The sequence below is a fragment of the Netta rufina genome (assembly GCF_964035555.1).
Source record: "Netta rufina genome assembly, chromosome: 7".
Classification (NCBI taxonomy): Eukaryota; Metazoa; Chordata; class Aves; order Anseriformes; family Anatidae; genus Netta; species Netta rufina.
Window position 1 is genome coordinate 27,239,855 of NC_140130.1, and position 118,086 is coordinate 27,357,940.

The following is a 118,086-nucleotide window of genomic DNA, read 5'->3' on the forward strand; positions in this document are numbered from 1 at the left end:
AGAGGGTAAGGATACAACTGTGACTTTGAGAAAAATTAAGATGAATTATCATTCTTTCAGAAATGTTACCTTTCTCATGGACCAAGTTCAACATGACCTGATTGATGAGTTTGCCTGGAGTTGTCTTTTTTTTTTTTTTTTCCTTCTTCTTAACGGAAAACAAAAACAAACAAACAAACAAAAAAAACAACCATGAACTTTCAAGTCCTCTAGTCATAAACAAGTGGAAAGGGGGAAGAGGGAAGGTATAATTTTAAAAGCTGTTTTTAAATTTTATTTTATTGTTTTTTCTCCTGCAGGTGTCTAATTAAAAAGAGAAAAGTCAACATATTCTCAATACAACCTAATTAATTTCCTTATAAACTACTAAAGCTAAAGGAGCTTTCAGTGTCTAAAACGGATGGTGTGTTGTTTGGGTCAAGGAGGCTTACTGTGAGTTTTCTTGGCTTTATAGCTTCACATTCTAATGCCAAAACATTTTATACTGTCCCACATAGCAGAAGGAAGATTTAGATTGGACACAAGGAAGAAATTCTTTACTATGAGGGTGGTGAGGCACTGGAACAGGTTGTCCAAAAAAGCTGCAGATGTCCCATTTTTAGAAGTGTTCAAGGCCAGGCTGGATGGGGCTTTGGGCAACCTGGTCGAGTGGCAAGGGGTTTGGAACCAGGTGATCTTTAAGGTCCTTTCCAACCCCAACAATTCTATGGTTCTATTTCAGGAAATCAGAAGTAATTTCAGAAGTATTGTCAGGTAAGGTCATTTCCTGACTGAAGGGTATAATTTAAGTCTGCTTTTTTCCATCATCTCTACCCTGCATATGGGAAACAATTTATCCCATTCTTCTTTAAAGGTTATTTTTATGTCTGTCTTCACTCATCTCCTTTCTAGACTGAACAATACCATTTCCATCATCCTTTTTTGTGCCTCTCCTCTTGTAGGCTTTTAACTATTGCTGTTCTTTTTTCCGAATTGCTCAGTCCACTTAGTACTTAAAGATCAACTGCCAGACTGGATGTCGTGTTCTTACTGAGGCCTCATTTTCTTATTTTTCTTGGTGCTGACTACACCATGGGCAGAGCAAACTCCTATTTGTACAGCTCAGGCTGATGAATGCCTTCATTGCAACAGCATGTTGTTGCTGACTTATGTTCAGCTTTGATCCTCTGTAATATTCCACAGGTGCTATTCAAAACAACTGTTCTCTCTCTAGTCATTCCCATTCTGTACTTTCTCAGACAATATTTTCCCCTCCTAAGTGTAGGACTTAGCACCTGTCATTGCTGAATTGATTTGAAGAGATCAGGGAAACAGTCTGGAAAACATGGGATTCAGTCTGAAAACAGTTCCCGTGGCTCCGTTTGCCCAGAGCACGTTACCCCACAAGCAGATTTCCAGTGTGTCATCTATTTGGTTACCTGGACCATCAAATAACAGAACAATACAGGAATAGGACGTAACCCTTGCAGGTTCCCAAACGCCCTTCCAGTTTGACAGCAAACAACTTATATCAGCTGTGAGCAACGTTTTCCAAGAAGTTGTGCATCCATCTTCCTGTTGCCTTATCTACAGTGGTTCACTAGTCTTCTTTTGAAAATATGTTCTGAGATGGTAAAGCTTTTGCTGTTACCTGTGACCATGAGTTATTTCTCCTCAATTCACGTTTCTCTTTATCCCAATAATTGTCCTTGGTGTTCCTTTTCTATGTCCTTTCTCACAAGATGCTGACACACATACAAAAAAAAGTAAACTTCCTACTGACTTGAGAAGTAACAAATGAATCCTCCAGGAATCAAATCAAAAAAAATTATTGCTGTTATTAACCCATCAAGATGTCAGATGTTTCAATAAATGAATCTGCATCTGTCATTTAAACTTAGTGATGGTTATTTTTTTCTCCATAATTGTCTGTCTCTCAAGACTGCTTTGAGATTTTTCATTTCCTTCAGTAAATAATTATTTACAAAATCTATTTCTACAGTCTCTCAGAGATTCTCCAGATTCCCAGCAGGAACATAACTTTAAAAGCCCTTTTAGCTTTTCTAAAGTGGAAGGATTTGGGAAAAGGAAAACAACCAGTAATTCAGTGAAACAAGCAAGAGCTGTAAGTCAGTTTATATCCTAATGAAAGCTTAATTTTAGAAGATGACCTCAAAGGGTGAGCAGCTCATTTCAGGTAACTCCAGCCCTTTGCTTCTCTGCATTGAGTATCAATGTGAATCTGTCTGTTGACTCTTACTCTGAATATATAGGTCGCAGGAGCCGAGTTGGATTCCAGGTCAGCAAGATCATGTTTTCCACTGGAAACTCTCCAGATGATGATAAATATCATCAAACAACTTCAGGATCACCACAAATGTTGATGTAAGCATACCTTAGACTTCAAGGACATATAATCTCATCTACCTTACCTTTCAAACAACACCAGGCAAGTTGTCCAAAATCAGCATGGTTTCTATACATCAAACACCGTATGGATTTAGCACATTTTTGCAAGATGTTTCCTCTTTAAACTGTATAGCCAGCCTCACTGCAGTAAGCTGCCTCTCTTTACAAGGCTGCAGCTCAGAGCATCAGTGGATTCCCCACTCGTCTTGTTCACCCAGGGCCCATGGTTCCCTCAAGAAGGTTGTCTCAATGTAATGGCTCAGCGCCACTGCCTGGCATGCAGAACATTCCTGGTTTGTCTCTGGAGATCCGCAATGCAAGTGCTGACATGTAACACCACAGCTGTGCAATTTGTCAGCAGACGAGGGAAAAAGCTCTCCCTTGGTCCATCAGGAGGCAGTGCAGCTCTGGTCTTCGCACTGCCCCGGCTTTGCACCTTCCCAGAGTCAGAGCACCTTAGGCAGGTCACACCAGCAGGCGGGCCTCAGACAAGTGGCCTGTCAGAAACGCAGTCCTGCAGAACATCTTTTGCAAGTGAGAAGCCCCAGAAATAGATGTTTGCCACAGACCAGAACACTGTGTGTGTGTCTGTCATCTTAGCCCAGACCAGCCTTCTGACAGGGTTATGTCTCTTTTCCCTGGCTGCATTCGGTGATACATACCTTGTCCTATTGCCCATCACACACTGGGCTTTGAGGACACCAAAGCAAAATGTAGATGTGACTGCTGCATCAGTTGCCAGACATTTCTTGTATGTGGATCTGAGAAAATTTCCATCAGGAAAATAATTTTAAGAATGTTTTTGTTTGCACTGGAGACTATAAGCCAACCACAAAACTCACATGGACCATACCTCATGAGAAAATACAATTTTTTTTTTGTTTGCTTGTTTTGTTTTTGTATACGTGTGTTTGTTTGTTTTTGTTGTAGTTTTTGATAGCTGGTCACTCTTTCTTGTTTTAAAAAAAACAAATGCTTTAAATGTTCAACTTAGTTCCTGCCAATGTTCAGCATCAGTGCCATTGTACAAGAACTAGCAAGAATCAAGTTCTTCTGTAAGTGGAGATGCATTTGGTTTGGATTCTGAAATGACTTGCACAATAATTCATCCTGGACTCTAAGAATGATGAACATTTGCTTGGTTAATAAGGGTCCATCTCTAGACAATGATATAGCCAAACGTCAGCTATGGTCACATAGGATGAGTAAAGTTTCGGTCCAGATCTACTTATTTTCTACTCTTAGAAATTGGTTGCCTTCATATAAAATTTCAGAAGGCTCTCTTGGTACCTAAAGATCTGAAAAATAAAGCTTTTTGAGGGCTCAATACTATTTCTAATCTAATACGTTAGAAGAAAAAAGGTAAAAGTGACTGAAGTAAAATTGATACTAAATATGTTAATTATGAATATATCCATTAATAATAAAGGGGTGCTAACAAATAGTTGCCTACAGATTTAGGGAAGAGAAGAATAAATCCCCAATATAAGCATACATGCATTGAAAAGGGGTGGGGTAAGCAAATAAATAAGCAAATATTGTAAATTCTGTCAAGCTTCTTGGGTTGTGTTAGATGAGAATGAGAAGTGAGGATGACTGGAAACAGACCGGTTATGTCATGATATGAAATGGAATATGTTATAGTGAAGGCATGGAAAGATAAATTGGGTTATTAATATGCAGGTTTTGGTTATCTCAAGAGCCAAAACTAGCATCAAGAATTTTTTTAAAAGCACAGTTGTTCCTCAAAGAAATGTAAATTTCATGTTTACTGTGCCCGTTATGTTTTCTTTGCTTGCTTTTCACTTTTCTTTAAGCGGTTGGCTACTGCAGTTAAAATGGTAAACCTTTGCCATTTCTCAAGCTAGAAAGGAGCATGACACAAGCCATTAATGACATAAGCCAGTATTTTGGGATCAAACAGCATGTGTAAACATGCTAGGTATGATCAGTTGCACATTCCAGTCTTTTCTAAATTTACAATATGTGAATTGAGGATTGCACCGTCACTGGCTCGAGGTGCTGAGGGGGCATACAGCTTTTCACGGTAAAAGCAAAGGACGACATTAATTTATTGAACGTTGTTCTGCAACAGGACTGAAATTCTACAGTATTTGCCTTACATTAGCTGGCTGCCCCTGGCGTGTTGAAAAGCCTCAGCTATCCATGGTTGAGTGTCCACTAATTTGTCTCTAAAGGTTATCTTTTTGCATCTTGATCTGCTTGAATCTTGAAGGCACGCTTCAGTGGTCAATCCAGCACACGAGTTCTTTCTCATTTTGCAGATTTCGAAAAAGGTCGTCTATCTCAGTGTGTTGCAAGTTTCATTTTCTTATTATTCTCCTTCTAATCTAATACATTTAGGTAAATGCTTCAGGTGATGCTGTTCACCTACAAAAACATCAGCTCTGTAGCCCATTAATTTTTACGCACTAGATCTCCCTTATATTTTCTTTTCAATGCATTAGGAAACTGTTTCTGGTTCTTTCAAGTGTCAGATTACTTGTTGTTTGTTTGTTTGCTTATACAGCAACTTGCAGTTCTGAGCTAAATTTTACCTGGTCCTTTGTAAATGTACCCTGAGTGTGTCTGAACATCACCAGCCATCAACACAGTCATGGGCAAAGGAGCCCGTGCAGGTGCAGGAAAAAGCCAAGCAAGAGTTACAGCAAAAGAGCTGCCAGTTGTGGCCACCTGTTTCCATTCACATCCCGTGAAACGAAAATCACTGAAGAGGAACAAGTGAAAAGTGGTGCTGGCTAAAACCCTTTTCAGGAGAAGCTGATAGCAAAAGCTCATAAAAATGAACAGTGACTTACCCAGAAGGCAGATTTCACGTAGCCAGACACTGGAAAGCTCTGCTGCAGTCTTCAGCTTCTCTGTCCAGACAATGATTGGAGAGAACAACAGGCAAAGATGCACAGCAAGCTCTGAAAATAGGGTTCAGTGTCATTTAAGAAAAAAATAATGTCTTAATAATCTTAATCTGCCAGGTCTAAAGAGGTTTTAATCCATTTTCTGGAAATTGAAGGTACTTTTCTTCATTATCTTTGGGAGTCAAGTAAGAGAGTGCTTTCCTGCCTCCCTCTACAGTGTGTTAAGGAGTACGATGTTACCATTCTTCCTAGATGAAGTCTTTTATTCCTGCAACGGGATACATCTATTACTTCAATCCTATTTAAGAACCAATATCTTACTCTTCATGAAATCATTTTTGAATTTTAATGTTTTCATTTCTGCTTGTGGTACCATCATAACACTGTCTAAATCACTTCAAAATACTTTATAAACATTAATTAAAACATATTTTTTTTTTCTGTAGTAACAGCAAAAACAAAAAACAAACCAAAACAAACAAAAAACACAACAGGGTTTATTGTCCATTATTTCTAGCTTCATTACTGAGTTTGTGAATAAGCCATGTTATGCACGCAGTGCTACCTAAGCTGTTTCTGCACTTCCCAGCTTGGCCGTACAGGATTTGTCTGCTAGCGCACAACTCTTACGGAAAGGACCGTGTTTCTTCCAGAGCCAACTAAGGCCCAGAAGTACTTGGATTATCCATTTTTTCCAATTTCCCCCAGCCCCCCTTCCCCTAATAATGGAGAGTTGGTTATGTATTGATTTCACAGAGGATTACATTTAGGGTGTTACAGTCACAGGGGATTAAATTGCAGGTTGCAGAGAAACAGCCAGGTTCAGGCACGAACCAAAGAAAGGTCTTACTTAGACTAATGGGCACATTGACTTGATATAATCTTTTATTCTTAGACGTGTTTCCTTGCTACTGTCTAACCCTACAGTTAATCAAGCTCTTAAGGCAATGAAGTTACAGCTATTTTTGTTATTTGACGCGGAACTATTTGGGGACAGCGTATCCTGTGTGTGCCTGGCTCCATCAATTTTCTACTTTATGGCCCCTTTCTCTTTCCTACCCACGCCTTTGTTAATCTACCCTCCTAAAAAATAAATAGTCTGACTGTGAGTTCATGTACACCAGAGTGCTGCTTCTGATTTATAGCAATGCAAGTTAGAGCAGCAGTTGGATCAGGAGATCAGTTTTAGCGTGCAGAGTGCTGTATCTGAAAAACCAAAAAAGGCATTGTAAAAGGTGGCTTTCGTTTTAATCGTGTGTGAGGACACAGGAATTATCTTTATCTCAGCCCAAATTAATAGCTAGCAATGTTTTTTATTTTTTTTTATGAGTGCTTACTAACATATTTGACAAAATCAGCAGTTTTAATCTCAAATCACAGATATTTATTTTCATTAATTAGCAGCAAGGTGAAAGCCAGTTCATTGCCACAGTCACCACTTGTTGACAGTTTTGCTAGTACGGAAAGGACCTCTAGCTGAGGGTAAAAACCTACTGATATGTTTTCTCCACATGCATAATTAACTGTGGTGCATATTAAGAAAATATGAAGCACTTGTGCAGCATTTTGTACTTGTTCAATTCTATGATTCATTTATACTGTCCAGCGACTGTTCTCCCTCTCTCTTATGCCAGTGCTATCAAAATACTGCAAGGCTTGGACAGAAACTGTGCTGATTTCTTGCATGAAAGATCCTGTTAGCCTTAGTAAGTCTCTGCTTGCTCTCAGACAGTAACACACCCACTCATTTATTTGCAATTAAGACAACGAGTTAATGCCCTGCATGTCCGAGGGAGCCTCGTGCAGCTGTGTTCAGGTAAGTAGGGACCGGGTGGAGACAAGGGGAAAGTGCTCTTGCCAAACCAGCTTGTGCCAAACGAAACACCACGGTGTGACAGCAAAAGAGACAAAAACTTGACAAAGAGCAGATGTGTAGGAATGAGGACTGTGACTTTAAAGAGTGACTGGAGCAAAACTTTGCAAAGTTTCCAGACCCAACGCTCGTTCTAAGTGCCAAGCTCTTCACTGTATGCACTGAATGCAGGAATAGCAGTGCTAGTAAAACACACTTGATCCATTTTTACAAGTGATGTAATATATAACTGTCTGTGTGAAGTAACACGTTCTTGTGACTATCCACCTCCTAATCCACGGCCGTGCATTGGTGTCATAGCTGTGCTCTTGCTGCTCTCCGAGCCATGAGTCACCATCTTTCACTTCCTCAAATAATTACAGGCAGCAGAAGGGGCTGTCGCTGGGGCTCTTCAGGGCTTTCTCTGCTGCTCTGGCAAGAAGGGAAATCCATGCCTTGCCTCACCTGCCTGCAGGACCGTACCTGTCTTTTGCTGGAAGATCTTCTGGTTACACCATGGTGACCATCCCTCGGCCCTAGCTGAACCCGAAAACAAGTGACATTACAAAACTGCTCAGAACGCATTTGTCGGAGCGTTGTGTGAGCAAATCCATGTGCTGATTGCCACTCCTTTTTAGCGGGTTCATTGGGTGTTGTGTTACTCCTAAATAACGAAACTAGTGAAATACGGCCTGGTTCTCTGCTGCCTTGCACCTGGTTAGTACTTCCCATCCGTGAACTAAGGGCAAAATACGTGTTGAATGCGAAGAACTGTAAATTTTCCAGTCCCTGGTGGCAATATTTTGAGCCCATTTACAAGGCAGCGCGCTCCTAAGTGACTCCACCAGGTGCAGGGGGAAGGAGGGCCCGACCCCCCCGCTCCTGTCTTTCCCCTCAATTCAGATTAAATTTTCCCCAAATCCCGGGCATTTCTGCTTTCCCCTAGTGGGTGTCTGCCGGGGGCAGGGTGCCCGGCACCCAGAGGCGATGCAAGAGGAGGTGTCGGGGTGCTCAGCCTGAGCAGGACAAGGAGACCCAGAGGGACACGTCCAGCCCCAGCCGATACCAGCACCACAATTTCTGCCCTGTTTCGGCTGCGGGGCTGGGGCACAGCCTCCCCTCCGACCCCACGCCGGCTGACACAGCCCGTGTCGGGGAGGCGGCTGCTGGCATTGCTATCAGAGGTGCTATCCCCGGGGGATTCTCGCGACGTGCACGCTTTTTCCCCCCCGGTTTGGGAAGGGGAGCGAAGCGGTGCAGGAAAACCCCCACCGGGGCGTGTTAAAGCCCCCGGGGCGCTCTGCCTTTGGGTCCCCGGCAGGTGCCGGAGGGACACACAGCCGGACAGACAGACAGACAGACACACAGAGGAGGCGGCAGGGGCCGGGCTCAGGTGGGGCGGGGGGGGGGGGGGGCCGGGCCGAGCCGGGCCAGGGGAGGGGGCGCCGCCGCCCGCCCCCAGCCCCGCCAGCAGCACCGAGGCCCCGCACGGCGCCGCAGGGCGGGCACAGCCGCAGGGGGCTCCCGGCTCTCCTCCTCCTCCTCCTCTTCCTCCTCCTCCTCCTCCTCTTGCAGCCCGGCGGGGGGAGCGCGGCCGCCTCCGGGCCCCCCGTCCTTGCCTCCCGGGCGCCCCCCCCGCCGCATGGTCCCCGCCGCTGCCATGAGCCAGGCCCCGGCCCCCCGCGGCGCCGCCCGGCCGGGGAGCGATGCCCGCAGCGATGCCCGCAGCTCGGCCCCCGGCCGGGGCCCCGGCAGAAGGATGCCGCCGCCGCCCAGCCTGCCCCAGCTCCTGCACAAGTAAGAAGCCGGGGAGGGGACGGGAGGGGACGGGAGGGCAGGGCGGGCACGGGGCGCTCTCTTTCCCTCCCTCCCTCTTTTCCTCCCTCCCTCCTTTTTGCCTCCCCCCCCCCCCCCCGCTCCGTTCCCAGACTGACAGCCGCCCGGACGGGGGTCGGCCCGGCCCCGCTGCCGCCAGCTTCAGCCCCCCCGGCCCGGCTCGGCAATGGGATGGCAGCGCCCTGGGGTGTCCCCCCCGCAAGGGCCCGGAGCCGGCCCCGCTCCCACGGCGGCGCCCGGCGCCCCCAAAGCCGCTGCGGGTTCCGAGGGGGTCGGGAGCGCGCTCAGGGGAGTTTCCTTCGCCCCCCGAGGGTCCCTGGGGGGCCAGGAGGGTGTCTCCGTGCCGCACCTCTCCCTGGCTGTCCCCAAACCCACGCTCTCGGAGGGCACGGCACCGGCGGCATCCCGCTGCTCCCTTCTCCCTCCGGAGGGGGACGGAAAATAAAAGGACTTTTTTTTTAGGGGGGGGCGAGCCGTGCTTTTTGGGGCAAAGGAGAACCGGGAGGCGAACCGATCGGGGCATGGGAAGCACAAGCGGCGGCACGACCCGAGCTGTGCCGGCCCCGGGCAGCCCCGCGCCCCGTTTGCCCCTAACCCTAAATCCTCGGGGAAGGCTCCCAGCAGAGCGGGAGGGCTGCGAGGGGGCACCGGGAGGCCGGGATCGCCTCCTCGGCCGGCCTGGCAGCAAAAGCAGCCACGGAGGGGCTGGAGGGAGAGCTTTCGGCCCCGTCCCCAAGGACTTGCCCAGCACACGGCCGTATAAATAGCGGTGCGCACAGCTTCAGCTTTGCGGCGAGCTGATTGTAAGTCGGGAGCTGCGTTATCGTTTGTAAACACGTAGGAAACCGCTGGTAAATTCTCCTTGCAGGGTGGCCTTTACGCTTCTTGGAGCTTAGTTTTATTTTTGTTTTCCGGGCGGATGTTTTTCAGGCAAGTTTTGTAACTTAATCTGTTAACAATCCTTCCTATTATCCGTGTTTTTACTCCTGTTCGGAAACACAGACTTGGAAGTTCACACTGAAACTGAAACAGTAATGGTGGCTTCCTAATTCGGCTGGGTAGCTGAAGAGCCGCCTGTGAGTTGTAGTGCAACCAGAAGGTAACTTGTGCTTGTGCAAAATCGGCCTGAAAGCTTGAACTGTGCTCTCCACTGTCGGCCCTCGTTATTTAATGTTTCTCAAGACTTCACATGGGTGCAGGTCAGGTGAATCTGTCAGGACCGCCTCACAATTAATTTTCTCCTGTGGCGCATGATATCTGCAAAGGCATCCATCCCATTTTCGCCCGTCATGCCTAATTCCTAATTCTAGGTAGGGGAGCTTGAAGCTGGTTTCTTTTTGAGCTTATCTTCAGGGAAAAGATTGGAGAGGGGTCCCGTGTCCTGACTGCACTCTGTCGTGGTGATGTGGCACAGAATGGCACACGTTGAGCGTCTCCATCTAAGGTCCTGCAACTTGATCGCGCTGTTTTGTAACCGCGTGACATAATTCAGCGTGCGCCTCTGTTTACCTAAAAATTATATCTCCGCCCTGCTTTTACTTGGAAATGCAGGCAAATTCTGTTTTGCTTTTCTCTGTATTTTATAATCTGAATTGGATATTCAGTGCATTTGGTGGTTATTAGGAAGGGACACATCAGCGCATGTCTTAAACTGCTGTTATTTATTTCTAGTCTGCTGGGGTAGGTGTAATGGCTGGCACCATAACATACTTGAAGAGGCTAAGGGAAGCGATGATCCTTCTGTCTCAGCACAAAATGAAGACACGATGGTTTCATTACTAGGAAATAAAATATCAACATCTTCCTGAGGATTTTGGCTTTCTTAACTTTTTTTTTTTTTAATAAAAAACAAAAGCCCAATTGTTGTCTGTTTGCTTTGTGAGCTGTGGTAAACAAGTGTACAGTTACAGAATGGTAATTCTGAGTGGTACAGCTCGGAATGCTGCGTGTTGGTTAACTGAATCTTTCACCGCTTCTATTTTTCATTATACCATTTAAACTTACAAAGCTCCCCGGATTCCTTCCCTCTCCACCCCCCAGAATACTTTAGAAGCTTTTACAGATGTTAGGTGAAGACCTACGTCATTTAAAAAATGACTTCTTATGTGGGCAGCTGGTGAAATTTCACTGTGAACACTGAGCATTGAATAGGGATTGAAATTTAGCAAAACGGGAGATCTGAAATGTCTTTGGCTCTGTTGGCTGAACTTGCACAAGGCAGATAGCATGTGCGCTGTTTTATTGTACTGCAAAACAACTGGTGGTTCTAACGTTTCTAATGTAATTCTAATATTAAAATATAATGGAATCCCTTGATGTTCCTATCTGAATCCTGTCCAAATAAAATAAGAACTAAGTTGAACTAAGCTGTATGTATGTATTTCCCCTCCGAGTGAAAATGTCACTGCAGTTGATACTAAAGGTCCAATCATAAGATTTATAGAGCAGTTAAAACTTTTTATCTGAGTAGGTGGTTGTGATGTTTGATGGGAAAATAATTCAAATTTTCCCAAAGTAAAAGCATTCCAAAGCCCTTATGTTGTTGGGCTGAGAATGATAAGCTGGTGGGGAAGGGAAAACCTGAATTTGCACACTCTGATGATGACTGATAAAAACATATGCTTGCATATGAAATAAAGCAGAAGACTGAGAAGAAGGAAAAGGACAATTGTAATGGTGTTGGTTGGCATTCATCCATTTCTGTTATGGTGGTGTGGAAGGAGTAGAAATGCAGGATAGGGCCTGTAGCACTGGCAAGTGAAACAAATATGTGAAACCTTTGAGAAGTCCTCAAATACCTGCTCTGCACAGAAAGGTTTTATTGCTTTTTTTTTTTTTTTTTTTTTTTTTTCTCCTCCCTACAGGTAGGTCTGCTCCTGCAAGTGAAGGTTTTTTTTGTTTATAATTTGGAGGTGGTATTACTCAACGCAGTATTTACATGACATCTGACAATTTTTATCACCTGTTGTTAGATTGACTGGTGTGCATGGGTTCTCCCACCAATAATTCCAGGTGTGTGGCTCACCGCAGGCTGATGGAGCAGCTGTCTGGAAATAAAAGACCGAGTGGTGGTTGTGGTCTAAGTATAAAGATGTTTCATGACGACTGCTTTCTGTGAAAGTTCGTGCTTAAAACGTGCCACAAGCAACCTCTGTAATTATAGGAGGCCTGACTATTGAAATGCAATCTCTCTGTACGTTTTAATGGCTAGCTGCGTGCTTTCAGTTCTAATAATTTGTCATGGGTAATACATGCTCAGTCGAAAGGGAGCACTTCTGAGCTCCCAGTGTTGATATAGGGCTACATTTATTTTACACGTTGAATAAGGCGTCTCAAAACAGTGGGGGGGAAAACGAAGTTAATGTACATTTTTTTTATTTTTTTTTTTCCTAAGGGGTTGTGCCCCAGAGATTTTGAGCTCCTCTGAAAGCAAGATGGAATTTCCAACATCTGTGCCGGAGTCGTCATCAGTTTGTGCCAGTTAGGGGGCAGGCAGAAGCAAGCAGGCTGGTGCTGAATGCTTTGAGTCCTTTATTTCCTATAGCAGCAAGGAGGAAACTTGTTGGAAAAAAATATATATTTTTTTAATTCAATTATTTTTAAGCAGGTGCTTTTTAATTTTTCATTGTCTGTTTAGTGTAAAGTGCAGGGTTTTCTTTCTTTTTTTTTTTTTTTTTCTTTCCAACCCAAGGTCTCTCAGGAGAGATAGAATATGAAATGTACTCCCATTATATACATTAGTCATGGCAAATAGTTTGGCATATATGGCAAAGGCAAAACGGATACTTAACAAGACGACATTAGAGAAACACTGGTTTTACTGTTTCTCTTCTTGCTGTCACTGATCCAGGCTTTGTGTGTTTACTTGCCTTTTAAAGCACATCTCCAAAATCTGAGTTGCTTCCTTGACCAGCAGAGCCCTGAAAACTCATCTAGTTTGTGTTGTAACAACTGTAACTTCTCTGAGTGACAGTGAAAACAAACCCGAGCTCTGTAGCTGTGTGAGCTGAGAGGTGTTAACAAAACAAGGGCAAGGAGCTGAACCCAGCAGCCAGCACAATATGGGTGGTGCGGGACTCGCTAGAGAATGTGGGAACTAAACCCACGTTATTGAACTTTATTCCCACGTTATTCCCTTTGTGTTTCCCATTCGTCATCTCTGTGTGTTAGGAAACAGACAATGAGGGAACCTCGTTTTTCCTCTGTATTTTCTGGCTACTCATTGTGTAATTATTGAGTCTCTTCCTATACTTCACCTGGCAGTAAAACCGGGACTTGAAATGTGTGTGGGGAGGGCACCTGGGGGTGCTGCACCTCTAGGTTCAGTTGCTCACAAAACGTAGAAAATAGCATCAGGGATGGTAACTGTCTTCAGTGTCAGGTAACAAAAATGTCTCATTTATCTTCAGATTTCTTTTTCTTAACATTTCTGATTGTCATGTAAAATACCCTTTTTTGAGGGGAGACGGAGGAAGAGTAGGGGAAGGAACCAGTAACAGCCCCACCATGTCCCTTATATAAGGTATGACCTAAAGATCAAAGATGAATTCATTCTATAGATATTACAGTTTAAACAAAAATTACTATTTTTTTTTATCCTGAAATCTTCTGATTTTCTTTAAACATTTTTTTTAAACCAACAGCCTGTTGGGTGCGGAACTCAATAAAATGCATTTAAAGACTGAAGAGGGAGCACAGAGGTACAAAGGGATCAGAAAAAAAAAATAAAATTGAAAGAAGTGCCTTGGATGCAAACATTTCTGTATAGTCTGGCTTTTATTATCAATAAGTTTTTAGTTGCCCAGAAATGTCAAAATTATTTTTACATATTTTAGTGGAGACTGAGCTAACAGCAGCAGTATCAAGTTAAGTAAGAAGTGAAATAATCCTTAGCTGATGAGAAGCAGAGTAGTAAGAAGTTTGTGGAACACAACACATGGCAGCGGAGTCCTCCTTACTGTAACTAAGTTGCCTGGATCTGGCTCTTTTATTGGGAACTTAATACTACTGCTCCCATCAATGGGAAGACTGGGAAATGGGTGCTTTGGTTTTTCCTCTTTATTCACTCAAACTTGCAGGCAGGGAACTCAGCTAATGCTTCTCTGTGTTCTAAAAGCCCATTTGGAGGAGAGGAGAATGGAGGTGGGTAAAAGCCTCAGTGCCTTCTAGTTCTGGTCCTTCCTGGGGACTGCCAAAATGGGAGGAACAAAGTCTCTAAAGGTATGATTATATTTCATAGAAGGCTGCGGAAATTTCCTTAGCAGGGTAAGAAATGGGTTATTTGTGTGAAATACTAATTTTAGTCACTTTAAAATTCCATTCTTCAAATAGAATCTGCTCTTTCTGAAGATTATGCCGTCTTGAAGTTTTTTTTGAATCTAACTCTTCTGAGCTGATTTGCAGCTAGACACGTTGCCCGACTGACTTTATTCCCCTGCATACACGCACACATACACCCCCTGCCCCGTTCTTTGTAACCAAGTACAGTTGGTTTAAGGATGTAATCGCTCTGTTAGCCTCTGCCCCTCTGTATCCAGCTGCTTTCTCCTTGTCACACTAATGACCCGTCACTGCGGAGCTGTCACTACACGCTGGGTGAAACCAGAAAACCTGCGCCTTTGGCTTTTGGAGAAGCTTAGTATCTGTCCTATTCTGGCAACATGAACCCAGCCTACTTTACAAATGCATCTTGCCTCTTTGGAACAAATGCAGAATAAAAGCATTGTGTATTCTGTTGCAAAGGGGCAGAGGCTTGTGTTAAAGGATCAGTGTTTCATTATCAGTGCACAGAGGCAATTATTATTGTGGCAGGCTTGCTGCTTTAATTCTTTTTAATACAAACTTGTGAAATGTGACTTTAACTGATATGATCCCGCTACGACAAACTGTATATTTTATCCTGTGCATATGAGGAGCTCCAAGGGAGCCAGACTTGTTCATTTTCTGCAAGTCCCTTTTGGGAGATGAGCTGAACTGGCAGTGAGTGGGCTGTGGTGGGGTTGTGCTGTGTCTCCAAATGAAGCTGTTCAGATTTGTCACCTGCCATCTCAGTTTAAAGACGTGCAGGTGTCTCACCAGCTCCTGCAGAAGACTTCAAAGATGCCACCATCCCTGCCTGAGTCTGTGAGTGATGTGAAACTGTAGCTCTAAGGGTTGTGAAGTGCAGTCCGTCTCCTGCATGGAGTTAACTCTAAAACTAGACTGTGTTACGTTAAATGTTAATGGTGGTGACTACTTTAAGAAGAATGGGGATTCTGCTTCATCATCTTGGATATACTTCCTACTAGGAAAAGACAAGGTTTGGAAAAGGAAATATTTAACTCCTTTTCCCCTGAGTAATTCCCTTAAGTCTTCTGCCAGCCAGGATGGATGGAGAAAATGTATTGTGGGCAGGCTTTGAGTAAGCTCTCTGGCTGACTTCTGCTCACCTGGTCCCTTGCCTGGCTTACTGGCTTTTTAGGTGCCAAAAGTGCGTGATGTTCTCTAGTCCTAGCTTTCCTCAGCTTGCCATAAATCTCCTGGTTTTCTGTACAGTGGGCTGCAAAGTATTGGAATTTGGACAATGTAAAATGTTTTGAATTTGGTTCAATAAGAAAGTAAAGTTTATGTCTTGTGGTTATTTTTATCCTGGAGGGGGAGATGTGTGTGGTGATGGCACCTGCAAGCTAGGGCTGCTTCTCACACAGAGCCTTGAAGATGTGCAGGAGTTGCTCTTGTATTTTTACATAGATTTGAACATTTGTTTTAAGAAATAGGCTTTAAGTACTTCTCCAACAAGTGCCTTGACAGCCAAGGTTACATCTGAGGTTTCCTTTATTGAGATAATAAATACCCTTCTGTGGGCTTTTGCACATGCTATACTGGAAAGCAGCAATAAATTGACCACAGTCTGTTTCTGCAGTAAAAAAAATGTTATTTCAGCCTGCTGATTAACATGCCCTTCCCTTAGGGGAACATACACTAAGTAAATCTATTAGGTTGATGACACACATAGCTCTTACACTGACCAACATTTCTGTTCTCTTTTTGGCCTCTCTTTTTAATATGTAAAATAAAATCTGCAAATTACTTACTGAGAACAAAATGCCATATAATATCTCACAGGATCCTGAATGCTTGTCACCCTGCTTTCTGTTCTGTCTGGAACTAGACTGGGGGCAGAAAACTTCTGGTACAGAGGAGTTTCCTCCAGTCCCAACAGAGCTGTGCATTACGTCCATTTGCATTGTTTGCAGTTGTGGATCTCCTCTACCGCCTCACATTAAAATTCTTTGCCAGAGGATAAGTGCAACTCAGTGAGATGAAGGGATTTGAAGGAAATGTGGCACTTGTCTCCTAAAACCTCAGACAAAGCTATTAGCAAACTAGGGTGAGGTATTTTTCTGCCCCAGGCTCCTCTTATCTTCCAAGCTCTTCCATTAACACATCTTAACGTTCACACCCCGCTATCCCTGTGCTCTGCGCCATCCATTTGTGCCCTGCTCATGGCACATTCTTGTAAGGTCACCTACAGCTTTCTACAGTCCTGCCAACCAACAACCAAATGTTGGGCTCTTCTCTTTATTTGCCACTTCATTCAAGGTCATGATTCTATTCTGTAGCAACACCTCCTCCCCGTACAGGCAAGGCTTACCCTTCTGCTGGCACCTTTCCATTGACTCCTTGAAATGGCCCAAGAGGTTTGCCTCAGGTTGTCCTGATGTGGATTATGCTAGGGAAAGAGTCCCTGATGTATCTGGAGGTGAACGTATTTGTAAATAATGCAGGAAAACAGTGGCTGACTGGGATGGTGTTTGTAGATACCTCTGTCAGTGCAGTGGGTGAAGAGATTCATAGATGAAGTGGTGCAAACAAAAAGTTCAGCGGTACTTGAATCCAAGTCAGCTCTCATGTCTTCTGCACTGTGTTGGATGTTATTTCAATATTTTGTTTTCCAGATCCTGGAGAAGTAAAAAGTGCTGACAAGCTACTTCATACTTGACAATAAAATTTACGTGAATCACTTTTTTTTTTTTTTTTTTTTTTTTCACATTGCAAAGTATTAAAGGATTGAATTTCCTTTACCAAATAAAAAAGTTAAAACAGAAATTTTCAGGGACTAGAAGTTATTTATTTCTTTTTGTTTAAATAATGCAAAGTAAAGCAACACTCATCTTATATATTACATAAATATCTTAAGCAGCCAATCCAGTTTGTTTGGCAGTAGTAAATAAGACTTAAATTCCTCTTTGGATATTGTGCGTATGCTATGAGACTGGGCTTGCAAAGCATTTGTACACATGAGGATTATTTTTGCGTGTAGGCTTTAGAGGATCAGATCCCATCATCTAGGTCTCCAAGGCTTCATGAATGCTTACTGCTTTGCCAGGTCTCTGGGAGTCTTGCATAGAAGCATCAAGAACAACGAGCACTGATAGGAAACACCTAATACTTTGGAAGCCAATCAATAAAATGGATACCTTGTGTTCTAGCATTGAACCTTTTCATTTAAAAGAGAGTGTGGTGCTGTGCAGGGAGGAGTATTGGCCTTACTCCTGTATGCTTTCTAATAGCATGTTAATGAGCTCAGGTGTTTAAAAAGCAATACTCTGGAGTGTAAAACTTCACAGCTGTGGGCTTATGTGGCAGCTCAGCCTCTTTCAAACTGTAAGTCAGGGCCATTTGGAGCCTTTCCTGTGCAGCATACTGCCTCTTACTGTGCATTTTTCAGTTCTTGGCACTGCTGTGTTTGTCCTTCCCTGCTGTGTATAATAGAAGGCCCTTTTATACTGAGAAACACGCAAAAGAGAGATTCCTCCCACTTTTCTTATTGATCTGTTCAGTATAACAGAGTTTTCTTTTGTATGTCCTTCTTCAAAGCATTAAACCCAACAGTTTTGCTTTGTTTGCCTCTCCACTTCCAAGCTGTATTGTGAGAAAGTTGGTAGCAGCGTTCCAAAGCCGAAGACTTGATTGGCAAGTTTTAGCTGTGAGTAAATTTTCACAGCTGATCCATAAATCCCCGACAGACCATTAGGAGCTTCAGAGCAGCTCTGGCAGGCTCCCCTACAATAATTGTAGTTTTAAGTTTGTTATATTTAGTTTTCTCACCTCTTAGCTGGATGCCAGGGAGCCCTCACCAGAAGCACACCGCTCTATCAGCTCCGTGTCTACATTTTACTACACGTGGGCAGTTTGTGCAAACAGCACGGTGCAGGAGGAGGGCTTGCTGCTGTTCTCCCAGTGGACAAGGCAGAGAGCTCCCAAGGGTGTGACTTGTGACAAATGGGCCCCAGTCCTGACACCAGACATTTCAGGAATTTGAAGAGACCTGGAGTACATCGCTTCTCACCCCCTGCTGCCTGCCTCTGCTCGTAAGAGACACCAGAACGACCAAGAGAGGCAGGAAAAAAGCTGCTTCAAGCTTAAACGTGACAGAGTAGCTTGTAACTCTGAGACAGACACAGCTCTGAATTTAAAATCTCTGAGGTAATTTTATTTATTTAGCTTTAGCAAAGCTGGCAGTTCTTGGGGTAAGCACCTCACTAAGAAAAGAACTCTTTTTCTCCAGCATGGGCGGCAGCAATGAGAGCAGCAGGCGTTTCTTTTGGGGAAGGGCTTTCGGTGGTGATGATGCTATTGCAGCAGCTGGAAGACTGGCTTGGAGACCATGACCACTTTAGGCTCTATAAACATACCTTAAAACCAGTGCTATAATGGTTATATTGTCTGTGTTAAGCCCTGAAGAATGCTCCTTGCACACATGGGTCCCACGTGGCAGCCTAATAAAGTCAGAGGAGAGGTTCTGATCTTGGACTTGGATCCTGCTGCAGGGGCTCTGGAAACGAACTCCAATTTGGCTGATTGTTTGATCAAATAATAAAAATTGTGTGCGTTTCTTCTGGAAACCTGAACTGCTTTGTCAAGGATGCACTTGCTGTTTGGTAGAGCCTGGTGTGTTACCTTGCTGAAGGGAAAAGGGGGCTGTGGGAGGAAGGGGTGTGATTGTAGGCAGGCTCTTACAAACAGCTATTTTTTCTCTTTCTAGAAGAGGCTAAGATAAATTAGTTACTAGATGATCATGAATCTCCTTATCCTTCACTACATAAAATCAGTCTTTCTTCCCCAAAGCCCATCACTGATATCTTTACACAGGAAGGTGAAAGAGAAGCATTATCTGAATTACATATGAAAAGGGAAGGAAGAAGAATTACCTGATTTTTTAAATAAATTTTCAAATAATTCTTTTTAAAGCAAGACAAACAGATAATTTGTTTATGTTTAAAGATCCTTCAAACAAAAATCATCAGAAGCTTTGTTGATTAGGGTCTTGTTAGGATAAGGGTAGAGTAAGTAACTATAAATAGCGATACAGTGAGTGATGACCTCGCTCAACAAACTTTGTGTTGAACTTATGCTGGAGACAGTAGAAACGTCAGCTGACAGCCTTCTTGTCAGGAGGTATTTTTGACTAAAGATCTTCAATAAAACAAGGAGAATTGGTCACCTCCAATCCTTACATTCAAGTGCTTTAATGTCATTTGATGTGAGATGTCAAGTGCAATGTCACTGCTGTGGCAGGGATAGGGTGCTGCTGGTGCCTGGGCCAGTTCTGGCATCCAACAATTGAACTAGAAATGCTCGGAGTGATAAACAAGCTAGTTGCATCTGTACAAATGAAATGCAGAGCATGCTCCAGCTGGAAGAAAAGACAGCACCCTTCATCTGTATCTCATAGTGGAAAAAGCTTTCAGAACAATATGGAACTTCTGACATGACTTGGGAATGGTGCTAGGTTGTGGAAAATAATAGTGGTTTTCAGATTTAAACCAAAAGATACTGGGAATGTGGGTACAAACAAATATCTCCTTAGGCTTGCTTGCGTAAGAGTGCTCTGATTTATTGTAAGACGTGAATGAGTGGGAAGTGGTCATCAGAGACCAGCATGGCCCTCCTGTGCTTTTAGGCAAACAGCTTACCGAGATCAGGGGCTGCAGCTCAGGATGGCAGCGTGTCCTCACTCAGTGGCTGCTGAGCAGCACGATGCTGATGTGAGCTTTCACCAACTCGCAGTGCATCTGCACGGCAAAAAAACCTGCAAATGATTATTCGTGGGAGTAGCTGGAGTGAATCAGGGACCAGTATTTACACATGCAGCAAGTTTACAGGCAGAGCCTGATATGAATCTGTAATTAGAGGTTGAGCATAGTTGCAAAGAGGACAAAGAAATCAAGGATCCTCTTGCTCATTGTTGCTCTGAATACGTGTGAGGAAGACAAGAGGAGAGTTTAGAAGAGTTGTTTCCATGGCGCTGTTAACTTAGGACCCTACTTAGACTTCAGCGGTAAGGCTGCTACCATCATTAAAGCACAATTAATCTTGCTTAAGGTGGTGCTTCTAACACAGCTGAGGGTATTGGGGACCTCCACTTGGGTAGCTGTCACTTTGGCAAGAATAAATTGGCAAAAAAATTTGAATGTGTATCGTCCAATACCGTTTCCATTTCCACCATTCTCTGCAGGACAGAAAAGTTCTCTGTGTGGAGCTAGTGACTGGGAAGGGTTTCAGCCCTGCCCCGCTGCAAGAATTTGCCAGGCTGAAACAATGCTGAACGGCCTGGGGGTTGCTATTGGGAAGCTGGTGTTTGAGATAGGTTAATCAGAGATGTCAGGAAAGCGCAAAGTGTGAGGGAGGCATATCCAGAAGAAGAATCTATCTTTCTTTATGTGGGGGGGAAAAAAAAAAAAAAAAAAGTGTTTTTTCCCAGCTTCTTTGGGAGAGTCTAGCTGTTACGCTGGCATTGTGTCAAGCAACTCCCCCCCTCTTTCTGCAGTGTAGTTTTGGATAGTTGGTATCAACGTTTGCTTTTCCAGATATTAATTAAAATGAGAATGAAGTTAATATTATCTCAAGGTGCAAACTTGGTCATTTGCTTTTTCCTCCTCATGAGAGCAAAGTGGTGTGCTTACAATTTTAGTAATTGCAAGAGGTGACTGATGCAAAAGCTAAATGTCTGTTCCTGTGTGGACTTCATTTAACTGTGAAGTGGCTGGGGCAGTCAGGAGGTTCTCCAACTTCTGTATATCTCCTTGTTGCTCTGAATCACTTATACTCTCAAAACAAAACTTTTTTCCTGATGGAAAGGGTGCCTAGACTTATCTAGAGCTGTAGCAGGTTATTAATAGAACAGACTGCATTTCCTTCTCATAAAAATACGAAGGGCACTTTGCAGAGAAAAAATCCTGCTGTGCCTTTCTGTCTTTGGGACCAGCTCATCACCCAGCTAAAATTAAAAGGTGAAGTCAGGCAGTTCTTACTCTCTATTTTTAAACTGCTTCAGCATATGAATGTGAGTGTGAAATCTTTCTTTAGGCCTCTCTTAACTTAATTACCTACTTATTCAAAATATTCTCTTCTCAAATTGCTGAACTATAATTACATTCATCATTTCTATGGACACACTGGAAAAGTGTATACTTTTCTTTTGTTAGTGTTTAATTAATTTTATGCTTAATTTGTAGTTCTATAGTTATTTACGGTGATGGAAGTTTCATGGTAAGTGTTTAAAACCTATTTGTAACTGCTCCAAAAAGAAAAAAACAAAAAGGCAACTAAATGATGTTTTCCGATATCTTTTCCATGATTTTCTTCTGGAAAATATCATGAAGAAGCCCAGTTTAAAAAAGGCATATTAAAAAGAATAATTTTCATTTGGTCATAATAATATAAAATGATGTAACCGCTGAAAATGTTTTGTTGCTTTTTTTCCCTTCATCTTTTGTTTTATGCAAGCTTTTTTTTTTTTTTTTTAAAAAAATATTATTTATTTTGTTTCTATGCCTTTTCTTTCGTGTTTGAATAGAAGGGCTGATGTGACCCCAGTGCATGAAATTTAGTGGAACTGCTTATAAATGATGGATTTGACACTCTTCTGCTGATTTGGATATACTGAATTCATCTTCCTGTGTTTCAGCAAATCTATGAAAAATGCGTATCAAATATCTTTGTTGAAATCAAGTGTTCTTGGCTCACAGGAGTAATGTTCTCCAGACACTTACTTTTAGCCTGCAGAGGGTGTGCTTTCCTCCTTCAAATCATCTCCCTGCATAGTGCTGGTAACACACCGTCCCATTAACACTGTGCTGAGAATCCGTCCTTGCACCCAGAGGTACAAAGAGAAAAGGGCGTCTGTCTGTCTGTTCCCTGTGGCATCTGTTCCTGGATTTCCCTGGCTATCAGGTGTTTGAAGCACAGGCTGTGCCTGCGTTTCTCTTGCACCAAGGGTACTGGTACTTCTTCAGAGCTATCCCCTTTCATGATGAAAAAGGCAAATGTTTCTTTGAATTCTCTTTTGGAAATGGTGTTTGCCTTGTCTTTTTTCTATTTTGTACAATGCTTACAATCCATACATCTCCATCTTTTTCTGATTCCTTTGCTTTTGTCAATGGAAGCAGCTGTGGTGCCAGGCATCCTCAAGTATTCCCTGTGGTTTCCTATGTACCAGTCACGTAGTACTCAAGCTCCTTCATATCGTGTCATTTGTGTTTTGTCATGTACTGATCTGAAGCTGTGTGAGTTGGTAAGCTTTTAAAGACATTTCCTTTGGTGCCCAAATACTCCTGGAGTGTGCATATGGGAGTCTGTATTTAGGCCCACCTCTGACAGATGAGCGAGCAAACTGTTTGCTGCAGACTGTCTTTAGGGTGGCTGATGCTTAGGGATGGCAGTGAGTGTGGTTCCATCTCCCCAGGCAATTTCCACGTGCTGCTGACCTGATTGGTGTACTTCCACATACCTCACTCCTCACTTACCAGAAATACCCAAGATTTCTTATGCTTGGGTGTTGGATGACAGCACATTTGTGTTGCTGGTGAGAACCACGTTGCTATTCGTGGTGTTTAGTGGCAGTATAGTTTGGGCAGCCAGACAGCGATGTTAACTCAGACTTGGAGCTGTGGTCTCCTGGACTCTTTGCATGCCAGACTCTGGGCTTGGAACAGCCCACCCGTGAATTTGTTCCAAGCTTCCACCCCCTCCGTGCCCTCTCCAGAAAACTCTTGGAAAACCATCTCTTGTGTAAATCCTCCTGGATTGGTTGGCCACTACCCCTCTGTTCACTCCATCCTGTCTTGTTGCCTGGTTTTTGATTTCAGATTGAAAACTTGTCAGCAGAGATTTGTGAGTGTTTTCCCTCTGGTAAACAAACATAGCCCTCTAACATACAAGCAAGAGACCTAATTCTTTCATGAATGAAACATTGCATTTTTTGAGTTAAATATGGACATGCTGTTCACCTAAACAATGTGGTTTTCATAAGGCTAATTGCATTCATAGTTTTGTTTTCCTACTGCAGACTGTCGTCCAATATCAGAAACATTACACTGGCAGTACCCACCAAATTATTTCTGCTGTCATCTTTGTCTACATCTGCTGCTATTTAGCTTTCAATATTCCAGTTTTTAAAATATTTTAATTTATTGTAAATGAGCATTGTTATTGTAACATTTCACTGAAGCCCCATTGCTTCAGTGTGCTTGTGTCTTGATTCACATTGATTCAGTGTGCCTGAATCTTGACCAGATCAGTGGGTTTTAACTGTGTTCAAATACTTCTGCACTTGAAGTGGAGCCTGAAGAATTTGTCCTCTGGAAGCTTAGATTATGTTTTCACCATTAGAAATGAGGCACCTGACAGCATTAAGTGATCAGAAGGATTTCCAGCCATGGGCAAGCAGCCATTATGTATATATTAATCCAGAGTAGGAAATTTGGACAGCTTTTGATTTAGTAGTGCTCATCTGTTAAAGGTAAGCTGAAGATCAGCACAGCAGTTACATTTAGAATTGATCAGAGTACTGAAAGGGAAAAGAAAAGCTTATGGGTATCATGCAAATCTAGTAGAAATGCTGATTGTACTTTTAAACGTCCTGAAAAGTGTATTTCTCAACAGGGCCAATTGAGCCATTATACGATTGCTATGCCAGTTTAAAAATATCCTACCAGCTTTGTCTCATTTTAAAGCAAACACTAAATTCTGTAACATCCTGTTCGATAGATTGGATTACATTCCTACAGAACTTAAAAACCGTCTCTCTTTTTTAGCAGTTTGAACATTCATACGTGTTGGAATGCTGTAAAATGGATTTTTTATTTGTTATCTAGACTATTAAAATCTCATTTTCTTCATAATGTTGCTTTAGGTAGTTTTAATAGTAGACTTTATTCAGAGAATAATCCTTTTTTTTTTTTTTGAATTTCAGATATAAGACATGAAATGTATTTATTTAAGTGGATAATAAAACTAAAGAGCTAGGTAATAAAGTGGTGTTCACTAAAGCATACAAAACTAATACAGAGATTCCTGTCACCTGATCTGATAACAACTGGGGAAAACCATAGGGAAGTAATTTGTTGTGTGGCATATTGTGCAGGTGGAATAGGAAGCATCCCAACATTATTGATAGGTATATGTAATATATAAACTTTTATGTGCACATACTTTTTTTGGTGCGTGTGTTTGCAAAATTCACAATTTTGCTATTATAATTGCTAACCTTTTCCAACAAATTTTTTCTCCATTTTGGCTTCCCACACAGCTGTTGTGTCTTCTAGTCATGCAAGAGCTATGTTAGAACAATGTTGTGTACAACAAATGACATCGTCCAAAAGGTCCATTGGTTTCTTACCATGTTTGGGGCAGTCTGGGTCAAAGCATGAATGCTGATAGGATGGAAACTGACTTCATACTTTTAAGACATTTTAAAAACAGGCAAACGAGAATTGTTCCAAATTCCCCCTGATCCTTTGGCTTTTCTGTTGGCTGAGATTTCAGACTGTCGCATGGCCTATTGCATGATGTCACTTTTACAGCAATTTCTATCAGGTACTGCTTCCATGATTTTTACCACATTCATAATTTGTAATTAGGTTACTGCGACCTGATTGTTTGAACGTTTGGGATTATGGCAGAGTTTAGCTGCTGAGAATGTTATGTGAGCATGGCTTTATATCTATATTTATAGATATATATTTATATATAGAGAGATATATAGTTATAGTGTGTGTGTGTATGCACATATATATATATATACACACACACATACCTAAATATTTTCTTGAGGTGTGGGTAATACCTCTGTGGCATATCGCCTTAGGGATACTGAAGGCTTGAAAGTAAAATGGGAATGCTGTATGGGAAAGCCAGTCCAGAGGTCTCATTTGCTGAGCTCTTCACAGCTTGCCTCGCCAGGGGCTTGTCTTTGTCTTCCTGGAAAAAAAAAAAATGTTGCAAGGAGCATGGTGGGATCCGTCAGCCCCAGGCTGTCTGTGAAGGGATCCACTATGATAGGAAACTGCTGCCGGTTGTTGACCCATGCTGGCTTCCAGCCACGGAGCAAGTTCCACAGAAATGGATCTAAGTGCTGTTGTATAAACTTTGCTTCACATGACAGAAGTGGTGCTAGTCCCTTGCTGGCAAGGGGCACGTCTGGCTTCTCTTGTGGCGGGAGCGAGCTCCACAGCGTGCTCATCATGGGCCAGAAATAACAGGCGATGCTGGGCATTCCTCCTGGGGAGAGCGGGCAACATTACAGGCAACTATGACTATACGAAACACAGGGCTTGGCTGTTGAATTGCCCCCTGGTAGATTCTTTAGGTAGCATTTGCCTTCGGCAGCTGCCCACAAGCAGTCCTCTCTGCCCCTACCAGCACAGGGACCACTCACTGAGCGGTCTGGGACGGTGACCTTAAATTCCTGTGCTGCCATCAAGGGCCAGCACTTGAATCCTACAGCATACTGAATAGAAGTTGCTAACCACTGGGGAATCTTCAAATCACCTTGCTGCTCCTGAAATTCTATATCCCAGTATCGTTTCTCTGAGCTAACTAATCCACTGCAAGAATGGATTTAGCTAGACAATTTATCAGCGGAGATTTGCATTGGTACGTAATTGGTTAAGGATGTAAGCTGAAATTTAAATTTGTACTCAGATATGGGTTTTATTTAAAACAATATCCTACTTAGGATTACAGTAACATATTTTACAAATCACTCTTCAGAGCTCAAATGGCTATATTATATATGAAGAACAAATTCAGGAGGCTTCACAGTATTAGTGATTATCTTGTAATGTTTTCCAGATGGCAGAACGTGACGTAACCTATCCTGTCCAGTTTCACTGCACCACATACTCTGTCATACCCAATAAGTAACCAAGAGACTAATAGAAAATAACTTGTTAATTCAAATGTTCCTTACTACACTATGAAAACTGCAGATTAACAAATCACTTGTTGGTGAATGCCAGAAGATTGATTGCTTCTCAAAGCTCTGCAAGAACTAGATATGCGACTTGGATTAGCCAGCTCAAACTATGCTTTGGTGAACAAATTCCATTTTCCTTAGGGCTGTAAGGTAGTTTGCATCTGTTCCACTATAAATTTCTCTAGCAGCACTCAGTAATTCCCATTCTTGTTCATTGGAGAAGCAATGGGAATATTTATTGGTTGTTGTTTACATTGATCTGAAACAACCACATCGCTAGTTGTGTGGGCATGGTGGCTAAATTCAACTTAATTGCATCTTGCAGTTGCTCATAATTCTGTTGATGTTCCTGCAATAATGTTGTTTACTAACTGATGCTTTTATTAGGTTCACAGACCATCATTTGAATGCCAAACCCATCAAATTTAAGTAGGCACTTAGCTCAGGATTTTCTCAGCATTAATTGGAGGCGTCAGGGGTACTGTGCTGGGACAGGTGCACTCTTGCTGTGCAGAGGCAGGATTTGAGGAGTACATGGGGAGTGAAAGCTCCTGGTGCATCCTGACATCCAGCTGTGTAGATTTTCTCACTTGAACCCACATCCAAGAAGTCTTTAAGGGAGATTAGGGCTGTGGTAGGAGGTTTCAATCCATTGGCACTTGTCCTGTGGAGTGGGTTTTGTAGGCACTTCTTCAGGCTATCCTACCCTTTGATTAAGCCCAGAAAAATTGGTTGCAGAGAAGAGTAAGAGATATATAAATACACGGTATTAACTAGCTTCTGGAAAGGATGAGAAAACTTCCTGAAATGGATTTAATATCTCGCAGTGGTCTCATCATCAAGGGAGCAGCTGCCTGTAGGCTGCCATCGGTAGGCCGCAGATCGCTGTGCTCTGTCCGTAGGCATGTAAGCAAGGAGGCCTGGAACAGGAGCTGAAAAACACTCTGGAAAGAAGAGCAGCTTCTAACATAACCCTAGTTTCAATGGTTGTTCCATGCTTGCTTGTTTTAACCGATGACTTCCTCATATGGTTTTTATCACACATGGCATTACTGGTGGATGTTTTTATTTTTCCTTTATCGTGTCTCTGGGGAATTCCACAGTTCAGTACCAAAACATCCCCTTGTATGGGAAGACGGAACGAGGAGAGGTTTACATGGTGGATGTCTCATTTTACAGTTTCCTGATGATCTTCGGTTTGGCTGCCCATAAGGAGCGTTTGTTGTTCGTAGTCACTCAGCCCCGGCTTCTTTATTGACTCAAGCTGTCTCTGCTGGATGCAGCATTGCTGGTGATGAATGTGCTTTGTCGTTCTGATTTTCATGCCTTGTCGTGTGAAACAAAATTAATGATGGTGGCTTTTGGAAATTGAAGAATAGCTGAGAGCTAATTTCATTTTTCATTTACTGTTCCTCCAAGTCCATGGGAAGTGGGAAGGGCTGCAATGCTCGGTGTTACTCGGAGCCTCTAGGCCTCTTTCTTGGTGTCTTCTGCAAAGGCTGTGTAGAAAATGGGCTGTCCAGTGATGAGGACAGAGCAGGGCAAAAAGTCCCGAAAGGATGGCATGTTCACACCTTTCTTTCCACAGTCCTTCTCCCTTTCCTCCCCTATCCCTCAGCAACTTTTCCTTCTGGTTTTCTCCCACACAAAATCTTGCTGGCCTTCCTGATGTCCTCTCGTATCCTGATCTGCCAGATCCCTAGTTTCTCCTCTACCAAGCCAAAGTTTTCACCTTTTTGTGTAAGAATTGGCTGCTTCCTCCTCACCAGCTAAACCCTGTGTATGTAATACAAAGAAGAAATATCCATCACTTTGTCCAATTGGTAAGAAATAATGTATGGAGTCACAGCAGCTTTGACTTCTGGAGAAGAAAAAAGAAAAGGGCTCAGAAAGCCAACCCACTGACCTGCCTTAAGACAATGGGAATGAATTCCAGATTTTGACTGTCTGAGAGCCCAGAGCTGGTAGAGAGGACTTTTTGTTCTGGAAATGTAATATTTATTAAAGGCTTGAAAATCCTTTATTACAAGCAGCTTTCTGGCACTACGTGGACTCTACTGTAAAAACATTGAGTTTGTTGATGGAGGTGGGAGGCATTATCTTCCACGGGAGGAGCAGTGACCCTATATTTTAAAGAGATTGTATAAGCCAAGCCAAAATCCTGCCTCGAGGGATTTTTGGCATTGCAGAACACTGCTGTAAATGTAGATTTTGTTAGCTCAGTATGCACGCTGCAGGTCTTGTAGCCATATAGCTCAGCGGGCGTACCGCAGGTCTCGTAGCCGTAAGCACTAAAGGTCAGGGTTGTGTTTAGCTTGTAACTATCAAGTCTGTGATACACTATTAGTCATAGAAACTTGAGAAATTTGTTAAGATATTCCGAGGTTGATTTTGATATATTGGAACAGCTTTTAAAAATCCATCACAGCTTAAAGTGGCTGAGCCAGCATGAAAGGCAGTCGATTGAAACGCAGTCTTTAAAAGATATTATTCCTCGTGTGGTTTGTGATATTTACAATCATCTGTTCATTTTTGAGAGAAAATTTATCTGTAAGTGTAAAAGCTGTCTGTCTGGAAGTAAATTATTTATGCATAATATAGTTAAAATATTTTCATGTAACTTCCCATTTGCAGGAATAGCATGAGATCATTTTAGCAACATTAGTTTTAAAATTATTCAGGTACATATAAGACTTTTTTTTTAATGTTGCAGATTCTTCTTTAAAATACTTAATAATTACATGGATCCTCTCACCTCAGCCCTCAGTTTCTAATAAATCCCAGTTAGGCAATTTTTATTAATCAGTAGTGCTTTAATCACTGTATTTTGTGGTTGTTTCCTTAGAATTTTGTTTATTTAAATCAGCTATGTTAAACAATAATTTTTATTGGAAAGATGCACAGAAAACTATGAACTAGTCCTGTCTAAATTGCTTATTTTCCATAGTTGCATTTTCTGTTCAAAGGTGGAGGCTTTTATGAAGCAGTCAAGTGACAAACAGATGTATTGGTCGATATGCATCTGCTTGTTCTATCCTGAAAAAGAGCCAAATTGCAGGGGATAGGGTGGGAGCAAAAGTGCACAGAATATATAGGTTTTCAGTGTTTAAACAAAAAAGAAAAAATTAAAACCAAACCAAAAACAAGCAATCAAAAACCTCACAATCTGTTTAGTCTCTTATGCTAATTGCAGAAAAAAAATGTGTGTGTATATATGTATATATATATATGTTTTACAGAACTCATAGAACAGATTACCAAATTGTATTGCCTAGCTTTTCCATGGATAGTAGTTAAGCTCAAGGCAATAACAAGCTGGCTGTCTTGCTCTGTGCAGAGCCCTGTGAGCTGGTTAGGTGGGGAATGACAGCTGCAGAAAGAAGCAATGTGGATGGGACAAGCAAAATGGGTAATCGCTTTCATGAGTGTTATCTGTCGTGTTATTTATTGGCCAACATTAACATACCATTGCACATCAGGTAATTTTACTGTAATTAGATATTTTCTGATATATTAAATGCAAGTGTCTCGCATTTGTTCTTATCAGGGTATTTCTGTTCTTGAAGGCACTTGCAAAAATGTGCTATTTTTGTGCTTGTTCTCCAGACACATTAAACACAGAAATTAAAATCATTAGTTCAAGTAGCTGTTGTTTTCTGAGAGATAATGGCTTATTCTTATTTTAAATTATTATTTTCCATTCTTGTGTTTATATATATATATATACACACACACAGAAGGAAAATGTTTTGACTGTGTCTCATCAAGAAGATTTGTTTCTTTTTTCCAATGGCACACAAACAAAACACACGATCTTCTAAAAGCAGGAGTTTGTTTTCCTGGCAAAGTAAGTCTCTTTGGGAAACTGGCAGGTCAAATTCATCATTACTTGCAAGCTAAACATATATAACATGAAAGCTATTTAGGCATGCCTGAATTCCACGGTGCTATTTTGAGTTATTTTTCAGAGTACTTACAGGGAAAAAAATAAAATAAAATAAAATATATATATATATATATATATAATGTTCAGCAATTTATTTATTTATTTTTAACCAGGCTTAGAAATAACAAATTCATTTATATTTGTGAGGACAAATATTTTAAATAAGATGAAATGTACATTTGGGAAAAAAAAAAAAAAAAAAAAAGAATAATTCTAATTTCAGCTGCAGATTTAGTGAGGATTTTTATTCTGTTCTATACTTGTGCTTTGTCAAATGTGGCTACATAATTAATACCAAGTAATACCTGTCCTTTCAGATTTTTACCACATGATTTCTTGAAATTTCTGTTCTCACTATTTATTACCTTAGAATCCTACTATACATGAAGGGGTGAAAAGTCGAGTATTAGGTATTTATTAAGCTTGTAAATTTTATTAGCAGAATTTTCTTTAAGTATACTTAATTATAACACTTACCTCTTAAGTAAGTATTTAGAGTAAAATACAAATGGCTGATTATTTTTTTCTTGCATGCTTTTTTAAAATCATTCTTCGACATTTTTTTGGTGAAAATGTCTTTATGCAGCCATGCATTCTAGTCACAATGCAGAATTCCTAAAATGATTGTAACTTCAGAGGGTGTCTTTAGAACTTGGTTTCTGGTTTCTTGTTTTTTCTTTATTTTTCTTTCTTTTTTTTTCTTCTTTTTTTCTTCTTTTTTTTTTTAATTAAAAAATTTAACGTGTACTTTTTTTTTATATAGAATCCAGAACTATAACATCCTATTTTTAAATAAAACAAACAAGAAATCTTGAAAAAAGGCTTCTTATATAAGATAGCCTTAAAAAGGAAAAACAAACAAACAAACAACAAAAACCCTTTGTTCTACTGTTTTGCAAAGAACTCAATCTCAGCTAAAAAGCATACCAACTTTCTACTAGTGAAATTGAATATATCAGAAACTGGCATATTTAATTGTGTTACGAAATTCTAAAATTCTGCAATGGAAAAAAGTGGGTCTAATACTTGGTTGTTGAAATGAATTTATTATTAATTAGTAGCATCTAGTTATTATATTTCTGTCAAAGCATTTACTATATGTATATTTTACCCTATAGGATGTAACAAAATGTTAACTTACAGACTTGCCTTAAGTTCAAGCACCTTGTTCCCGTTCAAAAGATAAACTTTCAATAGGCCAGCGCTTATCTGCCTGGCTTCCTGGCTGGCTGAGATTTAAGCTATACTGGCTCGAACAGCGCACGCAGTCGAACCTTGCTAACCTATGTGAGTGCTCAGCAAGAACATGGGGAACTGCTGAATTCTTATCAGTAAGAGGAAAAACTCAAAAGCAAAGATAATGAATCAGAAAAGGTAGCGTATTCATTTAAAGTGATATTGGTTTATGATAATTACTTCAAGTAACATTTAATAGTTAATATTTCTTTTATAAGTTCATAAAAATGAAGAGGACAGTAGGGTATTTTACTGCTATGTGTGGCTACTAGATCTTCTGAAAGAAGTACTTATGTTTATAATGTGTAATATTGTGGAGATTGGCAAAGGGTAGATGAAGGTCTCTTTTTTTTTTTGTTTTAATTCTTTCTGTGAATGTAATGCTGGTGGTCTTTGTAAGGAAAAGATCTACTTCTGTTGAAAGGATAATGCAAAGAAACAAGAGAAAGGGCCTCAAGGTAGGATTTATTTTTCTTGTTCCTATTGCCCTTGACAAATATGTTTTTTCTCAAGTGTGGTTCAGAGAAGTTGTTCTCAAATGTGTTGCAGCAGATTCAGATGCCATTATATGAAGTGCTTAATATGGTCTGCAAAACAAGTAACTCTGCGATAACCGTGCAAGTGTTCTCTGCTGCTTTCAGACGGTCTATTTTTGACCTGGAGACCAGTATCAAGTCCTGGATTTTGTCAGGTCAGGGGGTGGACTCCAAAGACCTTATCTCTTTTTTTTTTTTTTTCCTTTTGTTGACAACGTATCCTTATCCTTCCTGGGTCCTGGAGTGACTGCTTGATAGTGCTGGTATTTAAAATACCTAGATAGGAGAAGTCATGGAAATTCCTTTTCTATTTTTAAGGATGCTCATTAAAGTTGCTAGCAAGACTCAGTGAGACATGGGGGTATGGGACAAAACTGGGGAAGAACACTGTCAGGGAGACCAGGAATTCATAGAAAACCATGTCACCTTCAAGACAGCTTTGTTAGAGAGATGTATGAAACATGTAACTTAGGGTTAAATAAACATAAACAAATTATAAATATTAACTATTATGTGTGCATCTTCATTTATTTATTTTTAGTATGTAAACTTCCAGGAAAAGTATATTTTTCTGGTGCCTTCTGGATTTTTTTTGATTTTGTTTGTTTTTAAAGAACATTTTACTTATTTAAGAAACAGCTATTCATGTGCTTTTTTAGATTTACTGTTAGATAAGCAGCAGACACTCAATTATACACATAATATAAATAAAACCAGTATATATGTAATATATAATATAATAATATACCATATATGTAGTTATATATAGGAAAATAAAGAACAGAGGGAGGAGGTCAAATTCTGTGCAAAGTATTCAAACCATGAAGAGGTGCATGGTCTTTGGAGTCCGGCAGTAACCAGATTCATTCACATACTTCAATCAATTTTTGCTTTAACTGCTTAACATCTTAGCTTGACACTTCACCCCTGCCGCAAATTTGTGAACCTTGCAATGCCAAAAGAGCAAAGCAGTTTAACAGTAGTTACTGCTCTGTCTGTGTTTGTGGGCTAATAATGTGGAATTGCATAAATAAAAAAGTGTAGGCTTTAATTGGATTTATTTATATTAAATTTATCATTATTATTTATTTATTATTATTATGAAATTAATGTGAACAAATTCACTGTGAAAATTTAAGAAATCTGTAGCAATAAAGAGTGCACAATTATATAGGAGAAATCATGAGTATTGACTAAAAAAAAGACAATTATTACAGAAGTTGTGCCTAGGTTCCTATTAGAACAACACTTAGGGTAAATATGATTGGTGGCTTTAGCAAAATGATAATTTTCTCACTGTTTTCAGTCTTTTTCATATAGTAACAACTTTTACTGGGGAGGGAGAAGGCAAAAGGAAAGAGAAGAATCAATTTATCCAATAGAGGCATTTAACTAGTAAATGGTTCCCTACCTAAAAACACATTTGCAAAATTTAAGCAGGACTTTGGAGGATGAAGTGAAAATGCATGAACCAAAAAAAAAAAAAAAAAAAAAAGTTATTTCATGTAGCCAGGCTGTGTGTAAAACTACTTATTAAAATTTTTAAGGTGATTCTCTTTCTTCAACTTAATTATACCATGGGAAATGAATATTTTTTTCTCGTGGAGCTACCTGAAATTTTCATTTTGTTCAGTGGTCACTGAGGGCTTTTTGTGCAATCTAAAGTGGTATTTTTATGCCTACTGACATGAACTATCATTGTGTTATTAGCAATGGTGGTGAATTATACCTGAAAAAAATAATTTCATAAATAATATCCATTTGAGTTTGCGTTAGTGTAACGTGGCATAAGATAGTATTTAACATACGTATCTGTATTGTCTTGGGCAGCGGGTGCAAAGCTCTGTATGAGGAGTAAATACTGCCTGGGACAAAGAAAAACTGTGGAATTCTTTCATCTTTCAATATAAATTCTTAGTTGGTGACAGCGGGGTCACCCCACTGGCAGTTTGCACAGCGCAGCAGCTCATTTATGAGGTTTCCCCTGGATATCGTTAAGGCGTTAACTGCTGCCGGCTTCACTTTTACTGGTTGCAGTGTCTGTCTCACATGGTTTTGTGTAAACTGGTTTTAAAAGGCTGGAAATAATTTTGCGAAATCTGTCAAAAGCATACTCAGAATATTACGACAGCAAATAAAAACAACTGCTATATGTTGGTATTAAGTAAGATTAAAAAGTAGTAAGAAGAGCTGAAGATATTCCTCGATTTTAGTACTTATTTAAATCAGTATAGACAATTTCTCAGTTACCAATTCAGTTGAAAAACAGGAATTATTTTAAAGCCACAGAATAAATCTTAGCCTAATTATCCCCTTGTTGTTGTTGGAAGGACAAAGTTCTTCGTATTTTTCAGGAAAATGCTGACACTCTATCCCATTAATTACTATTTTGATTGTTTCTGTTGCAGTCCTTCCCGTGAGCATTACTCCTGTATTAAATACATGCAGTCCTACTTGTTTTGTTAAATAAAACAATCAAGATCATACGGCTTGGTCAGTACTTGTCTTGGGAGCTTGTAATTCTGGCTACATAAATTTAAGTGCTCCTGTAAAAAAGTATATGAATTTAACAGCATAGAATGCTCTGAAGTACTCTCTAATTCTATGGCTTTCAAGCATAGATTAATCCCAGAGATTCCCAGGGCTAGATAAGTAAATATGAGAACATTTACCTGCTAAAAGGCGAACGATCTGTTATACAGATGATAGCATGTCGTTTTTGGATTTGTAGACTTGACATATGGAAGTAATTCATCTTTTCTTAGTGTCACTCATCTGTCTTGAAAATCTCTCTCTCTGAAAGTGTAGAGGAAAGCTGAAAAGGCAGAAAAAAAGAAAGACATTGCAGAATGAGCTTCTTTGGTCCCAGTCAGATCCTCTGTATGATTCCAGTTAGAGTTTGGGATTTTTTCCTTAAACGACCTATCTTTGAGGATTTAAGAAGCCTCTATTTCAATAGTAGACATAGCTTAACCCTTGCAACAGTTTGCGTTTTATATGTTAAAGCTTGTCATGGTGACTTTTAAATTTACGAAACTGTAGCTCTAAGGCTTTTCATGTATCACACAGATACCACAGGTCAGCGGGGCATTAGAGCTGTGCTGAATGCGATCGCTTCCTCGAGTAGTATCTGGCTGTCCTTTCGCTCAGAATTACTGTTCTAATACAATGAGCCACGATTTTCTGTCTTGACTTTAGCTAGAGTGAAAGCTATAGCATAGCAGTGGCGTTGTGGGTTTTTGTAGCAGATTTTACTCAGTGTGGTTTAAATATAATGTTTCTTGGTAAGTGGAATGGCAAAGAAAATCTAGCAGTCATGTTGCTGATGCAGCATTGTGTGTCAAAAGACTGGAATTGCTAAACTGTGAGCTAAACTTCCCAATTGTGCCATGACCCGCTGCAGATAGCACTTAAGCAAGTGTGCGAAGGAGTTTAGCTGTAAATTACTCATTTGTACAATATATCAAATGTCTCCTTGTTGGGACAGGTGAGGTTTATTTATATTTTAAAAATAGTCCCAACTCATTGTTGAGACATATTAATAAAATGAGGAAATACTGACCTTCCTTAAGAATAATTTGCTCTGGAATGGTTCTTTATAGGTATCTTTCTTCCCACTGCATATATGTTATAGGCATATAACTGAGAAAATTATGCAGTTTACAAAATCCTAGTACACCAATAAATATCTTCTGTCTTATTACCTGAAAAGAGTAGCAGAAATTTTTTTCTTTCCGAGAACATGTAAATACATTTTATATTCCCTGTTCTCTCTTCATCGTATTTCAGAGTGTGGCTGTAACAAAAATTGCATTTTTAGAGACTCCTGTTCAGCTCTCACAATCATGCTTGCATGCAAAGATGCAAAAACCATTGGTTTGGGGTTTTGTTTGTTATTCGTAAGTACTGTTGTAGCCTGAAGTTTTTCTTTTCAGCATTAACAGTTCTTTCTCTGATTCTTGCTTGACGAAATGTGTCGGGGAATCACGTGCTGATATCTAAGCATAATAAATGCTAATGTTCAATATTAAGCTTTGTTAAACAATCTGTAGAATCAATAAATACTTAATTCTCAATAAAATTAATAAAGGTCAAATAGAAATCTTGGCTTCGTTGAGCAGGAAAATAATCTTGTTGCATCTAATTTCAGATCTTCCTGTATGAATAACTGATGTGGGACAGTTTGCAGCCCAAGCCTAACAAATTCTTGTCAATGGACTTTAAGTCCTAGAGCTATGATACTCATGGAAATTTGCTTACATTAACATTTTGGGCTTAAGAGAGAAACAAAACAAAAAAAATAACCTGAAAAGAGTCCAGGGAGGTGTTGGTAATCTTGGCCCCCTTAAGAGCACATGGAATTAGTGATTTTTCCTTCGTAGCACAATTGAGACACAAAACCCCTGTTTTCTTTAGCAAGAATGCTTGGACGCCCTCCAATCAAGTGTGAACAAAGAGTTGTCTGTCAGGGTCCCAGGAGCCCCACATCTGCTTTTTAAAACAGGATGTTGGGAAGGGTAAAAATCCACCACATCTGTGACTCTAACATGGTTTGGAGAACACCTGGAATTACCAGACCCAGCATTTGACGCTTCTGTCTGGAGCTCGTTTCTGACAAATTAAATGCCTTAGGGGCCAGGTTCCCAAGTCGCGTGGGAGCATGGTGCTGGGACACATTTTCCACTGGAGGATCTGGCCCCTAAAATCTGAACCTAATAATTCTCCTTTAGAAAATAATAAAATAATTTCAACAAACAAATTCTGTTTTTATTTTATTTTATTTTATTTTAAAGTTACAAAAAAAAAAAAAAAAAGAAGAGTAATTTTCAGTTCCTTTCAGTATCCACTCAAAATTTTGTAAGGAAGTGCATTATATTTATGCCTTTATTTTTGTAAGTTAGCTTCTCATTAAGCTGATTTCACTTATTATGTCCAATAAGATAGAGAATGTAGGACACACAAACAGGTTGTGTAACAGGTTCATTCTGTGCCTGAAGGAGCACAGATAGCTGAGCATTTTAAGTAGAACCTAAAAATGTTCCCAGTGATCAACGTGAAGTGAAAACAGCCCAGGTATGTCATACTATCAACCAGCTTTTAGCAGAATGTAATTCACCACTTACTCAGGTCATTGGCTAACCAATAAAAAGGAGAATAAGCATTTTGATGGGAAGATTGTGGAAGGGAAATTGTTGCCTGACTTTTCTTTTTGGTTATTCATCTACCTCATTTTCAACTAAAGTTGTTGTCACTTGGTGAATTTTGTCAACAATTTCAAAGAAGTAGCAAGGTTTCATTTGTTCAAAGTTTTCTTGTGTCACTGCATGCCATGTCAAAACGATTTGTTGGGTGTCTTCGTTTGCAGTGGGAAAACAATGGTGTGCTACCACGTGCTGACTCTAAAACTCCTAGAAATCAAGAACAGCAATAATAAAAATGTGTCTAGGCACAATTTAAAAGTTCTGCTTTCTATTTTAAAATTTTATTTAAATCCGTGGCCCAATTAGCTGTGTATTAATACGTGTAGTATTTTTAAAGATAGAAATAAAGGTTCTTGTTCAGAATACATCCTGTAATATGTTTTTAGAAAGTAGCTGTAATAAAAAATGTGATTACTGTCATCTATATTTCTGGAATTTTAAAACTCGCAGGAGAGCTCTGTAGTGGGAAGGTTGACAGATGGATTTGTAGCTATATGTTCTTTAAATTAGTAGGTGAGTATGGTAACAACCGCCTTGTGTATTCACTCCTCGTTTGTGATAGCACAACTGAGCATTTCAAACTGAATGTTCAAAGTGTTTGATGTTTTCAATACTGAATTAAATGCGTATTTTGGAGGATATGTAGTGCAGATGAAGAGGCAGCTGAGTGCTTTAATTTCTTATTAGTTTTTATGGCTAATTCTGAAAGTTGAGGCTGTTCATGGGTTTTCTTCATTTGTTTGTTTTGGTCAGCTCAGGTTCTGCCGTTTTCTCAGGAGCACTGGTTTGAATGATGTGAACATGTAAAATGTGATTCTTTCGGAAGTAATCCTCACTTACTAAGAAGGGTGCTTATTTCATCTCTTACAAAACCGTCTCCTTAGAGAGTCTTTAAATTGCAACAAACTAAAACAGAGCTAATGTCAGCGGGGTTGGTTACATCCTTTTTAACAGAGAAGTCTTTGAAATACTGCAACTGTAGCAGTGGATATATCTACTTCATAATTTCAAATAAAGATAAAACTGAATGGTTGCTTTAAATTTATCAAACAGGAAACATTTTAAATGGAAAAGATTCTGAAATTAGGTGATGGGAGGAAAATCCTGGTGACAAGAATTTTTAATCTGGATCGCAGATTGTCTTCACTTTTTTCTGTTAGTCTTAATGCTGTGTAATCCTCCATAATCTAAAACAGGGTATGCGCTGTATTTTTATTTTCTCTCCTGTGAAATAAAGTATCTGCTAAAGGGGGGCGGAGGGAAACAGTTAGATGGACTGTATGTAACAGAAATTTTCCCAGTTACTTGGGAAACTGTAATCATATTTGCTATAACTTAAAACTATTTTCCGTTGCTGTACGGCTGGCAATCCGTTAACCCTTAGAGAAATCTGAATTTCTGTACTGCTCTTCTGGGGCGTTCGAGTTGCATGCTGCTAGAAACCACCACTACTCTGTTGGCTTGGTGGAAAAAGGTACAGAAGAATGCTTCTGTGGATGCTGGCTGTTAGAGTAGAAACATCTTGCATAATATAAAAGCCATCTCATTATTTGTGAGCGAAAGGAAATTGTTTACGTTAATTTTTTTTTTTAAATAGTAACCTCTGATGCCAAGCTTCAGTAGGCAATTTTTAATCCTTGTCAGTCAAAGTTTATATTTTCAAAGTAATTTTTCAAGTAACTTTTAAGTACATTTCTGTAGTCCTAAGAGGCAGAGTGTAACAAAAGTATGGGAAAGATGAAAGACCAAGAATAGGGTAAGCAAAAACAATGAATCACTCAAACAAGGCATTTCATGAATATGTGAGGGTGGTTACAGTGTTACATAATTTCTGTTTCTTTGAAGTTAAACTATTAATATTAATGCTGGCAATGAAGTAAATTTTTCTGAAATCCTCCCTGCGCTCAGTAAGCAGCGTTCTGTGCTGTGCAAAGGGTACAGAGAACGAATGCAAAAGCATTTTGATGTTTTAATTAAATGTCAGTATACTACAGCCGTTGGAAAAATGCGAGCCTTTCATGTCAGTTCTTTGATGCATTTGTCATAAGATTTTGGGGTATATACACAAGGTATATTACATAAATATTGTTAATTATCATCAATCCAAATATTATAATTCACAAGTCAACCAATTAAATCTTAGAGTATTTTAATGTTGCATTAAAAAAAAACTGAAATAATTGAAACTTTATTTTTTTCGTTTGCATGAGTTAGAGTTCTAGAAGGGACTTCATTTTTTCATCTGTAAAGCCGTCCCTATCCTTTATGGAATGATTTTTGTTGTTTTAGTTCAGGGAAGGTGTTCTTGACACAAAAGTATGGTAGTCTTTTACATACCCGTTAATACTGAATGGAAATACAAAGCTGTTGCATATATCAGGAATCCCTTCCGTATGTCATACAATCTTATCTTCCTTCGGCAGATGATGATGATGATTTTTTCTTGGAGATTAAGATTTTTGGATTTTGAGACTTGAATCTAATTGGCTGCTCTGAAAAAATTGACTTTTTCTTGGATACCTTTTGATTTTTATATCCAAACAGATTTTTTTTCTGATTTTTTTTTTCTCCAGGGATATATAAGACCAAAATATTTGGGAAATATCTGGTAACTCCTGTAATCTATGAAGATTAATGACTGAAATAGAGGGAGGCTGAAATTACAGATAATGCAATAATCTGTCATTATAATGCAATAACTGAAAGTGTAAGAACTAAGTGAAAGCGTGAGGCTGCAGATGCCCTTTCCCACGGTATTTAGGGCAGGAGCAATCTGTCGGCACTGGATAAACGTACGGGTGCTTGCGATCAACCTGCCGTGTTACTCACCTTGCCGTGGATGTGCTTTGTTGTCACTCGTGGGGCCAGCTGCCAGCCAGGAGGGTGGGCAGTCAGCCCAGCAGAGCACGGGGCTGCCGGTGCTGCATGCCCGCAGCCTCGTGGCCAGCTCTCCTGCACTCGGTCTCGCTATCGCCTGGGCTGCGGGGTGGCTGAGAGGTCTCAGTGCCATTGTGCGGATCCGACAGAAGTGCTTGCCTCTACCTCAAAGACTTTGTTAAGGATTAGAGGGGTTTTAACAAGGATTGTGTGGTTTCATTGCTCTGAGTGTTGGAAAATGCACTCCTGGCTTAAGCGGGTAGAGTTTATAGTCCGGCTTGAAAGATGAGCTACAAGAGGTTCCCATAATAGTGGGAATTAAGCAATGCGAGTTGAGGCACAACAGAGGAGACAATACACATGGGGAGAACAAAGGAAAGGAGTCACACGGCCAAGTGAAACAGCCATGCAGAGTAGTTCTGGGCATGCTCGGATTGCCTCGAGACAGCAGAGAACAATTTAATAGTAATATGCCAGTATATATCTGGCTACTGGTAAAGCTATACAATATGTTGCATACATTTTCATTAACGTATTGATTAAAAATAGAACATATTACTCTCTCTCATGTGAATGAACTGGGATACTCCCTGAGTGCAGTTTAAAAGATCAATATTATAATTTAAACCATAGAAAACACAGGTGCAGGGAACATAAATAAGATTACACATGCTTTAGCCCTTCCATATCATGAACTGTTTAATTATCCTTCTCTGCTTGTAACCGAATATAGGCAAACCAGGCTTGTGTTTATGGAGAGCAATGGGTGATATTTCTCATGAGATGCCTTGATGAGATTGCTGTATCATCTGACGCTCTTGACCAAAAGTCATTTTCTTACCTTCTAGCCTGTCAAGAACAGCAGACTTTTTTTTTACATCTTGATGACAGATGAGACTAGTGTGCTGCACATGGGAATCTTCTTTGTGTAAGAGGTAATGAATGAGTTTTATAGCAGAGGGTTAAGAAGGCTTGCTTTTTTATTTTCCTTTGTAAATGAGCATGAAGAGCATTGATGTGGGGATCATTAATGGTAATAGTCAACTCTAAGGAAAAATCACCTGTTTGAATGCTTCTTGGTGTTGGGGGTAGGGAAAGACCCTTTGTGTTCAAGGCACAGCTTTGAGGGTAGATCCCTGTTGATGGTGTCTGAATTTGAATGTTTTTGGTGACTCCTGCAGAGGAAACTGATGGGTCTGGTCTGGGTTCCTAGTGAATAAGCAACTGTATAACAAAGCCTAGTTGGCCTCAACAAAGGCAGACCAAATTCCCTGAACCTCTAGGAGTCCACATTCTGTGTTGTATGGGAGCTGCTTGGATTTACTTTTCCATTCCTGGCTGCGTTGCTGCTATTTGGTGCAGCAGTAGCACTCAAGGGGCCAGACTCACCATACTTCCCAGTAGACTGAGACCCTCTCTGTTTTGGCCTTTCGGGGTGACAAAGGTTTCAGTAGCCTCCTCAAGACGCTAAAATGGTCACGTTTTGTTCTGATCTGGCACATCTTGGTCTGTCGCATGCTCATTTGGGGGTTCTCCATGATTCATGTAGAAAGTGCTAGAATGGAAATATGAAAGAGCTATAAGGGATGAAACACTGCCAAAAACCAGCGGGCTTCCAAAGTCAGTTGCTGAATTACAGTCATCTTGCTTATTACTAGTCAAGTGGCATCTAAGAAAAATAATGTAGACCTGTCATCCAGAAAAAAAGGAGAGAAATGTTACCATTTCTGCAACTTAACTAGGTGGAAGAAACTTACAGGCTTTTCTGTACTTTTATTTTATTTATTTTTATTTTTTTAATTGGGGAAGAGCTACATTTGCTCAGGCTGGTGCTGGGATAGACAGAGAAAGGGCCGTAAAGAGGTCACCAAGCTGTCGGGAGAGTGAGGGCAACGTGGCTGCAGTCAGCGGATTTGTCACTTTAGGGGCACTGGAGTAACAAAGTGGCTGGTAGATTTCTCTAGACTCCAAGGATAAACTTAAAGGTGAATATAATGTGTCATGTCGTTTACATAACTTACCTATCAGTAACACTTCTATATTGTCAAATGTGTGTGTTTATATATATCTCTGCCAAAAGGATCGGGTTCAAAGGATAAACTCTGGCAGTGATGTGGACTCGATTTGACCTTGTAAAGAAGGTATTCCCTTCTCCTTGGTTTTTCATAAAAGAGAAAATGATTGCCTATATGAGCCGTTTCTTCTTCCACCACACAGGCTGTGCAGGACTTCTAAGAAGAGAGCAAATCTGCTCATAGCCCTTGGGTTAAGCTTTTGACAAGAAGCTGTTTCAGTTTTTTGTTCATAAACATTTTCTGTTAAAAACATGATTCACAGTTGGCGTAAATGGCTGGAATAACAAAGACTTGGGTTACTGTTGATGGTCAGCAATGTCTTTAAGCGTCTCTCCTCAACAGGCTTGAGAGGAACGGTGTGTCCTGTCTCCCTGCTGTCAGCCCTTGCAGCCTGTGCGCTGGATGTGTCAGCACAATGCCACTGGCAGATGGAAAAGTTGCAGTAAATATGCACAGTTATGGTTTAAGTGAAAGAGCTGTGGGAAAGGAAATACATTAATCCATTGCGGCTGTTTTTCCTTTTAAGTAAGCCTCTGTAATAAATCGCGAGTTTTTCCTGGACCTACCCTTTATATTTCTAGATTCCTTTCTTGAGTGGGGAAGGGAGTGGAATAGAAATTGAACTGAAGCATACAAATTATTAAAATACAGAAGCAACTGAAAATTAAATTAGGTCGTGCATGTGGAAAGAAATCCTCTCCCATATGGTTTCTTTCGTGAACACACTTCAGCAAATCCCGGTCTTGCAGATCATAAAATACACCCTATGCATACAAGTGTGTCATTTGTTTAGGTGGTGTTGTGGAGGCAATGCTTAGGAAGTGCTTTAAAACCAGGAAAAAATGGATCCCTGAATCTGAGAAGAGTTAAACCTGATGAACAATTGAGTATAGGCTGCTTCTTTGAAAGTAAACTAAACATTCAGCTTTTTAACTCTTTAGACACTTTCTTCCTACATAATCAGGAATTTCATGTCTGATCCTCTTTGATTTTTGCAGTTTTCAGAACATTTTGCATACATTTATGATGGCTAAAAAGGCGAGGATATTGAAGGTGTTGCAAAACACTTTTAAAAATTCAAAGTAGTTAATATGATTTTAAAATATATTTCTTTTTCAGATGCCTAATTTGTATTTTGAATCTTACATCATCATTTTGCTGTTTTCCCAGTTGTTATAATTTTTATATCATAGAAGGACCGGATAGCCTAGGAAGGAAATTTCATATGCCAGAAAGATGTCAAGAAAAATCATGCATTTTGCTTCCTCTTTTCTTCTTCTTCTTCCCCAGCAGTAAAACACCTTTGGGGTACACAAGAACCTTATTACTTTTAAAAATACTGTGACCCCTTCCCAGTGCAGCAGTGATGTGGGATGCTTGCCCTTCTAGTGTAGCATCTCTGTAGGGCTGTTTCATGTATCCATAGGGTTACAAGGAGGGCTTTAGCCTCCTGCTCTCTGCAGATACCACAGCTGCTGTTGCAGCTAATTCCCCTTTTTGATGTTCATGTGGGTGTTGTTGCAAGGGCTGGTGACAAGTGGCTGTGCACTGAGGACACGAGGAGCAGGAGCCCGAACTTTTTCTGCAGAGATGTTGTTAAAATTGAATAAAATCCCTGCTCCAAGAAGGGGTAGGAACGACAGAGCCTGCACATGAAGCTGAGCTCAGAGATGGGCACAGATCCAAGCCTAGCGTTTCTGCACGCGGTGCCAGTTGCTTTTGGTCCTTGTCGGGAGAGACGAAGCCATGGCAGAGCTCAGTGTTGCTACGTCTGGACCCATTTCTTGTGCTCCAGCCAGTTTATTTTAAGCTAGCCTGAAATATCTCTATGCTGTACCATAGTGGGTAATGTATGCAAAGTCATGGATTTCAGTGGTATCAATTGCAGAATAACTGTTCTGTCATATGGAAACCTTACAGGGAAAAAGGGGGATAAATAGAAGTAAATGGCGTGAAACTCTAACTGTTGCCGACCCTTAAATATCCATCTCTTGCTTTTCAGAAAGTTTGTGGAAGCTAGAAATACTCTAGGAAAAGGTGGCCAGCTAAGGACACTTGGCTGAATTAAATCGTGGCTTGTGTGAGCTCTGTTCTGTCAGTAATTTCATATCCTCCGAAGAGCTTGTTGATCTTCTTACAAGGGCCTGATGTGAGCAAAGTCAGGGCAGAAGCTGATGCGAAATATGTGTTATACGGCCAAGTCATGCACAACGAAACCGGCAAACCCACACGTAACATGCATTTGTGCTGCGGGTGCCCGCTCGTCGGCTAAGTGTTATTTTTGTCAGGGCTGTCATGTCGAGCTGCACTTATATACATGCAGTCAGTTTTGTCCACCTTCTGGGGGGTCTCCACTATAGAAAACCCAAGGAAAATGTGTAAATATTGCTTTAATGAACAACTGGCACTCGGACAAACTGTAGCAGGTTTTTGTTTTTTGTTTTTTTTTTTCCTAAAAACCACAAAACGTCACTGAAGTGCATTGTGAGCAGGATAGCTTCAAGTTCAGCTCTCAAAGCAGCTTTTGTTCTTGGACAAAAATGCCTTCCTGAGGAAAACTGCACACTGCCAGCGCCAGCTCTAATGTGGATGGGGCACCTCATTCCTTCATGAAGGAGATATTGTAGCTGTGTAAACAGGAGGAAATGCAGATGTTTTCCTTGTTCAGCTCTGCTGCTCGGATAATGCCACGCTGTGCACCATGTGTGCCCCGTGCCGTGTGGATCCTGCAGTCTTCGGAGGGCCTTACTTTAAATGTGCCCTACAACACTGCCGAGCTCTGGTGACGTGGATGGCCGCCGCAGCCATTCTCCTTCATGCATCTTTTCTGATGCTTTACCTGTGCCAGGCATAGAAGTATCTTAGTAATTAAACTTTCAGACTGATTTCCCTTGCTGCTTGTCTTCTAATGCAGATTATATTCTTTTTTTTTCTTGTGGGAGCTGTTTGTTCACTTTTAGGCCAGAATCCCACAATTTCTTGTTAGCAAGGAGGCTGCAATCTAAAGTTTCATCAATGTTTTTGCAACTGTCTGCTCCTGTGTATTCTGAGCTACAAACCTGGGAACTCTTCTAGTCCTCAAGCCAACGGGTTGCTTTTCTTCTGCAGTGTTTAACTGTTCTGTTGCTCGTCAAAGTGAGACATCCCAGATGTCCCCCCTGCCAGAATAAGGGAGAAGTCTCCTTGACTCAAACAAAACAGACCCCAGTTTCTCTCAAGAAACAGCCCAGTATTTTGGTTGGGCAATAAACCTTGATTCTGGCCTTCTGTCAGTGCTCCACGAGCAGCGTACCTTATACCTCACAGAAACGTGTGCTGGCATACGTGGAGATTGAGGGGAGAGAGAATATTATGTTTATGAGGCTATTTCATCCTAAATAAAACAGCTTTCTTAGACTGGGGAATTAAACGCTCAACTTCTGTTGAATTTTGGAAAATAAGCTTCAACATAACTGCTTAATAACATTTTAAAATACATTTTGTTGCTTCAGAGGAAGGGAGCGTAGCAATCTTATACCAGCTGTCTTTTTGATAAATGACCCTACATAGACTAGCAGAGGCTGTGACATTCCTCTTACCCCCTCTTGATAATCTGAAAATCTGTGCTGGAGTGCCTGCTCCAGGGCAGTAATGTAGGAACGTCAGATAAATTCTGTCTTTCATTCCCTGGGGGATATGCTAGCCAGCAAGTTATACAGCAAGCTATGTGGGCTAAAAGGGGTGCACCAAAACCCAATGTGGTGTCTTCCCTGGGAATCAGAAAATTAGGAATATATCAGTGGCAGTGCAAAGAGATACTGATGACTAAAAGAAATGAGACTGACTCATGACATGATCCCTTTAAGAAGGAAATATGTTAATCTTCACAAAAATATTGTAAGCCCATTACTTAATTCCTTTATATTATATCAGAGCACTAACTCTTCCACCCTTGGGCTGAAGATCTCCATTCTGCTGTTCAGTTTTCTAAGGACTCTACAATCACTATTTTTATTTTTATTTTTATTTTTTTTGGACTGTCCTGAAATCTGGGGTCTCACTGCATGAGCAGATTAGCCTTCTGTGTTTGGGGATATTTCCTCATCATACCTCCCAAAATACAGCATCTTCCTACCATAGAAGCTTTTCATAATTTCAGAAGATTATATGTATTTTTATATATATATATGTATGTATATGTACATTTTTAAATATGAGCATGTGGGAATTGCACTGTTGTTCTGAGTACACCCCGAAAGCAGCAGAGCTCTGCATGCTCACCTGCATAGTGCAGCGCCCATTCATCTTTATCAGAGCAAGCCTTACAGCTTGGAAAAAAAAAAAAGTTGGTGGGACAACAGAGGTGGGAATCTGATGTGCAGGGCTATAGATCACCCGACGTGTGCCCAGACCATACTGCCAAAAGGGCTTCTAACCTTGCAGACGTCGTGAGAGCTGGCTAGTCCAAGGAGACGTACAGTAGCCAGTTGAATGCCATTTATAACCAGCCAGTCCCAGTTCCTTGGTATCAGGACTGGTGTCTTTTAGAATATTTATCAGACAGCTGTGAAGCCTTTAACCTTCCTCTGAAGAGCTGACCATTGTTGGCAAATATGACAGAAGCTATCTGTTCATCAGTAAGTGAATGTTCATTGCAACAAATGAAATTCTTTATGTAGATTAAATAAAATTGTGTTGACTAGTAATTTCTAAAAAAAAATTAACTTGTAGTGCCTTATCTTTTCTTTTGATGTATGCGATCTTTGAAAGCCTGTTAGCATTTAATCTCTCTCTTATGCATTACCTCTGTTTACTTTATGAAGGCATACCTCAAGGCATCCTGACATCTTGTCTTTGTTCACCTCTCCTGTGCTCTGCTTAGTGTTGAAGCTTTCTGGAGATCATGGCACTGCTCTTCAGCCAGTTGTTTGAGTGTGCTGGAATGCAAAGTGGCCTTTGTTTTTATCTAGTACTGCGGAGATCAGTTGAAGTGTGTCAGCATAGTTCAGCAGTAAAAATGGCACCCTGAATTTCAATTATATATATTTTGCTCAGTCACGTTTGCAAACAGACTGAAGTTTGTGTTTCACGTAGCTCAGTGGCACAAGTTAATTGTAGAATTATTAACAAATGAAACCTTTTTTTTTTTTTTTTTCCGTCCCAAAGTCCTCTTCTGTTCAAGCCAAGTTGACTGGAATGTGGATTTTAAAGATATTTAACAGTACCAATAAGCAATTGAACATGACACCCTGAAATTTAATTCTCTGTAAAGATTTTTAACAAATTCAGGCTGTAGCACAAGACCCCCATAGCATAAAATAATGTAAGAATGATGCATAATTATGTTGTTGCACAATCCAAAGTGCTTGCTAATGAGTAGAGAACAATAGTCTTCATAGAGAAGGGAGACAATAAGCTGTTAATGTATTTATTGTCCCAGCTACTAATATGTGCAAACATTAGATCATTTTGAGTGGGGTGTGTGTGTATGTGAATGTATGTTATAAATAATTTCTCCCATGTTCTGTTCCAGGACAAGATTAATGTAATGTGCTGGATTTGGCACAGAACCTGAAATCGTTTAGAAGATAGAGCCAGTGTAGAACATGTCAGCTTGCTTTTTTAAGCAGTGTCCATTTACAACAAATTGCAGCCTCTATTTTGTGATCTGAACTGGGAAGCATTTTGCTCACAAGCATTTACGATGTAAAATTCCTGACTGGTCATTCTTCCCTTGCAAATCATCCAAGGGGGGAGCTCCAGCTTGAAAACCTTGGTGCCCATTATTGTAGTGCTGCTGAGATCTTCAAGTTGCTTTAGCCCTTTGGCTTGGGAGGTGAGGGTGGAGGAGCTCTCTGCAGAGAAGCTGCAGCTCCCAATGGCTTTGGCAGCACATGCCAGGGTCCCAGGGCTTCCAGCTTCCAGCCACAGAGCCCGGAGCTGAGCCCTGGCTGTAGTCAGTGCTTGAGGGCCCTGTCCCAGCAAATGTGAGATGGGTCCTGGGATGCCCAGCTTTTTTGCTGGAGACTCAACAGAGCAGTGCCCATAGCCCTGTCTGCAGGCAGAGCTTGCCACACTTGCTGCTGGTGGTGGAGGACCAGAAGCCTGAAGCTGGAAAGTGCAGACTATAATGTAGTGCTCTGGCAGGAAACCTTGGGGAAACTGCTGGTATTGCCATGCCCAGAGGTTTTGCACACAATGTTTTTATCACAAAGGAATCAAGGACTCAGAGGTGAGAAAATTACCTTGATTTGAAAAACCACGCAACCCCTTTTTCCATCCTCTGTGGTTATTACTAGAGTGAAACACAGCACAGCTCTTCTGGGCTGCTCTAATAGGGCAGAAAAGACATGCTATAGAGCAGGTGAGCCCCGATCCTGTAAATCACTACTATGATCAAACTCTTGCATTTGCCCAAACCTCTTGAATTAAGATCTTGTTACCTTTTACAGCCTCCCTCAGCCTGCTGAAAGCAGTCAGGAAGGGAGAGGGGGGCCAGGAGATGTCTTTTGGAAGTTCAGAAGTTTGCAGTAGGGGCACAGGGGGATGGTGATGGACAACAGCAAACTGGTACAAACATAACGGGTTATACAGGCAGTCGGAGATATTTGAAAATAGTGTGCAAAATAAATGGCTTTGCGCTTCATATTTGAACGTTCCTCGGGGATTTAAAATAATCTGCAGGGTTAATATGAGAGGAAATAATACTGAATTGCTGAAATGTGAAGCGGTGGGTATTCAGTAACATGCTCGGTCCTCAGGTCTGGCTTCTTGAGTTCCTTCCATCAGTCTTCTGCAGATGGGCTTGGTTTGTTTTCTGGATAGCTCAGAGTATCTCTGGGAGGTTTCCTGGGAGGGTTGGCTGTAGGGGTGTCATCGGTGCTTCCCCCTTGAAGGTCTGAGCAGTGTGGAGAACTTGTAAATCTGCCGCCAGCAATGCTGCAGTGCTTTTCTGTAGGCTTAAGGATTGAAAAACATACTTTAGAGGCACCACAAAGGTCTGCTGGGCTGTTCGCTCGGAGGCTTTATGACTGACAGAGAAGGGTTAAATTTATTTGTCTGTTGAACAGTGATAAACAGTTGTCACTGATAATAAATTATCTAAACTGCAGGTGGTCTTTGGTAATGACAAATGCAGGCTTTATGACCTATGTTCAAGCTAGTAAACACTTCAGTGCATCTCTGTGCTTGCTTGGCTAAAAATAGCCACTAACCCCAGTGAAATCTACTTTAAGGATTTCTGTACTTAAATAACATTTGTGTTTTACTGTCTGTAGCACAAGCAGAGAATGAGTAAGAGGGGAAGATCAAAATAAGTAAAATAATTATGGAAAATAAAAAAAAAAGACTAGGAAAGGAGTGATTGCAGCAGCCGTGTGCGAAGGCTGATGGGTAACACTATAAAGATTTGTTTATATTTCTATCTTAAAATAATGGCAGTGCTGGAAGCAAGGAAGCAATTTGCTTCCCTATGGCATCTGTAAAATCTCAATCCATGAGACTGTCATCTAGCTTAAATTGTTTCTCAGTAAATTATTTTTATGCTGCAGGATAATTGTTTTTATGTGACATGATTTCAATTAACTCTTCGAAATCTTAGAGCTTCTGCATACGGTTATTAATTGTAGCTGAAGGATGAAGAAATGCAAGCAGCCCTGGAATAGGCAAGTGGTTCTCATTTTCAGGGATGTTTCCAGAAGCTTCAGTTCCCTGCCTGGTGTATTTGTTTCAATTAATACCTAGATAATTTTGCATCTGTGATGGAGCAACTTTACTTCACCTTACAGAGGGCTTATGGAAATGTGTGGGTAAACCTCCTGCTGAGAGGAAGGGTGCTCACCTGATTTTCTTAAAGAAAATGCCAGCATTGTGGCCCTGCTTATGGGGGATGCACTTGATTTCTTTGCCATCCCTTTCTTGGCTCACCCGTAAAAGTGCCTTATACTCCATACTAGGAAATCCAAAATTGTAAAACATATTTAAGCAAAATAACTAAAGCACCTTGGAGTTCTTGAATAAAGAAAGGACTTTGCAGATGACTGAAGCACCAAAGGTTAATTTAGGGGGAGGAAGATGGACAGCATATATCTTTAATGCGGGAAATGCAGGCTGATGTGATTACTCAGCCTCTTGTGATATTGCAAGGAGAGATAGGACAGTAAGAAATTAGTTCTGTGTACATTTCTGTAGACTTACCAAAACATTTTTGCCTTGGCTACTTGGCACTAAGGCAGTATGAAGGTTTTTGGTCTGGACTTGGCCGCTGTTTTTCCTTTTTTTGCCTGGAAGGCACTGTCCACAGGCAAGTAGGGAGGTTTGCAAAGGAGTGGGATGCTCTCACATCTTTCTTCAGCAGCATGCCAAGGCTGTCACTCATTCCGTGGTGGGTGTGGAAAGGAAGAAAGGTTTCTAAAATTCGGCATGGGGAAGAGTTGAGAGTATTTCCAAGCAGCATTTTTTCTTTCTTTTGCATTCTCTATTACGTGTTGAACTTCACCACAGTGTCTGGCCCAACAGGCAAATTTGTCTCCTCGGGGTGCCTTACTGTGAAGGTTGTGTAGCTGCAGCTTTACACTGTGTTTGTTCCAGAGCCCAGGAAAAATGTAACTGTGCTGTCCCTTTTAATGAACACTATAGGATGCCAGTTGCTGTTGACAAGTATGTGGTGCAATGCCCCATGGATTTCAGTAATCCGTGCTTGCCTTTATCCACAGAGTTATGTCGTTTTGTCATAAAAGCAGAAGAGACAATAAATGTTAATTTGTATAGAGTTAATGTAATTTAATATGGATTCCCTACGCTTTACTACACCCTGTTCTTAAAGCGTGTATGCACAGCTACTCTAGCAAGGGCCTTTAAGACAGGTTGCATGAATAAAATTATTCGTGTGCTTTTACTTCTACAGGATCAGGCTCCAGGTGTTGAACTTATATATGCTTACGTCGTTTATTGTTTCTGTTTTATAGTTGACTATAAGAATTTTTGATAGGGGTTACTTACACACAGTTATAGTGCTCAGAATAATTTATGTTCCTATAACTACTTTGAGCAGGGGAATAGAGAGAAAGAAATAGGTTCCTTGCATTCTTGCTTGGATTTATGCTTTTTGAATGTTCCAAATTGTCTGCTATGCTCTGCAGCCTGTAACAATCACCTGCTGCCCTTCTTGTGGGAATGTGCAATGCAGTTCTGCTAGGTCTTTCTTGACTCCTGGGAAGCTAAAAACAGCTTGCCCATCCACGTGTAAATGTTACACACCGTGAATTGCCCAGGGGCAAGTGAATCCCTTTTTGCATCTGTTTCTGTGAAAGGTTTGATGTTCCAGGTTATTTATATCCTGCAGTTATTGCCAAATATATGATGTAATTTCCTAACTTGTGGCCTCATGACTACTTGCTGATGTTATTCCATTTCACAAATAGCATGAATGAAATACAAACTTCATACACCTAAAAGAAAACTTGTCTCGTCTGCCTCTCCCACCTGTTGTGTCTCTGTACCCACAGACGATGCTGCTGCCACTGCTGGCGCTAGGGATCATGTCACCAACTGCTCCTCCAAGGACAGTTCTCGCATGCATCAGGCTGTTAGAAGCATAAAATGCCTTTTCTCTGTTCTGCTCATATAAACATTGGAGGTTCAGCATTCAGATTCATCCCAAGACACCGATGCACGTCATTTCATCCATCTGCATATTTATTTCTTTTTGTCCAATGGCCTCGCTTTCCTTGAATCGGGGGCAGGGCAATTTGAAATCCGGTGCCCTTGTAAAAACAATAATTTTATGGTTTATAGCTGCGTGGCGTGTGCACAGTAGGCTAAGCTGATTGGTAACACCAGGGTTTCCCGTGAAGCTGGTGGGATTGACAGCCACAGCTTGATGATGAAGACAGATGGAAATCTGCTGTGTCTGCAGGCGGTCATGCCCAGCAGGTTTTAAGGCTGCAGCTATGTGAACACCACTCGCACAGCGAAGTCATGGCCCCAAACCCCTGGTCCCTGGAACCAGTGGGATACGAGGGAATGAAAACAGCTTTCCATAAATGCCTGTTATTGTTAGGTTTCTTGGGAGGGAGGGCTAACGCAAAGATGCTGTTATTAAGATAAGAGGCAATTTGTGTGGCAATCGCATCGAGGTGTGAAGTCTGGATACATTTCTCTTTTGTTTCTGGCTTTCCTAAACAGCTTCAACTTGCTTTCCCAGTGAAAAGCAAGCACACATCTAGTTCACCTCTTGTTGACTGCATGGCTGCGTGTGTGCATGAAAAATCTGTTGTCCCTCAATGCTGCTTGTCTGGGATGACCATCACCTCTTTCCGTGAGATGGGCAGGGGCTGGTGGCTGCAGGGGTTTGTCAGTGCTTGGTGGTGGATCACAGTTCTCTCCTGAGCTATTGGAAATGCCCTAAGTTTTCCTGCATCCCAGGCAAGTGTTCCTGCTTATCCTGACAATCACCAGGATAGCCTGGTGCTGTTTTCTCCAAAATCAAGCCCATATTTCTGTCCAGCACAACACATGTTTCTACCATTTTTAGATTGTTTTAAGGTAATACAGGACGCATGGTGCGTGAATGTGAACCATACAAAAAGGTTATGATGGCAGTATTGTGCACAGTATTGAAAAACTACTTCTTGGAGTGCTTTGATTTTAATCAATAGGAATATTTTCCCTTATTCCTGTGTTTCTTTTAAGATAGATACCTGTAAGTGACACTGCGTTCCAGCCATGAACAGGAAAATTTTGATTCATACCCATCACTCATCTGCAAGAGCATTTTAAAAAGATACATTTTTCTCATTTTCATTTCCTTTACATTCCACATATTTTGTTCAAATTTTGCTTTCCACCAGCTTTAAATCAAAGTATGGACTATGTCAGTAGGAAAATGCATGTTTAATTTCTTTATATTTGCCTGCTTTTCTACAACATATGGGTACAGTCAACAGCCATCCCTAAATTCTGGTAGCCTGCACTAGCCTCCAATCATCACCTAATTTTAGGTTTGCAGGCTGGGCCTTCTTACCTTTCTACTCCTATCTACATAAGTTGTCTGCAGAAGTAGCTGAGAATAAAATCCTGCTGTTGTTTTTAGTTTTGATCTTCATCCAAAAAGCAATTGTCAGGAGAAAGGAAGAAAAATAGGAGGCAGCTGATAAACTGTTTCCTTATAAGCCAACAAAATTCATTCTGTGATAGTACAGCAGATACAAGTCCCTGGGAGGGTGTAAATATGGTCATGGCTCAGGCTTTGCAGATGCACACAAGAAAGCCATGCCCTGCAGGAAGGCATGTAGGGGAAAGATCCTTAAGGTTGCCTTAGACTGCAGGGATTTTTCCAGCTACAACTCTGGGCCACGATCCAGGGAGATGAAGAGCTCTCTCCGTGTGGCAGCCTGTACCTCACAAACTGGAAGACAAAGCCTGTTTGGACACTACAAGAAGTAAATAGGAGGAAGGCACTGAATTTACACTTAATGTATAAGATTATGCCCTATAGCTAAGTTGAATGTATGAGCTGAGCTCAGCTTGCTGTGAATGAGTTGATCCCTTATTACAAAATACTTGGAAGAGAAATTGCTCACATAGCACTGATGGGCCTTTGGAAGATGAGCAAGAGAGAACTGATATTCTTGGCAATTTTAAGGAATGCTGTGTGTTCCTGAAACCTCGGGGAAATAATTTGTGCCACTGGGGTCATAAAACTCATGCGATACTTCAACGGTGAACTCCTGCTGTGTTTGGTTATCTAGATTGAGTAACAGCTTTGAGCAGTAGATGCAGCTCCAAAAGAAAGCTTGCCCAGCCCTGAAGGTGGCCAATTGACATCTGCCTAACCTAGGGCTCTGTCCTCGTGCTTGCTAGTCCTTGCCTTTCAGTACAGTGCCCATTCATTCCTCAGACTTCCAAACACACTGCTCATTTGTGTGTGTGGTATAAGGAGTTTGCTACAGGGTGTGTTCTGTAACTTCCCTCTCCGCTCCCATGGCCATCCATGGTTTTAGAAAGGGTGAGCATAAAAAATAAATAAACGATGCTGTGTGTTATAGCATTAAGGAATGAATGAGTAACTCATAGCCACTGAGTTTTGACTGCATGAGGATTAATCTGATAACCAAGTTCTGGAAAATAATCCATTGCAGATCACTGAATAAAACCAGAGACTGGTGGGAACTAGCCCATTGTGTGGCAGCATGTGGGAGGAAAATAAAAACGGATATGGAATATTTAGAAATGGGCCATTCAATATACCAGAGATCTGATGCAGCCAATAGGAGCACACTTAGCATTGCTAAAAATGGATACTCTTTTAATACAAAAACCACCGCACACAATACCAGTCAAATCTATTTCAGACGTCATAAGCCGGGATACAGATGAATTGATCAAGGGAATGAGATTTGGTGGTTGCCTAGGGACTGGTGAGCATGACCTACTTCGCTTCGAAGAGCCATATGCTGGTTTATATGGGTAACTTGCTGATCTGATGTTTCAGAAGGGTGAAACTTCATCACTCTGGGGAAAATTTTACATCAAAGTTGATTGAGAAGAAAAAAGTAGAAATATGTAAATTAAATTGGGATTTTGTTTAGAAGCACTTGCAAAGTATCACTGCATTCATCCCCCTCAATAACTGAAAAATAAACAGGGGAAGGTAAATATAAAAGAATTAAAACCAAGATTGATGGTAGATTTTAAATGGAGCAGAATGGTGCTAGTGAAGAGGGAGACCCAGTATCAGGTAAAGACTAAAGTGGCTAGAATTGATGAAAAAACAACTACTAGTTATTAAATACTTCCCTTTGTAATAAATACTTCATTTTTCTCTTTGGAGAGGAGCAGGATAACGTAGTTGTATCACATGAAGCTGAGGCAGTACTTCGAAGTCAATATTAATGAGGATATGATAAAATTTGTCTTAGTAGAACTGCACTGAGAATTAACTAGTCTGGTTAGCTGCACTGAGGAATTGTGAGAGTTGGATCCAAAAGTACGCTAAGATTCTTGTCCTCCTAGTAGTTTCAAAAATTATGGAAAGTGGGAATAAATCCAAGCCATTGAAAAAGTGCTAACCACTGAAAAATGATGACTGGGATGGTCCATGTAATTGTAGTGCAGTTAGTTTGATGCCAACATGAGACAAAATAACAAGAATTTTTAAGATGAACGCCGTTGATAAAGACTAAAACAAACAAGCTCCAAAGGTAGAAATATAGTTATTTGAGTCAGCATAATCTTCTGTTAAAAAGAATTTTGCTGAATGTTTTTTTCTTTGAGATTTTAGTTTTGTTTGATAAAGGTCAGTAGATAGATAATAAGATTTAATTTTTGCAAGGTATTTTGCTTCATAACTCCTGGTCTTTTGATTTTTAGGGGAAAAAAAAAAAAAAGCAAGTATCATTAGAGTGATATTTAAATTGCTGGGTTAAAAAAAGTCTGAAAGCTGTAGGGAATTTCCTCTAATAGGGATCTTTTTGGTGGGATACCAGAGATTTGGAAACAGTCTTATTCAGCATTTTCACAAAGTTTGGAGTAAAGTTGCTGTTCACTAGTGCCATAAAGAATGCTATCATTTTAAGTAACAATAGCACTGCAAGTTCTATTCATGTTCTATTCGTGTAGTAAGTTGGGTCCCTGTTAGCATGAAACATTCTAATGCAAAATCTGTAATAGGAAGTTTGGAATTGGATATTTAAGTTGGAATGCAATTCCATATTAATAGTAAAGGTAATTAGCCACTGCGACAAACCAAAAGGAGACAAACCAAGTAATTCTCTGCCTCTTGCCTAACTTAGGTCAAGACTGCAGTGTTGCTCAGGCAGTCTTGCTTTTAGGTGAACGCACATTACCAGGGTTGCTGGGGGAAGAATCCCATGCTGTGGCACAGAGGGCGACCTAGCGGCTCTTCCCAGCCTTAAACTTCACAAAACCATTAATTTATTTATTTATTTATTTATTTATTTTGGCGTAGTACCAGAGGAGGAGAGGAGTGGAAAAGGCAAATGAGGTAGATGAGGTAGAGGGTCAGGGCTGAACCAAAGCTTGCAAGGGGAATGAAAAGCTTGAATAAGTATTTTCCAGGGTGAGACAGGAAACTTAAATTACATTTATCCATTGGGAAGTCAGTGAAAAAGTGAGAATGGGAGAAGCAGCAAAAAGCGGTGTAAATCTCTCAGAACCCTCAACTGCTTTCCTCCATCCCCTAATTTGATTTCCAGTTCATGAGCAAAGATTTTCTATGAAATCCCATTTCTCTTCCTTTTAAAGTCATTGGAACAGCCCAATGACCAGCAGCCAGAGCTGCAGAATGCCTCTTCATGCCACGCCATAGGTCCTGTTGTGTTGCCAATACCTGTGTCAGAATTAAAGCCTAGACAGGTTGGGGATGGCATGGATTTGACTGTCTTGCTAAAGCAAAGCGAGCATTGGGTGAGGAATGCTGAGATATTTGACAGTTCAGTTATGTGGGCTTCCAGACTCTCAGACAGAAGCTAACTTGCAGTGATTTGTTGTTGCCAAAAATAGAATCGTCCACAGACCAGCAAGCTGCTCCTGATGGGGTGTAATTAGAAAGGTCACAAGTCTGTGAGCTTGTCTGGATCATGTGTGTTCACTGCCTCAGTATCGGAGACTTGTCTATAATTTCCTCTCTGGGTGACGATCTTTAGGTTCTGTAAGGGCATTTGTATTGAACAAGTGGACATCACATAAATACTGTATACGACTCAGCTGTCATATGTTGACTTTGATATTGAGGAGGCTTATAACTTAATGGAGTGTGAAGAGATGCTTATCTAGCTCATTTTGCTCATGCTGGAAGATTAGCTCCTCTATACTGAGCGTGCATACATGTCACCGCTAGGATTCTTGCTTTATTTTCCTGAACACTTTATCCTACAATAAGAGTGGAGCAAATGCTGCTCAGGAGTAAGTGTATAAATATAATACCATATTACAGGACTTCATTGACTTGGGACAAGGCCTGAATCCACCACGGAATTTCAGTGCTGCTTATACTGGAAGCAACAGAAGTGGTTATTTGAGTTATACCACTGACTTAAACCCATGATTAGCCCACTGAACATTAAAACACGTTTCATTGCCCTGGGAGAATTAGTGGGTAAGCAAATAACCACAGGGTCTTCTATTAAAGCGTATCACAGTTTTTTTTATTTGGCAAGTTTTTAGCTCTGATCATGGTTGGTAGTGCTGCTTGGAAGATATTGGAATATCTTGTGAAGGGGGAGGGTTATAAAAATTCGGCAATGAAATCTTAAATATGTGAGTCTAATTGGGTTTTAATTTCAATTTTTGTGAAGGGGAATATATGTTCATAAGCTATTAAATATCAGATCACAAACAGCAAGGTTTCTCTTTAATTCAACTAAAGCAAGTTATGCTGGGCTGAGCAGGAGACTTGGGCTGAAATTGTCCCAGTGGTATGGAGGAGTTTGAGCTTTTGGCAAGGACGTAGATGTGAAGCAGCGTGAAACCAGTGGGTTTGGCCTAGGGAATGAGAGGTGAAGAGTTTGCTATTGGTCAGCCAAACAGGTAAGGTGGAATTCAGACCTCCGAGACCTTTCACAGGTCCAACCTCGATGCTCTTGTTCAGCTTCTTGAAAACTTTAAAATCTTTGGCACACCCCCCCTTCTAAATAAGGACATAACTTGTAGGCTTCAAGCAAGCTCTTCTTCCTTGTGACAATGCTATGAGCATCTAAAGGAAGAGAAGAACATATAGGTTTCTAACAGGGTGGCAATGGGTGACTTCAGTCATAAATTGAGCAGGTGTAGACAGTGAAGGTGCAAATGCCCTGACCTTCAGAGAACATCACAGTTTTACAAAGTCTTGCCCCTCAAAATGGGTGAAGCTATTGTAGGTTACCAGTGCTATGTTGTCCACAACTACACCACATGTTCTACACATAAGCATCATTTTGAGAATACAGTCATCTTAATGTAGTTTGCATATGTGTCTCTTAATCTGAACGTTGTATCTGTGGTTTATATTTATGTAAAGGCACCTATGTAAATGTGTATATTTCATTGTGGGTGATTCTTTTTTTTTTTTTTCCATTTCTGCTCTACCTCTGCAGCTTCGTAGAATACTTGTCCTAATTTCAGTTGCTCACTTTTGTGAAAAATAATAAGGAAAAGAAAATCTCTTAAAATAACAAGCAGTATTTAAAACTTTTATTCTCGGTAGAACATTTCACTTTATCAGTATGCATACTCTCGATATCAACTTTAAGTGGGCTCAGCTCTTTCATCACTCCAAAGATAGACTTCTTGTTATGGGACCTTCTGCAGTTGCCCTTGCTGACATCAGGTGGGTTGTCAAAATGTATGGCTTTTCTCTGTCTCTAATAATTCTTTCCTAACCTTTTTTTTTTTTTTTTTTTTTTTTTTTTTTTTTTTTTTTTTATGGGTTCAAGCAAATCACGCCAGCTATTACACTGCATCCAGCCCATCTGCATGGCAGCTACCATTTTGCTGTTAAGAGATACCTTTTCCTTTCCCTTCTGTTTCTGCAGTTAATTGATGGTAGAAGTTCCTGTTGGGCCTTTTGAAAAGTAGAAAAGGTCAGATGTGTGTGCAGAACACTTCAAAATTTTAAGGGAAAACAACAACAACAACAAAAATGAGTCTATGACATTGTTCAGTTGAAGAGATGTATTGTTCGTAAACATTTCCCTCACTGCAGTGCAAGTCCCACGCATAACAGGGGGCACAAGGGCAGCACTGTTTGCTAGTCATGGCACAAATCACTGTCCTGAAACATTCAGCACCCTGGAGCAATGCAGAGGCAATTGCAGGATTGTAGGCAAATTGCTCTTTGCAAGCAATTCAACTGCTGCTCATGAGAAACAGAACTGCAGTAGCAGTTTGACTTTTATATAAATGAAGCATGGTCAGAAGACATTTCTGGTCAGGCTTTGAGTCCTGAAGATTTCACACTTCCACGCTGCACTGTGCGGATGCCAAAATACTGATCTTGAATGCTAGCACGAAATTCCCGGAGGGCTGGTGCTCAAGTGCTGGATGGAAGTTATGAGAGTTGTACAGATGGTCACAAGGTGGTTTTTAAGTCGCTTTTTGGAGTGTGAGAGCTGGCAGCAAAATTATTTTGGAATGCTGTCTGGAAGAAAGATGTGATATAAAACAGATTTCTCTTTGCTGTTACAAGTTAGTACAATATTAATCTAATTTAATTAGTATTATATAAAAAGAGATTGTTTTGTGCTTCCTCATTTCTTTTTATGAGCCTCTGGAACACCACAAGGTATAACAGTGTGTTTAGACATGAGCTTCATTCATACGCTTCATAGTGAAGAGAAGGCACTTACGGAACTGACTGCCTCGCTGCTGTGAACGGTACAATTTCACTGAAATTATGGCCACTTAAATGTTGTTAAATGTGATCAAAATGCTGGTCTGGCAAACCTTTGTTCACCTTGGGCCTGATCCAAAGACTAGTCAGGGAACTGGAAACACTTCTTCCAGTCAGTGTTCTGGATCAAACCCTTTATGAAAATAGTTTTCTTATCTCAATTGTTATGGCTTCACGTGGCCTCTAAATGGCTGGGAGCTGATATCCATAGATGAAACATGATTTAGCAACGTACCCCACAAGAACTGGGATGTGGAACATTTTAAAGCTTTCTTAATGCTTAAATAATAATCATTTAGGAGCTCAAGTAAGTGAGATTCAGAGCTTTGCAAGGGAGCTCAGCAGCAGGAGGATGTTTTTCTGTGGAAGAAAATCTAAATCAAGATAAAATCCTGTGTCCCAAGGTGTTGTCCAAATCATGTGCTGTAGCTTGCTTCCCTTTCTGGTAATACTCTTTGACACACTGTCAGCAACACCAAGTATGTTTTTCCCTTCCTAACCCTCTATGTGTCAACACATTTACAGCTGTGATTAAGAATTCTCTGTTTTAAGTTTCATACATTTTTGGATTATATTACACTGAAATAAGCCAGTCTTCATCTGATAGTGCTAAGCTGCACGTACATCCCATTGCTTTTTCTTAATAAAAGAGCTTTGAGAAAGAGCCATGTGTGAAATAATAATGCCATACGTGTGCATATACCTGTGGAAAAGGTTGATGAGAAAGCTGAAGATGAGTGTAGCTGAGCTGAGTTTACTCCTAGAGCATGCTGGAGAATGCCATAAATGTGTTCACAAATTCTTTCAATTCTGGAGTGAAGCCGGAGGGTCTGTAACGGTGACAAGTGAAGATTTACTGCCATCTACTGTGCAGCTGGGCACTGGTTATGCATAACACATTATAAAAAAAAAAAAAAAGTATATGTTGTTTTGGAGGGGGGTACTGGTTAGGACTTAAGTTTTTATCCCAACAGCATGTGGGGTTTTCAAGTTCTGCTTCCGTGATGGACGGGTGATGGTGCAGGGCAGCAGTGCGTTAAACAGGGCAGTCTGCATCCTCCAGCACTGAGTTGGAGCTGCTGATGCTCTGCGTTTCCGTAAGGGTACGGTCCTTCACGTGCTAGAAGAACCTGCGGCTGTTGGTAATGGATCTGATTATTATTTTCTTCATAAGGTAGGTAACTATCTTAAAAAGCCTACTGCGGACGTTACCTTTTACCAGACTTTTTTATAGCCCTTTTCCCAGAAGTAGGGATACCTTAAATTTTCTGTTTAAGATAAATGGTAAAACACAGTAGTGGAAAAATGAGGTGTTTCAATGCCATACTAGGGAGGTGAAGCCTTGAAAGTAGGTTCCTATCAGCTACTGCCCTCCTACGTGTAACTAGGAGCCTTTTGAACTTATCTCATGCACTTTTTGCCATGATATGTGACCTGTTACTGCAACACAAACCTCTACTTAGTACATAACTGACCAGGCTTCTGAGAACTTTTATCTCCAGCTGAGGCTGCAGGTTCTTTCACACGGGTCAGGAACCAGCCCTTCCAACTGCTGAATTCCTGCGCTACTCCCAAGTCAGCTGCCTTCCTCCTCACACCTTCCCCTTACACCTTCCCCTTATTCCTGCTTCACTCTGTGCTCAGCTTCCTGGCTTTTTCCTTCCTTTTGCCAGATGAGTCCCTGTAAAGCTGCGGTAAATTCTGATAGCAGTAACGCTGATTATAGCAGGAAGGAACACAAATACATCCCTTGTGTTAAAGAGGATTTCTTTTTCACTCTTCCAAGACGTTGTTACAGAGAGGTGAAATCTGTGAAATCATTTTTTGTTTTTTTTCCCCCCCCACAGAATTAAAAAAGGCATTTCTCTCCTCTTACCCCTTCAATCATCTTGTATAATCATGGATCTTGCAGTTCACTGTGGTTAGAGAACATTTCCACAGGGATAAAATGTCCGTGTCCTAGCTGAAGCTGTGCCCATCTTTCGTAGTGTTGTATGATGTGGTTGTGCTATTTGTAGTCTGGAGAAAAGCACGTTATAAAAGCATATATAAAGCATGTTAACGAAAATCCCACTACTTCTACAAAACAGATCCTGGGAGACTAATGAAGTATTCAGGTCGTGGTGAATGATGGTGTGTGAAAAGACGGATTTTCTGGCTCTGTGTTAGGAGTTCTGTTCAGCTTTATCATTGTTAAGGCTTTCAGCTGTGGCATTAGGGTTTAGGGGGAAACTATAGAGTAACTATTACATTATTAAAATATTTTGCACCCAGTCTGTCAAAAGAACAATTTGGGACGCCAACAGTAAATAAGTTCTTAAGGTAATAGTAGGGCTCTTTTGCTTTCAGGTTATACATGAACAAGACATACCAGAAATAGTTGTTCCAGGACATGGAATAATTTTTGCTGGACTACTCCTAGTGCTTCTCCAAAGTGATGGATACTTCTAATGGCATTTGGGTTTTCACATTCAAAAGAGTGGTGTGAAACGCAATCATTTGGGAGGGGGGTCTTACAGCACAAGAGCCTTTCTGCTCCTCTTGTCTCCCTTGCTGTGTGCCCTGCTGCCATCATACCTGCGAGTCCTCCAGGGCATATTGGGTGTCGTAGCATCCAGATGTACAAGTGGGACGAGGATTCTTCCCTCGGTGGAATTTGGCTTTTTGGCAGGCACTATAGGCAGACAGGTGTGGGCAACTTTGGAGCTGGCTTTAGGTCCGCTACTTGATAGGGCTGCTAATGAGCTGTTTTATGCTTCCTTGCTGTAGTGGATGATGTTGTAATTCCGAGGATGGGCTCGGGTTTCCTTTTGGGAGTATTGTCCGCAGCTCCTCAAGAGATCTCTGCGCAGGATCTTTCATGGAGCTGTAGTTAAAATCTTTTCTGATGCTCACATATAGTTATTCTTTTAATAAATTGGAGTGCCCACCCAGATGCTGGTATGCTCGAGCATAATGCGCTGAATTATTTTCTTCATGCCTGATGGGAAGGAATTCCACAGCATAATCGACTGCACAGGATGCCGGTGCAAATGGTGAAATGCCCTTTTAGAGTCAGAGACACAGCACGAGAGGGGCTGCAATGAGCCTGTCTGAGGTTTACCAGATCCTGCAGCTCGGGAGGTGTGGGAGCTCTTTCACTGCACACGGTACCTGTAGCTGAAAACAAGCAAGGGGAGCAAAGTAAACACCCTCCTTGGGTCTTCAGCAGTCTATAGTGACCTTGTCCTGTAGTTTATTTTGAGCATATACTTGAGAAGTCAATTAAAATGAGGAAGTCTTTCTCTATGTACATATATTTTAAATGTATCTTAATCATAAATCAGAAGATACACCTGAATTAGTTCCATGTAATTCTCAAAGAATCATGACAGCTTTAGTTGGTTTTAGTCTATCACTGTGCACTCGTTCATGTGCAAATTTTGGACTAAATTTGGTACTGTAAATGCACTGAGCCTCCTGTGTGAGCATCGGTGGCGTCTCCTCAGATCTCAGATCTGTTACAGCAAATTCCCAGCAGAGGCTGAGCCTGTACTGCTGAGATCAATAAGTATTTCATCTTTGGCCAAGACAAGTGGTAGGGCAAGAATTCAGCCTGCGGGGCTTTCTGTATTTACTTTCATTTTCTAGTTGAAAGCCATGACGAAACATATTGGACATTAACTTTTAACTGAAATGCAGTTTTAGAAATAAATCCTAGATTTTGCACATTAGGCCTAGAGAAACCTTTATAACCATTTTTTTCTTACTTTTGTTAACCATTTTTTACTCTTATATTCATTGACATTTTAAAAGGAGATGTACTGCTGATTTCAAGGCAATAAAATGAGTTTTGTTTGCAACTCTTTACAGGGTTCCCCAGGTGTCTGCTGTGGATTTGTTCAAAACAGCTTTTTGTACACTTAAGAGCTTCCCATGTGCTCTTTTAAAGCAAGTAATCATGTTCAGATGGTATCATTCCTGCATGAGATTGTCTGCATTGCCTGGAAGCTGTAATCAAATTCTCTTGCAGTTACAAGCTGAGGCCACCAGTAAGTAAAGGTGAGCACACGGGAGGAGCTTGACTTCATGCGCATCCTTCTCTTGATATATGCTACAATTTTAAAATGATGTCTGAAATATCTTTGAGTATCTCGGAGTGGTTCCCCACAGCTCTACTTCTCCATTCATGATTACTTGGCCATTTGCTTTCTGACACTGGGGAGAAGGGAAATATTAGTTGAGGGGATTTGAGATGGAGGGAAAAGGGTCCTTGAATTTCAATGCACTCGTGAGGAGCGGGTGGAATCCAAAGCTGATAAAGTGAGAAAGAAAAGAGTGTTGTCAGTGCTGTGAAGGGTCTGAAGGTGAGGACTGAGATCATATCCTTCACGCCTTGAGAAATACTCAACTATTAGAAGAGGGGGGACATATGTGCTGCAACTCTGTTATGGGTTGAAGGGGTTGGGGCCAAAAAAGTGGTGTGAAGGGATGGGTGTCCCATTGATTAAGATAGGTGATGTGCATTAAGTTCTAGCTGATGCTTGAAAGGAAAAGGCTGTGGATAGAGAAGTAGCAAAATGTGACAGCCAGATGCTGGTTGGGAAAGGAGAGGATGCGTAAGGATGGCAAGGTAGAGAAGAGGGCAGACAGATGGGAGGAAGACCAAAATCAAGGGAAGGCCCAAAAGATGCCTTGTCAGAGAAGGGAGATAGATGGTCAGAAGTATGAGAAACTGCCAGGAGGTCAGGGGAGATGCAGCAGCATTTTGTCTTCTCTGTATATTTATTGAAACTACTTTAATCTCAGTTTGGGAATACATACATTGACCTGATATCATTTTCTACCTGTTTTCATAGAATCATAGAATGCCTTGGGTTGGAAGGGACCTTAAAGATCATCGAGTTCCAACTCCCTGCTGTGGGCAGGGATGCCAACCACCGGATCAGGTTGCCTAGGGCCTCATGAGTCAATTCATCTGTCCTTACCTTGGCAGAAAGGAAGATGGAGAGAATGCAGGAATGGTTTTATTTTTTATTTTTATTTTTGTTTGGTTTTAATAGTTTGAGAAAGTTTTATTGCACAGTGTGACCATAAGTCTCCTACTGGGTTTGTAATATTCTGAAGTTGGACATCCCCATCTAGTGGTTGTTCCATCCCCATTCACGTAGTAATTGCGGGGAAAGATGCCTTGCGTGCACAGCCAGCAGAAACCAGTCGTGGCTCTGTTGTCTTGGTGTTTTCTTTGCGGATGTCTTACACTGCTCTGCATACAGAACAAAACATTTACAAAACTTTTCTAAAAGGAAAATCAGCATTTTTTAGCTGTATTTTTTTTTTTTTTTGTAATTCCTATTACAGAAATTTGCAATTTTTTACTTTGCAATTTTGTATTACAAAAATTTGTAATTTTTTACACTTTCTATGTGGAAAGTAAATTGCTGCTATATTGAAGGGACTTATTTTAACACTGCTTCTGACACATCAAATGCCCATGAAAATGCTTTTCATCATGACCTTTTCATCGAGAGCAGACTGAGAAAGTAAAGCAGGATCCGTTTGTTTGTTAGCAACAAAGGGACAAAAAGAACAGGTTACCACACAGTACAGTGCTTTGTGAATTAAATTATTACATTAAAGTAAAAAATCAGTGGGGCCGTGTAGCATACGTAATAATGCAGCATCATATTTCTACCGCCCTCTGTGACCTTTTGAAGAAAAAATGAATTTGTTGCTTTCCTTGCTGCAGTCCTGCTCCCTGCAGGTTTCAGCACAACTCTTGGGTTTTGGCCCACGCTGCTGATGGAGCTGGTGTTTGGCTGGATCAGGAGTGGTTTAAGGCCGGTTTTGGGGGTTTGTCCTGGTGGATGCAACCCTGGTGCCCTCCCCAGCTCCAGCAGAAATAGTGCCCATGCAATCAGGGCTGTCTCGACCAAAGGCAGGGAGATGTTTTTAGGGCTGCTTGGGACTGGAAAGGGAAATGAGAAGGGCAACACCCTTGTTACACAAACCGGTGAGCCTGTGCCAGGCTGGATGTGACAAACCCAGCTTCTTCCTTGCACTGTGCTTTCTCCACCACGGGTGTGTTACACGTGGTGTCCCCTGGGCACTGGGACATGGCTAAAGACGGCTCCAGCACGTGCTGAGAAGCTGGGTCCCGGCACGGAGCCGCTGTGCTGGGAGGACACGGGGTGCCCTGGGCTCAGGGTCCCACCTCTGCAGGAAGCGCCTCCTTTTCCTTCCTCCTGCTGTTGTAAGCACTCCCGGTGGGAACTCTTGGCTTGGTGATAAAGTCCTTGGAAGCAGAGCTAGTGTTTTCAGCCTCTAAGTACTTAATTTACCTCTAACCAACTTGTGCAGAAAGGTAATTGCATCCATGTGACAGAGCTACATCACAGGCACTAATCCTGGGCAGAGAAATCTCTCATGTGGATTTGAGTGCATAGATGGAGACAATTTTTTGTATTTCTTGGTCTTTGTCTTAACTCCTTTCCTTCTCTTCTTGAGGACCCTTTTGATTTCTCTACACAGATACATTTTCAGAGGCTGCAAGATAACCTGTTTGATCCCTCTCCCTCACTAATCCTCCTGAGGGCCAGCCAGCATTTTCTGTATACCAGGTAACGCTGAGCTGAGCCAGGCATACATCCTCCCGGCAGTTTTGGGGTGGCATTAGCCCCCCAGCTTCCCATATGCAGTACCGGGGCCTGTCACCACACCTGCAAATAAATGTGTTCCTGCTGGGCAAACTGAGTGCTTGGGTTCTCCATCTGAAAATCCTGGTTGGTTCTTGAACGTCAGGAAGAAAATTGCCTGTTGGCAGCTCTGCTTGCTGGTCAGCCCAGGGAGGAGGAGAAGGCTGCTGCTTGGCCCTGGACATCCCCAGCAGCACGTGGATGTGCCCAGCCTGCAGCAGCAAGCGGCTGCACCCAGCTGGTCTCTTGCCTGTATTTCTTGTTTGAGGTGCTGGAGCAAATATTCAGGTGGAATTCTGAGAACTTCCCACTTTTCCATCTTCCTCAAATGACTATTTTAATGTTTCATATATATTCATTTTTCATAAGGTCTTTTTTAGTGGAAGTGCCCTGCCCAGGCACTTTCTGTTCCCAAAGCAGAGGCAGAACTGGTTCCACAGTAATAACAAGCATCTGCTTTTTTTTTTTTTTTTTTTTTTGGTTCCTTTTCTTTTTTGTTCTTTTTTTTTTCTTCTTCTTCCAGCTGTTAGTATGTTAGTAACCAAAAAGCCATTGGGTGGCAGTATCAGCCAGCGAGCATCTCAATTAATTGCTGAGCTAAATGATAAGAAAGATTTGAAATGATAAGTTTAAGTGTCTTTATATGGAAAGATGAATCAGTTTGTATTTGAAGAGGCTTTCTTTAAGGCCAGACGTATGTTCTATATATATATATATATATATATATATATATATATATATATATATATTTAGATAAAGACACCAGTAACAAAGCAATCAGCCTTTGGGAATATAGTTATTACCACTGCAGTTAGTAATGAAACAACTGAGTTTTTTTGAAGGGATTGTCAGTAAAGAGTCTGCTGGTGGCATTGCTTTGTTGTTAAATGAATTATTCTGATTCTCAGAGCTTAGACCCGACCTTCTGTTTTTAGGTGGTGACCTTTGGATAAATTTATTTAAAAGCAGAAGTCTTCATTTGTCATCTCAAGGGTTTCTTTTCTTTTCTTTTCAAAGCCCCTGTGAGTGGAGTACAAAACTAACTAAGGATAAGCGAAACTGCTGTGCAGGAGCTGTGTGCGTTGCACTGTGAGCCTTTAGCTTGTGCTCGCACAGGGGCTGCTTGAGCTCGCTGTTTCTGAGCTCTGCACGCACATCAGAGCCACAGCATCTGAGCTTCACATCACAACTTTGTATTCACTTTGCTTTTGTGTACAGCTTTATGACTGAAAATAGTACTTGTGATGACCAACAGTTTAATTCTCCATCCAGAGGCAGCAGACTTTAAGAATCACTATATTTGCAATGATGTAAAAATTTCCAAATTGGCTAGGAGTGGCCCCTCCAGGCTCTATTTCTAGCTACGTTTGTATTTTCTGTAATGGTTATTTTTGTGGTGGTGTATCATGTCAGCTCAATTATAGACATTTTCATGGATCTGCTGTTCTCTACGTTCATGGTAACTCTCAGCACTCTCGTTCTATGTTCAGACTGGCAAGATCATGAAAACCACAGGCAAATTTTGACTTGTCCCTAATATCCTTTACTTCCCAAACCCCATCCAGACAGGAACATTTTGTGTGGTACCAAAAAAAGCTGCACGATCATGTTGTTCCTGTCTTGCTTTCAGGCGCACCAGATAATGCCACTTGTTTAAGCTTAGTCACGTCTGGGGGAATGTCAGAAGTCTGCATCACATGAGCTGCTGCTCAGATTTCCCAGCCTGTATCAGCATGTTTTCCTGGGCAGAAGCAGGGTAGGGATGTTATTAAAATGGCTCATCTTATGTGTTAGTATGGATATGTAAGCCTCAGCCTTATTCTTGTGATTTTCATGCAGCATTTTGCCTTTATATTCTGCCACTTTATGTGATTTTTTTAAATTTTATTTTATTTTATTTTTTTCCTTAAGGTAGGCATTTCAGGAGGAAGAACACACATTCTAACCGGCCATCCTGCTTGCATTCTAGCTCGTGTTTTCACTTTCTGCTCAGCCTCAGACTTACCACCTCTGAGCAGCTTTGAGCCTGTCTTTGGCTTCATTTCCACGACCTCATTTCTCTCGCTGTGTGGTCTGTTTGTAGACCTGGTGCTCTTTGTCCTCTTCCCTCCTTGGATCAGGAGGGCTGTCAGCATGTCCTCGCTCATGCCCCAGGCCAGCAGCTTCCCCAGCAGGATGGTGCTGTTTCCAGGACAGGAGAAGCACCCGTTACAGTCTGGTTTTGTTCCCTACTGCTTCTGTGGTGCCTGTGACAAATGCACCACATACAGAACTCGAGATGCTCCAGGCTGGGCAGGTGTTTGAGCCTTTCCTTTCCAGCATTGCTTTCTGAAGTTCAAGAGCCACAGCATTCACCCCACCAGCTGTGCAAAGCCTGGAGAGAATGGGAAACGAGGAGCCACAAAGGCCAGCAGCACGCAGCGCTGGGCCTTCATTCACCTTGCTCACAACAGGTTTTTATCCACGACTCCCACTGCGTCTGACTGCTCTGCCCCAGGGGAAGGTGCTGGCCCGGTTCCCAGATCCTGGTTCAAGTCAGAAGTTGGTTGGCATTGCCTCCTAAGACCCGAAGCGTGTGCTGTGCCCGTCCCGTGCCCCCAGTCTGCCCCCCCGGCTTCAGTGCATACGGAGCTGGCGGCCCCGCGCGTGCCCTTGTAGGGAAGGGTGACACTATCTTGTTGACATCAGCTAATCCAGCCAGGCATGTGGAGGGGCAGCAGAATGTGATGCTCACATGTAGGGTGGCAGATGGCACTCGGGACTGGCTGTCTCCATCGCACCCGCCGACACGGACATACAAGACAGGAAAAGACCTTTTTAGCGTAGCTCTGCACGCCCTACAGAGCTACCGAAGGGCTGGGCTCTGGTAATCTCGTGTGCTGAGCCACGCTCATCCCTAGAGGATTGTTTCCCTGTGTGATAATGAACCATTGCACTCGCCATGGGCTGCAGTACAAAAAGCTGTAGGAATGAGAGAAAAGAAGGAAAAAGAACATGAAGGAAAAAGAGCATAAAAGCAGGTAACTATCCTCTGCCTGCACATGGGAGCAAGCCCTTAGAAGTGCAGGACGACGCAGATGTCTCATCCAATTACACTTAGGGGGTGCCTCGACCCTCACAAAACTGGATTTTACAGCTCTGAGGCCAGAGAGTAGTGGCTGACCCTGGCAGCAGCAACATGCTGCAGCCTGGATAGTTTTTATCAGCAGTTATCTGATGTTGCCAGTCTCTGAAGCTTTCCTCTTTGCAGACGTTCAAGCAACTAACTTAAAAATAAGTTCGCAATTCTGATACGGGCCTGTTTTACTATCTACCCAACAGCAGTCGCACCCATAAACACAGAAGACCATGACAAGGTTTGTTTGGTTTCTTGGTCATTTTGAAAAGTATTTCTGAATTTCGGGTGGCTTTGCTTGTGGTCCTTCAAAAATGTTGATGTCCAAGCACCCAAAACTTTTGGAGTCACAGTACTTCTGTGGGGTATTTTCAGTCCTTAGTAGATAAGATGAGAAGACAGACCTTCAGTGTTTCTGTCTGTCTCAAGCTGTGCATGAAGCCTGTTTCCAGTCCTGTTAAGGAAGCCGGTTTGCTGTCCTGAACAAATCGGGCTGTGATGCTGGCTGCAAAAAACGATCATAGCTGGGTTGGCTTTTTAATCACCTTTTTCAAATATTGCTATATGGAGAACAGTAGGAGTTTAGGAGGAGTGTAACTGGTAAAAACAAAAAAAAATATATGTGAAATTTTCTGCATGAAATACAAAGACAGTTTCTTTGTCTTCTTCCTTGAGGGAAGAAAATACCGCTCCGTTAACATTTAATTTTAAAACTTGGGATGGATTTAACAAGCTCATTTAGAAGAACTTATTTGATTGTTAGAAATTCTTACAGGGGATCCAACCGCAGTTCTGTTTGCCAGCACCCCATTCCTTGGGCTGTGACAGAAAGCAGGGCTACAAAGCGCGATTGTGTGGAGTCCAGATAGAAGCTGCCTGCTACCCCACCTGGAGGTGGCAATTTATGCCAGGAGGTTTGCAGGCTCGTGCCCCATACAGGCTTCAGAAAGGGTTGTTTGTTCAGTAATCTTCTCTGAGTGGTTGTTCAGTAATCTTCTCTGAGTGGGGATGCTCCCATATCTGGAGTTCTCTGTACAATATTTTTTTGAATTCTGCTGTTTAAATATTCAAATCAATCCGTCACAACCCTGCTTGGCTTGCATCAATGCATCTGACTTTTCAGAATGTTTTCCAAATGACGTACTGATGGATTTCTGTAACGTTAATACTGTGATCCAGAAACTCCATAGACAAGGGCAGAATTTGATTCTTCCATGTGTGTGTGCTCAATTTAAAAAAAAAAAAAAAAAAAGAGAGAGAGAGAGAGATTTTTAAATGCATTAAGATATCAGAGTCCAGAGATTATGCTAAGGAATTTATATGAAGAGGTTGACCTCTGAATTAGAAAGCTGTGCCAAAAACAACCCCTTAAGTAGGGTGTTAGAGAGCAAAATTTCCTGAAAAGCTGCACTGCAGTGCTCACAGCTCTCCATCAGATGTATTATTGCCTTTGACTTGATGGTTTCTCACTATGTGTGCCATCTGCTCAGCTAGAATTTGTTCTCAGCTGCATTACTTCATTCTTGCCTTTTTTTTTTTTTTTTTTTCATGACACAAATGGTCTGAATGATTGTATTTATTTATTTTTCATACCTCCACCAATATTCAAGGCAGTCAGTGAGCCTTTCTAAGTCTCCCCAGCGCCTGGAAGGATGCTGTCACCTTACCAGAGGGTGTCAGGCAGGTGGGAGCCTGTGTGTGTGCCCACACTGTGGGCATCGAGGCCAGCACGTTGTTCTATCCGAGAACAATGGAGAGGCTCCCAGCTGAAATGTAACCAGCTGAGGGACTTCACAGTCTCACATTTCTCTCTCAATGGGATTTACTTCCACAAGTAACGTTTATTTTTGGTTGCTTTTAGTTAAGGTAGCAAAGGGACTGGAAGGGCGCGTTATAATGCATGTTGCCTAATTTATTCTGGTCTTTCTGTAGAGGAAAGACCAGAATAAATTTATAGGGTTTTTTTATTATTATTATTATTATTTTTAATTTTTTTTCTCCCAGCTCAGCAGATAGAGGGGGCAAGGGCACGCCACAGGAATGAGATTTGCCCGATTGCCTGGAACATTGTTGGTCTGGGGCAAGTTCTTTCCCTGGGTGTGAAGCGAAACACAAGTACCCGATGACAGACGAAAATGCAGCTTGGGGAGAACTAACAGAGAGGAGAGAGTGAATCTTCTCCCTCTCTGGAGAGATCAGAGAGCGTGCAGCCTGCATGCTAGGCAGCGTTTTCTGAAATCAAGTTGCCCATGTTACTCGCCTTGCTCCCCTTTGTTGTTCGCTGCCCTGGCTGGGTGGAAAACACGCAGGCCCTCCTGCTGACCCGGGCAGGGCCCAGTGCCGAGCCATATGCGGGCAGTGCAAGGATTAGCTCCGCGCCCGGCCGGAAAGGTCTCGCCGCCGTTCCCAGGCTGAGTTTGCCATATGTGTTTCACGTGGCTGTCCTGCGGTTTGCGTGAAATGGAGAGTTCAGCTTCGAGTGCGAGTTGGTTTGTGTTTCCTCATTCTGTTTAATGTAACACAGATGCAGAGGACAGCGTGAGGGCGCCTGTTGCAGAGGGGAGATGCAGCAGGCTTTATAAAAGCCCCACAGGTTTTGCTAATTCCTTCTCCTTCCCTCCAATTTTCCGCTGCTTCCTGATGGGAGTCGCATGTGGGAAGGAACACCCTTGGACCACCTGTTAAATGCCTTCCCCCTTTCAGTCACAGGCTTTGCCATCTCTTAAAGACATGGCTTTTTCTTTTGGAGAAGGGCCAGAGACTCGTACAGCAGTTTTCTCCTTTGGAGAGGTGGGGAGAGCGCTCTGACGTGGCACCTGAAGGAGGAAGGAAGGACAGAAAGGAAATTAGAAAGCCTGGACGAAGACCCCTGAGGGCTCCCCTTTGTCCCGTCATGTGAAGTATTCAAAGTATATCCAAGTGTGAAGTACTGCAGTGGTTTCTTCTGTAGGACCGTGTCACGTACACAAAGCCCCTGCTATTGTTAAATATTCCCAAGACTAATGCTATTAATTGCTCCAAGCCAGTTCAATAAGCTTTTGCTGTGTCCCAGGTTAGTTGAGTGGCCAGCTAAACAGCTGTAAAGAGAAGGCCTGACTGTCTACAGGGGTACGCACCTCTAGCTTCTTAATTAAGTGTGTGCTGTGGTGTGTTATAAGCAGAGGCAGAACAATAGCGCTTTTTGTATCCAATCTTTGCATTTTCTGTTAATCCTTGAATAATGTGAAATATGGGAAAGGTCAATAATTTTGACATCCGGAAGTCAACTATGAAATATTTAGGTTTAGGAAGGTGCAAAACTTGTTCTTGAAAAGCTTTTGGTTTAACGTGGCAGGGACAGCAGCGGGGAGGGACCGGCTGAGCCCAACCCCACAGGAAGGCTGTGAGGTCCGGCGCTGCCTCTCGCCCGGCTTTGATCGCAACGGAGCGTGTGGCACAGGTCAGCCTTCGTGTGTGCTGGGGGCAGCGGATTAGCACTCGGCCATGAATTTCCTTTACCGAGTTTCTGCTGGCTGTTTCCGAGAAGGCAGATAGCTGATTTTAGCAATAACATTATCCCAAAGACCAGCACTGCCTTTCCTCAAAGCCTCCGCTGCCCTTGGGAGGCAGCAAGTCTCCTCACAAATTGCTCAGGGGTTAAAACACAAAGTATTGAGTGTGCATTTTTAGAAATTGCAATTTCTTCTTAAAACTTTGTCTGGATAACGCTCATTGCTTTCCGGAGCAAGGGCTTGTGCTGTAGCAGCCAGTCCCTCTCACTGTTCGTTAGCGTAGCTCATTTTTTCCGCAGTTCGCCTAATTAGACTGTGACCCTCTCCCCAGTAGGATCCCATGGCTTTACACTGTGCTGAAGCAGGATTTTGGTGCTGAAATGTGGAAAGACCGAGACCATATGGCATAAACATCAACTGATATTGTTTGCCATCCACACTTGCTGCGTGTAATGCAACAAGAATGGTTCCCGGCAGCCACGTGACTGCCTTCCAGTCCTCCATTTGGGCTGGGTTGGCTTTCCCTTTCCCTTTTCCTTTTTTTTTTTTTTTTTTTTTTCTTCATTCCTAAAGTTGTGACTTTCTGGAAGGAAGCTTGTAACTAGACGGCGCGCAGGGAGCAGGTAGAATGTCAATGGGATGTTATCGGGAGGCATGTGCGTAACGCGGACATCGGCTCCCGGCCCCGCTTCCTCCGCACCCGCGCGCTGCCGCCTGCAGCCTTACATGTCGCAGAAAGGTAAGATGTACGCTAATTTGCCAAGCCGAGCATGGGCTCGTGGTCACCTTTAAAACTCACTTTTAAAGCACGGCGCCTTCCGTAACAAAGCGAAACAGGCAGGCGTACGTAGCTCTGGCTGCGACGGCTAACTTTGATTTCAAATTAATGATTTGATCTGTTTCGTGCAGTAGCTCGTACTGCTTAGCTTTTCGTAACACGCTTTTATCCTTTAAAAGACATTCCATGCTGAATTGGATCCTATTGATTTTCCATGGTTAACCACCCTGTAATAAGCCTCAAAGTCACTGCGAGTAGACAAAAAGCAGAATTACGTTAATGTCATTTACAACCAGCGGGCAGAACTTATTTCCAAAAGCTAAAGGAAGTCAAAACACCAAAATATTCCAAAGATGGTTGAATTTGGGAATGTGTTCATTAGCTCGCGGACAGAGTTCCTTGGATTAGAAAGAAGAGAGAAAGAACCAGAGCTATATTGTTAATGGCGTTATTATTATTTTTTTAATTGCTACATCATACATCAAGACAGCTTTTATTTTAAAAAATAAAAGCTTGGAGATGAATAAGATAATTTTAATGAAAAGCAGCACAATTATTTATTTATTTACTTATATATTTAGCGAGTAGCGATCGCAACTTTCTTGGGCATCTTTTCAGACTGGAAATAAAACTGAGTCCAAGCCCCTGAGTGTTATGAGATTAAAAGATACATCAGTAAGCATGAGGTGTAACACCTCATGTGCAGGCCAGCAGAATGAATTAAAACCTGTTTTACCTTAGTCATACAGGCTGATTAGTCACACAGACTGCAGCTACCGAGCAGAGCACATGCAGTAAAGTAAAAATAGACAAAACCAGCACGCAAGAACTAATGGGAATAATGCCCTGCTTAACCAAAGAGCAGAGGCTGTCCGTTTGTATTGACAGTTTTGTCAGCAGAGCTGGGCAAATGACCAGCTGAGGTTAGTGGACGGGTTAATATCTTCACACTTTTTTCCTTTCCTCACAACTGCCACATGCGGTGCTCTGGAACCTGATATTTTTCATCAAAAACTGATTCCTATTTTCCATTCGAGTCTACTAATCAATTTTACCGTGCAGCGCTCGAAGCACATTGACTGTCAGTTACTCCTAATTAATGCTGAAGGCAGACAAAAAGGGAGAATACAATAACTGACGTTATTTAATATAAGATGCCTACCCCAGTTTTGTTTCCTTTGTGGAAAGCTCTTTTGGTCCTCGTTCAAGATTTAAGCACTGTTTTATGTTTTGTTTCAGAGGGTTGATTGAATGGCAGTTTATTATTCAAGACAACAAATTAAACTTCTCAAAGCCAGAGAGTTCCAGCACTTCTGGCACAGGCTGTTTTCTGCCAGAAGGAACACACTCAGGTCTGATTCATACCAACTGTTGCTTTTTAATGGAAGAAAAATAAATAAAGATTCACATTAAAAGATTCACATTAAAATTTCTTTAGCACAGAAATTTGGACGTGTTAAAGAAAAGGCAAACAACGTTCAGTGCAAAACAGATAATGAGAGCTTCCAGGCCAAACTGTGCTGCATGTTACTTGCATGTAACAGTACGAACATTAGGGCCTAGTATTGCAGTCTGATTTCAAAGAGCTCATGAAAAGAGGGCATTCTTTGATGTTTTGTTTAAATTGAACATAACCAAGAGGGGACACAGAAGCATTGCTCTGGCTGCACCGAAATCAGGAAGGGCTTTGCAGCTCGCTTCAGTAACAGCTGAGCTAGGTCTGTGTGTGTCAGTGTGTTTCCTAAGGTTGGTGTATATATGTACTCTATATGTGTCAGTAATGAGTGCGGGTGTGTAAACAATAGGAATTTCTAACATACGTGTTTTAAAAACTGTAAACTGGGAAACTATAAAATAGGCCTGAGTTTATACCTGAGTGATATTTATTTTAGGAAACCCACAGAGGTTCTGCTTTTCTATTCAGAATTCTGAATAATAAATAACTGAGAACCCCTCTTATTCCTTTAGATTTCCTCCTTTAAGTAGGAAAGGAAATATCAGTGGTAAAGTAAATCATGTTGGCTGCTTCAGATGAGAGTTCTTGCAGCGTTCTTCCTTGGGCACCCTGGTGCTGCGGTGCTCAGTGCCACGCAGCATTCAGACAGCTTCTGGAGGAGGAGGTGACACTAGAATAATTACAAAGCGATTGCAGTGCTCTGGTGTGACTTTTAGTCGCAGGCTGTTGCTTTTCGGCTGGCCTAGGGTGCAATCAGGAGAGCTCAGATTTACATGTGATTTCTGTAGCCCGTGCTGCTCTCATTAGGAGAGCTGACTGCAGCTCTAGAGACTTCGTTAGGGACTTAAATTAGAGACTTAATTTACTAATAAATTTTTTCATAGAAATTTTAAAATATATCATTAGACTAATATATAATATATAACATAATATATAATAATATATAATAAATAAAAATGTGAGTGGTAATATTTTTTCCCACAAATGACAATCCTTTCTCTGAACACAAATGAAACTACTTTGAAGTAAAAATCCTTCTCAGTACTTTAGCATTTCTGCAGTTATATGTCATTTTCTTGTCTACAAACTGAAGACATAACTTCTGTAAAAGGGCTTTTATATTGTCTTATATTACTGTGAAATAGATACGGGTTATTCAAATGAGAAATTATCTGCCTACCACATTACGCTTCCTACTTTCTACATACAAATGAAAACTGCTTTGCCTCCAGGCAGTGTGAGATATTGATATGCTCAAACTTATTATTTTTGTAGTGGTTAACAATACCCCGTGGAAAACACATTAGCAGAAGGTATGGCGAGATATTACTGTAATATCTTTTCTAGTAAGTACTGTATGCCAAGGATTATTTTCCTGTTGGGCATTTGTCCTTTGTGCTTGTGTAAAAAGCCTTTGAAGGGTTTCTGACTTTTTTTTTTTTTTTTGAGGCTTATTTTTCATTTTTTCCCTTTAATTACAAGGAGCTTTCCAGATCATTTCTCCTGTAGGGGTGGCTCGGAGCACCGCTGGGAGCTCTGAGCCGCGGCAGAGCAGCGGGTGCTGCTGCCCGTAGCTTGGGTGCTGCTGGAGCTGCTCACCCCGTTACCTGTTTCTGCCAACACTAACCCCTGTCCCAGCCCCTCTGCTAGCCCTGTGGGTCTGCATTACCATCTTTTATCCTGCTTTTCCACTCCCCAAAAGCTTCCCTGCCCCTCAGCCTCCAACAAGCCCTGGTCTCTGCACTTCTTGGGTGGGAGCCACCGGTGATTTGGGCACGGCACAGGCACCTGCCTGCTGAAGATATGGGGGAACCCCAGTTCCTCTTCTTATGGGGGCACTGCTGTGAGCGTCCGGCCTGGGGACTTTGCACCATGAGGGTGTTTGAAGCCTAGAAGATGAGGGTTGTTGCAGGAAAGGCGCTGGGGAGGCAGGCACGGGCAGCCTGTTGCTGCCAGTCCCATGCAGCTTGCCCGCAAAGTTTATGAAGCTGTGAGACAACTTCTGTGCCAAGTCAGAGCTTTGCAGCATGTTGCAGGGGGCACCGATCTGGTACGATAGCTATTTCTGACAAGTTTTAGCACATATTGAAAATGAAGTTTTTAAACAAATTTCCTTGAAGTTCAGTACATGAAGAATTACATTTCCTTGGGAAGCGCTTGCAGTTAGATGGCTGCAGTGTGGCTTACCGGATTTGTATGGCCCGATACAGAAATTTAAAATGTAAAGCAGTGTTCCTGTGCACACACTAATCCTCAGAGCCCTTGACATACCGTGGCATGTCGTCAAACTGGACACCATTTAAATGTTCTGGAACAATAACTTGCCCAACTTCTGAAAACCCTTCCCTGTAACCTTGGGTTTAGGTGGTTGATGTGCTAGTTCTGTATGTCCTTTATATGAAAGTGGTTGAACTTTCCTCAGTTAAATATTTATGGAGATATGTGTGGCAGGAGAGAAAGCAGAAATATGCCCAATATACAGTCTGGATTTCCACACAATATAGGACATGTTTTCAGGGTAAAATGTGTACTGAATAACAGTATACAACAAAGGAGAGAAGAAGCATGAAGGCCACTGCAAAATTCAAGAATACCTGGTTTTGTTCTCATGTTGCAACTGTGGGTTGTTGTCTATGGCATTGCCTTTGGCATTTGAAAGTGTCTAAATCCAACAGAAAAGAAACCAAAATGTATAGTTGATTTTAAACAGTAATGCAAGACATCTCTCCCATAACTATAAAGCAGCAGTTCTTAATAAGAATCACCAGGGTTCCAGCCTTTTTTTCTTGAAACTGCAAATAGGGCAGTTGCTTTTTTTTTTTTTTTTTTTTGGGGGGGGGGTGTCTTTTTTTTTTTTTTCTCAAACCATGGAGGAAAGAATGTGGTATGTTCAGCACACAGAGCAAACCAGCCACGTGGAAGAGAGGTCCTTGCATTACTAGTGTTTGGAGAGAAGAAGGCAAAATGCATCATGGTTCCCTTCTTGGGAGCGGTCTTTAGTTGATCTGACACTTTCATTAATGACTTTGGTGAACAAAACACCCATTACAATTATGTAGTTATTGCCAAGAGGAGAGGATTTACAAGTGCTCTGGAGGCAGCACAGGAATCCAGAGTAATCCCAACAAACCGGATCTGGCATAACCTGGATGCAGTATTGATGAGGGCGATGTGAAATGCTGATGTGAAAAATCCACTGGACGGTCAAAAGGAGAAAGGACTGAGCTGGCCATCCCCGTGTGGAAAGTAAGACCAGCCAAGTTCCAGTGATCCCTCCAAACAACCATCTCTGGTTCCCACGTGGGCAACAGCTCTTCAGGAACAGGCTGTGCTGTGCTGTTAGGAGGAAAAGCAGTTGCACTGGGCATTACAAACAAATGCAGTGCAGTAGATGTGCAGAGAAAGGAGCTGGGGTGGATCTAAGGAAGGCATGACTGTGGCTTCAGGAAAGCAAGAGAAACCCTTCTTGGTGTGCGTTGGATGACTGAGCAGAGAGCTGCTGTAGATTTTAAGAGGGGCCTTCTAAGAGTAGGGGAGTCTGGCAATGAATTGTCCCTGGAGGTTGCGAGGTCTCTTCCAGGGAAGGTTCCCAAGAACGGATTAAATGAGTACATCAAGAGTTGTTGAATTCAGCCTGATGCCACCTCAGCAGTTAGTTTAAAAATCCTCATAAGATCTCGTCCACGATCATAACCATTATTCAAGAGGTAGCTGCTGTGTTTGCCCCTGTATCCTCTACCGTCATCAGTGGAAAATGTCTAACTTCTCTGCATATGAAAAAATGTTGGGGACATTTTAGGTGAAAATTTCAAACGAGCCCAAAGGACTCTTGGTGGGAGTCAGGCACTTAACTCCCAGCTTTGTAAATCTCGACCTTAGCAGCTCTGTGGTAACATTTTACATTTCATCTTCCAGCTAACTGCTAGGTCGGATGCTTGTCCAGATAATAGAGTTTACCGTTGCCAAACATATGCAAAACTCTCTTGGCACAGTGCATGTATACATTGGCCAGAGTTTTATTTTAGTGCCTCAGCAGTATAATGGAGGACTTTAAAAGTCATTATTTGGGATAAGAAGGGTTTTACTTGTAGCTTATAAACGTATTAAAGTAGCTTAGGGTTTTTAGTGCTCCCTATCATTAGCTGAACTTACTGGGAAACATGATATTTTTTTAATCAAGTATAACAGAAACTCAGCAAAAAAAATTCTGCAGCAGATGATTTCAGAACTTAAATTCTAAAAGTGGAGGGGTTTTCTCCTTTCAGCAGATTTTCAAAGCTTTCATGACCAAGAAAGTAATTTCACTAAAAAATAAAAGAAAAGAAAATACTTCTTATGGAGACATGGAGAGAGAAATTTAGTATCAGCCAGATGCAATCTACGGTGTAGAAAAAAGTTCCCGTGTCCACCTTTTAACCAGTGTACCGGACTTTATTTAAGTAAGTGTTGGTTTTATTCAACAAGAAATAAAATGAACTTAGGCCCTGTGTTCTTAGTGGGATCCACAAAACAACATAAAACATTGTTACAACAATTAGTTATTCTAATAATTAACATATGTTGTTGAGATTGCTGAATTTTGTGTTTACTTTTACTGGCATTTGAAATACTGCTTTGCAGTTCCATTGAATTCAAGGGGCTGAATTCTGTCCTCAGAAACAAATACTTTCACAGAAGTCAAATTGTACATTTTTTAATTGAAGGCTAGGTTTGCCCCTAATATTTTTCAGCTTCACCCATGTAGCAATTGAGTTTTAAATTTTTTGATTTGCTCTTTTCGTGCAGCAGCAATTGTTCTGGATAAGTTTAAAGAAGGCAGCCCTGTGTGTTTTGAATAAATGATACGTTACAGGGAAGGGATGTTCACACAGAATATAATTGATTTTGTGCTTGGATAATTAGAAAATGGTGCTCTTTGATGTGTTCAGGAGTCCCAAATTAAAAATTCAGAGTTTTCTAACTGTTAGAAAAATTGATTCAGAAACAGTTTGAATGGATGAAAAACAGCATGTTGTTGCAAATGTGGTCTTAAATCTAATCCTAGGCTAACAAAGAGTAGTCATACATTTAGAATATTTAGATATCGTCAGATCCTGCTCCATTTTAATTCTGAAATCAACACAATAATGGAAAAAAAAAAAAAGTATGTTTCAAATTATTTCGCAGTGAAAAATATTAACAACTATATCTATCAAAGCTTTTGACAAGTAGATATAATTATGCATAAAGGCAAAAGTGTCATGGCAGAAGGGATACAAAATCTTAGAAGATGGGCAAGTTTCATGGCAAATGCAAGAAAAAATATGCACAGCTCTGAATTAGTCATTTTTTGAAGAATTCAAATTAATTCCCTATGCAGCAGTTCAAATATTTCTAAATTTAAATACTTCCTAAATACACAGTTGTAGCTAATGTCATAACTTTATTAGTTTGTATTTTAAAAAATTATTCCTTTGTTTTGGAAGGTGCCAGGCAGCACTTTAACATCCTTAATTTTGTCATTTGAAAATCACCGAATTGTAGAAATCAAGCTGTGGGTTGTCAGTCTGTTCTAATAGATGTGTTTTGTGCTCAGCCTTTTCATCACTCTTGTAGCCAGGATTACTCAAATAATCCAGCAGTCTAGATACCTTACCTCCGACACCGTGTGTTGCTCAATGTTCTTGGATGCTAAAAACATAATAAGGATTACAGGGGCAGCAGATGGGCAGAATTTATTTATAGCAATGGGGTCTTGCCAACATTTGCGATTTCATTATGAATACTGCAGTAGGTGAAGCACCTCTTCAACTCCTAGCTCCTAGAGCTGGGGGAAAACTTGCCTGGTTTGTGGCTTTCTTCATGGAAACTTTACAGCAGCGCTCCTGGCTGAGATATTTTAGAAAAGAAAGATCATCTCTGTTTTTTCTAGTTGTGCAGCAGAGGCACTTGTGTAGCCCAGCTGTGCGTTTAATGTTAAATAAATTAACAAAGAGAACAACTCCTGTTTACTTTTTACAGTATGACCTTACAATCAGGCATGTTTTGCAAGGGATCGAGCTAACTTTGGCTGATGCGGGCTAATTCCCTGAGCACTCAATGGAGAGCGAGAGGTTATTCATTCAGCTGCTTTGAATCATCTTGCGGCAGGGACCCCCCACGAGCAGCCAGGGCTGCGTTTTGGTAACCTGAGGACAAGCTGGGGTGGGACATGTGTGTGTACGAGAGGTGAATGACCCCACAAAATGCCGCAGCTGAGCCCCATCTTCACTTGATGCTTGCAGTTTCCAATGATTTAGTAAATCTGCAGCAGGTTTATTTGCAAAGCGATGATATCAAGTATATAATATAATGATTGTAGAACAGAAAGATTTTAAAAGCTCTGCATGCTGCCCCTGCATATCTCTTATAGCCTGTATTTCATAACAGAACGGAAATCTTTAAATGTGGATGCTATTCTAAGAGATGTTTTATACACAGCCCTCTTCCCAGCCTCCCATCTGCATATCTGTTTTTCCCACTGCCCCATGACCATTCCCTTCCTTCTTTAGCTTGATTAGATAAAATATTCAGTTTCTGCTGTGCGAGGATAAAGCGTGCAACCCGAAGCACCCTGAAATCTGGAAATGCAAACCAGACAGCTGAATTTTGAAGCTGTAGCCGTTCCCAAACCTACCAGTGCATGGGAATGACCCCCCTCGCTAATTCTGTCCCTCTGCAAGTGGCTCAGGGGCTGCAGCTTCTCCTTACAGCGTTTGCTTTTCTCCAGGTAAGGCAGCTCCTCGCAGTCCCCGGCTCCCCACCACCAGCCTGTGGCAAAGGGCTGAAGCCAGTGGGTTTGGGCAGTGGGGTGGGTGCTGTCCTGCTCCCCAGCCCTAAAGCTTTCAGCCCGAGCTGGCTGGAGGCTGTCCTGCTGTGCAGCTGTGCTGGGCACCCCCTGCTCTGCCTGCCCCCAGTGCAGAGCTCAGAAATTATTTCAGAGCTTGGGGGGGGGGAGCAAACTGCTGGGCATTCCCAGCTGTGCTCTGACAGGGCACTGCTTATGTACTGGGGTGGGTTACCGGGACATACGAGTCAGGTAGATGCAGTCAGACAGAACACGAGGAGAGCAGCAAGTCTGAGGGAGCTTCAGGACTTGCAGCAGCATTGTGAGAGTTGTGGTTCCCCTGGGAGGGACCCATGCCCATGTCCTGCAGGTAGCTGCGAGAGCTTGCAGGCGGCTGCAGCTGTTGGGATGTGCACACTGCTGCACGGGCTTGCAGCACGGCACAATTAAGCTGCTGGGAACAGAAGTCATCCGCGGCTCCTGAGCCTGCAAACGTTACATGCTGGCTCTTCTTTTTCTTTTAGGGCCACCAGGCAGTTCTTATTTGCATGCTCTATAAAACTTTTGAAAACATTTTACAGCTTGCTTAACGTACAAAAGGTACAAGCAGCTATAAAATGAAACAGTAGCTCTGACTGTGGTGAGTGCCGCGCAGCACATCGTAAACCAGGATGGTAAACCAGATGCTGGAGGCACAGAAAACACAGCCTGGGCACAGGGCTGTGCCGCGTTCCCCAGCAAGCATGCTGGTGTGGGATCTTCCACTTGCTGAAACCCTGTGGGGCTTCTCAGCAGCTTTTGTGGGTCCTCAGCTTGCAGGCTGGCAGTTCTGCGAGCCTCTGCGTTGTTTTGACTGGAGTTGCACACTGACTTTCATCCGTAATCAAATTTAGAGCAAACTGTATTATAAATGCAAGTCTGAGAGCGAGGGATGGAAACCGCGCAGGAAAACAAAAGGCACCTCAGCACTGAAGCGCGCTGGTGTCAGCTTGTGCTGGCAGGGAATCTCGTCATGACATAATGATGCACTTATCCAACGGCATTTTGTATTTTTGGAGACAGATGTGCCGTGCAGTTGCTAGTGGAAGTTAAATGTTAAATATGAAACCCATTCATTTTCTCTTAGTCATACTTTGGATTTAAGCAGATGTTTTCCTAATTTGTGGTTTTCAAATGTAGCATGCTGACAAGACATTTATCATTAACTACAACTTCATCCATGCAGTTTAGCAAATTGGCCAATTATTAACAGTGAGTGTTGCATGGCGGTTGATGCGTAGCTCCTGCTGCTTTGAAAGGCCTAAATTGAAACTCAATACATTTTTACAATATAAATTAATTGAGCTTTGGACCACATCCCTGTTGTTGGAGTGCTCTCCGCTCTCATTTTCAGAATGAGCAGCCATTTGTAATGTGTCGAGTAGCTGTGCCATCTGTGAGCAGGGCTCCTGCTGGTGTAAGAAGTGAAGGGTCACATTTTTTTCTGGTATGGGTGTGAAAATGGCTGCTGGTATCCAAGTGCAGGCAGAATGGCTTACAGGGGAGCGTGGCCACAGGACAGTTTATGGACACACACACCAGGCTGGCTCTGCCACGGATGCTGCTGGAAGTATACCAGAAGGATGCAGGGGGGCAGTGAAAGCAGTGTGGGTACAGCTGCCTGGAAGCTAGCATTGCCTAATATTTTCCATTATAACATTTTACTTGTTTATGAATTTACCCATTTAGGATGATTTTTTCTCCTGTTTTCTGTTGACAGGGTTTCATGTGGTAGGGAGAGGGTTGCTGTTGGTGGTGTGAGCTGGGGAGATCTCCCAAAGGTGCTTTCCAACACCAGGAACCAACGTATGGCTGAAAAAAGTATCATCTCCTATTTTCTTAGTTCTGGAATTCAAGTGGAAAATTTAGTTATCATTTTATTTATCCTATGTACAAGGCTTAAAGGACAACACTCAATGCACCTGTGATTTCTAGGCAGTACAAAGACCTTGATTTTCACCAGCTGACAGTGCAGAAATTTTGCCTTACTTTCCAGTTGAACTATGAAAACTCTTTAGGATGGTTTGTTCATAGTCCTTCTTGCTGCCATTTCTCTTTCTACGGCTTTTGAAGTAGCTGTGCAACCTCTGATGCATTTTTCTTCACATTCCCAGCATTTGTTTTTGCTCTGGCTTTCCAGCAAATCATATGCTTTTTTTCCTCCTCTACATTCCCATCTGCCCAGCAGGGAAGCTATGTATTTTGTTACAGAACAGGCTGCCATACAATTAAAGGAGAATTGTAAATAGTTTAAAAAAAATGTGTTATGTATTGCACCTTCCTTGATGCCACCAGCTATGCTAGTTGTGTAGTACTTACTGGGTTGCTTTATGCGACCATCTGATGTCCTTTCCTTCACTTCCCCCTGCTCTGTGGGAAAAGGTGGTGCTGGGTCCTACTGAGCATAAAACACCATAAAAATCCACAAATGCTACTTGGAGGTTGAAAACTGCATAAAAAGGGCAGGGGTGTGAGAGGGAACAGAGTTTCGGGGATGGTCTGGGGTAGCTTATGTTGCCTCTGCTCCTGGTTTGCATTACGGGTGTGAATCCCATGGGTGTTTAAAGTGAGCTGAAGGTCTGAGCCAGAGGGGTCAATGAGGGATGAAACGGGGGTTTGCAAGAGAGATCCGTGATATACTTGTCTCCCTCATAACTTTTTGATTGAAACGGACATGCAGCAGAGGTTTAAGCAAAGACGGGTTATAGCTGCCTTGCCAGCCACCACCTTGCTCTCCTGGGTTTAGACGAGTAAATCTCTCGAAGTGGCTGCTTGCCTCATGCCAGGCTGTAGCAGGAGGCAAGACCAGTTTGATTTCGGGTGAATTTGGCTAACCCACGTCCTGACTCCTTGCAGCGCTGCCAAGCTCCTGGAGAAGAGCCCGTTCTCCGTCGGCACCCCGAACCCCCTGCTCCCCTCGCCGGCCAGCCTGCAGCTGGCCCAGCTCCAGGCGCAGCTCACGCTGCAGCGGCTGAAGTTGGCTCAGAGCGCCGTCACCAACAACCCGGCCGCCGCCACCGTCCTCAACCAGGTGCTCTCCAAAGTGGCCATGTCCCAGCCGCTCTTCAACCAGCTGAGGCACCCCTCCGTGATGAACGCCCCGCCAGGACACACGGCCGGGGGCCCTCCACCGGGGCCCGGCATCGCTAGCGCGAGGTTCCCCTCCGGTGGCATCGCCTTCCCCACACAGACCCCGGCCTTGGCCACACCGGGGGGTGGCCTGGGGCCCGTGCAGGCTCAGGCTCCCAACACCATCGTCATGAATCCCTTTGGAGGCGTTATGGCTCCCACCTCCGGCCAGCAGCCCGTGGTCGTGGGTCTCAACAAGGCAGGACCCTCTGCTGCTGCTGCTGCAGCAGCAGGGGGGTTTTACGAGTACAACAAGCAAAATGTCACCGCCCCACAAGCCTACACCTCGGAGGGGGATCCTCCTGGCCAGCATGGCTTCCCCTCGGCAGCAGGGGCTCGCTACGAGGCGCCCTTCAGCACTGCTGGGCCACTGAAGCACGATGCGCCTGCGGGGTTCCAGAAGGAGGCCTTTGGGGCGACGCCGTCCTTCCCCAGCGACCCACACACCAGTGCTCATCCAAAGGGAGATCCCGGCCCCATCTTGCATGGCACTGGTACAAGCAACCAGTGGGAAAATATCCCTAATTTCTCCGGCCAAAACAAGCCTGACCTCCTGCCCAGCGACAGCATGTGGCCATCAGCAAGCCAGCAGCCGTATGAAATAAGAAACGAGCTGTACAACCCCGAAGAACCGACACCTGACACAAAGTTTAGCGCGGCCGCGGCCCCGGCGTTCGGCAGGCTCAACAATAGCAAGCAGAGCTTCGGCAGCCCCCGGGTGAGGCAGAATGAGGAGCTGAGCGCCGGCACAACCGAGCTGCCCATGCGGCCGCTGCAGCCCCACGAGCTGAATGACTTTCACGGCGCGGCCCCCCTCCACTTCCCCCATGTCTGCGCCCTCTGTGACAAGAAGATCTTTGATCTGAAGGTGAGTGGTTTTAATTGCATGCAGGGGCATGGCTCGGACACAAGGCGTTCGAAGGGGTGCCCTGTCTGTCTGTGTGTCTGTCTGGTGATTTATCTGGCTGCCTGTCCAGCTCCAGGTGTAGCCGTGTCCGTCAGCCAAGTCAGCCTCGCTCGCTGTGGAGGTATCCAGAGAGAAATACAGACAGAGTTTCATAGGCCTGGGACTTGAAGCATTGTAAATCTGTTTTGTGAAAATTACTGGGGTTTCAGGGTCTGTTTTTGTTCCGCATTTCACTGTGAAAATGTGAGGGCGGGCACATGTGCGTGCGCAACACTCTGTCACTGGGAGATTATAGTCCCGGCGTGAGAAATGCCAGATCCAGGCTCAAGTTGTTGCTCATCTCTGATGGATGCAGTTCAAGGGGAGGAGGAGCTTGAACCTGATTTCCCCCCTTCACCCTCCTCTTCTCCTCCCAGTACTGTAATTGCACATCTGCAGTTTCTTCTGGCTCTCGCTTTGTTTCTGATCCCAAAGCCTTCCCAATAAAACCTGTGTGGAAACTTGATTAAATAAAATAGCACTTTTTCATAAAATGAGTTTGCTAATTTCTCTTTTGGGATGTCCTACACCCCTTAGTAGCTCTAAGGAAAATTTAGATCCCATTGTCCCAGTGGCTTTGGCCTGGAAGCAAGATGCTACCCAGCATATCGGGTACAGACCATGCTCCCTGTTCTTATGTCATGGGCCCAGCCAGCTTTTCTTGGCCATGTTTATACTGTCAGAGGAGCCTCCAACTCAAACTGACCCTTGAGCAGAGACTTCCTGGTTGTCCAGTGAGCCTGTGTGCTAGATCATGTTATAGGTCAGCTCTGGAGACAGCTATGTACGTAGCCCACCGCTGCCCATGGGCTCTGCCTGGGGCTGTTTTTGCCTGGTGAGCCCAGCCCCACAAGTCCTTGTGGCCTTTTCCATCACATCGCAGGACCAGCACCTAATGGCAAAGGCATGTGTTCTCATGCTGATGGTGGCCTGACAAAAATATTACAACAGGAACAGTGGCCAGCAAATGAAATAGTAGCTGATATGTACATGCCCTGTGGCTTTGGGATATTTGAATGCATTTGCTCTTTCATGTTTCTCTTTTAGTCTTTGAGCAGCTGTTCGCAAGAGGGTTTGCTATGGCTACTGCAGCTACAGGAGTGGTGTGAACTATCCCCCATCTAGGGCATGCTGGTCATTTCTTTTTTTCTTTAACATTTAAAAAGTGTGGGTAGATGTCATTACAATGAGTTTTAGTTGATCTGTTCATTGGTGAACTGCCTCATTTCATTCATAAAAGTGTAAATAACTAAATGCACTTCTCTTACAAGTATTGCTCACCTACTGAAATGAATAATCACCCTCTTCATGGACATTGCAGGAGTTGGGAATGCTCAGAGCCTTTTCAGATATAATAAGTTGACTGATTTAATAGAAATAAACATTCTAGATTTAAAAATGAATACAGAGAAGCTGTCCATGTGTAAAGTAACTGGTAGGTAATTTAGCCTACAAATATCAAATCAGTAAATGTATTGGATAGAAGTGCACTTGGATCCAGTATCATACACTTTGATCTTCAGCGTTTCAGCATTGATTTTAGAATAAGGCAATTGGAATGGAGAAGCAGTTTCTTGTATATTTGTTTCAGGATTTTTCCTATGCTCATCATCTCTTTGTTTCAACATAGGACTGGGATCAGCACATTAAGGGAAGTCTTCACATCCAAAAATGTATGGCTTTTTCAGATAAGTAAGTATTATTTCACAGACAGTCTTCCAACTCAATTCCTAATAGAGCATCCCTTACTTCAGTGGCTTTACACCAGGAATTTACTGTCTAATAATAATGCTTTAATATTTATGGCACATTATGCATGCTCCTAAAGTTGTTTTTTTCTTTTCCAGCACTGGTATCCGGTGTGTGTTAAGTTCAGCAGATGGAACATTGCATTTATCACCAAATAGTGCAGCAGTTTTCAATCCATCTAGTATTGAAGGTGAATGGTTGTGTGTGCAATAATTATATATATACTTTTTAATGAAAGGGAAAGTCAGTCTCTGGGGAAAAATGGACATTTCAAATGACATATAATACAAGTTTCCAAGGAAAATAGTTTTTAGATGTTGTATACAGAGGGACTTAAAAGGCAAGATTGTCTTTCAAAATGTCAATTTATTTTTCGTTCAATTAGTTGTTTTCACAGTACAATGTGAAGCAGTGTATAATTTGGTGTAGAAACTATGAAATGAATTGTTATGTAAATGGGGCATTTCTTACTGAGTCAAGATGATAATATGAGTCAAGATGTTCACGAAATGTGTGTAATCCATTATTTAGATTATCCTCCAAATGTCGGCTCATCTTTTATCACAACGTCAGCAAGATCCTTTGGCCAGCCAGGTCCTACATTTTCTTCTCTTCCATCAGGGGTAAGAGTGAGTATCTAAGCAAACTGATCTCCTTGCTGAGATTCTTGTAGAAGCCACTTCTACTTGCTGGAATTATAAATGTGTCAGTTTAGGCAATGATGTGAACATTGAGTTTAACTTACGTTTAAATTTACCAGCAGCTCTTTTATGCCTTTGATTTTGATCAAATCAGAACTCAACTGTAGATTTTCTTTTCAGAGTGCTAGAAGTTGTTTGCATGTTGGACAGATTTGGGGAGGGAGCTGGACTGTTCTGTGTGTATACCATAGTTTTTTCACCTGTATTCTGAACCTTTTTGACACAGGAAAATCATCTTCAGCTAGGAATGAAGAATAGGATTATTTTTTACTTACTGTATGCATCAATTGCAGTGAGAAACCTCTCCAGATATTTATCTGTAGCAATCACTCTGCCTCTCCCATGCTGGGGTCCTTCTCCCCAGTAGCAGTGGTGGCAAAGACAGTGGCTGCAGCTTCGCTAACACTTACCCATCTAGGGATCCCAATTCAATTCATTGTACTGGGCTAGCTTTTTCTCAGTTTATTTTAGTGTACTATTTATATCTGCTGCCACTGGTAACATTTCAGTCAGTTTGCTTCAGTGTGCAACCTTCTGTGGTTTCTGTTTATTAGTTACCCCAGCACTCATCACAGGTTCCCAGTTGTATTCTTCTAGTGTGCAACTGAATTACCATCCCAATAAGCAAAAAGTGCCAGAAAGAAAAACAAACAAACAAACAAAAAGACTAACATTAGAAGTAGTTCTAAGTAGTTCTTAAAATGGAGAAGAAAAAAAAAAAAAGAAAAAAAAAGAAGAAAAAAGGTTTTAAAAGAAGTCAAGAAAAGCAAATCATATGCATTATGGAAATCCAAAGTTGTTAGGGATAAAATGAAGCACAAAATATATAGGAAAGCTATGATTAGAGTTGGAAACATCAAAGACTAATGTTAGGTCATTCATCGAATAGCAGCAGTAATCCAGGGGTTCAAATTTTCACCTTGTTAGCTTTTGTGTTTATATCCTGATGTGGTCTCAGACTCTCCAGAAAGCCAGGCTGAATTGTGTTCCTGTGCCACTCCAGCTCACATCAGGCATTGCTTACAAAAACATCACCCAGATTTGTTTAATCCAATCAATTTTCTGCTGTAGGGTTTTGCTATGACAGGAGTTATTGGAAGAGATTTTAGCTGCTGCCCATCGCAGACACCATGTGTGCAAGGCAGCAAAGAGTGGAGCTGCTTGTGATGCCTGCCTCCAAGGTCAGAGGTGGAGTAGCAGCGGCTGTGCAGGAATGTTCCTTTTCATCATGTCTGTCAACCTCGCAACAAATGAAATTGCTGCTAATACCAGTATCATTTCTCCTCAGAATCTGTCACTATTTGTCATCTAAGCTGCCTGCAGAAGTCCTTCTTCTGAATGACCTGCAGTACTAGGAGAGATGAAAGAACCAATAACTTCACTTTTCTTGGGCACCATAAATCCCCTTTTTCTTCAAAAGCTCCTAAGGTAGACAGGGAGCTATATTAGAGGTGTTAAGTTTGAGTTTACCAGCTGTCATTCACCCCACAACTCCAGTGATTTATAATTTACTACACCTTTGCACAGCAGTATTCATTTTCAGCTAAGCTGCTGCCATTTAACTGAGCAGTTGGAGATTATACTTGACCCTGCATGTAATCATAAACAAAGTGTTCAGATTTCTGGAAGAGCTGGATACATGCTGTCTGTCTGTAAATAACTCTATCCCTCTTCAAAAGGCAAATACAGTGCTACAAGTCTTCCCTCAGCCATGCAGAGCCATTAGCAGTGGAGGGACAGGACTGCCAGTTTCTTATTATCTTTAGAAAAGATTCATGAAAAGCTCAAGAAAGGGATAAAGAATTTGAAAAGTAAGAAACCCCAAAATCATTGGGGAAAAAATGCAATAAAAATAACTAAATTAGATTGGAGAAATAATATGGCAAACTGAGGTGCTTTTCAGTGTTACACATCAAATAATTTATTCAACCAGTTATATGTTGAGCAATTTGGTTTTTTTTAGTAGTTGTCCAACTGCATTAGTAATCCTCTGTAGACATCAGCTGCAAAGAAAGTTAACTTAAAGTCTTACACTCCATGCTTGATGCACAACAGCTACTTTAACTTCCTGAGCGTGGATATAGCAGGTGTGTGTTCCTTTTCTGGCCGTGTTTTACAGCTCACTTAATGAATGGATCCCATTTAACTTCAATCAGCTGTCAAGGTTATTGCCCGGTACAGCCCATCCACTCCTGGTATGAGTGTCTGACCACTTCTTAATCATGAATTGTAGCAGATTTATGATGTAGCATTTCAATTCAAGCCATTGCCAATTTGGGGGAGGTGGTAACATCTCACAGTCATCTGATTTAATGTACTGCTGAGTGCGTGTCTGAACCTGGGCCCTGGCACGTAGGTAGGGAACAGCTAAATCTTTCAAGACCTATATATGCTTAACAGACAATCTCTCAACAGATCTGACAAAACAAACAGGAGGTGCCAGGTGACTTGAGGTGTTCCTTTGCTGTCAGGAAGGTTTTTTCTTTTTTTTTTTTTCCCCTGCTAGGTGCAGGTTGTATTCTCCTGTTGTATGCTGTATGCTGCCTTGCCAGATGCACTCAGCCATCACTCCTTTTTTATTCAGGTGGAATTGAGTTGCTCCATCTTTATCAGGGTCAGGTCTGTGTTCTTTTTCTGCCAGAGAAAATACCTTTCAGCTGGACTGTGGCACTTTTCTGATTTACCTTATGCACCTCGGCAGTCTCTGTGAGATACCAGCTAAACAGCAGACCACTGCATGATATAGGGTCTTACTGCAGCAAAAATACACAAACGGTTAAGTGGTAGAGCCTGGAGGGAAAGTAATGGGATGAAGGTGTAAATAAGATAACATTAGCTCTGTGACTTGTGAAGTTGCTGACAAGCCAAACATTTGTGATGGCTCTGGTGAACTTGATCCCACAAGATTACGTGATTTGCATCTTTCCTTGAATGGCACAATTTTAGCTGAAGGTAGAGTTACTTCTTCAATAAAATCCTAACAGCAGAAGTTATAAACAGGGAAGTAGTCTGGGAGGATGTAATCCTGTGTGAGCAATGTTTGCATATCATTAACTGGGGTAAATTATGTTTCTCTCTCAGTATACACTGATGTCTGCTTGCACACGGAGCATAGACCCTGCTTTCCATGTCCGGGAGATGGGCAGCTCTTTGGGAACTGCCCCAGCACTCCAAAATAGACTTCCACCCTTGGGAAGTGACACTGCACCAGTAGCGTGTGCCTGTGCCAGCCAATTTGGGACCTCTGCCTCTCTGCATGTCCAGTGGTCAGCACGCTCCCAAGAGAAATGTCCCTCCTACTGGGTGGTATTGTAATGGGAAGGGAAAGCAGTAGGTTTTCCAGCCTGAGATACAGCTGTTTTGTCCTCTAGCAAATTGAACGGGGTTGGTTTTATCCCCAATTCAATCTGTTCCACGAGGGCAGAAGAAGGGTTTGAATTCAGCCCATGCTATCCTGAACTCCTCTGCAGTCACCTAAACTGATTTCTAATATCTGTCAATCCAGCAGGGACTGCAGTGAGCATCTGTTTCAATCTGTAGGCACCACAGACAACAGGTGTTCACTGAGTCATTGAAAATATTATTTATTTGTGCATTGCTGGCAAATTATTTGTTAAGGGCCTTTTACTCAGCAACAATGTATTTGTGTGGGGAAGGCACTGAGCCATCAGTGGCACAGAAAGCTGCAGGACAAAGGAAGGCTACGTGACTTGGCAGAAGAGCCATGAGGGTTGTGGTGGTAAACCAGACAGGTATCAGGCTCTCAGGGAGCTTTTTGGAGGGTCTGAGACCTCCATGTGGCAGACAACCGCCTCTATATCTTTGGAGGGGGCTCCAGACTCTCACTGGTGCTGGGTAAAGTCCAGGGTCCTGTGCATGTAGCCTGGCTCTCTGCTGTGACGTTCCAGGGACATAAAGTCGCTGGCTCTGTGAGGTTTGAGGTGGTAACTTACCTTCTGCAGCAATAGCACTAATTCTTGTTTGAACTCTCTCTAGAGGAGAGTTCTTTCTACTGGAAGAGCATCTCTTCTACTAATCTTCTGTGGACTTTGTCATATCCAGAGATGGGGACTCCATTGCAAGTCACGCTTCAGTTAAAACTATCAATGGGAAGGGAATGTCTTTAACGTCTTTAAATAAGAATATTTGTCTTTTATAACAACTACACAGAACAGAACATTTTGTTTTTTGCAGAAATGTAAGGTCTTATCTAGTAGCTGGAATATCTAAGATAAAAACATGGTTTTGAGTTGGGTTTTTTTCCAGTTTCCCCAGAGAAAATCTCCATTGGGTCGAGTTGTTCACATCTGCAACCTCCCCGAGGGAAGCTGCACAGAGAATGATGTCATTAACCTGGGCCTTCCATTTGGGAAGGTCACCAACTATATCCTCATGAAATCCACTAATCAGGTACTGTGCATGTGGAGTCACCAGCAGTGATGTAAATGGACACAAAAATGTACTGACATGCTAAGGGGAGGCTGTGCCCTTACAGGGCACCAACACCTCTCTCCCTTTTAATCTGCTCTGTATTGCAGTAGAGCTCTGTTTTTGAGGTGTTTTTAGACTCGAGTGGTAGACTTGGAAGATTGAGACGTATTCTCTCACATAACTATAGCAGACAGTGCAGATGGATGTGGAAACCACACCAGTGAGCAGTGTGTGGGATGGTAACATTTCAAAATGCGGTCAGTGCACAGCTGGGAGTATCCTTGGCCGGTTAGATCAAAGTCACATCAACTGCAATTTTCATGCAAGTAGAAGTGCTAGATAACATTGCCCTTCTTTCCTAAACAATAAATATATTTTTTGACTTTGTTTTGTCTGGTCATGCTGTGATGTTCTGCTCTTGCCTAGCTCCCTTGCACTTTGCAAGGCAGAGCTGGCAGTCTCAGGAGCGGTGCCTGCTGCAGCATTGCAGTCCTGCATCCTGTCAGCAGCTGAAGAAGCACCAGTGAGAAAGTGGGGAAAAGATGTTGGATTTTTTTTTTTTCACATATCAAGAAAGATTGGGTTCAAGTCACTTGTTCTTTTAAGTGGCTTCTGAAGTTGCCTATCAGCTTTCATAGCTGTGTTGAAGCTGTAATTTTTAGTTAAAAGAGGCTGAACAACGAATGGCCTGAGTATTGCTATTTCAGCTGCAGGGCTGGAGAGCTATCCACTTCTGTACTATCAGGATATTTTGCATGAAAAGAATCCAAATGAAAATGATTGTGCTGCCTTTTCTGTCTTATACTTTGTTTTTTAGTTCTGTAGTAGATTTTAAAGCTCTCCCCGTTTGTGCTAGGCCTTTCTGGAAATGGCTTACAGTGAAGCAGCACAAGCCATGGTGCAGTACTACAAAGAAAAACCTGCTATGATAAATGATGACAAGTTACTTATTAGGATGTCTAAAAGATACAAGGAATTGCAGCTGAAGGTAAGATCAGATTCCCAATCAGATTTCCCGAGTTTCCATAGCATGTTCATGAGAATACATCAAAAAACCTTTGCTGATTGCTGATTTTAGTTAACATTTTAATATTATGGAAAACAAAATAAAGAAAGATAAATTAATGAATGTATGTTAAAGATTGTTTATACTTAGCTGTTTGCTGTTGTTCTAAATTGTAATTCCTTGGAAAGATCCAATTTTCTATTGTTTTATCATACCATTATTTCAAAAATCCCTTCCAAGCTTCCTTCTGAGCAGGCTTCTCTACAGTGCTTGAATTAACAAAGGTCTAAAGCACAGCCCTGTGTAAGATACCACACGTCAGCAAAAATAAGGGTGCCATCCTTTTACACAGGCATTAAGCCTGAGGCAGTGCTTTTCCCTGGTTGCCTGCTTGAGCCGTAATACAGTCTCTATTCTGAGCCACAATGGCAGGGATAAACATCACGCTGATTAGTTTTTCTTTCTTTCTTGAGAATGACCTCACTTAGAAATATGATCTATTGTCACTTATGTTGCTATTATTATTATTTACATAGAGCAGAGCAGTATTTGGTCCTTGTACTTTTTGCAGAGTGTGATGCTTTTGATGTGGACACTTGAGGGATCTCCAAAAATCAGTACTCTTGAGAGCATAGTGGCAGGAACTTATGTTCTGCTGTAATGTTAAGGGAAAAAAAAAAATCATGAGGACTTGGACTGAAACCAATGGTGCAAAGCTGAAAAGCTTCATATTATATTATCCAACACAGCACGAAATTATTTTATAAAATAAGTGCAGTGTTCCAAGTTGAGGCCTTCTATGAGCATTAAGGAAAAAGGAGTAACTCTCATGGTCTGGTCTGACCTTTGGAAAAGTTTCTATTCTGCACATGTTTAATAGATAAAGGAGGCTTGAACGAGTTGTCAGAAGCCCGTAAATCAGGGTGCTCTTTCTTGCTGTGGTATTGTGAGGCATCAAGAAATGAGGTGGTGGGGGCTGCACAGCTACACATAGAGGCTGAACTGGGCTTACTCAAGAGGGTGTAGGACTTTGCTTAGACTTCAGGAAGATTTTCAGCAGTTTCAGTGGCAATTTCTCAGGTTATGGAATTGTTTTTCCCTGCATGAACAAATGTCCTTTCTCTTTGTTAAAAACAAAGAGACGAACAAAAGTACAGCATCAGGAAAGTGGGAATATGCATGAGCTGTTTGCCACTACGAACTGCTCTGAGTTCCTGCATGATTATGGTGCTCAGCTGTGCATGCTCCAAGTGTTTGATGAATTGCACGCACTCCAGCCTGGAGTAGTGCACCTTTTGTAGAAGATTACTTGAACCTCAAGTAATCAGCACTTCCTGCACACAGTTTTCTTGCAGTTAGCTTTTCTGAAGCTCTTGCATCTAAACCTGGTCTTTCAGAGCCATCCTCCAGAATGGCAGGTCATTCCTAGGAGAGCAGGGACAGGCTGATGCATCTATTTAGTTCAGCTGTTAGAAAAGCTGCCTGGTTTGTTTCATCTTACATCCACTTCTAGAAAATACTCCACAGCAAATGTGTACCAGGGAAGTACAAGGTAGTTTTCAAAGCCGACTTTGCAGAAGCCAAGTATGAGGAGACAGCGCTACAACATAATGGAGCAAATTTTCCATTTGTATCATTTGCCTGCTTTGATCATGCTGTTGAGATACCAGTTGCAGAAAAGACTGTAACCAGACCACTGAACAAGTATTTCTCATTAGTGGTAAAATGGAATGATGCATGGGTGCCGTTTCTGAAAGGACAAATCGCGTATAATAGCTTGGAGAGCAGTGCAGCGTGCTAAACAGTGTCTTTGTCTTACTTAGAAACCAGGGAAGAACGTGGCTGCTATCATCCAGGACATCCACTCACAGAGGGAAAGAGACCTGCTGCGTGAGGCAGACAGGTAAAGTTTCTGTAGAGTTTGGAACTGGGACCTGGGTAAGTCTGAAAACCAACAGGTAGAATAAGCATAGTGTGTGTGCTTGCCCCTCTTCTCTCATTTGCTTTCCTATTTCAGGTTTCATTTCAAATCACTGTGAAAACAGAAGTGGGTACTATAGTAGGTGCAGAACCTATGTAATGAGATCAGATTGAAACAGACTGTTAGGAAAATAAATTAACTCATTACTACTGATGATAATGACTCAGAAAATAGGCTTGGCATGCAAAGAACATACAAATGAAGCCATTCCCCTCTCCTCACCCTAGAGTGAAAAGCATAAAGGCTGGGGTTGCTGTGGGACCTGGAGAGAGAAGGAAGTTTATTTTGGTATATTCCTGATCTGACTGGCTTCATTAGTACTTTTCTTGACCTTCCAGAGGGGGAAAAAAAAAAAAAAAAAAAAAAAAAAAAAAAAAAAAGAAAGAAAAAGGAAAAATTGAGAGGACTCAGTCTTAAAACACCTATTTTAAACACATGATCATTTTCATTTTTGTCTCAGAGATGCCCTAAAGGAGTGAGTAGTAAGGATGCTAACACTAGGGTCATTGTAAGGGTGTTAACGTATTATATGCTTTTAACACAACACCCCTGTGAGATATTGTAAAGAATGAATGAACATATTTTTGGCAGATCTGTGGGGACTTGTTTCAACTCTGTGGATATGGCACTGCCTTTTCTCCTGTTTGCTGTGTCTGCAGCTGTGCAGGGCATGCCTGTGACAGACCTGAGGTCTCAGGCATGCAGGCACTGGGGTAGCTCCATGTGTTTGCAGTGCACAAGAGCTCAGAGGACCACGGTGGGTCAGTCAGTTACAGCTGCCTTTTCCTTCTGCAGCAGGTATGGCACGGAGAGGCCCCGCTCTCGCAGTCCCATAAGCCGTTCCTTGTCACCCCGATCCCACACTCCCAGCTTTACTTCCTGCAGTTCACCCCACAGCCCGATGGGGACCAGCAGGACCGACTGGGGAAATGGAAGAGAGTCATGGGATCAGTCCCCGTATTCCCGACGGGACGAGGAAAGAGACAGCAGAGAATGGCGAGAGAATGGGGATGAGAAGAGGGATAGGACTGACACGTGGGTACACGAGAGGAAACATTATTCCCGACAGCTGGACAAGTTTGATTTGGATGAACGGATTGAAGGAGGCAGAGGGCACAGAGAAAAATATTTAAGGAGTGGTTCTCCTGGCTCCCTTCACCTTATATCTGGCTACAAGAGTAGGGAAGATGACTATTACCGAAAAGCCTCTAAGTCAAAATCTGACAAGTTTCAGAGGCAGCTGCAGGAGCTGCCTGGCAGATCCAAGAGAAAGGAAGAGGCAAAGCTAAGGGAACGGAGGCATTCTTACAGTGAGGACGCTGCTAGGGAGGAGATGGCCGAACAGAAGCACAGCAAAGCCTCTGAGGGCTCCAGGCAGAAACAAAGTGAGAAGAATAAAGTGAAGAAAGCAGAAAAAGACCAAGAAGAAGATGCTGCTGCTGAAGGCAGTGACTTGAAGGAAACCAAACCCGCGGAGAATAAGGTAAATAGAATCCCAAACTGATGTAAGAAGAAGGTAAATGATGAGGTGACGTATTTTCTGTAGTATTTCAGGTCACTTGTTTTGGGTGTGGTGCTGGTGATATGCAGTGTTTTGCCATGATACGATTAGGGAATATAGCTCTAGAAGAGATCTTGAGAGGTCACCTCATCCATGTTTTTGGCCAGATTTGTGCAAATCTATTATGCCATTTCAGTGTTAAACACCTGGACGTCATCTTTCGCTGTCACACCCAGAACCTCTGGGTAACTAGTTGGGGGAAGAGTCAAAGGCAACTAAAACTAAACCAAAGGAATATCTGCTGTTTGCATGCAGGTTGCATGTGCAGGGGCCATTGGCCTACTGTTCTCTTTTCCAAACCTCTGACTTGCCCTCTCTGCCCTACCCCAGCTGCTCTTTCAGCATCATTACCTCCTTCCTGCTGCGTGTGATGTGGATCAAGTTATCTGGGAATTAAGTAGTATGTTACAGGGATGCACAATATATGTTGCTATGCTGCCATAGCTGTAAGTTACTATACTGCAAAAACAGGGAATGAACTTTTTATGAGGAGCATTTATTTTCCTTTGGTCAGCTCAGTAAAGCAATTGGTGTCTGTTAAACCTGCGCTCCTGCCCTCAGCTGTGGCAGGGATAATTCACACCGCTCCTTTCAATGTGCTGGCAGGAATCTCTTCCCGTGGCAGAAACACTGGATCAGCTCACCTGTAAGGCTATGGGATTGCTGGAGAAATGCAGCTGGTCGGTGAAAGTGGCAGTGTTTGTGGGTTTGATTCTCAACTGGAAAAGGATAGAGAGGGAACAGATCGGGATGCCTCGCTCATCTCAGAACAGCCCATGCTCGTATCCCCTCCCTGCAGGGATCTTATTTCTGGCTCTCAGCCACCCTGCCTCCCCCAGCCCCCTGGTGATACCCGGCCTCCATCCGCCCACGGAGATGCTGGCACAGGAGGCTACGGAGCTGCTTTGCTGACCAGGGGTCCATCTCTGGCTAGTGACTGCGCTGCCAGGGCTGTCCCTGGCTGTTTTTAGTTGACCTTGCATTTGTTCTTCTTGTGTGGGGGCAAGGTTGGTGGAGATGCCTAGATCTTGTAACTCAGCGAGTCTCTGTAAGAGTCGGCAGCGCTAGCTCATGCCATAGATATGTGCCTCTGTAACCACCTTTTGTCATCTTTCTCCTGGGGCCGACATTTCGCTGTGATGGATGGTTCCTTGCAAGACTTCTTTCACTTACAGAAATGTCAGGCAGCTTCCTGAATCATCAGTGCTGCACACCCCTCTGCATATTTTTCTGTTCATTTTTAAACTGGCTTTGTAAAAGGCACATTTCTCCGGGGACTGCTGCTAATAACGTGTTTTAAAAGGAAGAAATAGGTTTGAATGCTCTTGAGCTCATACTTTTTCTCCACCCCTCTTTGACTAAGTGCCAGGTAACACTGTGGTTTTGTTCTTCCAAAGTGTGAACAGTGCAAACAGTCACACTCTTGACTGATCCTGCATCAATAAACAAAACAGTTGAGGTCTTTTGCAGGGTTTTAACACTGCTGCTCTCCTTACCATGTCTGACTCAACATAACAGATGTGAGTAGAGAACGGGGGAGAGACTGGAAATTTTAATGAATTCACATTCTCCCCAACCTGTCTTCTTGCTAACTCTATGATATAAATTACATATCTCTAATTTTGTTTCAATTTCTTTTTTCATAATTCTTATTTGTGCAGCTTTGCAAATGGAATCAAATTCTTGGGTCTTTTCCCACAGTCCAGTTGACTTGCATTAACTTTAGAAATAAAGAATGTGACCTTGTGGGTGACTTTGCTTCCCCAAAGCCAAAATAGAAACATAATAGAGCACCACTGTGTATTGCTTTATGTGTATATGTTGTATTTATTTTAGCTTGGAAAAGAGGAGCAAAATGCAGAGAAGAGCTCACCTTCAGCTAATAAACAAAGAAGAGAATCTGGAGAGATTCTGGAAAACGCAAGAAAAGAGAAGGTTGGTGACGTGTTGGTGACAGCTTCCATGATAAAATAAGTGAAAATCCAGGTGTGGTAGCATGTTCAACTGAAATATTAAAAGTCCCATGGAAGGGCGTGTAGAGGGGCTGTAGAATGGGTGTCTAAATTACTTTGCCTTATCTTGACCTTTTCCTGAAGTCTCCAGAACTCTTTTTTTAGTTGCTCTTTGCCCATGTACATTGCTTCACATGCATAGCCCTTGGCACTGACAGCTGTAATGTATGCCCAAGTGAACCATGTAACTTTGTGAACTGTGCCCAAAAATAGGAGATGCAGTCAGTCAGTGGAGAAGGAGGGAACTAATGATGAAAACTTTTCAGAGCATTGGCCTTAGATGGATTAGGGATAGTAGCCTCTTTGATTATTTCTGTTTTTTAATTAAATAGTGTCTTAACAGCACCCCTACTGCAGCATCGCAGTCGGAGACAGCAATGTCCTTGGAATTCCTCCAGCGTCATATCTGTAGGGTCATGGGTTGATGGTCAGATATGGAAGCTATTGATATCTGTTGCTGCAGAAAACTGATCTCCTGGCAAGAACAGTGTCAACTCCCAGAGTTTTCTTGCTGTTTTAGGATTCTAGGAGGGGAAGTGTGGGAATGACCAAACAGGAGGAGAATACAGATTATTAATAGATTATGTGCTCACGATGATTCTGAGAGCTGAAATCTAAACTGCACCAAGTATGTATTGAAAAGAACAAAAATGCTATAATTCTGAACATCCTAAATGTCTATAACTGCATATATGAGGTACTTCAAATTATAAACATTGGAATATAACAGTAAAACTGATTTTTCTCAAAGTCGAAGCCAACCTCTGTCAACACAGTCCCTGGCAGAGGCTCTTGCTGGTGGAAGGAAATGACTACAAAACATAGACATGTTTTCTCAGTCACTGTAGGAATTTTAAAGGACCTAATCTAGCAAAGTCAAAGCCACAGTGGCTAGAGTAGGGTTCAGTATATTCTCACTGCGGTGCTTACTTCTGGCTGCCCTGGGACAGAGGTAGAGAAAGGGCGAGGTTAGTTTCCTTGGGGATCCCACAGCAGTCAGTCACATAATAAAGTATGACATGTTGTGCCTTGTCCTGCTGCTTACAGAACAGCAAGGAGTGGAGACTTCAATGCCGAAGGCAGTTACAGGATCTTCCAAAAATGAAGTTTATATGATTATTATAAAAATATTAATTGTTTTTGTGCATAACGTTTAAAATCATAGCATCAAGGCATGCCATTCATTGAAACTAAAACTCAAAATGGGCTAGACATGGTCAGAGCAAAGCTTTTCCTTGTTACTGAAGTTCAAAGCCCAGAGTTTATCAGTGTTGATTTGTAATCACTGATCTCTCAAATTTTTTACATCTTTATGATAGGACCAAGACTGGGAGAGTGGAAGTGAGATAGAAGGTGAGACCTGGTATCCTGCTAACATGGAGGAATTAGTGACAGTAGATGAAGTGGGAGAAGATGATTTAATTATGGAGCCTGATATAACTGAGCTTGAAGAAATCGTACCAGTTGATCAAAAAAGTAAAGCTGCTTCAGAAATGTGTCCCTGTATGACAACCATGTTAGAACTGAAAAATGATCATGGCCACGTAACCAGGAGTGAAGACAAATTTGCCCATAAAGCTTTAGAAACAAACTTCAGATCAGCAAAGGGTAGTGTAGCTTCTAGCGTCTGTCAGGATGAAGAGGAGGAGGATGACAATGATGATGCCATAACTGAAGCATCAAGCCTAAATCTAGACCCTGAGCAGAAGCCAGAGGAGTCACAAGAAGACCAACCTACTAAGGATCAGCAGCAGAAGGAAGAAAAAAATGATAAAACCTCTGACACTCACTTAGAGCCTGAAGATCACCATATACCTTCTGTTCAGCTGAAAGAAGAGGGTCTCCATGTCCCGGATACATTTATAGATGATTACAAACAGATGGAATCACAAGGAGCTGAGAGCAGAGAAGTTATGGAAATGCTTGTTAAAAATGCTAGTGAAGAAACAAGACATGGAAGCCAAGAGTGTCCAGAGGGTAACTACCGTTTCTTTACTGTTTCTTTTTTCTTTTTTCTTTTTTTTTTTTCCCCTTTTCAGCCTGCAGAGAGCTTTGCATGTTTTCTCTGACAGTAGACTGAAATTTATTGCTAACAAGAGTAAATGTTGCTAATAGCATCAAGACTTGTCCTTGGAGCAGCTCAGTAAAAGAACTCCAGTGCCTTTCGCCAAGCTAAACCATTAGAGGCTCTTAGCTGAATAGTGTAAAGGAAATATGATAAGCAGCTTGCAAGCTTTCTGAAAGGCATAAGCTGCTATAATTGTCATGTCAAGGTTCACATGAGTTTAGCTGAACCCTTTCAGTGCCCTGCTAAATTTATTTTGAATTGTCAATGAAATGAGTGACAGTCTCTGAAGGTCAACAGAAAAGTATCTGTAGTGTCTAGCTGGCTGCTGGACAAGGTGGGTATTCTTACACACTGTACGGTGGCATTAGTAACATGGAAATTATCCGTAAATTGTTACTTCTCAGTCCCTGCATGCCTTTTGTCAGGACTTGCCTTATCATCTCCTGTTATCTAATGCATGCTGCCTTTAATATATCTGAGAGGACTGCTGTGAGATAGTGCCAATAAATGTAATTGTAGCTGTCCATTAATATTTTACTGCCAGGGAAAAAAGAGATCCCGAGTGTCTGAAATTGAGTTCAGTTCCTTGTCACACTTTCAAATGAAACTTGAGCGGTTGGGTTGTGCATAATGAGTGGAAGTGGAAAGCAGAGACCGTGCAGGCCAGGAATGCTCTTTTTTGGTTGCTGCTGGAGCTCATGTGGTGGAGAAGGACAGGTGAACAGAAATTGCAGGAAGCTTTGTGAGTGTCATTTTCTAGCAGAAAATGCTGGAACCTTTAATGTGAATGTCTGATCTTGAACTAACTTCTTCCTCCAGGACAGATCTGAAACTTGCTCAGTTTTCAATACTTACCTGTCTGTTCCAAAGACAGCTTTCCAGGCTGTGTGTATTCAGAGATAATGCTGCCACATGAACTCCCTGCGACTGGGGTTTGTGAGGTTGGCTCCCCTGGCTGCCCACTTCACAGCAGTCCGGGTCCAGTAGCACAGTTGTTTGGGTGTTTTCAGTATCTCAGCTTCCAGCTTGCCCGCAGTGAGCCTGGAAGCTCCAGGGGAACTTGTGTGCCTTATGGTTCTGCCAAGGACTTGGTATCTGGGATCTGCAGTGCAAGGCTCTAGGCTCTCTGCAAATGCAGCTGCCAGCTCAGAAGGCCAGAAATCAACTCCAGTGGGACTTCAGTGCCACAAAGGCCCTGGGATCGTCTTAAAGTTAACTTGAAAGTCAACCAGCCAGGATTTCATATTATTTTCTTTTAAACCATGTATTAGATGTCTTTAAAACAATGAAGAAAATATCATTTTCATAGCCAGATATTGCAGATCTCTGAACTACAGACTTGAAAGGCAGGAAGGGTTTGGTTTGCACAAAAATCTCTTTGTTTTATGAGAAAATATATCCCTTATCTAGGCAAAATTTGCAATGCAGTGGAAATGTCAGGGTACGGGAACCAGTTCTTCGATGTTAGAACTGAAAAATAGAAACCAAACCAGTGTACCTGAAATTCTGATGCTCTATGGAAAAAAAAAATCATTGTCTAATAAAAGGAGTTCACATGTTGGGAAGGGAGAGCATCTGCTCTTTTGACTAGCTTTATCCACCTCAGCAAATCAACCCACTGTTTTACATGCTTTGATCTCCTGCCTGTGTCCATTTAGGCTGATCAGCAGGGACCAATCATCCCCTCCTTGGCCAGAAATTGAAATCTTCAAATGGCCCAGAGCCATAAAGCAGAAACCATCCCTTGGGGAGCTGAGGATGGGAGAAGAGTGGCTCCAGGAAGAGCTGCTCTCGGCAGGTCCTGCAGCTCCATCACTGGCCGTGCAATTCCATAGGTGGTTACGGAGCTGCAGTCTGGCCATCCTTGTGCTTATTGCTTGTGTAATATTACAGATCTATTTAGAGATTAAAATATGAAAAGAAAAATAATAACAAGTATGAAGTTAGAAGTAGAAAAATGGTCTACTGGGAGAAACAGGAGTGACTGTGTCAGCTGTTGGGATGCACCGAGTAAGCTCCTATTTCAGTCGAAAAGCATTTTATCCATTTTGCTTCATTCATAGCTCCATCCAGAAAGTGTTCCCAAGAAGTCACCAAGTGTCTTTTCATACTAATAAAGTGTTTTCATTCAATACATTTATTCATTCGTTAAGCAAATTCTAGGTACCTGGAAATGAGATCTCTCGAGTACCCCGAAGTAGAGCCTAGAAGAAGGCACTCTCCGCCAGGCTGGGAACAGGAGGACGTCTTCACCGAACTCAGCATTCCCCTGGGTACGTTTGGACGCCCAGGCTGAGGCTGGCCTGAGATGCCACCCACTGCAATTCCTAGAGCTTACAACAAGATGTCACTTTAAGGCTACTTGCTATATTTATTTCTCAGAACAGATGTGAGGAGAGTGAAGGAATAGGGCATACAACAGAGAGGTAACTGTTGAAAGAAACGGACTTCATTACAGACCATTGCTAATTTCTTTCCACATGAATGGCTAAAAAAATAGCTGCTAATGCTGTCACTGATGAAATAAGTTCCTGTGGACTTCTTTGTCTCAAACCTGAGCCTGACTGATGCAGGGAATCTCTGCAGTAACCAAGAATAAGCATAAATTAGCCTGTTTAGCCTCACAAGGAAGCTGGTGAGGCTTTGGTAGAACCTCTTGAGGGTAGAAGGATCATCCAGGGAATTCTCCAGGAATTAGACAGTTTAACTCTTAAGACATATGGTATGAAAAATACTTAGCAATTTATAAGTATTTGTTGTAAAAGTGTTTTTTATACTTTAAACAAAAACATTGGCTTTACTGTGTACACACTGATCATGAGTAAAACACCTGGGAGAGGTACATCTTTAAGTAATTTGCATAATGCAATTGTGAATGTTGCTGCTAATAATTACTATGGCTATTCCAGCCCTTGAGGTTACACAGTGAAGTTTCCAGCCAACATTATGTGAGAGAAGGTACATTTTTACATATGTATAATATTTCTGAAAGAAGAAGTGCAAAGTGCATTTGCAATGCACAAGATTTTAGACTGCAGCTCAGTATTGCAAAACTAGGTAAATCAGAGAAGTGAATCCAGGATCAGTCTTCATATCTATGTTACTTAACGAAGCAGCACCTTTTTTTTTTTTTTTAAATTTTTTTTCTTTGAAAGCAAGTTTATGCTGGAAGGGAAGGGTTTCAACTGACATTTTAATGTAAATCAGAATCTCTCAATAGGTGTGGAATTCGTGGTGCCTAGGACCGGCTTTTACTGCAAGCTCTGCGGACTCTTCTACACAAATGAAGAGACAGCAAAGACAAATCACTGCAGAAGTACCATTCACTACAAAAATCTTCAGGTAAAAACACACTTGAAACTAGCTAATAACTAGCTCATGGGGTGGACTGTGTAGAAGATAATTATGCTACCAAAAATTTGATTTTGTGCTGTAGTTAGAATTCAGACAAATTGAAGTTCAGATAAACAAAACTTTTCAGTGGTTCCAAATGTTAGCACACTAATTTCTCATTGCCAAATCCCCACAATCTACTTCTGGATCATAAATAAAATGGGGCCAGGTGACAATTTTATCTTCTTATCCATATTTGGTCCTTGTCACCAGCACAGGAAAGAACTCAGACCTTTAGCTGTCTGGTCTTGAAGGTCCCAGACATTTGCATCACTGGGAGCAACAATCTTTATTATTTCTTAGTTCAAGGAGCACTAAATATGCCACTTGTTTAATAAAGTTGCCATTCCTACTTTGCATGAGCATATATTTCTGCAGCATGTTTCAGCAAGCAGTACTCTGTGACGCACAGGCTCTGTGAGGCATTTCCTGTGACCTGCTGAAATCACCTTGCTACGCTGCAGAGCAGCACAGGGGCTCAGCCACGCAGAACACCACTGCTGAATAATTTCTCTAAGGATCTGCAGAAGCATGTAATCACCTGTGTGGTTTCAACACTTGATAATAGCACAAAGAGACTGTGGGTGCTTGCCATTAAATCAAAAGCCCCCCACCTTTATCACTGCTCAGATGCACGGCTGATAATATCAGTCATAACAGCATGAGCATCAACTGCCCAGGGCTGAGGACTCCTTAGAGGAGGTGACCTTATTACACATCCCCTTGAGTCCATGCCTTTGTGTAGGGTACATGTACTGCAGGAGATGCTTTTATCAGAATGCTGTTGGCATTCTCACACTCCCAGCAAAAGACATGAAAGAACAAGACTGCTCCTTCTTTTTCTATTCATTCTGTCTTACTTCCTGGAGCCCTGCTTCTCTTCAGGTAATACCCATCTCTCCCTAACTGGCTAACGTTAGCTCTCCCTAACATTAGCTTTGCTGAGAATAGTTTTTTTGTAAGTCACGCTCAAAGTCAAATCATTTCTCTGGGAGAATTTTCTTCTTGACTTGCCTGAAGTCACTCAGCTGTCATCCTACGAAGGCCTCTGGCTTTCAAAGACTGTGCCTGCAGAGCTGCTATGCTTGCTTATGTTGGATCCTGCAAGTGTAAGCCTGAAGAACAGGTGCCCAGTTTGCATGTCCTTTTTTGCTTATTACAAGAAAATCCAGAGGGATTCACCAAAGGTAGCACCACCCAGTGCAGGCCATGTGTCCCATGCAAGTCTGTCCCAAAGAAACTCATGCTTCAACAAAGATTGCAACTTCAGCACTTGGTAACTACCCTCATGGGAAGGAGAGGCGTTTTTTTCATTTTCAGTTATTTTGTCAAAGTCATAGAGAAAATATGTCCATTAAAACTGAATCAGCATGAAAAAACAAACAAACACACCACACATTTTCTCTCCTGTAAGACATTTCCCATGAGCACTGTGGTCGATATCTAACACTGACTTGAGATAAAGCACAGAGACCGCAAAAGCTGTTAAAATTAAATCTGTCAAACATGGTAATGAAAACATATTGTTCTCTAGAGCTGTACCTCTTATCTTATTAAATGAAGGAAGTAAGTGTCTGATAAATACCCATCCAACTTTTGCCCTCTCAAGTGGAAACTCAGCAAATTTTAAATAATTGCTCTGTATTTCTAGAACTGTTCTAATTGCAGTACTGCTAATTTATGCACCCTACAAGAAATATCAGTCTTCTAGGATGATGCAATTTAATGAGTGTATCCACCAACATAAGAGCTATGGACAGTGACTGTATCTGAAGCTGTGGCACTGCGGCTGCCCCCTGTCTTTCTGTTGTCTTGCCTACATGAGGAATAACATTGTCCAATGCCAGCAATGTTGTCCCAAATTCTTTCATGACTATGAGTCTTTTGTAGTTATTTGCTACATGTCATCTTTCACACAGTCTATTTGGAGACACATCCAGAAAGTATCCTCAGTGTTTGGATTTGAACACCAAGCTGAACAGTTTGTCTAACAGTTTTCTTCAAAAGCCTCGCTTAGGTGATGAGTAAAATAGTCACCTTCACCTCAGTGTGTTGTCCCTTGAAGAACACCAATCACTGAAAAACTTCCAACTGTTTCTTCATCAGCCTTGCAGACTTTTTGTAATTTTCCATTCTCTTCAGCTTAATAAATAATTTCCCAGGTGGTATTTATATTTACAGATCCACCACAGTTTCCATGTCCAAAAGATCCACCATTTGTCCTTCCCTCCCACAACTACCACACAAAGCTGTCAGATTCATCTGGTGTAAGCTACCTTTGGCAACTCGGTGCAGCATTTTATCCTGTTTTCCACAGGCTTTCTGCGATATTCATCAAAACTTGTATTTAGAAGAAAAAATATTTTTTGTTGACTCTCATTTTCCTATAAATGAATTTGAATGTCTGGTTTGTGAGCTTCAAAACTGGTGTTCATGTTAGTCATGATAGCTGACATTAGCATCAACTAAAGGTGGTGGATAAATCTGTCTTATTTTGGTGGGTAATCATTAAAAACCAAAAGTGTGTGCCTTATCTGATCCAACGACAAGCGTTAGTGATTTATTACAGCTCATGATGAACGGATCACTGCTCCCCATCTTTATGGATCCTATATCTCTGTATACTCCCATAACGTTTACTCTGGCCTTCTGCCACATGGAATTTTGTACCCAGGGACCACAGTTAAGAGCTGTAAAATTTCCACTGCCAAATCTCTCTATTCAGGTTGACAGGGGTGCAGTCATCATTTTGTCACAGGTATGCCTGCTCTTTGCCTTTACTGATCCCCTTTCAGATGTGCTTTTTAAATCCAAATCTTGTGTTTACGTGAGACAGCCTGGCAGTCTTAACACAGCCCCTAGTTTCTTTATACCCATTTCCCATTCCACCTCTTCCCCATGGGTAACCAAGTGTTAACTTTACTCTGGAGGAATCTTGCAACTAGATAAGGTTTTGCAGTGACATGACATCATCTTTTTGAGACAAATCCAAAGGAATAATAAGCTAGAAAAGAGAGCTTTATGTTCATAAAAATGTACAGGGCAGATATTCTTGCATGTGCTAGCTGTAATAAGACCATCTGTACATTATTATGCAGGTGTCTGTCTAAACTAGTTGCTAATGAAGAAGCTTCTTTCCATCTATTTCTAGGTCTGTTGAGTACCATTTTCATTCCTACATCAGGTCATTTTCCATTTTGTGTGCACCTCTACTAAGAGCACTTCCCGAAGGTTGGAGGCCTCACTGGCCTTGTCTTTATTTAATAGTGAAATCCTTTGTCTTAGAGCAATACAATAAATGTAAATACTCTAGCCAGACTGCTAAATTTTGTTAATTGTTATTGATTTGATTCATCCCTTAATATAAATGTTCTTGTGTCAGGTTTATGTCTGAACTGGATGTGCTAAAAATGTAATATATATGCTTTTACTTATGACTCAGAAACCACATCTACTTTCTGACACAACAGCCTTACACCAGAATACTTTTGTCAACTCAGTGAAATTAGTTCCTGCGCTATAGCATACAGGAGCAGCAAGTTTGCTTGTAAGGAGAAAATGTGAGGTTTCACTTGTGATGGGGAGCTGGGGTCCTCCTGGCTCTTTCACCAATTCCCTTTGTGGCACAGGGTAAATCACACAACTTTTGAGGCTCTCCGTGCAGTACAGTATCTCTCATTAAGGTAGTTTGCCTGGCACAGCTATTTTTCCTGGCTTGAATTTTCACCAAAAAGGGGCTTCCATGTGTTTTCTTTCTTTGTGAGGTGCCAGGAGAGTGTAGGAGCTATGAAAAGGAGTAAAGCATCCTGTGTTGAATATTTTCAGTTTTGGTAAAGATGCTTTGTTTCTGATCTGATTGCAGAAATATCTGTCACAGCTTGCAGAAGAGAGCCTGAAAATGAAGGAAGAAGGCAGCCATCTGCTTCAGGATGACACTGGAATTGTTCCTCACTTTGCAAAGAAAAAGTTATGATGTGGATGAACTGGAAGAGCTATAATGAGTGAATGCTGATACTTTTTTTTTTTTTTTTAATTTCTCTGATATAATTGTCAATTTGCACTGTACAGAGGAGGGGAAATAAAGAGCATGTTCCATGCATCTATGCCCAGAGTGCCATTAAAAACCAAAATGCCTGAAACTGTTTCCCACGGTGAAGCAAAACTGGCATATCTGTAAGAAGTGGAGCAATTCTTTCTCACACTCTGCATGCTGGGAGTGGTTTCCTAGATTAAATCAGAATTCTCAGGGATTCTTCAAGTTTTAATTCTGATGTGACACATCAGGTCAGGCACAGTATTTAGAAGCACTCAGCATCCTCCAGTGGACGCTGGAAGGAAAGGAGATGTGACTATAAATAGGCTTTAATGTTGCTTAAAATATCTTCAGCCATTTTACTCATTAACCCAGTGAGCAGGATTTGCATAGGACATCTAAAGCCATTGTGCTAAAACTAATCTGTAGATGGCAGAATGTAAACCCCATCGGCATCCATCTCCGTGTGTCTTAGAGCTTGCTGAAATGATAGATATTTGTGTTAAGCACTGACTGTGTTGTACGAATGCAGAGGGAGCCGCAGTCTCTGCCCAGGGACCTTAGAGCCTGAACCCAGCACAGAGAGAGCAGTTCAGATGTGTGTGCTGACAGCTAACCTGCTCTGGTTTTCAGCATTTTCCATGGTGTGATCAGGATGTTCTCCAGGTACTGTTGTGTTTGAGACTCTTCTTTTTGATAATTCTAAAGGGTGCCAACTTCGAGTCTTACAGACTTGAAACTCTCACGAAAGGATTTTTGAAGTGCCGTGTGTTTGGACCATGTCACTTTTAGACATTTTACTCAATGACTTTTAGAGTCTTTCTGTTTTCTTTCAAACCTGCTTTTCCTCGGCTTGGCAATGTTGAATTTTCCTGGTTTTCATGGAAAGATGCCAGACTTTAAATACTGTTTTTGTATTTTATTTCCCTGAATTTTTAAGGTGAACACAACAACTGGTGGCTCACAGTGCTGTGCTGAGAACACAGGATGCACCAGCAGCTCTGACATTATTATGAGCTATTGTTTCTGCACAGTTGTTGCTTAGTATTTTGCAAAGTCCTTTTGAAATGCACTGTACGAGTTTCTGGTTCATTTCAATGGGGCTTTGTGTTGTAAAGTGAATACGTATGCAAACCATTGCCAGAATTGATCCCAGAGTTATGCTTTTATAAAATGCACCACGCAATTTAGACAGATGGGGATTTGCAGACGTGTTTCCGTTCTTTGCCTTACTCTAATATTCATCACGGTACGTTCTGTAACAGTTGCTGGTGCTAGATACCCTGTTGAGATGTTGCTCAGAGGAAACAGCTTCCCAGAAGGTTCCTACCATCCCTAAGAATGTTGCAAAATACTGCAGAGTGGCCAAATGGCCAAAACTGCTTCCACCAAAGTATTTGTTCCATTATTTCTTGTGCCAGCAGTCATGTTCACTTCCTGAAGTGCCCTGTGGCCAGGCAAGGTGTCTCAGAGGTGCCTGTCATTATTGCCTGAAGCCCTCTTCCAGTTCATGGCCTGTGCTTTCTGCTTGTTTTTTACCAGAGGTGGATTCAGATATCATATTTGGGATTCCTGTTTCTTACAAGTTGAGGGATTCTTTGCATCCCACATTCAGATGTGGCCTATCCGAAAGAAGAGGGGAAATGAAAAGCATTGCAGCATAAATCCTCCTTTGTCCATACTTGAAGTATTTTAAGATTTGGGTCCATCTGTCATTTAAAACAGCTTTTTTTTTTTTGTTTTCCCCTATGTTAAAAAATAAATAAAATTGCAAACAAGGTATTTTTCCTTCAAGGGCTGGGCTTTCCTTTGACTGTTTGTTTTTCACATTGCAGTGAAATTTGAGCACAGGGCTGTTAGGGCAAGAGCTTATATAGCAAGCTATAAGATTACGAAAAGGGCAGTAAAGATTGTGCAACCGTCTTCTCAAGCACAGCTCCCAAGCTGGTCATGTATCATCTGAATATGAAGTTCCCTTCATGCCCTTCAGCACAATCTGAGCACAAGGGAAGGAAATCACTCCAAATGCAAGCATCAAATCTTTGAAGCTAACCCTGCTATCAAACCGGGGCTCTCACCGGCCTAATGGGAGCTCATTAGCCTGTGTGGTTAAGCTTAATTGGATGCGAGACGTAGCTGACTCTATATCAAAGCCATGTGCCTCCAGCAACTTTATCCCCAGGTAACCTCAAATGAGAAAAGTATCACTGTTATTATTCTTTGTTTGTATTGCAGTAGAAGCTACAGGTCCACGGCCTTTATTATGGGCACAACACAAATCCACAACAAAGACTTTCCCAGGCCAGAAAGCTTTAAATCAGACCTTCAGAAAACAGACGACAGGTGGATACAGGCAGACAGGGAAAGCAATAGGCAGCGATGAGCTTTTTGACTGGCAGCAGCAGAATTATTAAAATGAGTGTTTGCCCAGGGGTTATCTTGGGATTTACAGGAGGTAGCTCAAACTACTTCCCCCCTCCTCTGATTCTGAATCAGGCTCACTCCCTTTATTCATAGCTTGCATGTTTAACCTCCTCCTTTCTCCTAGCCAGCTGCACTAGGCACGCAGGATTCCTTCCTGAGAGAGTGGCCCTCAGCATCCTTCAATCCCTGACTGAGATGTTTTAGTCCCTATTTAGGGCTTCAGAAGCTGGAATCCGGACCAAGGCTCACCAGGGCCTGTCCTGGCTCCAGATACCTGGTTTGGGTCGAGGTCCAGGCCCTTGTTTGCAGCTGTGGAAGGAGGAGGCTCTGGAGGCAAGATGGGATCCCTGCCCTGTGTAGTTCCCTCTTCTGGAGGGAGATGACAAGAGGGCGATGCAGGTGCAGGGCCCAGCCCCACAGATGTGACCGAACCCAGGCGTTAGTAGGGGTGGTTTGGCTGCCCCGTTCCTCGGGGCTCTGTCCTGACACAGCAGCAGTCTGCAAAACCCAGGGTATGGCCAAATGTTTCTCTTCTCAGTTTCCCTTCTGAGAAAGTCCTTTCTCTCCCTGGAACTCAACATTTTAGAGCAGTTAAAAGCAAACCCAAGTCACAACTAATTCCTAGTGACCCCAGTGATCAATTTTCAGCCTGATTCACTTTGGGATCTCAGAGATAATCTCCTTCCCTCTCCAAGAGGCCATCACGCAATGCTGGCAGGCACTCAGCTCCTCAACTTCTCTCTACTACCTATTCTGCTGAGGAAGAAGGACACTGTAGGCAGACGCTTTCCTTTCTCAGCATGTGTAAAAATGTGTTTCTTTTGGTTTCTTATATTTAAAATCTTTACTTTTTTTTTTAGTTGGCATAATTCATCATCACTATAATCCACGCTGTTTATTAATACATATATATATATATATATATAGCACAAAGCAGGCTCAGGTCTAGCCAAAAAAAAACATAATATTTAAAAAAAAAAAAGAGCTTCCTTAATATATACAAACCATTTCAACACATCTCAACCAAAGATTGCACTTTTTGAATAGGGACTATGCTTTTCACCTTTGTGAAATCTGTATTGATCTCAAATAGTCTTTAATATCAATCTGCAATTTACTCTTTTGAAGTAAAACATAAAATAAATAAACATTTGCCCCATAAGATTAGACAGTTTCATATTGGCTTTAACACTAAATTAGTGTTAAGCTGGTTATATTCAGGGTTTTTCTATTCTCTAAGGATTAAGGCTGTGATTTATTGAATTATACTTGAACTGGACCAGATGTATTATTTATTGAGCTTATATAATCTTGTTAATTTAAGTTTTGGCTTGTAAACAGTTGGAATTTGTTAGTACTTGTTTAATTATGTAGGAACTGTCACCAATATTAAATGATCTGTGTAACTGATTGCAAAGTGTTTCAATTTGTGTTTCTTAAAAGGAAATATTTTAATAAAGAGAATTAAAAGCATAAGCAGTGGTGGGCAAATGTCCCAGCAATGACATGCTTCTAGCTTCCCAGGGGATCTGTTAAGAACCAAAATGAACAAAAGATAGTTTGGGGGGTAAGATAAAAGCAGGAGGCCAAAATGTTTGCTTTCCAATATAATTACTAGAAGTTGTGATTCTTACCAGGTAGTTCCTGCCACACAGATCGCGGGTGACCACAGTCATCTGGTGCTGAAGTGAACACATCTCGGCCTTTCACTCTGTAACTATTATTAATTGTTACTACTGCTTCTGCCTCTCTAGACACGTCTTCACTTCCCTTTTTATTTCCAAATGAACTAGGCAAGCTGGCTGTCCCCACTGGCTTTTCTGTCTCTATCCAGATTGCCTTCTTGTCCTTCTGAGAGCACCGTACAGAATTATTGTCCCCAGCAAAGCTAAGGACACCTCCACACCTTGTCTCCACCCCAAGTCCCCTGTTTGTCTGTTTCCCTTCTCTCCCTTGCTCTCCCTTTGCCGATTTTTCCTCTTTTCATCACGCTGCCACAGAACAGCTGGGGAAATGGGCCATGGGCAAAAAGACTGGCACTCGGGTTTTCTGACTCTCCAGTTCGTTAAGTCAGCACTTCAGTCTCTTTGAAGTAAGTGTTTTGCAGCTGAGGCACACGTGCAATGTATTTTAAGCACAAATGGTTTCAGTTCTTCTGCCCCGGATGTACTGAAGCTTTCAAACTTGTGATTTCAATACCATCTCATGACAGCTACAACTCTGTCTTGCTCTAAAAGTCAGGAAAGTCAATGTCATGTGTTATTTTGGCATCGTATATCCCTAACAAGAAAACAATCCAGATTGTGCAGTTCAAAATGTAATGAATTTCCCGTCCAGATTTTGTCATGTGCACTTTTCTTGGCGGAAAGGGGAATGCAGGTGTGAAAGACAACAAAAGATGAACGCCAGCCCACACCCAAATACCAGCTCTGCCTTTTGACACAAGGCTGTGACGGGTCTCCCTTTGATATCTGGCCCGTAACCTGGCTGTCCTCCTTGATTAGCAGAGCTGAGGAGGTCAGGGCCATCCGAACACGGGCACCCTCCCAGAAGAAGGGAGCTGGGGCCATGCTGCTCACACAGACGTGTGGCTAAGCTTGTAGCAGGCTCACTGCTGCTCTCACCGTGTTGAGGTGGTCTTGGAGAGCAGGAGCCACCTCGCCATGAGTGGCCACAGGGCTGGGATGCTGCCAGGGGCACAGCCTCCCTTCTGTGCTGGCACAGCCTGGGACTCCGCCGTGTTTGTGCAGGTGGCAGTGAGGGCAGCCCGAAGGAACAGGTTTGCCTTTGCTTGCTTTGACTCCGCCAGCCCTCGCTTATCTCTGTCAATACAAGGAGCACTCCCCATCTGTTCGACGTGTCTGATGCAATGCTGCACTGTGAGGCCACAGGAGCATGGGTATGTATTCCTGGGGGAAAAGTGCCCCCACTGTGGAGAAGGTGGGGACCTTATGCATCTCGCCCTGACCTAATGAACTCCCAGCCCCATGGAAACACGGCTCCCCAGAGGCTGCACTGAAACCAGCAGTGTCCAGCTCTTCCTACCTGTCCCCTCTTGTTGATAACAGATGCTCCAGAGGGCCCTGCTCGGGGTCTGGAAGCAGGCAGGGGAGCTGCAGGGCCAGCAGGACCCACCTGGCACGCTGCGGATGCTCTTGGGGTTTATCTGCACACAATTGCATCCGCCTACTGCAGGGGGAGATTTCTAACCAGATACCCGTGGTGATTAAAGCCAGGGAGCTCTCACATCAGGCTTACACTGGTTGAGCAGCCGTCTGCTAGGAGCAGCATTTAACTACCTGCAGTAAGCTTCTTTTAAACCGAAATTGGAGCGTACATCAATTTTTAATTAACTGGGTCAAATCTAAATGAGTGGGCATGTCCAAAAGCTTTTTGTGAACTAGAAAGCTCCATAGGGCAGGCTGAATCCAGCCTGCTAGATGTTTAAATAATTGCCAGGCAGGGCCCTGGCCAATGTTCCTTCAGGTGAGACAGTGAGCACCAGCAGTGCAGCCCCGGTGGGAGGCAGCTTTTCCAGCCTGGTTTCTTCCCAGTGCCTTGGAAATGAGGGATCCTGTTTATAAGCTGTCCTCCCCTTATTTCTGAGCCTTGTTTGAGAACATGCTTATTAGTTCCACCTTCCTCAAACACAGCCTTTGTGTCTTTAAGAGGACACAGGAAGCCTGTTTTGTTTGTGGGTTTCTTCTCTGGCTGGGCTGTTTGCATTGCAGCTGGGTTATCTTTGGCAGATAGCGACGTGTTCTTGGCAGCAAACTTTCACCTTGAGCTCAGGGGGCGTAGCCAGGCAATGTTTTGCACACCTGTGGTGGGAAATTAGGAGAAATTTGCCTGTTTGCATCACTGCTGCGATGCTCAAACCAGTTCCACAGCAGTGCTATTACTGCATGCTTGGTGCAGCGCCTGGCCCCAAGAGGTGGGCACTTTATGGGGCACAGGGTGCACGCACGTGTGTATGTGTGTGTGGGTGCAAGAGCAAGGCTTGTGCTGCCTTGCCTGGACTTTAGCATTAAGCAGTTGGCAATCAGATGTACTTTGCTAATGTTACAATAACAAGTCATAACTTTTTGGTGTGCGCCCAAGCTGTTTCTAACCTCCTTATCTGCCCTGTTTGCTGTTACCTGCCCTAACACAGGGACTTGCTGTGCTGGAGAGGGGGCTGGTTTCTGTGCTACCTGAGGTGCCCCAGCCAAAAAGTGCAGGGAAACAAGGCAGACCTTACACAGGCATGCCCACCGCAGGTCTGGCTGAGTGGAAATGCACTGAGACCACCAGGAAGAGCAGCCCAGGTCTGTCCTGGTGCTAATGGGGATCGGCACTGCTCCAGGGCCTATTTCCATCTGAATGAAAGTGGGAAAGATTAACACAGTTAGGCACAATATGCTAGATATTAGACTGCCAACAGGCCAACAAGGCAGCCAGGATGCTGTAAGTGATCCCAGAAGCCTTCTCTTTCCTTTTCTCTCACAGATCATGCTGGGTGGGAGGGTGAGGGGAGCTGTAGTGTGGCAAAATAGGAAAGAGCCTTCAGCCGTTCCCTCCTGTGCCAGGCACTGTTGGTGCAGGAGTGGACAGAAACCTGGCAGTGCCTTGTGTGGCTAACACCAAGCTGAGCATGAAATGGAGCCAGGAGGTCTGACAGAAGTTGGTAGGCCCAATGTTCGTGGGTACTTTCCACCAGCAGGCCAATGTCTCTGTGGCTGCTCGTTCACAGGCTGTGTGTTACCTGCTGCTTTTGTCCTCCTGCAAAGGCAGATGCTGCCTCTCATTCACGAGCTGCCACTGTTCAGCTATCAGCACGTCTTTACCCAAACCTCCTCTGCAGACTCTGATCCCAGAAGTAGCAGTGAGAGCCTGGTTGAATCACCACCTGGGACTTAAGGTTAAGTAAGTACCCGTTTATACTGGGCTCAAGCAACCCAGTAAAATGAGAAGAAAACAAAACAAAACAAAATCCACAAAACAAGAAGTGAAAGAAACCCATCAGAAATGCCATTCAGTCATATTCTTCCTCAGAGCTGCTCCATCTCTTTGCACTCTGGGCATGTTCACGCCGTGGCAAGGAATGACATGAACTCACTTTCATGAGTTACTCCTTGCCAGCCAAGCAAAGTGGGACGTGAATTATGCTTGCTTAAACCACCGTGCAGGTGGTCTGAGCAAGTGGATGTTACCTCAGAAGGAGCAGGCGAGGTGTGCGTGCACCAGGAGCTGGTGTGGGTCAGCTGGTACAGACTAACTAGCTCTGCTGTGGTATCTTGATTGCTGGTGATTGTGTGAACATGCCTGAGGATGCAGGCAGTACAAAGCAGAGCAGTGCTTATGAGGTTTTTGAAACTCACATCTGCTGTTATTTGGTCCTGGAGGCTTTCAGCAAAGACCACCCACTGAAACAAGAATCATTTTCCTGAAATGCAAGGGACCAAGACGTATTCAGTCTCATTCAATGCCCTTCTATGATCTCGTGGAGCCTTTGAATTCCTCTTTACCTACAAGAGATTTACTGTGGTGCAAAATGAGTTCCTGGAGCAAAAAGACTCCTTTCTAAGGGGATCTGTGCTCTTAGGGCTCCAGGTCTTTGGTCTTTAAAGATTAATGCTCCAATGTGCATTATCATAGGTTGCTAAAATATTCTTTTTCCCACCAGTTTCCTCATGTCAGCATTTCTGGAACTCCAGAGCATTGCGGCTGCTGTTATGTAAGGATTTATGAATGGCCACAAAGTTCAAAGGCATATTGGCAACCCCAAGTCCTGAAAAGCCAGCACTCAGCCCAAGCCTTGCCCCATTTCCCAAGAAGAAATTATTTGCCAACTAGTTCTTTTCCCAACTTTTTTTTTTTTTTTTTTTTTTAATTATTATTAGCTAGTGAACTTTAGGATCTCTTTATTCACTTCCTTATTTTGGAGCATTTAAGTTTCACTGGTTTCATATTTTCAAATCTTTCATCCACAACTTTGAGCACATGCTTTGTTTATAAATGGAAGCTGCAGTTCCCTTGTTTCAAGGAGCTGGGATTTTACAATACAGTCCCCAAAGGTTAAAAATTAGGATAAAATCACAGGAGTTGCCAGCAGCACACAGAGTCTCCTCTGTTGGGGAGAGGAGGTGTTGGACTGCAGCGAGTTGCAGGCATCAGCTCCAGCTCCTGTTGTGTTAGTGAGTCAAATAAAAAATAACCTCATGGTTACATGCAAGCTCTGCAGGCCCAGCTGAGAAGACAACCTCATCTCTTTTTATCTGCAGTGCGTCACCAAAGAGCTCCCTTTGTAAACCTCTGGGTTGATTTCCCTGCTCCAGATCTCTCCCCAGAAGGCCCCGGCAGCCCTGGCAGGGTGCCCTCAGAGTACAACAAGCCCTCCCCAGGATGCAGGGCAGGACGTGCTGGCCAGGCACTTTTGGGACACGTGGCTGTGGCTGCTCCCAAGCCGGGCACATTTCGGCCCGAGCGATCTTCCTTTTTCCCCTCTCCTTCCTCTTCACTGCTGCTTTAATTGCAGCTTCGTGCCTCCTTTCACGTAGCCCCCCTCAGCTTGAATCAGATCCCTATTGTCTGGGTTGTCAACACAGCTGTTTAAATCCCTGCCCCCAGATACTCCTGCCTTCCAGAGAGCTGTCTGTGAGCAGCAGGCACCGCTCTGAGCTGGGGGCTTTTTGTCAGGTCCTGGGCTCAGGGCAGATATCCATTTGGCCCAGCGTGAGGGCAGAATGGAGCTGAGCTCAGGGAAATAAATCCTCTGCTCCAGCCAAGCCTGATGCTCGCCGCCTGCACGCTGGTGACTTCTGCAGTGCTCCAGCCTGAGACTGACGGGCAAAGCAGAGCGAAGCGAATGATTAGCATTAT

General features: G+C 42.2%; 1 protein-coding gene and 1 long non-coding RNA gene across 8 annotated transcripts; one reads left to right on the plus strand and one right to left on the minus strand.

Annotated features, from left to right (window-relative positions):
* The first annotated feature begins 8,580 nt into the window (after positions 1-8,580).
* RBM20 (RNA binding motif protein 20) lies at positions 8,581-110,583 on the plus strand. Of its 7 annotated transcripts, XM_084289909.1 has the most exons (15): positions 30,996-31,514; positions 31,777-31,834; positions 84,648-85,788; positions 87,497-87,558; positions 87,714-87,805; positions 88,147-88,244; positions 92,583-92,726; positions 93,604-93,735; positions 95,577-95,656; positions 96,530-97,217; positions 99,132-99,230; positions 100,627-101,284; positions 103,529-103,648; positions 104,596-104,717; positions 108,631-110,583. In XM_084289909.1, the coding sequence occupies exons 3-15, from the start codon at positions 84,841-84,843 to the stop codon at positions 108,739-108,741; spliced, it is 3,354 nt and encodes a 1,117-aa protein (XP_084146035.1). In that variant the 5' UTR covers positions 30,996-31,514; positions 31,777-31,834; positions 84,648-84,840; the 3' UTR covers positions 108,742-110,583. The 7 variants fall into 7 exon arrangements, with proteins under 7 accessions (XP_084146029.1, XP_084146030.1, XP_084146031.1 ...); XM_084289903.1 differs by lacking the exons at positions 30,996-31,514; positions 31,777-31,834 and adding an exon at positions 8,581-8,913; XM_084289904.1 differs by lacking the exons at positions 30,996-31,514; positions 31,777-31,834 and adding an exon at positions 8,581-8,913 and having other exon boundaries at positions 96,533-97,217.
* LOC311211282 lies at positions 24,121-35,142 on the minus strand. The gene is made up of 3 exons (XR_014618600.1): positions 34,986-35,142; positions 34,585-34,727; positions 24,121-29,230 (listed from the first exon to the last, which is right to left on the minus strand). It is a non-coding gene; the product is annotated as an uncharacterized lncRNA (long non-coding RNA).
* Positions 110,584-118,086: the final 7,503 nt, after the last annotated feature.

What these genes read in the sequence shown, in the direction of transcription:
- RBM20 (XM_084289903.1), top strand. Translation starts at nt 8,759, where the DNA reads ATGGTCCCCGCCGCTGCCATGAGCCAGGCCCCGGCCCCCCGCGGCGCC. An exon ending in TCATGAAATCCACTAATCAG is followed by an intron (nt 92,727 to 93,603) that starts GTACTGTGCATG and finishes CGTTTGTGCTAG; the next exon opens with GCCTTTCTGGAAATGGCTTA. An exon ending in AAAACGCAAGAAAAGAGAAG is followed by an intron (nt 99,231 to 100,626) that starts GTTGGTGACGTG and finishes TCTTTATGATAG; the next exon opens with GACCAAGACTGGGAGAGTGG.